This window comes from Cololabis saira, chromosome 15 (genome assembly GCF_033807715.1).
Source record: "Cololabis saira isolate AMF1-May2022 chromosome 15, fColSai1.1, whole genome shotgun sequence".
Lineage (NCBI taxonomy): Eukaryota > Metazoa > Chordata > Actinopteri > Beloniformes > Belonidae > Cololabis > Cololabis saira.
In genome coordinates this window covers 15,566,201-15,672,604 of record NC_084601.1, presented here as the reverse complement: position 1 = coordinate 15,672,604, position 106,404 = coordinate 15,566,201, and the positions used below count along the sequence as shown (strand labels likewise).

At 41.5% G+C, this 106,404-nt stretch overlaps 5 protein-coding genes across 12 annotated transcripts; 1 reads left to right on the top strand and 4 right to left on the bottom strand.

Annotated features, from left to right (window-relative positions):
- Positions 1 to 23,999: 23,999 nt before the first annotated feature.
- Positions 24,000 to 31,480, bottom strand: nup42 (nucleoporin 42). The gene is made up of 7 exons (XM_061741923.1): positions 31,246 to 31,480; positions 28,901 to 29,186; positions 28,713 to 28,801; positions 28,528 to 28,604; positions 28,207 to 28,293; positions 26,834 to 26,936; positions 24,000 to 26,585 (listed from the first exon to the last, which is right to left on the bottom strand). Exons 1-7 carry the CDS (start codon positions 31,400 to 31,402, stop codon positions 26,068 to 26,070), a joined length of 1,317 nt encoding a protein of 438 aa, XP_061597907.1. The 5' UTR covers positions 31,403 to 31,480; the 3' UTR covers positions 24,000 to 26,067.
- Positions 31,481 to 34,183: 2,703 nt separating this feature from the next.
- On the bottom strand, positions 34,184 to 40,190 carry LOC133461139 (gasdermin-E-like). The gene is made up of 10 exons (XM_061741922.1): positions 40,163 to 40,190; positions 38,047 to 38,282; positions 37,751 to 37,946; positions 37,455 to 37,632; positions 37,078 to 37,198; positions 36,185 to 36,328; positions 35,850 to 35,971; positions 35,439 to 35,607; positions 35,238 to 35,308; positions 34,184 to 35,012 (listed from the first exon to the last, which is right to left on the bottom strand). Exons 2-10 carry the CDS (start codon positions 38,252 to 38,254, stop codon positions 34,779 to 34,781), a joined length of 1,443 nt encoding a protein of 480 aa, XP_061597906.1. The 5' UTR covers positions 38,255 to 38,282; positions 40,163 to 40,190; the 3' UTR covers positions 34,184 to 34,778.
- Positions 40,191 to 47,841: 7,651 nt separating this feature from the next.
- LOC133461639 (oxysterol-binding protein-related protein 3-like) lies at positions 47,842 to 65,758 on the bottom strand. Of its 3 annotated transcripts, XM_061742775.1 has the most exons (22): positions 62,777 to 62,873; positions 57,385 to 57,575; positions 56,696 to 56,812; positions 55,987 to 56,040; positions 55,798 to 55,911; positions 55,501 to 55,647; positions 55,219 to 55,309; positions 54,900 to 55,003; positions 54,720 to 54,809; positions 54,454 to 54,607; positions 54,166 to 54,290; positions 53,947 to 54,078; positions 53,167 to 53,254; positions 52,492 to 52,727; positions 51,778 to 51,915; positions 51,318 to 51,381; positions 50,780 to 50,858; positions 50,514 to 50,658; positions 49,521 to 49,665; positions 49,291 to 49,417; positions 48,757 to 48,879; positions 47,842 to 48,603 (listed from the first exon to the last, which is right to left on the bottom strand). In XM_061742775.1, the coding sequence occupies exons 1-22, from the start codon at positions 62,856 to 62,858 to the stop codon at positions 48,507 to 48,509; spliced, it is 2,643 nt and encodes an 880-aa protein (XP_061598759.1). In that variant the 5' UTR covers positions 62,859 to 62,873; the 3' UTR covers positions 47,842 to 48,506. The 3 variants fall into 3 exon arrangements, with proteins under 3 accessions (XP_061598759.1, XP_061598760.1, XP_061598758.1); XM_061742776.1 differs by lacking the exon at positions 62,777 to 62,873 and adding an exon at positions 65,685 to 65,758 and having other exon boundaries at positions 53,947 to 54,290; XM_061742774.1 differs by having other exon boundaries at positions 53,947 to 54,290.
- Positions 65,759 to 76,907: 11,149 nt separating this feature from the next.
- On the top strand, positions 76,908 to 80,201 carry tril (TLR4 interactor with leucine-rich repeats). The gene has a single exon (XM_061741921.1). It carries the CDS (start codon positions 77,124 to 77,126, stop codon positions 79,683 to 79,685), a length of 2,562 nt encoding a protein of 853 aa, XP_061597905.1. The 5' UTR covers positions 76,908 to 77,123; the 3' UTR covers positions 79,686 to 80,201.
- A 966-nt stretch (positions 80,202 to 81,167) lies between these two features.
- On the bottom strand, positions 81,168 to 97,165 carry LOC133461637 (cyclic AMP-responsive element-binding protein 5-like). 6 transcript variants are annotated; one of them, XR_009784199.1, is made up of 11 exons: positions 96,631 to 96,844; positions 94,946 to 95,012; positions 94,559 to 94,652; positions 92,623 to 92,732; positions 91,942 to 92,174; positions 87,518 to 87,644; positions 83,296 to 83,658; positions 82,959 to 83,210; positions 82,770 to 82,878; positions 81,804 to 82,062; positions 81,168 to 81,634 (listed from the first exon to the last, which is right to left on the bottom strand). XR_009784199.1 is itself a non-coding variant. In XM_061742768.1 (10 exons), the coding sequence occupies exons 2-10, from the start codon at positions 94,997 to 94,999 to the stop codon at positions 81,908 to 81,910; spliced, it is 1,497 nt and encodes a 498-aa protein (XP_061598752.1). In that variant the 5' UTR covers positions 95,000 to 95,012; positions 97,117 to 97,165; the 3' UTR covers positions 81,168 to 81,907. The 6 variants fall into 6 exon arrangements, 5 of the variants coding, with proteins under 5 accessions (XP_061598752.1, XP_061598754.1, XP_061598750.1 ...); XM_061742768.1 differs by lacking the exon at positions 96,631 to 96,844 and adding an exon at positions 97,117 to 97,165 and having other exon boundaries at positions 81,168 to 82,062; XM_061742770.1 differs by having other exon boundaries at positions 81,168 to 82,062; positions 91,942 to 92,108; positions 96,631 to 96,845.
- Positions 97,166 to 106,404: the final 9,239 nt, after the last annotated feature.

Sequence of the window (106,404 nt, the reverse complement as noted above, 5' to 3'; positions counted from 1 at the left end):
CAATTAAATGAGTCCACCTGTACTGCAAAACTGGAATGACTCCTCGCTCTCAGATCCGCCTTCCGCCTTTCTTTCAGGCTCATTTCTTTCTTTCTTTCTTTCTTTCTTTTTTTCTTTCTTTCTTCCTGGCTCATTTCTTTGTTTCTTTCTTTCTGGCTAATTTCTTTCTTTCTTTCTTTCTTTCTGGCTAATTTCTTTCTTTCTTTCTTTCTTTCTTTCTTTCTTTCTGGCTCATTTGTTTCTTTCTTTCTTTCTTTCTTTCTTTCTTCCTGGCTCATTTCTTTGTTTCTTTCTTTCTTTCTTTCTGGCTAATTTCTTTCTTTCTTTCTTTCTTTCTTTCTTTCTGGCTAATTTCTTTCTTTCTTTCTTTCTGGCTAATTTCTTTCTTTCTTTCTTTCTTTCTTTCTGGCTAATTTCTTTCTTTCTTTCTTTCTTTCTTTCTTTCTGGCTCATTTGTTTCTTTCCTTCTTTCCTTCCTTCCTTCCTTCCTTCCTTCCTTCCTTCCTTCCTTCCTTCCTTCCTTCCTTCCTTCCTTCCTTCCTTCCTTCCTTCCTTCCTTCCCTCCTTCCCTCCTTCCTTCACGTATGTTGTGCGTCGATTTAATGCAAAACCATAAATCAGCTTTATACAAAAACGTCATCAATGGGAATTTATCATTTATCAATTTATCGAGATGACAAATTCTTACCGTGGGGAATTTTTTTGATGGTATATCGTGAACGGTAAAATATCGCCCATTCCTACTTGTGACTGAAGGACAATAATCTTACATTTTCTACACAAGTTTGGTTTTAAGTTTCATTCCCCCAAAAACCTCCGATGTCTTGCTGATTTCAAGAAGTTTTGCAAACCCCCCCCCCAAAAAAAAAGCAGAGATACAAAGGTCAGCAGATGCAGACTATTCAAGCCACCCGAGACCCCCAGACACACAAACACACGCACAAACTCACACACCTATGACCAGGTGACCCTGTCCGCTGGCATTTCGGTAACATTTTCCCCTCTTTTTAATCGTATTTTCTCCCCAACTTCCAACAGCAACAGATGGTAAACTCTATCACTCTAGTCATCACTGCCTGGCTGAATCCCAGTTCACACAAAACTTTGAAAACCTGTATTATTGAACTGATGGATGCAGCAGAGAAGCGGCTCGCTTTTACAGCAGGAGAAGCCCGGCTATCGATGATGACATTAGCAGTGGGTCCTCTCTGTTGTGATGGAGAGACTGCATGCAGCCACAGCCTGGGACCAAAGCTGTAAAATGGAAGGCAGTTGCACCCGTGTATTCCCATTATGAGATCAAAATGTTCCCCTCAGAGACCCTTATCACCGAGCACTGCCGTAACACAGTCTGACCTTCATAACCATGTGGGCTCTCCTCTGCTTCCTTCTTCCTGCTAAAGCATCACATGCATCACACGTGCCATTGTAATATTTCTAGTTCTTCACTGCTCCTCTCCCACATAAAACTTTATAACAATGTTGTGGTGTATTTCTCCCTCACTTTGTTTGCAGACTACAACACTCTTGTCTTTAATAACCTACTTACTGAGGGCCTTGTAAAATGTATCTGCATCAACACACTAACACACATAAATATGCAAGATCATGCAACTCGCAGAGGAATCTGCAAACACGAGGGTCTGTTTGGCGCGCACGGTTAAATCTAGAGACAGATATCTCAAACGTTGTAGTGCTCGAACATCCTCACTCATCCAGGTTTTCAGTGGATCACAGTGTCAAACCAGAGTCGTCACGACGTGGGAAGTGTTCGTTCCACCTTGATGGGTCGTAACGGAGGGGAAACGAAGACGAGCCCTGCGTGCAAAGGTGAGCCCGCATGGCTGAACACTTCTCGTGCCAGTGAAGCTCCTGTCGTGATGGTTAATCGCGCTGATGGGGCTCTGAGCTGCAACTGTTCAGTCTGTGTGAGTTTTCAAACGGAAATTACATTTAATAAGCTTATTATTTTTATTTATTTTTGCATCTATACGACGAGAGGCCACTATATGTAAAGGCTGAACCTGATCATGTCTTTCTAAACCTGGTAGTTTCTCTCCCAGTGATTAGTTTAGTTTAGTTTAGTTTATTTTGTTTTGGTCATTTACATTTTAAGATGTTTGCATATACACACTGTATATGTACAGTATACACACAGGTATAAATATATATATTATATATATGTACACATTTCCTTTTTTTTTTTTTTGACCAAAAAGGTATAGGCTGAAGCCTCATGGCTTATTTTGCCTATCCTTTTCAACAAAGTGATCTGTGCTCTGTGTATGATTACAGCTCTTTCTCAAGGCCTTCTGTTTGATTTATCGCAGACAACTTCCAAAACAGTCGATCTTTTCCCCATCCAACTTTCTGGATGTGTGCTGTGGATTATTTTCCTGCTGAAAGACCCAGAAACCACTGCTTAATTCTGATTTTCTGACACTGAGTAACACACTTTTTTCTGTAGCAAAAAGGAACAAAGGATTAATTCTTGAGAGTACCTCCACTATATTTTACCATAGGTATCATGTTTTTCCTTGACAGCCTCATTTTGTTCTACATACTTTTACTGTGGTTTGTGCAGAAAAGGTGTTCAAATTCATACATTTTCATGCGTATCCATTCAGTAGGTTCACAAATGCTGCCATCTGAGAGTCTCTGGCGTTCAGATAATTCATGATCAAGAACTACGGCTCTACAGCAGTTCATCTGGTATGAAATGTCCACCTCGAGAGACATCAGCTTTGCACACTCAGCCAGTGCTTTATGCTGCTACAAAGACTCGCTGTCATCACTGGAAATCGCAAACGGTGTAAATCCTGCAGAGCACAATGGTTTCACCTTTATATATTTAGAACAGACGACTTCAGTCCAAATGTCATCCGCTTGGAGTGTCTCTATAAATCATCATCACAGCCCTCCTCTCTCACACGCATGATGCTTACAACCTCAAATACTTCGCTGACCGGGACTTTTGTGCTGTTACCAGAAGAGCTGACGTGGGGGCTACGGAGGAACAATGGACTGATGTAGCAAAGCTTTTTGGTAGCAGAGTCTGGCATTTTATAATGAAAGCAATAAAAATAAGCAGAGGAGTGTGTCTGTGTGTGTGGTTGTGCTGTTCACAGCTATGGTGGTGACATTTCTAATGACATTTTAGAGGAGAGGGTGAGGGAAAGATTGGAGGAAAGGGAAATTCAGGTGAGCAAATGTGTCCTCATTCCACTCTTTGTCTCTTTCTTGTTCGTCTCCCTCGCGCTCCTCGTCTCCATCTTTCTTATTCCAGCCACCTCACACTCCACTCCGGCTCTCTGGGGGGCCTCTGTACTGTGAACACTCAGTGAGCAGTGCAAGAGAAAACTGTGGACGAGAGGGGTGGGGGGTGTGACAGAGAAGGCTGCAAGAAGAAAACAGAATAATCCTGTTTCCAGAGAGGAATGAGTGAGGAGAGAGAAAGGATGGGGGAGCTAAAAAGACGAGAAGCCGCGTGACAAACGGACACTGAGAGAAGGACCTTCTGGAAGCTCTGAGTCCCACCCTGTAAGAAACGGTGGAGTGGAAGCAGGAGGGGAGGGAAAAGAGCATGACACGGACACTGAGAAAGACTGAGACATTCATCCGTTCCTCCTTTTCACTTAATGACTGGATCCTCTGCTCTTTTTCTGATGTGGCACAGGCAGAACCAAGGTGCTTTGTACGTGCTTTATACGGTCCTGCATACTGTAAAAATAGGTATTGCATTGCAGAAGTGTTTGCCCAAAGGATATTTTGTACTGACTGTAGAGAATGTAAAAGTACGTCACAACGCATTGCACGCTCGGACAGCGCCGCCGTCTCATAAGAAACGCTTTCTCCTCACCTGGGTCAGTTTTTGTTTTGTTCGACAAATAAGTAGCTGAAAAAGGCTTCTTTTTAGGTCTGTTTATTAAAATAAAAAGAACATTTTCTGGAGTCCTCTGAGCTATATTGGTAATAAAGATTTGTTACCATCTTGGGTCTTATGAAAAACATATTTCTTTTAACTTGCAGTAGAAATGTTCATTTAGTGTTTTGCAATAATTAATGAACTGAGATGATTTTAGAAGCTAGTCCTACAGTGGGTGCATAAAAACATGATGCTGAACTTGCTGGCTCCCTGCATAAAAAGACCATCTCTAGTTTGAGATGCAAACATATAGAGATTCCTCCAACCAAGACTGTCTCCCCTACATATACTGCACTTTGACATTGCAGCCAAAAAACATTGAAATAGTTTGTATTTTCAGACATAAAAGCTTTCAAAAAAATGAGCATTTTGATCGGCTGCCGACCCTGTTTCACTTTGTAAACTGTTACAGTCCTACGGGCAACTAATACTGCAAATGTTTTGAGACGATCTTGCACTGACACTGATTTGCTTCCTAATTTCCTCCCCTGGGTATCCGCCCCTAATTTGTCAATATCAGTGACCGTCACTGGAAGATGACACGCAGATGCGCCTTGAGGACAGTGTGGCCAGCCATGTGGGGGTCAAGCAGCAAGCGCTGCTGACTTTGTCTTCCTTGGTATCAGCTGTTATGCAGCCCAAGTCAGCGCTTAATAAGACTTCAAATGCTTACATGTGCAGGAGGAGAGCTATCATAAGAGCCATTTGCAATAAAGGTTCATTAAAGGGAAGTCTTCAGCCTGTTTTCACTCGAGCAAACATAACCAGTGGTGGAATATGGAGAAAGAATTAAAACTCTAACGTGGATGCAGCTCAGTTTCATTTGAAAACTGGACCAACAAAAGAATGAAACAGAAATGGATTGATGAGGTGACGGTGCTAACGTTGCTCAGCTAAAGGCTGTCTAGCTGCTTGCCATATATCTGTATCGATGTCTGTTACTAGATCTGTGACCACAGTGAACATCTCCCTACTCAGCCTGTGTATGAAAAGGTGAGTAAAGCTACAAGGAAATGTAACTGGACTTCTGTTTTTGTACCATTATACTGAACAGGGTCACGGTAATATGCTCCCTTTTGAGTTAATGGTATTGCGCCTTTTTTTTTTTTTTTATCATGTCACGCAGTAAAACAACTGAAAAGCAATTTAGCAGGAGGCAAAATGGTTATAAGTTGAGCACTGAATTTGGCAGAACCATTTAGAAAAAAAAGTAACATAAGCATGAGGACGACAGCAAGACGAGAGTCAACGAAGCACATCCAAGATGGTGTGCAGTGGAGTAGGAACGTCATGAATGACTGTTGCCGCTTTTGCAGGTACAGTTTGTTGATCAGAGATGTTCAGCCTTTCTGCAAATGAACAAGGCAGGCAGCAGAAGTCCGTTTTTAAAAAGGCTTGCAGTTCTTTGTTTGACTTTGTTTGAAAGAGTTGTGTAAATGTGATAGGACGACTGGAACGGCACTTAGTTGCTTTTAAAAGATGACAACTGAAGCAGGAAAAGAACTTTCAAATTTCTTCCACTTAATGACCTTTAAAAAGTGACGAAAGAGAGCGCACAACAAGAGAAAATGTAAAAAATAAAATGCGTACATGTTTTTTTAAATCTGTTTTGAGCAGCACAGTGGTTAGCATTGTTGTAGTAGTAGTAAGAGGTTCCCGGGTCGAGTCCTGTGTGGAGTTTGCATGCTCTTCTCATACTTGCATGGGTCCAGGTACTCCAGACTTCTCAGTCCTAAAACTCGTATCTTAGATTGACTGATGATTTCAAATTGCCTGTAGGAGTGGCGTGTGTGGGTGTTTGTATATGTGGCCCTGCGACAGACTGGTGACCCGTCCAGGCTGTGAACCTGCTTTGGGATGAGTGATGTTTTCTTATTTAGTTCATGTGTTTAACCGCTGAGTTCAAGTCTTGATCTTGATCTTTTAAATTTTACTAAGAGTAATATGGTCCATTAGGCAGAAATATCCCTAGAATACTTAGTATATACTTTCTCCTTCAAATGTCTGCACATTCTGCACATCTGTCTGTTTGGAAACAAAGCTTTCATCTGGACAAACTGGCATGTATCCCCAAGTACCAGTCAAGTCATTAACTTCTTTCTGGAAAAGACAAAAATGCCTATTTTTTCCAATACCATTAAAATATCTACAAAGTGAGTGTCGCTGCTGGTTGACATAGTGGTTTAAATGTGAAATCAAACTGTGATTTATGACAACATTCAGACGTTGACGCTATAATATAACTTTGACATCATATGACAGTTTCCAGCCTTTGTGTGATCTTATCTATGTGGTCAACCACATCTTTGCTACAGTAATTCCTGATCAGTAAATCCTTTGATCCACTTTTGATAAGAGGTCAATTTAGAAAATGCTGACAAATAAACTTGTTATGCTGCAACTGACAAAGTCTGAACCTCAGACGCTGCATACGCGTTCTGCTGGACTTGAAGCAAGACAGCAGATCCATAGCATCATCTCTGCGCAGACCTCTCCCTCCCCGTATGTCTCTGTGCTCTCCAGCGTCTCATCGCAGCGCTAATTTATTTTGTCTCACATCAGCAAACCGCCCCACTCGCAGCTCCTCCACCGCCACTTCAACAAAACCGTAAAAATCCTTGCGATGTAAGATGTGAGATCAGTTCTAAATGTCACACATTTAATGAGAAATTTTGACCCCATAAATACTTAAATCAATTTTTTTGCTTACAATTCAATTAAATGTAATTCACCATAATTTCTATGGCGCCATTTCCCAAAGAGGGTCAAAGGAATTTTACACAGAGGCCCAACACTGTCCCATCAAAGACAGTCCATTTTATTCCACATTGTACTTCAGTTGATTCCCATAGAGCCTATCAAATGTTATATCGTGCCAATTTATAACCTCCTAGCAGAGGAGACCAATGAGCAAGCAAGAGGTGACAGTGGAGTCGAAAAAAAACCCAAAGTAACAGGGCTCAAAGAAATGTCTGCCCCAATAACTGGGGTGTGAGATGACGGAAACACAACAAACATCTGAGATACAAAAGAGAATGATGCTCATTTAAGTAATGATGTCGTAAACGCAAGGCAAGGCAGGTTTATTTGTAGCACAGTGGTTCGAAGGTGGTTCAAAGTGCTTTACAGAGACATTAAAACGTCATCCCATAGCAGAAAATGAAAAGCAGGATTTAAAATTCAACCAAAAAAAGGAAGAAAAAAAGAACAATCGTTACAAACAGCGGTTAAAATATGATCAGGGGTACGCAGCTGAGAACAACTGGATTTAAATTTCAGCCGATCTGAGGCTTTCTGTGAGTTTGTTCCAGATATGTGGGACATAGGAGCTGAACGCAGCTTCTCCATGTCTGGGTCTGACTCTGGGAACTGATAAAAAAACCGGATCCAAATGTCCTGAGGGGTCTGAAGGTTCATACTGGGTCAGGAGGTCACCGGTGTATTTTGGTCCTAAACCATTCAAGATTTATAGACCAGCATCAGAACGGTAAAGTCTATCCTCTTATGGACAGACAGCCAGTGTAAAGAGCTCAGAGCTGGACTGATGTGGTCCACTTTGTTGGTCCTAGTGAGGACTGGAGCAGCAGAGTTCGGGGTGAGCTGCAGTTGTCTAACTGACTTCTAAAGTGAACCTGTAATGACGCTGTTACAATAATCAAGGCTACTAAAGATCAATGCATGGACCTGTTTTTTCAGGTCCTGCTGAGACATCAGATCTTTTAACCTTGATATATTCTTAACCTTCGTCTGTTGTTAGGGTCGCCACCGACCCGTTCTTAGGTTTTAAATTAATTCAACTACCACAAAAATGCGTTTATTGCATCTAGGCTTTTTGACTTTGTCAAGAACCTTTATTTCAACAAAATAATATCCAACATTTTTTTTTTACTAAATTATAAAATGCTCTGGTTGAAATTGTTGCCTTTTACTATTTTTCCATTTCCTTGAAGTAAATGGGTCGAAATTTACCCATAACACCATAGATGTTACTATAGTTAATAATATTAAAATGAAAAAATAACTGAAACAAATTTATCTAAGATATGTGTTCTAATACCTCTCCGTAATAGCCAGGTAACACAACAACCTTTAATTTATTCATATGATTCTCTTGAGGCTCATTTTACCAGTTTTTAAAATTGAAATTAAAGGTTAAACTGACAAAAAAAAAAGGCCCAGAGTCCCATACCAAAAATATTAAAACCAATATTTTGATGGATAAGGAAGCCTAACAATGTAACCAAGAGATGAGAAACAAATTGGATGACGGATAATTGCTTTTAGTGTATTTTAGAGATAATTTAAAACACGGGTCAAAACCGACCCGTTAACATCGGAGATGGTAACAGAAAGCTAACACCAGACAAAGGTTAAAGGAGCTTGAGGCAGGATTGAGGCAGGATTTATGAAAAAAATTCGTAAACGTTTTAAGTTTTCTAGTTCTGTCCTGCGGATGTGACGTCACATGACGCTGCATGTGCGTTCTCCCCGTTCTCCCGTGCCGGCTTCGCTGTTGGCTGCAGTACCCCCGACGGCCGTCGTGGTGAAGGGTGGCGCTAGAGAGTCTCATTTCTTAAAAGGGGCCTCATGCTCCTTTAAGGTGATAGTAGGTTGACTTTTTATCACTTTAATGTGTTTTTCTAAATGTAAGTCTGAGTCCATCTCTACACCCAGATTTCTGGCCTGGTTGGTGGTTTTCAGGTGCGCTGAGGGTGTAGCAACAGTAGTGCGGACTCAAGCACAGCGTTTAGGTACAATAACAGTCTTTACTGGCAAAGACAGGTTGAGTACACAGGTAGTCTTTCAGCGAAGTCAAACTAAGCAGACAGGGGTCAGGCAAAAGGCGAGGTCAACCAGAACAGAGGCAGGGGGGCAATACCAAGGAGCTAGAGAATACAACCAAGCAATACAGGCTATGGAGTAACGCACAGGGACAAAATGACCAATGGCAACACACAGGGGAAACACAGGGGGACTATATATACACACACACAACAGGTGAAAGTAATGAGGGCGGGGAACGACAATCAAGACGGAGGAGGAACCCACACGAGGAGGGAAGAGAAATCTGAAATGAAAGGAGAAGTCAATATAACAAGATGTCACAGGAAACAGAACTATAACCTGGATCAGGTCGTGACATAGATTGAAGCTCTGTGTTGACCTGTAGTTGTTTCTCTTTGGCTTCAAAGACGATGACCTTTTGTTTTTGTTTAACTGGAGAAAGTCGTGGCACATCCAGACATTAATCTGCTCAATGCATTTACCAAGAGCCTGAACCCAGAACCAGTACAGAGCCTGTACACTACCAGGCAAAGGTGTGGACAGAGCGAGGAACGAGCCCAGTGCATCATGGAAGGTACCCCAGGAGTTTATTCGTATAGCAGCATAACTAAGGGGAGGATTTGGGGTACATAAACAGTAAAGTCTTTCTTAGATTGAACAGGAAGCCAATGAAGGGAAGCATGACCCTGGACTCGCATAAACAGATGTTTTCAACAAGCAAAAGAAAACCTGAGTGCTTGGAAAAACATGCATGAGATCTCAAGCATGATACTTGTCACAGTCTGAAACAAATATTTGTTGTCATTGAGCCTGTAGAGAACAAGTCTGAGTGCAACAGCATGTTCATGACCATGGGAAACATTTTCTATGTGTTCCTATAAGTTTTTATATGACGATAAAACTGCTCAAAGATAAGTGGGTGCACCATCACAACTGCCGGGTTCCAGGTTGTAGACGCTGGAAATACTGAGGTCCAGCGCTCATGATCCGGTTTATTAGTATACGTCAACGCTGAAAGACTTCATTTCCACCTGATGCGCACTCTTGAGCTAAAAACCAGTCACGCATTGTTGCCAAGGAGCTACATAAAAATGTAAACGTGTACAGAGCACCGTTCGAATTGCAGTGGAAATTGTGGCTCCCATTTTGACAAATTTCCAACTATGAATTCCCACACACACACAAAATGCATCTTTGCACTTTATGATGTTGGATTTGAACCCCAGAAATGTCATCGTTGGTGTCATTATAGACCTTGACTGATCAGCTATGTACAACTCTTTCCAGAGTTGCACAATTTTAAGACTTTTTCCAAAATGATCCAAAAAGCCACATGCACTCGTCTCTGCAAAACACCCGAGTGTGTCCGATGGGCTTCATCCTGACACAGAGCTTTGATAAAACGTATACATTTTTTGTTTTGTTTTGTTTTTTTTTAATGCACGTGCGAATCCAAGTATGACAACCTCTCCGGTGAAAAAAAGGGAACCACCCTGTGATCTTTGATACCCCCTCTAGGGGGCGCTGGGATCAGGGGCGGGGGATCACCTGTATACTGTCAGCAACTATGGATGTGTGCAAGTGCAGAAACAGAAAATCACAAACAGTCCCAGCGGAAGTTCACAAAGACAGGTGGGAAGTGTAGTGCACTTCCTGTCAGGCTTCCATGGAAACATCTCTGGCTACGGCGACCGAACGAACCGGCGTGGCGCCTGCTGCCATTCTGCTCGTCCTGGTGCTGTGTGTGTGTGTGTGTGTGTGTGTGTGTGTGTGTGTGTGTGTGTGTGTGTGTGTGTGTGTGTGTGTGTGTGTGTGTGTGTGTGTGTGTGTGTGTGTGTGTGTGTGTGTGTGTGTGTGTGTGTGTGTGTGTGTGTGTGTGTGTGTGTGTGTGTGTGTGTGTGATGTATCTCTCTCATCATAAGGGGTCTTTTAAGGTGAGAAAACAGAAGGCTTGTTTTACAGTTACACACACACACACACACACACACACACACACATAAAAAACGTGCCAGGCTGCGGGAAATTCGGGAGCCAAATGGATCACACACAAAACCCCACACAGAGAAACCGTGAGTAGCGCACAAACACATATGCCGCGCTGAACCTACGTGCCAGAGATTGCCAGAAGACCGAGCCAAGACACGCTGACGCCTCGGCTGCGAGATTTGAACTGAAACCCAAATCTCCACTAAAACGCTCAGCTCTGACACAAATGTAATGTCTTCTGTCTCAGGCGGACTTAAGGGGCACAAAGCACCAGAAACAAGCCAAGCAGATTAAAACGTTTGCTAATTTCCCCATTTCACACTTTCTAGAGCGATACTGCGTGTTGTGCACACAGACACAAATTTAAACGCTAACAGCTGTGAAATGAACAGAAAAGGGAGCTCCTAAGACACCTGTCCCATTGGCCCGGGCACATTTTCATCCAATGAGTTTTGTTTAATGAGGTGACTGGCTGAGTCAATCCCTCAACGTCAACCTCGCGACAGCGGACAGAAATTCAATCTGTCACGCCATGTTTTCTCGCAAACGAACTGAATCATGTCGAATCAGCCGTGGCGGAGGAGCAAACATTGAAATTGTCTCCGTCGAGCTGCAATTATGAGTCAAAATGGCCCGCCCGATGTCGCTGGGACTGATATACACATGCGGTGCTTGTGAGCGGCAGATGAATAATACACGTCATATATCATCCTCACTGCAAAACTAAAACGCTGCATTCAATAAAAACTTTACTATCCAATGTGGAGCTTTTTCTGTTTTGGCAGCAATAGCTGTTTCAGCACAGTCTGGAATATTGTCATCCCAACGTTGGACGGAGGCCATGGAAGTGTTAAAGCTATTGAGCTTTCAAAGATCATGGCAGGGGGAGGCAGCTCCTGGACTCGCTGCTCCTAAACCCAGCCGAGGTGTTTGATTGTGCAAAGAGCTGGTTATTATGGGGTGCAGCTCGAGCTCCACATCACCGATGTGCTCTTTATGTCTGCTTTTAACAACTTTGGCCGAGGGCGATTGTCTTCCTGGCAAGTGGAGCAACACAGAGAAACAAGTCGTTTTCCAAAATTGATCATACTTCTGAGATATAATTGATACACAGCCCTATGACAGGCCCAACAGTTTTCCATGATATAAAGCATTTAAAAAAACACCTCTATTCTTCATATTTAGGTTCAGGTATCGTGGATCAAATGATTCTGTGATCAAGAAGTATTAATCAGAGAAGAATACTTTTTTTTTTAAATGACTCATTTTTAGTGTTTTCTGAGTCATTTAGTGTGGTTTCCATCTTCGGTGGTGGAACGAACGGGTATTCACTTCAAGAATTGCCTGTTTTACAGATAATATTCTTTATAATGCCTCATATGACACATTTTGGATGAAAATGAAGAAGAGTTAATTTTAAAAAGCTTCAAATCAGTGTTTTGTCAGCAGAGTCCTTTACTGTGCTTTAACTCTGCGCATTAAGCCAGGAGCATGAAGTCACCAGCCTGTACTTTTTCAAATGTTCCCTCACTTTCCATGTGACTTTCCATAATTTTCCAGGGTAATCCTTCACCGTTGGCTGACAATGTTCTGATTCGACTGCAGCAGTAAATCAGCTGTGCACTGCTACCTGGGTCTGAGCAAAAACAGCTCACAGGCTTTGTTTCTCCACGCCTCGGTCGTACTCTTCACCTCTCCACCGTGACTCACACAACAAATCCCCTTCAATTATTATATTTATTCTCAATTTTGTCCCTATTATCTATTCTCCCCTTCATCCCTTTGTCTGCCCTTCATCCCCTGCAGCAACTTGTAATCTGTCCAGCAGCCAACGATTCTCTTGGTTCCCCTCCTCTCATTTCCATCAGTATCAAAGGAGGAGAGCTAAAGCTCCTCCGTCAGCAGCGAGGGGACGGAGAGCCAGCAGAAAATAGAAAAGTAAAAAGTCAGAGTGGCAAGGCTGGATGGAAAGTGGGTTAAGAGGGGTGTGATGGATGAGACCGGGAGCTTTCCTGACTCATGGCCTGCTTTCTCTGGTGACTAATGTGGTCAGTGACATCTCTCTCACTACCACTCAGCCACCCCCGCTCTGCCATCCCTCCATTCCACCTGAGATACTGGTAGCAGCCCAGGGCAGAGTAACACAAGGGATCTCTCGCCGCTCGCAATGTCACAGCACCACGTCCGGGCTTGGTGCACGTGAACTGTGTCTGGCTTTGGGGCGAGGGATACAATACTCCTGCAGAGACACAGCCATGGTTGAGCAGACCACACCTTGTTTTATTTGACACTAAACCTCTGAAAAGGAAGTGTGGATATCAACATTTGATGCCAAATTTATAATAAAAAAAAAAGAGCAATGCTGCAAGAAGCTCATAAAGCTGTGGCACAAGGTTTGAATACAGCCATGCTTCACTTTTGGTATCAGCGCCATCTGGTTTGAGTTTATTCATTTCAGTAGAAGACTTAAACTCTTTTTTCACAAGCATCTAGGGGTGTGCACGTTTTATTTATGAGATGGTCCAATATGTATTTACTGTAGATACATAAGATGCTCAGGAGCAGGTAAGCTGGTCCTCTCTACCTGGACACCTCCAGCTCTTCCAGGAGGATACAAAGGCAGTCCCAAACCTGCCAAGAGAGGTAATCTCATGGCTCTGCCTCAGTAGGACAAGCACAAAACACCTCTACATTAGGGATGGGCGGTACGGACTAAAAAATGTATCACGATAATTTCTGGCATTTATCCCGATAACGATAAAAATGACGATAAAAAAAATACCTATTGAACTCCACCTTTTTAACTATAAATCTATCACCACATTCAGTCTTTGGAGCCCCCAAATCACTGCTCTAAAAGAATACTAAATGCTACTAAACGTCATCAATGGGAATTTATCGTTCGTTCTTTCTTTCTTTCTTTCTTTCTTTCTTTCTTTCTTTCTTTCTTTCTTTCTTTCTTTCTTTCTTTCTTTCAGGCTCATTTCCTTCCTTCCTTCTTTTTTCCCTTCGCTTCCTTCTTTCCTCCTGCTCCCTCCTTCCTTCTTCCCTTCCTCTTTTCTCTCTTCCTTCCTTCCTTCCTTCCTTCCTTCCTTCCTTCCTTCCTTCCTTCCTTCCTTCCTTCCTTCCTTCCTTCCATCATGTATGTTGTGCGTGGATTTAACGCAGAACTATAAATCAGCTTTACACAAAAACATTGGGAATTTACCGTTTTTACCGCGAGATGACAAATTCTTATCATGAGGAATTTTTTTGACGGTATATCGTGAACGGTAAAATATCGCCCATTCCTACTCTAGATGTACATGGAGCCATCCAGGAGGCCTCCAGACCAGATGCCTGGACCAGCTCAACTGACTTCTCTCTACTCTACCCCAAGTGGGACTGATGTTCTCACCCTGTCTCTGAGAGAGACTTCACATGCCACAGAAGGAAATCATTTCAGCCACAAAGTCTTGTTCTTTTGGTCACTGCTCATAGTTTGTGAGCAAATGTGAAAGTAGGAGATGAGTCAAATTTCAGTCCACCAGTTTTTTCCTGACTTACGAACAAGACCCCGACTGAAGTCCTCCGCTTGAGGCAACACCTCTTTCCAACCCCAGAGAGGCGTGTTACAACTGAGAACCAGGGTCTCAGGTTTAGAGCTGGAGCACGATGTCTCTTCCCTTGACGTGGGTCACCAGGATCCCACCCCAGAGCCAGACCTGAGGATGAAGCTGATATACCAAGTCCAAACATTTCCGGACATTAAAATCTGACGGTTCACTGTAAACAGAACTGGTGTTGCTATGTATTTATTTTGTTTTAAAAGGAACCCTGGTTATTAAGACTTATTAGCCACAATTGTTCTCTTATACTAAAATATGTTGTTAGAAACACATAAAATAATCTAATTGCTTTAAAAATCTACAATGTTTATCACATATTTTGACCTGCGGGAGGCGCCATGTTTTACCTGCGCAATGCATTCTGGGGGCGATGACGTAGAGCGGTGGCTCTGGGAAGATAAGCCGCATTAGTTTAACTGGGACAGGTATCTAAAACATAGATGAGCAGCACTCTCCCGGCCGTGGAGGCTGACGAGGGAGCCCATAAGACGTCTCGGTTCAGGCAAACTGGATCAAAGTTCTGTGATGCACGGGAGATCTGCAAAAATGATCAATGTCGTGCGCATCTTACCAGTGCATTAGGCTACGCCGAACACGGCTACGTAGGCTCCTGCGTAGACGGCGTAGGCTACGCCGTCTACGCAGGAGCCTACGTAGCCGTGTTCGGCGTAGCCGTGGCTCTATGAGCCTGCAGCGCTCCGCCATCCGCTCTCCGCTCTCGCCGGGATGGAAGCCGGTGGGCAGGAGGCACGTTTGGGTGGGCATAGCCCACCCCTGCCCCCCCCTAAAACCAGCCTCGGTGCTGGTTTACCGTTTGATGACAGACCAGAGGCTGAGGGGACTGGCCCGGGACTTTGACGAAACGGGAGGCGCAGACTTCGCGTCAAATAGGCAAGAACATCTTTATTTAATTTAATGACACCAGATCTGGCTGGGGTTTTTATTGTAGCATCGGCTATCTGCTAGTTGAAACGTGTGGTCTGTTAGTCTCTGAGTTTTATGGTGTTTTTATAGTTCATGCTGTATGGTGCGGCACTTTTTTTTTTTTTTTTTTACTTTTTTGTAGGTGCTTCGTCACCTTAATGTTTAGCTGTGTTTTGATCTGTGTTTCTGGTGCGCCGTCACCTGTTTAGCTGTGTTTTCATCTGTTTCTGGGTGTCAAAACAGTGGACGGGGGCCAGCAGGAGCCACCGTCTGACGTCACTACCCAGAATGTAAACAACAATGGCGACCTACGAGTTAAATTATATTTTCAAATTTTATAAAAACGAAGACATCAAAAAGGTTTTTTATATCACATTGTTATAATTGATACCAACATTTATCTTTTAAGACCTACATGTCTTAATAGCCAGGGTTCCTTTTAACACCAATAGTGGGTAGATATCCTGCCTTCATCTCCTTAATGGGGCAACTACGGGAGGGGTGCTCATTCAGCACACCTCCAGTTCCACCACAGTGTGATGACCCAACTCATGTTACTTTGAAGAGGAAATATCACAGTGAAAGATTGCCCCCTATTACCTAGTTACAACCGTGTTTTAACTTCACTTTAATTCACCAAATCTTACAAGGAACTTTAGTTTTATCAATCAATACTTTTAACAAAACTTAACCTCAGGTAAAAGTCAACACGGCTCTCCTCTATCATACCCATAGCTTCAGCATCGCTTTATTTTCCCCTCTACTTTCTTTCAGCTGCCCTTTGGTTTGGGTGTAACGGTCGGTTTGGTTCTTACACCTATTCCTTAAGGCTTAGAAATCAAATATGTGCTAGTTCAGGCACCACTTCCCCGTCTACAGTCTACAGTTTTGGCAACTTGAGCAACAGATTGTGCTCACGTAACACCCTCTACATAATTCATCCCAATTACACCCACCAAATTTATTGGTCTATTAAATGGTGCCCATCTCTGCCTTGACAAACGATGCGAACTTGCCAAGAAGGACGGAGAACCCCACCACCACCCCAGCATACTGTAAATATTCATTCAAATTCTGGTAAAGCGTATTTTTTATCATTTCGTGAGTTTACTGCCTGAACTACGTGTTGAAGTTTAGGGGGGAGGGGGGGTGTTGTTAGGTTTGAAATACAGCTGGTATGACATTTATCTTGTTTGGCGGATAAAGATGTAGAAACACCATTTCATCTTTATGTGTGCAGTTGAGAAGTGATGGTCAGGACTTCCCTCCGCATTGATCTGCTACACCGAGAGCTCTTAAATAAATGACGGGAGGCTGTCAGGGTGAGCTAGGCCAGTCGTATTTATCACCATATACTTTCATTACATAGGCACCGGCTCCAGAATTATGGCACACAGAAATCAATGATTTTCCATAATAGTACTATGAAGGGTTCTCTTTTTTTTATATACATTTTTGCCAGGATGTATATTTTTCCACAAAGGCAGACTCTTTAAAAGCAAAGCAGATGGCCTTAATCTGCACAGCTACTTCATACACATATCAGGTGTTGAGTGATTTTTTGTGGTGCTGCATCAGTCTGACGGTGGATGTTCAACTTGTCTTTTTGTGGGTCTCTTTATTGGATGAGCAGCCACCTCTGGTACAGCGACTCGCACGACAGGCTCCTGCAGTAAGAGGTCCAGTTGGAAGTGAAGGAAGAGGTTGCTGCCCCCTCGTCATCTTTCCATCATCGGCCAGTCCCAGCTTCACTCTCTTTCTCGATGCACACCGATTACTCGAAAAACTGGTTAATCTTTGTTAACATGTTAAAATCTCCAACTTTGGAGCAAAAATAAACATTTGAAGCCTGGTTCAAAGGACCTTTCAGGTCTCAATCTTGTGATTTCACATCTAACACAACTCTTCTGGGTGGATCATCATTAAATTTAATTCTAATATGATTGATTGTCGGTTGTTCTCAGCCAATGGCAAGCAGCAGGGGCGTCAATTGGGTATGGCAAGGTATGGCAGCCGCCACACCTTGGCTTCAAGGGAAAATGTAAATGTTTGTTTTTTAAATACATTTATGGAATTACTCTGTGTCTATTTGTATTGATTATTCTATTACTTAATACATATAGAATAACTACAAATGCAAATCAGAACAACATGATTGATTTTACTAGTTATTATACACTGCAAAAACTCAAAATCTTAACAAGAATATTTGTCTTATTTCTAGTTAAAATGTCAAATTTTTAGTCAAAACAAATCTCATTACATTTAAGACAAGATTCAAAAACAACTATTTTCACCTGTTTCAAGTAGATTTTCACTTAAAATAAGTGGAAAAATCTGCCAGTGGAACAAGATTTTTTTGCTTGTAATGAGAAGATAAATATTGTCCCAATGGCAGATTTTTCTACTTATTTCAAGTGAAAATTTACTTGAAACAGGTGAAAATGGTCAAATAACAAGTTATTTTTCTAGTGATGACATTTGTTTTAAGTGTAATGAGATTTTTTGACTTAAAATTAGACATTTTAACTAGAAATAAGACAAATATTCCTGGTAAGATTTTGAGTTTTTGCAGTGAGCGAGAATCATTTGAAAAAGTTCCAATTTTCTTGACCACACAGATAAGCTCCATAGCAGACTTGTGTGATGAGTATTTGCTGGACGTGTTGATTGATACTCTAGTTAAGTTCTGTGACTCGTAACCTTGCCATACCTTAGCTTCCACTGAATTGACGCCACTGGCAAGCAGTTATCACTTCCTCATCCATAATTGTCATGCTTCTGCACTTAGCGAAGCAACCAGAGCTTTGTACGAAACCAGCGATGGCTAAATGCAGCAGTCATTCTTTATGTCACCACAGGGAACATGTTAAACGTCTGCCAGCAGCTCTGCACATATTTCAGCGGGGATTCGCTGATGGAGCTGGTAGCCACAGCTAACTTTGACTGACATTCAGTGGGCGTGGTCCCGTAGACTTCTTAGGCAACATGGGTGCACCCCCATACGAAGACAAATGGGCTTCAAAACCACTCTTCCCAAACCAGTGGGTCACCGGACCTGACGCTTTGTCCACTGTTTGATACAGTTGACAATGTGCAACGTGCTGGGCAGCAACAGCACACAACGACAACATGCACCCAGACACACACACACACTGTGAAGCCTCCTCATTACTATGATAAGTATCTGCTCAGCCCCCCTGGGTTTGTTTTCGTTTGATTCTCATTTCAAAGAGAAAAAGGACCGGCAGTGGGCCGCTCCGGATCTGAAGTGCGTTCAGGTGTATCCTTGTATTTATGAGTGCTTTTGTGTGTGTGTTTGTGTGTGTGTGTGTGTGTGTGTGTGTGTGTGTGTGTGTGTGTGTGTGTGTGTGTGTGTGTGTGTGTGTGTGTGTGTGTGTGTGTGTGTGTGTGTTGCACCGGACTCTGCCCTTTCTCAGTGTCATTTTTTCTAACTGCATGCCTGCATGAGTGTGTTTCTGCACAGAGGCTCTATGATGGAAGATGACACTGTGCACAGCAGTCAGGCTGGCCTTTAGAGCGACCGAGTTATCTGATAGTATGTGACAGACCCCCCCACCCCACCCCACCCCACACACCAACACCACTTCAAAAGCATGCACATTTCCCTTTTCACTCAGGTAAATATTTTACAAGAGCAGGCTTTTGTCTTCCAAGACTGAGACCATTTTCTGTTGAACTGAGACATGAAATCATGTCTCAGTGGAAAATTGGAGGAAAGGAGTCCTAGTCAGAACAGATTTTAGGCATTTATCGTTTTTAATTTTCTCCACAAAACGTGCTGAGGGCAGTTTAGTCTGCACACTGTGCTGAACACCAATATTAAAGATGATCAAATGATCAAACAGACTCATATTTTCTGAGCCACGTGACTCCCTCCAGGACGTGTTTCTGCTCCCATCCACAGGTGGGAGCAGGGTCTGGGCAGAGACCATGGATGCTGTGGTGTTTACATGTGAGTGCAGTCATCTGACACAGTGTCACGCCTCAGCATGGACCTGGCTCTATCTGAGAGCTCGATCTGAGAGCACAGGCGTCTTCAAATGTGTGTATTCTCTCCTGTACATTCCCTCTCTTCCCCCCACTTGGCTGTCAGGTGGACTCAAACAAACAAAAACGAGGTGCAGTGCTCAGATTTATCCCTAAACGCACTTATACATTTCATCCCATGCATTATAGGTGCAAATTTCTCTTTTTATAACTTCAGTTTTTAACAATTTCTTCATGCAATATTTAAATGCACTTTGAAAAGAATACAAGCACGTGTCGTCTACTGCAGACTAAACGTGTATAATCTTCTCGGCATCATCTCATTATCATGGCAATCCATTTAAACAGTTTATGAGATTGAATAACAGACCCATGAGCTCTAAGTCTATTGTGGCATTGCTTGCAAGAAATATATATAAAAAAAAAATTAAAACAGGGGTATGCATTATGAAACACGACAAACACATAGTCTACCTACGGCCGGTTGGAGGCATATGTGCAGATTGTGAATTGCTTTTGCGTCAATAGTCAGCTGTCACTGCCCTGCATGTGCAGAAAGCGAGCCCCGCAATGAATGACAGGAATCGGTCCACTTACCACTGAACAGCGCGGAGGCGAGGGCTCTGCTGCGGAGGGGAAGTTGTCAAATAAATATTTGGCCCAGGCGTTTCTGTAAGAATGTCATCGTTCGGGTTTAATTGTTGCTGTGCTGGTGCGAGGACGGATGGACCGATGGGGGGGGTTTGCTGGACGTTCTGCGCTCAGTGCTGCTGCTCACAAGCATCCGAGACGCGCGGCTGAGAGGAGGAGAGAGGAGAGAGGGGGATTAAGGCTGATTTATGGTTCCGCGTTACACCAACGCAGAGCCTACGGCGTAGGATACGCGGCGACGCGCACCGCATGGAGCGCGTCGCCGCGTATCCTACGCCGTGCCCTACGGCGTCGATTTAACGCAGCCCATAATTCAGGCTTTACAAGTAGGCATGGCCGCTTCATGAGGGGGGGGAGGAAACAACGACCACCTGCGGCCAAAGTGAGGAAGCGCTTCAATAAAACATCAAATCGGTTTCGACTGATGCAGGGGCGTCAATTGGGTATGAAGGTACGGCAGCCGCCACACCTTGGCTTCAAGGGAAAATGTAAATGTTTGTTTTTTAAATACATTTATGGAATTACTCTGTGTCTCTTTGTATTGATTATTCTATTACTTAATACATATAGAATAACTACAAATGCAAATCAGAACAACATGATCGATTTCACTAGTTATTATACACTGCAAAAACTCAAAATCTTAACAAGAATATTTGTCTTATTTCTAGTTAAAATGTCTCATTTTTAGTAAAATAAAATCTCATTACATTTAAGACAAGATTCAAAAACAACTATTTTCACCTGTTTCAAGTAGATGTTCACTTAAAATAAGTGGAAAAATCTGCCAGTGGAACAACATTTTTTTGCTTGTAATGAGAAGATAAATCTTGTCCCACTGGCAGGTTTTTCTACTTATTTCAAGTGAAAATGTACTTTAAACAGGTGAAAATGGTCAAATAACAAGTTATTTTTCTGGTGATGACATTTGTTTTAAGTGTAATGAGATTTTTTGACTTAAAATTAGACATTTTAACTAGAAATAAGACAAATATTCCTGGTAAGATTTTGAGTTTTTGCAGTGAGCGAGACTGCATTTGAAAAAGTTCCAATTTTCTTGACCACACAGATAAGCTACATAGCAGACTTCTGTGATGAGTATTTGCTGGACGTGTTGATTGATACTCTAGTTAAGTTCTGTGACTCGTAACCTTGCCATACCTTAGCTTCCACTGAATTGACGCCACTGGACTGATGGAGGGATGGAAACGGATGTTTGGGGGACAGCTCGCTTTAGAGGGTTAGATAAGGAAATGAGCATCAGCAGGTGTGTATTCTTCCGCAAAAGCAGATATTTTTTTGCAATTTACATGTGTGGAACATTCAGATACGTGTGTAAACACAATGCCAAGAGGGAAAGACAAAAGCAGTGGTCTTAGAGATGCAATTGTTGCTGCACATCAGACTAGAAAGAGTTCAAACAAAAAAACAAGTAAATAGTTAGTTATTTTTAGTTATCTGATCAGGATCAGACGGGATGAGAAGAGGCTCACCTGGACTGATATTGTCAATGAAATATATAAAATGGAAAGGATTACTTTCTCACTTCGGCTACAAATGGATACATTCACAAGGTCATGGTCAAAATGGGTCTCCTATACAAAAGTCACAATTATCTAGAAACTGAATTACTTGTCTCCACTCACTTACTTTCTCGATCATTTCTCTGTTGGTTTGATGGACTGCCAGGTTTCATGCGGTTTATACGTACATAATTTTATGTGTGTGTGTACCCAAATCCTTATAATATCGTAGTTTGGTCTCCCTGCCACTGAATTAAGTCGCTGTTACAAGCCCATACATCCCGTTTTGATTCATCATTGTTCCCTTTTTTTTTTTTTTTTTTCTGTGTGTATGTTTGTCTTTGGTTAGTTCTGTTTGTTCGTTTTACCTTATAAAATATAAATATACGCAGGTTTTGTTTCTTTCAACATTACACAACTATAGGGCAACAGCTATGTTTTGACATGCTGATGTTTTTCTTTCTCCCTGACAAAATTGTAAACCAATTGTACATCAGCTGTGTAATGTAAGATGTGAGGACAATAATAATAAAGAAAATTAAAAAAATGTTATCTGTACACACATATATATATCACTGTTTCTTCAGAGTCGGGACAAAACATGTGCACTGTAGAAAAGTCTAATTCAAATAAAAAGTAAAGAAATGTGTAACAATTGGCATGCTTACAAAGTTAGATCAAGAGGAATTCTGAATGCTGATGATAAGTTTAAGCCTTAAAAAATTTTTTTTTTGAGGGTATTTGTTCAAATGTATGACTAGTAGTAAGCTCACCCATGTTAATTATTTTGTCACAGTCAAGGGGTCTCAGTATTCAATTATTAAAAAAAACTTCAAAAACCTCTTAAATTGTGAGAAAATTCATATTAAGTTAAAGATAAGGGTTAAAAGTATTTAAGACAACATAGAGTTTTAACATAAAAAAAGATTTTCCATAAAAATATGGCCATTGAAGTTGTGTCACACTTTTTGTCAACTCCATCATCGTTTTCATTAACCTCATTTAAATCAGATAATAGCATGGTCAGCTATTTCCCTGAGGACCCCTTTTCATTCTCCTGGCTGTGGTGAATGCAGCAGTAGCACACATGCTCTGGTAAGTTTAACATTTTTTGATATTTTAAACAAACAATGTTAATTTTTCTATGGTCACAGCCAGAAAATATCAACTCCGTGTATCCATTGTGAAAGTTTTAAAAAACATTAGTGGATTAAATTTAAGTATTTTAGTGAAGACATGTTGACAGCTAGCAACTGACAAAAAAGTAGCTAGCTAGCTGCAGTGTATTTTTGCGCAGAGGAAAAAAACATGCCATTTCGTCAACTCCGTCATCGTCAACTCCGTCACTTTTTATCGATGACGGAGTTGACATATAATTTTATTGTAACGTTAATGACAGTTGTTATGACTCAAGATGTATGTTCAAGCAGGAGGAGTAATACTCTGTTCAGTAAAGTAGGTAGCATATCCTCAATAAATTTTAAAAGATAAATTGTTCTCCTTTGTCAACTCCGTCATTTTTTTGTCAACTCCGTCATCACGAAATCAGCACAATGAAATGTATATTTTTGTTATTTTTTGGCGGGAATCAAATTCGCTTTTCAGATTTTTGTTGGTACAGTAATAAAGTATCATCAGATAAACATGTTGTTTTGTCTTATTTACTTTTAGAATGTTTTCAAATACTATTAAAATCAAATATGAAGTATGAAAATGCAAATATTTGGGAATTCCTGTACGAAGAACCCTGTGTAATTAAGCCAGAAGTATTTATATTGTATTTTCCTGCCTATTTCAGTGACTTAACACTATAAGAACACAAATCAGAATGTTAGATTCTTGTTGGGATGGAATAATAGTAATTAAACACTTTTTAGTGTCAGTGACGGAGTTGATAAAAATCAAGGCATTGTGGTATATATGTGAATTTGTCAAAAATACATAAATACCTACAGCCTGCACCTTTATTTGGTTAAATAGCTCACATCTTGATCTTCCTGAATATACAACTCATATGAACATAAGGACAATTTTCAAAAAAACAATTTCAGAATGCATTTTGTCCCGACTCTGAAGAAACAGTGATATATATATATATATATATATATATATATATATATATATATATATATATATATATATATATATATATATATATATTATTATTATAAGAGAATGGCGTTAAATCTTCCTGTTTATAGGGTCTGCAATTATGTGAGCTGGTATCTCCAGGTATATAATTTCCAAGCGAACTTGGATTCAATTAAATCACCACAAACTAACAGAAACACGAGGCCCTCTGAATCTTTATGCTGTAAGGGCATGTTTGATCTTTTTGAAGTTTATGTGCAGATTACTTTGAACAGAAAGACCATAAATTCGAGCCCTGCAATGAACTGGTAATCTGTTTAATATTTAGCCCACCCTTCCACCTAAAAAGAACTGAGATCGACTCCAGCAGACCCCCAAGACCCTGAATGAGAAGAGGCGTGTATAGACAGATGGATGGATGGATATATTTTAATGGACATGTGTGAGGAGGACACAATAAAGACATGTGAAGTGAAAACTTTGTCATATTCAGTAGGTGTCTCTTTGATCCAAAAATCTCCTCACAGTCTTGTGTGGAGATGTTAGAATGATTATACACTTCTAGTTCCTATTATCTCCGGTAGGCGTCATGTATTGAGGTCTATACTATCTTTAGTGACAGTATTGACTCACTAAGATCTATTTTTATTGCCTTTGTTTTACTGGTATGAACCCATAAACCTCCGGAAACCAGGAAAGGCAGGTCCGGACTCGGTGCCAGGAAAAATATGGCTTTCAGGTGAAATATGTGCACCTCAGTCACTCATGAGGCAAGCCTCTCTAATGGTATAAATCTCAGGCCTGGAATCAATATACTGTTTCCCACTGGCAAACTGATGTTGCAGAACACAATCAATTCCTCCCCAGGATTCATTGTTCCAATTAGTGTGCCTTGTTCTTTGCTGTAAAGGTAAGGAGGCTCAACCCGGAATCAGCCCCCACCAAACACTAATAACACCAGCTCTGAATCTGAATCACTTCATCTGCATTCAGTAAAAAGATGCTTCCAACAGCGCTAGGAGCGTTTAATAACCAGAGGGGCAGAGACCGGGCTGACCATGTAACTGCAACATATATGACAGACTCTGGTACGGCATTGGCGAGATGAAGATCTGGCAGTGGATGCAAAATGATTCATCAAGAGCTACAAGGCTGGATTCAGTTCATTTAGTTAAATTACACTTATTTTTGAGGCTGGGTCATCATTTTGCAGAAGATTTGATCAGGTTGTGGATTAAAGGCAGAGGAAGAACCAGTACAGCATCTCTCCCAGTGCATGTTCCCTCTTAGGAACACAGGATAATATGAATTTAAGGTATTATAAACCTAAAAATAGAAGAATAGGATTCAAGTAGGAAGGTCAGGCGAGTCAAATCCAATCAAATCTTATTGAAATAAAATTCTGCAATTTAGCATACTGCCCCTGCAAAATAAAAAAAATCAATGCAGACATCCACAGCCTCGTTTAGTACTGCTCTGATCCGCTCGCCAATCATGCAAACATTACATGAACACAAGCAGGCAGGCAACTTGATGGAGCTGGATTGCAAATCAAACGTGCGTCAGTGAAATGAGAGCACAAGTGCCTTTTCGTGAGTCTCTTTTTAATCTGCTGAATTATTTATGTATTATCTGCTAGCAGGGGGTGGTTGTGAGGCTACTGCTGACAGAAATGCAAGAGGAACTGCACACTGTTGCTCGCAGTTGGTGTTTTGTAAGCATATTCAGGTTTGCATCAAATTGCATCAAGCTGAATCCGCAAAGCCTTTGACCTGGCCGGCACATTTCCCTGTGGCTCATTTTCATTTCCAACCAACGTCACTCCTGGTAAGCTTAAATATGCCCAAGTCAGTACTAAACTAGCCGCTGTAGAACTGCTGTGTCTGTTAAAGCCTTACTTTCAAGGGTCCTTCCGGGGCTCAGCACCTAATACATACATCCCCAAATAGCTCATTCACTCACTGTTATCTGTGTAATTTACTCTCATTTAAATGATGCAAGGTAACCAGCCCGTGCACGTGATTGATTCTGGACGGGAGAGCCTTGGATTTGTTTAATGTGAAGTCATTTCAAGTCAGAACAAAGTTAAAAACGTCAGATAACAGCATTTGTTTTAACATTACTTGCACACATTTAAGCTTTAACTGTGGCTCCCTCTACTGACTGATGTGTGTAACTACAACATTTCATCAAAAATAGATGCCAAACTGCAATGAGAAAGTTGTATTCTTAGTACACAAACGTTTCATTAATAAAAAAAAACATAATTTAGTGATTTCTCGTAATATAGGCTTCCTCAGCAGATGCTACCACATCTCCAAGAACAAAAGCTTTGCTATTTCCATCTCCTCAATACAGAAGACATTTACATTTCAAAAACGGCCTCTGGAGGTGACAAAATACAGATTAAACATGTGCAGTTGATCGTGCAGCTGTTCCCACAGGCCTACTATTCCTTTAAAAAAGAAAAAACCCCAAAAAGATCTGTAGTATATTTAATAACATATGAAACAGGCAGTTGCTACCTTAAACAGAGCCACTGTGCAGAAGCTTTTAAGCAGTATCATACCATTAACATTTTAGCTGGGGGAGGCTTTAAAGGAATCTGGCCGAGAGTGAATCTCTTCGCCTTGAACTGATCAAGTTCGTCCTGAGTCAGTTTATTTTCAGGTGAAAATAATCCATCTGACGTCTCCATGGCAGATGCAGCTCCTGCCGAAGCAGTCACTGCCCCAAACCCCCCGCTCGTCTGTCCGAAAGCGTTGCTGCCCACTGCAGCGGCAGGGGCTCCGGCCCCAAAACCAGCCCCCTGTCCAGCCCCGGTGTTTGCTGTAGAGGAGAAGCTGAACCCAGAGGCCGATCCAAACCCTGAAGAGGCTACTGGCTTGTCAGCATTTGGGGCTGCAAAGGAGAATGTTGAAGCCGAAGATGAGGATCCAAATCCGGAGGGCGCTTGTGCTGAAGCTGGTAAAGCACTTCCGAAACCCGCTGAAGACGCCGGTGCAGCCGGGGAACCGAATCCCGCATGTGGAGCTGCAAAGCTGAAACTGTTTACCTGGGTTTGTGCTGGGGCACCAAAACCTGTATGGTCAGAAAACATCAAACTTAGCAGGAAACAATGCACAACTAAATGCTTACCTTTTTTTTTTTTAATTAAGAAAAATGCAACCAATGGAATTGTTTGGTTCAATAATTCTTACATGCCAATAACAATTTACATATTGCATGTGTGGAATTCAAATATGTTTTCAATTAAAAATACTATTCGAACCACAGTACATTAACATTTTCTTGACAATTCTATCCGTTACAGAAAGACAATACTTGACCTTTGCTTTCAAAGTTGGATGAAGGGAATCCAAATCCAGGCGCCGTTGTTGATCCAAAGTCATTTGATGATGCCTGAGGTGCTGCACCGTTTAACTCTGCAAGCTGCAAAGACAAAAAAACTGCAAATATCAAATCTACCTCAAGTCACGTTTCCACCAAGCAGTAAAGTACGATACACTTGTGTTTTCACCATCTAAAGTCGCAAAACTACGTACTGGTTTCTGACACCACAACCAGCGCAGAGTAAGCTTAAGGTGGAGCTAGAAAAACTGCAGTCAGTTCATGCAGTCAACAACTCCTATGCCAGAAGAGAGACTACAATGACTACCTTTACATGCAGTCAAAATTCGGGTTATTGCTAATATTCCGGTTACTGAAACATTCAGAATATTCCATTTACATGCGTGAGCAAATAGGGTTATCCCTGTATACATGGTAACTAATCATTTGGGATATCTCCATCAAACCAACGACGCGCGGAGAACATCATGACGCAATTGCCGTCATTTCTGCTTCTTCTTCCTGTATCCAAATTCAAAACAATAACAGCAGCACGGCGGATAATCTGACCCGCTGGTACCGTTATGTTTCTTGGCCCTGTAGTTCGCCTTTTTCAGCGTATTCCAGCGGTGCTTGATCTGGTCTGGCGTTTCTTACAAATCCTGCTTCGCACAACTTTTCGCTCACCTTTTTGTAAATCTCGCTATCGCTGTACTTTCTACCGTCTACAAATGACAAAATGAAATATCTTTCATTACATTTATGAAGTGATTAGTCTCCTCCTGGTCTTTCGTTTCTCCATGTTTATAAGAACTTCCTGGACTCAAAAGACCCAAGATTCCTCGCGAAAAGAACGTGCAGAAAACAAATTCCTGTTCCTTTTGACGGGGATATCACGTTAGGCGTTTACATGACCAAATATTCGGGTTAGAAAAGGAGTAACCCAGGGGTCATATTCGGGTTTTTAAAATCCAGAATATGAGCAAATTCCGGTTATTCAAAAGGGGTTATTGGTGTTTACATGGCCGTGCAAAACCGGGTTATTGCTAATATTCCGGTTTTGAGTGCATGTAAACGCAGTCAATGTCCTGCACTTCCTCTACTGTTGTTCCTTCTTAACCAAGTTGTGTTCTTCTTCTTTAATTGCTATTGACTGCAGACACTGTGTCACACGTCTGCCATTTTACAGCAAGACATCAGAGGAAGCTGCAGCCCATCAGGCAGCGAAAAGTCCCAGATCAGGGCCTAACGTTTCAAACTGTATCATACCCAGTGAAACTGAGCTGACCTGCTCTGTGGAAATGTGGTATACTGTTTTTTTTTTTCCCAAAGATGATATCACATGTACATGGATGAAATTCCTGAGTCTTACCAACGCTGCACGAGTGGTCCGATTCATAATCTTGAGCTCCTGGACTCTGGTTTTCCACTGATTCACCAACTGATTAACACCACTGAGCTGAGAACAAAACAAAAACAAAAGGTTACTGAGATTTTGTACATTTGAAAAGTATGAAAATATGCACAATACATTTACTGATATCTTTCACATTACATTTGATAGACTACATAATCTTTAATGAATTAAATAGGGAATGGACAGTGGCATAAAATAAACATAAAACAGAGAAAAGAAGCCTGTCGATCTCATTATTGATCAAAATAGGATTAGTGTGTGATGATCTACACTTACATAACCCTGCAAATCTCCTGATGCTCTTGTGGAATAATACTCAAGCCTGAGCTCTTCTGGAGAGAGATCAGTGAAGCCTGTAAAGAAATATGAAACAGTTCAGATCTTTAGATATTTCATGATGGCTCAAACTAAACCTGTGATTAGAATAAAATATTGACTGGAAATGTAGGAATGATACAAACCAGATAGACATGTCTTGAAGCCGGAGTAACACGAGAAGCCCCACTGGCCTGAACTTTCCCAAGCATCCATATCCATCTGAATAATCTCCCTGGTTCGCCGTGGGAAATACACAAATTATTATCTTGTAACATATTTAAATTGACCTTAAAACAACACTAAGTACAGACAAAAAAAAGAAGACACTCACAGTTTTTTATCATCATCCTCATCCCCAGCTGTTCCTCCTGCTCCTGCGGCTGCAGCTCCTCCTCTCCTGTCAAAGATGCCAGCGTCGTTGAGCGATGAAAATCTATTCTGATTTGAGAATGAGAACTCTGAACTCTTCAAGTTTTCTCGTCTCGCTCCTCCGCCTCCCCCTCCGCCTCCACCTCCACCACGACCCCAGTCATTGCCTCCAGGTGAGGAGAAGGACTGAGGCTGGATATAACTTCCTTTCTGCTGAGATGGATTTACCCAAACTCTGTTTCCATACCCTGAAACCAACATACAAATTAACATCAGTCACGGTGGGCAAATAAAACAAAAGAAAAAGGCAGGAGCTGAAAGTAATCACAATAACAGATTAAAATACCCAACGGTTTAACAACATCTGCATTTTGTGACTGGTCACCTTGACAACAGACCCATCAGTCTTTTGGTTTTCCCATTTTATCAGAAAGATTTTGATCAGCATCTTTAGATAGAGCTTATGCAATGTGTATCACAATTTTTGAAATAGAAAAAAAAAGTAATATGAAAACTTCTGGTGTGGTCTAACTGACCAACAAAATATTATAGCAGTATATCAGTGTGAAAACATATATTTAGTCACAAGAAACCCAAAACTAGAGATATATTTGTCGTAAAGTTGAAAAATCTGTTTTTCAACTTTAGGACAGGAATACATTTAAATATCAACATAAAACATCAAACATTAAAAAAAAAAAAAAACGCAGTACTGAAAAGAAAAGCGTGGCAAAGAAAGTGTTTTTTTTTTAATAATAAAGTTTGTTTTAATGGTTTAATGAATTCAGTAGAAACTAACCAACTTGTCTTTCTTTCTTGTTTTTATTATTTAACAAATAAGGTAGTGGGTGATTCAGAAAGTAAGTAAGTAAATAAGTACTAAAAATAGAGTGTAGTACAACTCCAGCTGATGTTTACCTTCTGTGCTTCTGTGTAACGGGTATAAGAACAACTTCTGGGTTGTTGTTTTTTTAATTCCTGCTGAAATATGGTTGTACATAGTCTGTATACAAGTTTCCTGTTAAAATGTATGTAAAAATTATTTATTTTATTTTATTAGTATTTTTTTCATAAAAAAGAAAAAAAAGACTATTTGATTAGCAGTTTCCAACGTACTGATAACAATGTGGAAAGCCAGTGGAGGTGCTAACCCAGGGGTGTCAAATGTGCGGCCCGCGGGCCACATGCGGCCCAAGAGATTTTCATGCGGTCCGCGAGAAGTTTCCAACGCAAAAAAACGAAATGTTAATTTACTAAAAAGGAAGGCATAAATAATTGCTATGAATCGCAGCATATCCGATAATATATTTATTCTACAAATCCATCGTTATTCCACAAATAGAGCTGTTTGACATTTTTTTAGTTTTCTAGAATGCATTTGCCGATTGTATTTCTTTGTAGACGGTCCTTTATTTTTATTAACCGACTACTATTATATATTTTCGCAGGAAAAATATCACTGCTAAAAACGATGATAGAAGATATTTATTCGGAGAATTTCCGTTTTGAATACGAGGATAGTGACAAAGTAAAACAGTCAAAAAAGAAGTGCTGACTTTTTCGGCACACTGGCATAAATATCCGCGCCAATTTTTTAAAATAAATACACTTAATTGTACTGGAAAAATCTCTAAATCACAAACACTCTCGGATGTAATAAGAAAGATTTTGCTTTTAATTAATTATAATTAATTAATTAATTTCCTATAAAAAAGCGAAATATAAAAAAAAACATACTTGTTTCTGTTTATCTTTGTAAAATTATATTAAAAGTATCTTACATAATTTGAAAAAGAACGAGAAATTTCAAGAAAAGATCCTGAAGAAATATATTTTACATAATTAGAGTGTAAACAAATTGCATATTTCCTTTAAAATTAACTAAACTGATATTGGATTAGATAACAATAGTAAAAAAAAAAAAAAAAATTACCGCGCCGTTTTTGTTATTTTGAGCCCGCGAGAAAAAAATTGGTCAAATCCGGCCCACCAAGCAAAAAGAGTTTGACACCCCTGTGCTAACCAGTCTGTGTGTGTGTTGTGTCGCTCATTGCAGGACAGTGTACAACCATATTTCAGCAGGAATTATACCCTTATACCCATTACATATGTAAACAGTTTAAAACAACACAAAACGACGCCTAAGCAGCACAACGGGCTGTTGAATACGTGAACTAGTGTTATCAGCAACAATCCGTCTCTTCACGCGTCAGAAGAGAGTTTACCACTCAAAAGTCAAGCAGAAACATCTGGAAACCTCACGCTTGTTCTGCTGGTTTAGTTAGGGGGTGCGTTTGTTTTGGTCACCTCCACCGCCGCCCCTGCTCTGCTGCGGGCGGCTGTAGTTGTCGTTGAAGCCTCCTCCGCCTCCTCCGCCTCCGCGGTTCCCTCCTCTCGGGTGCTCGTTCCAACATTTGTCCCCGTAACGACAGCGACCCTGCAGGAAGAAGCTACACACCGCCATGTCCCCGCGGAAACACTCGTGAAGCCCGAAGCGAAACCAGCGGCACTCGACGTCGTCGACGACAACTCCCTGCGACGGCTTCTGGTCTGTTCTGGTCGCGGGGAAACGACGTCATGGCGTCGCCTAGCGACTGCCTTTGTTTGCGACGTGTGAGACCCACGTGACACTACTGCATTTATTTAGTCATTTATTTTAAATCTAACAGCTCGATTTCTGTGCTATTTACGTTGTTCATTAAGTTAATATTCAATGCAACTTCACTTTAAGAAATATAGTTTTCTAGATGTTGTCACTGTTCTTTTTAATTTGGAAAATTCTTTAGTCATAAACAGAAAACTGCTTATTGGTATCAGAATACCAATTAGCATAATACCATCATTTAGTAATAATAATAATAATAACAATAATAATAATAATAATAATAATACTAATAATAATAATAATAATAATAATAATAATAATAATAATAATAATAATAATAATAATAATAATAATAATAATAATAATGATAATAATGATAATAATACTAATAATAATGATAATGATAAATATAATAATACTAATAATAATAATAATAATAATAATGATAATAATACTAATAATAATGATAAAGATAATAATAATAATAATAATTATAATAATACTAATAATAATGATAATGATAAAGATAATAATAATAATAATGATAATAATAATGATAATGATACAAATAATAATAATAATAATAACAACAAAAACAACGACAACAACAACTTTTATTATTATTATTATTATCATTATCATTATTATTATTATTATTATCATTATTATTATAAGTAGTAGTAGTAGTAGTAGTAGTAGTAGTAGCAGTAGTAGTAGTAGTAGTAGTAGTAATAGTAGTATCATATAATAAAATATAAAGTACAACTCCAAAATCTGATCAAAGGGGCAGGGAAAATAATTGGTATGCTGCCTCCATCATCCCTGCAGGAGATATTTGAACAAACCCTTATGGAGGAAGGTCAAAAAATCATCTCAGACCCAAATCACATCCTGCACAGGGAATATGAGTTGATGCCTTCAGGCAGAAGGTATAGGTTGCCAAGCTGTAAGCTCAATAGATATAAATTCACATTTATTCCATTATCAATTCAGTTACTCAATAACAGGAAATGAGCTGTGTGTGTGTGTGTGTGTGTGTGTGTGTGTGTGTGTGTGTGTGTGTGTGTGTGTGTGTGTGTGTGTGTGTGTGTGTGTGTGTGTGTGTGTGTGTGTGTGTGTGTGTGGGAAGGGCGGAATGTGCAATAACGTGTGCTGCTGTATGTATAGAGGGATGTGCAAATGAGTGTGCTGTTGTATGTATAGAGGGAAGTGCAATAATGTTGCTGTAGCAAGGGTTTTTTGTCTGTGTAGAGGTGTTTTCAGGACATTGCGGGGGGGCATGCAAAGAGCGGGGGGATATGACGATGTGTTATTTGTTTATTGTGATTTTATATGTTTTGTTATATATGTGGAGCCTGGAGTCTCTAGTTTTGTCCAAGAAAAATTTCTCTCAAGGGAGACAATTACCTTACCTTACCTTACCTAATTATTACATAATAAGTAATGAGTAAGTATTATGCACTTTCTGTTCAGGATACACCCTTCGAAATCTGTAAATTCAGCACTGATAATAATAATAATAATAATAATAATAATAATAATAATAATAATAATAATAATAATAATAATAATAATAATAATAATAATAATAATAATAATAATAATAATAATAATAATAATAATAATAATAATAATAATAATAATTCAGTTTTGCATGATTACATTTTTTATGACCATACTCCTGACAGAGGTTAACATCATGATTTATTTTAAATATTTCCCTTCTTTGTGTCTTGTCATGATGATGAAAAAAATAGCAAATTAGAGAGGTTTAAAAATACAGCTCAAAATAACATTTGTATTTCTTGTTGTATATAACTGGTTATTGCTGTTTTTATTTCTCAACTGATATAACTAATGAGCTCTAATCAGCTCACACCATGTTATTATTGATTTATCTTGCCAAAGTCAATTAGCCACAGGAACCTTCATTTTCTCCCTCTGAACTACAACCAGGATTTTAAAGTAATAACCATAATCCTTGTTTTTCCTGTGTAAACATCGTGATAGGGATATTAAGTTGGAGTAATATATAATGATGGATGACAGCCATCTATCGTATCCTAACAGTTGTAATAAACATTTCTGTAGATATGTATTCATGATTCATAACACAGAAAAGGGTCTTTTTTAGTTTTTATTGAAAACACTCATGCAGAACAAGGAGCAAGCATGAGCATAAAGAACAGCATACAAAAATTACAAAAGAAAGAAAGTACTCTTCCCACAACTACTTCCCACAGGAAGTGTCACACTTCACAGGAAGTGTCTTTAATTTCCACATTTTGATTGAAAACTTTAACAAGAATCATCAAAGTTCAGATGAAAACACGAAGCATGTTGTTTGAGATTAAGAAAACCTTCAAGTTAAATGAAAATACAATACACTATTAGCTTTAGACCGCTGGAAACCTTTCTAAGAAAGAAATAGGAATGCATTTTCTCATTTTACATCAACTTTCTCTCCTTCATTAGACATTTTAAAAAAGCTTCATTTTTTTTATTAAAAAAGGAACAAAAAGTGTTAAGTGCTAAACTTTGGAATTACAAAACTAAATATATGCAAAGCTTTTTTCAGATCTTTCTTTAGTTCTTCAAAAACAACAATAAATATACCTATTCATATTATATTTTCTTTTGACAAATATAAAATAGTTTGAAAATAAATTCATCTTTTTTTTATCACGGACATGAAAAACAATACAAAGCATCATCCTTTAGGATAAAAACAATGTCAAGAAAGAGCATGTAAATATTTCAGAGTAACACAAACATACATGAAGCTTCTCCAGTTTGCCTGCATTAAATTTCACAATTTCTCTAAATCCAGAATTGCTATGGATTCATCAAGTTAATAATTCTGAACAGCTTTTACTTCGATCACTTCATTTCAACAATGAGAGTCAGTGAAATATTCTCAGTGGATGTTTTTACTGTAAGAGGCTGATTGTAATGCATGTCAGAGCTTTACCACAGCATCATTTCTAACTTCTAAGTTAGTTCAAGCTCGTTCATCAATAGATTTTACTTCTTTTTTATACAAAAATATTGATTTGTTAATAATAAAATATAGGTTTAACAAATATTAACACAAAGAATATTAAAAGGGCAGCAACACAAAATAAAATCTATGTGACCTTGTACAGCAAGAAAATATAGCGTGCGTACACTTGATAAATGTTTACAATAAAGAAAGAACCAGTAAAACTTTAGCACAGCCTTGCAGACACCTTGACTACTGCAGCCCGGTGGAGAGCAAGGCCAGCCCGTGCACGCTGAGGCTGAGAACCAACGTGAGAACGCTCTCGCCACTTCCCATCTCCATCCGGAGCTCCTCAGCATCTCTCCTCAGTGTGACGCCGATGGAGCTCAGCAGCTGCTCGGCCTGCTGGAAGGCCTGGTTGTCCTGCAGCAAGATGGGGAGAGAGTGGACGGAGAGACGCTCGCTGCTCTCGTTGAACCCGCTCATCTGGAGAAACATAAGCAACAGTGAGGGACTTGCTTTGTTTGCAGGAACTGCATAAAGCAGATATGACCAGTGGATTCATGTGCTGTGAATATTTCACAGAGCTAAAAGTTTTCTTGAGAATTATTCATTTAAGTTCAGGGTTTTTTTTTGGTTTATGCAACCAAATAACACATTTATGTCAACTCAAGATAAGAAATGAAACGACAACATAAAACATTAACTAACCAGTTTGTCAAAGGCTTGCAGGAAATCAGGTCGGCTCTGACTGAGAAGGTTGAGAGTTTCATCCGGCAACTCTGTAAAAGCAAGAAAAAGAGCATGCAACAAGATGCAACATTGAAGGGCTATTCCTGCAGAGCTAACTTGTGTTACTTAAACTCTGAAATGAAATGTGTGCAGCTCCTTGTGTCAGACGTTTCCTCTCACCTTCCATGGCACTGACTAGGAGATGAACGGCCTTCAGCTCCGCGGTGACGCCGCCCTCGGTGACACGGTCCAAACCCAGCTGGTCAGGGATGGAGGGCTTTGTCAGACTGTCAAACTTTTCTTCTGTAACATCCTCATCAGCTGTTTCACAGCTACACAACTCCTCAAGCTGATAAAGAAAGCGGTTTAGATGACAAATGAAAAAGACAAAAAAAAGGAAAACGACAAAAAAAGAAAGGGAGATGTTCATTTTCTTTGCGTCAAGCTGATTTTCAAGAAGTAGTCTGTGGCAACATATGCATCTATGTGTTGCACAATTATCCACAGACTTCCCAGAAAAACAAAAATTATAATAATAATGCTATTTTTTCCGATGTACTGGGAAACAGATGGTGTGTGTGCATCACTCACCACATACTGCAGATGTGACAGAGTAGATCTTTCCTCAAGAACCTGCTGGAGCTTTTTGATCAAGGCGCATCGAGTAATCTGAGGAAGGTCTGCCAGAGGGGAGAGGTCTGTTTCGTGGAATCCTGCAAAGACACCAGAACCCGTTCATGACAGAGCACCTGAGTGTTACATCTTTGTATTGGCATAAGCCTTTGTAACTAAGACTCCCAAATAAGATCAAATAATCCATAGTGCCATCTGACTGGCGTTTACTTCCTCATGACCACTGAGTACCTGTAAGTCCCTTTCCAAATGTGAAAAAAATGGGACACATATATAAACAGATAAAAGCTTACCATCCTGAGCAGCAACTGATGGTACTTGAAACTTGCTCCCGTTGCAAGTGCCGTCGATTGAATCCATGTGAAAATCAGATGAGCTGGACTCTTTGACTGAGTCGTCCTCAAAGCCTCCATTAGTGTTGGGTTGCACGCATATGACTGAGAACATGAACAATGCGGTAAATAATCACAAAGAGGAGAAAACTATGCCTGAGATCTGCCTTTTAAATGGAAAAAAGAAGAAAATGAAGATGAAATAAGAGGCCTTCCTGTTTTACCTGCAAGGGTCACAGCCGTCTATAATTAGACTTAAACACAGCAGCCAATCTTTTTTTTTTTCAAAGTATCAAAACCAATTATCAGCAGACCTCAGGAATAAAATTAACTATCAGTGTCCTTACATAAAGCATGAAAAATAATAACATTCCCCTGAACCAGCTTGTCTCCCTAGTGTTGACCTCTAGGGACTCAAATTTAAAGTTTGCCTTCATTTTCATTCGATTTCTCTTATTACTTTATTTGATGTCATTATTGACATTTCCTCATGTTTTGATTTGTCTATTATCATTATCATATGTCGATACATTGATGGCGAGAAGTCACATCCTGCCTATGAGTGGAGGATAGATTTGTACTTCACACCTCTTTGACTCTAAGCTTTGCTCTGCGGCAATCTGTCACAAAAAACCCTCGCTGAAGGCTGAGATCGTCATTACAGACAGAGAAAGTGCAGCAGAAAGCCAGGGAAACCCCAAAATATTGAAGATTAGAAACATCAGCATTGATCAGAAGTGTTTTCTGGGCTGTGTGTATATAAATGTGATCAAAACAAGGGACTGGCGTTACAGCATGGGCCCCATTTTCCTCTCTAGGCATATACTTCAGCACATACAGGCGCACACACTCACCATAGTGGCCATCTTTTTTAATCTCCAGCTCCCGTACGCTGTACGCAATGACTGTGCCAGAGGGGATCTCTAACGAAACAACACTGTCCATGGAGATGTTGTTGCTGTCCTTCACACACACCTGAGAACGCACACGTCCGTGTATGAAGGGTCGATCATCAAGGAAGTGACAGAAGCCTGATATGTGCAAAGCTCAGATGGAAATATTTATATTTCAAATCAGTGTGTGTGTGTGTGTGTGTGCGTGCGTGCGTGCGTGCGTGCGTGCGTGCGTGCGTGTGAGAGAGAGAGAGCCACAATAAGAGACATGTTTAATGTAAATGTTAATCTGCAATCATTTTCTGAACAAAGACACACACAAAAAGCCCAATGCAAACCTTAACAAAGTTCCCCAGCAGGCTCAACAGCCCGAGCACTCCCTTCAAGGTGCACTGCTGCTTTTGTGTCTGGGTGACGGAGCAGGGGCTGGTGGTGAAAATCCTCTCCTTCACCACCGCCAGCACTTCGGCTCGCTTCTCTATCTGCTGCACCAGCACGTGCTGCATGTCCACTGATCTGACACACACAGACACCAGGTTTTGTGACAGTTGAGGTGTCGTGTCTGACTACTACTACTACTACTAATAATAATAATTTCATTAATGAACAGTGTAAAATTAAAACCACAGACTACCTGTTTCTGGAGTCATTCAGCAGCTTTGTTATAACCAGTTCCTCCATCTTCAACTTGCCAAAACAGGAGCGGAGCATGGAGGAACCTTGCCCCTCCAGCGTGACGCTGACAGGACCTGCTTCTGTGTCCAACGACGCAGACACTTTGTCTCTATATGTCCCCTTGAATCCCAAGAAATTATCCTTACAAGAGACTACTATAAAAAAAAATAAATAAATAAAAATCCACTGAATGAACACTCATTAGAAATAGTTCATGCTCCTTTTATTTGAGCGTGTTTGTGCACACCTACATACCAGGGCTGAGCACCTCATCACCCAGCAACAGGTCACTGAGGGTGAAATCAGTCGGATGGTACCTGGGCTTCTGCCAGAAGTAGCGTTTGCGCTTGACGACGAGTGCCATGGGAACCAGTTTGTGGGAGTTCTTTACACTGGACACGGGGATAAGGCTTCCTTCGTGGTCTATCTGACGGACAAAGTTGTAAGTGGCCTTGGAGAACATGACCCCAGCAGAAGAGGAATCCAGAGAGCTGAAAGGGAAACAATTTACTTTGAGATTGGTTTTACTCTTTTTTTTTTTATTTAACCACCCTGGCGGACACTGAGAAAAGCAACCGCAACCTTGATGTGTCTCCAGATATTTAACGGGGGATTTCCACTTGGTTTTCTCCCCGTTTTGACTCCTCTTGATAATGTTAAGACTGAGAAGTCACAGTTGAGTGTGGGCACGTAAACACAACCGCTCCGTCCTTGGCGCCTTGCAAACACCACTTGTGACTCATGAGGACAAAGAAAGCCCCGCATTAAAATTAGTGTACCCAGAAAACACGTGCACGCAAATATGCACGGCCCTACTTCTTCAGGGTCAGATTTCCTTATTCAAAAGATTTGCTTTGCAAGGAAACGGGGAGCAGAAAGTTGCAGCTATGATTAGAGGTTGTAGGAATGCCTGAGTTAAACAACAGAGCCAAATGTTGGAAGCAAGACAAAGAGAGTTGCCAACTAGGGTTTGAAAGGAGAAAAGAAAACAGACCTGAGGTATCAGAAGCATCTGAATCGAATCAAGAAAGCCACATCAACCAACTCCCCGAAGGCGTTCATGGTTTCACTGGATTGAGTCATTTTGAATATATTATTCAAGAGTGCCGTAATTTTGCTGCAGACCTCTGGTCACCCCAAACTCCAATTCCAAAGTGTCAGATATATGGTTTTTAAATATTTAATGTTTCCTTTGTTTCGTGTGATCTGATCCAAGGAAGCAAGGAGGAAACAGGATGATAGGAATCCCTAGAAAAAACATATGAGGGCCGTTTCTCTAATACTTTAAGGCGCTGAAGTGCCCTGAAATTACAATGCACTAGATTTTTCTAAAACAAAAAAAAAAATGGCAAAAATATTTACAGAGATCAATTTTAAAAAGTACTTTTCTTCTTGATGACAAACATTTTTCCAACTGGGGAGTTAATTGTACTGCTTTTTTCTATGTGAAAACCTTTGAAATACATCATTAGCAATTTGAGAACATTTCAGTGTTTTCTCCTCTGCAACATCCAATCTGTGTATATTTATAACCACCAAGAATGGCACACGGGCCTGATCCTGCCTTTCTGGCAAATGTGTGTAATCCAGGTGCCATAAAGTCTGTGGCGTCAATTCAGTGGAAGCTAAGGTATGGCAAGGTTACGAGTCACAGAACTTATCTAGTGTATCAATCAACACGTCCAGCAAATACTCATCACAGAATCTGCTATGGAGCTTATCTGTGTGGTCAAGAAAATTGGAACTTTTTCAAATGCAGTCTCGCTCACTGCAAAAACTCAAAATCTTACCAGGAATATTTGTCTTATTTCTAGTTAAAATGTCTAATTTTAAGTCAAAAAATCTCATTACACTTAAAACAAGAGTCATCACCAGAAAAATTACTTGTTATTTGACCATTTTCACCTGTTTCAAGTAAATTTTCACTTGAAATAAGTAGAAAAATCTGCCAGTGGGACAAGATTTATCTTCTCATTACAAGCAAAAAAATGTTGTTCCAGTGGCAGAATTTTTCCACTTATTTTAAGTGAAAATCTACTTGAAACAGGTGAAAATAGTTGTTTTTGAATCTTGTCTTAAATGTAATGAGATTTTTTTTTACTAAAAATTAGACATTTTAACTAGAAATAAGACAAATATTCTTGTTAAGATTTTGAGTTTTTGCAATGTATAATAAGTAGTGAAATATATAATAATAACACACCTCTGTTTTCTGCCCTGCTGGACGCGGCGCTCACGCACGCGCTGGGACCAGCGCGTCACCAACTCCCAAGACCGGGTGACTCAAATTATAGCAACCTCAGATGGACAGAGGCTTAAAATAAACAACTGTTACCAAAGTGAATACTGGAAAGATTATAAAGTGACTCACCTCAAATCAGATTTAAAAAGAAAAACTAAGAGACAGGAACCTGAATTCAGCTTGCTTCCTAAGATCCAGCTGTCACTGCGAGGAATGTCACCGATGATGCTGCCGCGCGTTAAAATAGTGCTCAGTATCCAAACGCGCGCAAAGCAGTGCTGATGAAACCTGCGAAGTGTGTATATGGTGTGGTCGAGGCTCAGTTCCCACTGACATGTGGCTGATCGGTGGGAAGACACGGTAAAATAAGTGAATCAACCCTGAAGTTGAAGACCGCCCTCCTCCTCCTCCTCCTCCTCTTCCTCCTCCTCACTCGACTTAATTGCGATCATATGAGCGCAGTCTTGTACGCCTGTAGGTTTCTAGACATGAGCAGACTTGTCTTCTTACTATCAGTATGTTTAAGGTGGAAGAATGTAATTGAAATGTCACACTGATTCATTCGCGGCTTTGTGCATCTTTTCTCTGCACTGCTGCTGGTGAGAAAGTAAGTACCGTAGGCTGATGAAAGTGACATCTTTCAGAAAAGTTTCCACCACATCCCATCACCTGTCAAGTTCATGATGAGCGATCACGTGACGCTGCACTAAATACAACCTCTGATGAGAATCCATGACATCATTACAGTTATTTATTTACAAAAATAGTGAGCAAATTCAGTAGCTCCTCCACCTTTAGCAGGGATGACTAAAAGTTGTCGTGTATCACCATCTCTCATATATGATAAAGGAATTTTTGGTAAAAAAAAAAAAAAAAAGTTTTTAAGATGAATAAAAACAGTTGCATGAGATCATTGAGGTTTGGTGGCATTTGTTTATTCAGAGCACTTTTCCTGTTGTTTTTTTCCCCCTCATGTTTCACCTGGGATCTCTGTCCCCCGTTTCACCTATCTGTTCACTACAACTTAATCTGATTTAGGGTCCTAAGGATCTGCTGGAACCCAACCTTTTTTTTTTATTTTTTTTTTTTATTTAGGTATTGAGGTTTTTTAGGTATATTGCCTGTCTATCACAGGGTCACACAAACAAACAATCATACATGATTACTAGACTTGTAGTCAAGACCGCCTAAACCGAGACCAAGACCAAGACAGACCAGGTCAAGACCGAGACTAATTCAGCTCAAGACCGAGGCCGAGACCAAAAGAAACCTAGTTATACCTAGTATTTGCACCTAGTTGCACCTAGTTGTAGGATAAGCACCATACTGGGTTCAGCTGCTTAGTTTACATATGAGGTTGTTTTCAACTCTCTCTGAGAGACAAAACATCAATTCAGTCCACTTGCGCTGAGTTGGATGGCCGGTTGAAAACAGTGGACAAGACAGGCCTTCCTGGGAAGTTTAAAGCCTGGATCTACCAGCATGGCATCCTCCCCAGGATCCTGTGGCCCCTTCTTGTCTACGCCTTCCCAATCTCAGCAGTTGAGACTCTGGAGAGGAAAGTCAGTAAACACCTCCGAAGATGGCTTGGGTTACCAAAGAGCCTGAGCAGCATTGCTCTCTATGGGCGCAACAACAAACTGAGGCTGCCCTTTAGATCCTTGGAGGAGGAATTCAAGGTGACAAGAGCCAGAGAAGTGGTGCAGTACAGGGATTCAAGGGACCCAAAGGTGGCCAATGCTGGGATCCAAGTGAGGACTGGCAGGAAGTGGAGAGCAGAGGATGCTGTCCAAGAGGCAGAGGCCAGGCTACGTCACAAAAACCTGGTGGGAGTGGTCACGCGGGGCCGAGCTGGACTAGGGTCCTTTCCAACTCCTCAATTCAACACCAAGGGGAAGGAGAGGCGGTGCCTTGTCCAGGAGGAGGTGAGAGCAGTAGAGGAGGAGACGAGATCCTGCAAGGCAGTGGGGATGAAACAACAGGGAGCCTGGACAAGATGGGAGAATGCGACGGAGAGGAAGGTGACCTGGACTGAGCTCTGGAGAGCCGAGCCCCAACGCATCAAATTCCTCATCCAGGCAGTCTACGACATGCTCCCAAGCCCATCAAACCTGCACACATGGGGCTTAGCAGAGACACCAGCATGCCCCTTGTGTTCCAAGCGAGGAACCCTAGAACATATCCTCAGCTGCTGCACCAGGGCACTTGGAGATGGAAGGTACCGCTGGAGGCATGACCAAGTCCTTAAGACCATTGCTGATGCCATCAGCGCTGGACTTGTGTGGGCAAAGCAGTTCCGGCCCTCCAAGAGAACCATTGCCTTTGTCAGAGCTGGGGAGCAGGCAACCCCTGCCAGAAGATCATCTGCTGGCATCCTGACCTCTGCAAGAGACTGGCAGCTGCTGGTGGACCTTGAACGACAACTGAAGTTCCCCAGCCACATTGCTGTTACCACCCTGCGGCCAGACATTGTTCTTGTGTCAGAGTCGGCCAAGCAAACAGTGATGCTGGAGTTGACAGTTCCATGGGAAGAACGCTTGGAAGAAGCCTTCGAGAGGAAACTTTCCAAGTACGCGGGACTGGTCAGTGACTGTCAGCAGGCAGGGTGGAGAGCGAGGTGTCTTCCAGTGGAGGTAGGGTGTAGAGGTTTTGCGGCCCGATCTTTGGCCAGAGCCTTTAGTTATTTAGGCATCGTGGGACAGAGGAAGAGGAGAGCCATCCGCAGCACCACCGACGCGGCAGAGAGAGCCTCAAGATGGCTGTGGCTCAAGAGAGGAGAGCCATGGAGTCATGGTAGCTAGCCATCTGGACACAAGCTGGGGTCTGATCAGCCCCGGTTGGGTCACCTGGAGGAGGGTGTATGATGTTGAAAGACCCGAAACACCCGATGATTCCAGGAACATCACTGAAGATGTGTCCAGAGGCATCAGTAGTAGATGTATGTACACAGCTGCTTAGTTTACATATGAGGTTGTTTTCAACTGCAGCACAATAACACAGAGAAGTGGATGTCTGTTGTGAACTCACTATTATATAAATGTTTTCATCAATTAGCTGAGATCAAATATGTGCAGCGACTGCACTACCGCTATTTCTACACTATTGGAGAATTTACTAGTGCTTTTAAGGATTGACATGACTATTAACTAGTCATCTAACAAAATAACCAGCCTCCAACACCCCCTCCACCTCAGAATAGTAAATGTTACTGATTTAAATTGTACTTAATTTGTAGAGTAAACGTGAATTTTAAATATTAAAGATACACACAAACATTGACTTGAACTTGCATTATTTACCATTCGTAGCCAAATTACACTGAAATGGCATAGACCTAATGCTTAATCAATCACAACGATATGCAAATATTATTCAAAGGCCAATGATGCCATATTCAAAAAAGGCCATTATAAACACAATAGTGTAATTAAATACATACACACATGCAGACAGGGCCGCCGCAAGGGGTGTGCGAACCGTGCGACCGCACGGGGCCTCGCGCTATGGGCCGTTTTTTTTTTTTTTTTTTTTTTTCAAATTTGTATTTTTTTTTTCGTTTTTTCTCTTATAAATATCAACAGACACGTTCCATTACAGACCTAAACGTGTACTAGTCTGTGCATATCAATAAATATATGTGCAATGATGCGTGTGTCTGACTGTTGTTCCATACAACTGATCAGACCAAGTGCAGACACAAGCTGCTCTGATCCAGACGGTGGAGTTGGAACAAACTGCCACACAATGTCGAGAGAACGAGACAGATTCAGAAAGTTTCCATCAGGGGATGAAAAAAGAAAAAAACTAAAGAAAATGGAAGAGTTTAATGCCTCTCTGAAAGGCTCGTTTGATAAATTTTTTTACAAAAATCACCGATCCGACCGGGTCTCAAGCAGTCGTGGGGCCCCTCGTCGAGGCAAGAGATGATGATGAGGCAGGGGAAGGTATCCAGTATTTTGCTAATTGGAGAGTTAAAATTGCACATATAGACACTCAATCCGACCCGAAAAACCCAGAAATTTCGCTCGCGCTCGCTACGCTCACGCGCGAGGGCCCCCCCCCCGCCATTTCGCACAGGGCCTCGCAAATCTCCCAGGCGGCTCTGCATGCAGATGCACCAAAACATTACATTAAATGCAAAATACAGATAGTTTACAAAACTATACATTAACCAGATGAAGAACTGCTGATCACAAGATTGTGTCACCTTGGTGTGTGCAATGACATCTCTATTAGTCCGAGACATGGCGAGACCGAGACCAAGACCCGAGACAAGACCAAGACCAGAGACTGTTGAGGCTGTGACAAGACCAAGACCACAAAAAAGTGGTCTCGAGACCGGTCTTGAGATCAAGACTGATCTCGAGAACTACAAGTCTAATGATTACACTGACTCCTATTGCCAATGTAGAATCACCAATCAGCCAAAACATGGATTACTGTGGGAGGAAGTCAAAGTACCAAACCAGCAGAACATAGGGACAACATAGAAATCTCTGGATGGGATTTGAATCAGGAACCATCTTGCTGCGAAACAACAGTGCAAACCACCTTGTTACACTCTCTATGGTACCCCGGTGTACAGGGGTGCTCACAATCGAAAGAGGTTCATATGGCTGGAAGACAAACTCAAATTACTACTCTTCCTTTTTTTTTTTTTTTTAATTTGATTTATTAACATACAGTGCAAACAACGACAAAAGACGACATCAGTGTGTGTGTGTGTGTGTGTGTGTGTGTGTGTGTGTGTGTGTGTGTGTGTGTGTGTGTGTGTGTGTGTGTGTGTGCAAATAAGATGATGAAAGTAGATACATATTGAGAATATTAATTTGAGAGTAAACAAATAAATAATTATCATGTAGAGTGGTGTAGCACAATATAGTATAATCATATATATATATATATATATATATATATATATATCATATATATAAATATAGCATAATAATATAGTAATATCCTAATATAACATAATTTTTATAAAATATTATAACATATAACCAAATGATATCACCATACTATAATATATAACAATATAATAATACTATAGTTTAACATCCCATGAGATTTCATACCTTAAAATAATAATACTCTATGAAACAATATATGATGATAATGCCGGGAATAATTATTAGAGTTAGAATTGGTAATTTATGTATTGCAATGAGGGGTGAGGTCAGACCGGGGCGTCAGGGAAGCGAGCAGGAGGCCCCACCAGACTCCAGTTGCCCGACCGGGAGCCCCAGCAAGAGGCAAGTAGGACGGCAGTGAAAGGAAAGCCCCCCTCCCTTTTTTATTTTAAGTATTTTTTTTTTTTAATATATATATGCATTTTTTACTTTTTTACTTTTTTTCCCCCCTATTCCCCTTCCCCCGCCTCCCCTCCTGATTAATTTTGTTTAATTCTGTCAGATGTGATTTAGAGTCAGGAGGGATCGCGTCTTGTACCGCAACCCGACCCAAAGGAGGCTGTCGGCCCGTTGTGGATCTGACCTCCTGTGCTTCTCCTACTCTGGGCAACTCCCAGTCCCTGAGGGGGGGGGGGGGGGTGTCTGCCCGCTGAGGAGAAGCTTTCCAATTTTTCATTATTAATTTATTTTATTTTATTATTTATTTATTTATTTGTTTGCCCCCCCCCCCCCTTTTTTTGAGAGTGAGAGAGATGGGGTTCTCCCATACCTGCCCCCGACCACCACCCACCACCACCACCACTCTTCCACCGCCATGTTTGAGTTGTGGTGTGAATGTTTATGCAGATTTGCTCTTGTAGGGTTTTTTCCAGACAGTACTGTGAATTCTGGCCCCACATCTCGACTCCCTTGGAAAACCTGTGGTTAATTGGGTTCGTTTTCTCTCACTTTCTCATCAGTCTCGATGAGCGTGAAAAAAGGATCAAAAAGACCGCTCAGGCGCCAACTTTTAAATGCATGAAAAAGGTTTATTATTATAAATTATATAACAAATGAAGGCATGAAACAGATCTGCAAAATCTGGGATCTTTCTGAGCCAATTGTGACAAAAGACAGTGACATGCTTTTATAGAGGATGAGACCGAAACCCTGTCTGGAGGAGCTGTTAACCATCAAACACCTTGACAGGTCTACCAACAGTAAAACTCATCAGTAAGAGAAATCAGGTTATAGGTCAAGGTCTATCTTTACTTCTTAACCAAATATCAGGATTAGCCAAATGCCCTGGAGGAAGGTAATTTTCTCCTCGCGATAGTGGAAATGCCCCGTTAATCCCATTCAGCTTGATCAGCAGCAACAGTGACGTCTCTGCTCGTGTCTTTACCCCTTAATAGTCTACCCACTTGAATGCTGCGCACCAGCATAGTGTCTAAAACCGCTATAGCTGATCTAAGACTTTCAGACTACAGTCTAGCACACACTGGTTTACCAAAAGGCACACTGGGGTTACTTTCATGTGTTAAACTGTGTGTATGCCTTCTTTTCACCTTTCCAAGCTGTGCATCAGTACGGTTTATATTAATGTGATATAAATAAACAGGGCTCATGGAAACCTAATCAAGGACACCCAACAGTAAGAGGGTGACCTCATCTACCAGATGAAAATATGAAGAAATGAATGTGAAAAGTCCCCTGTTTGCAGCTAATGATGTCATTTGAACCACATGTAAATTAACACAAATCGAAAAAAAAAAAGAAAAGAAACGGCACATTTATGTGCCGTTTCGTTTTGAATGTAAAATTAACACACTTAAAATGAACACAAATGTAATTAATGCATTAGTTGTAAAAACAAGTGGATAACACATGAAGACAGCTGGAGTCTTTCCATTTGTCACCTACAGTCACTTACGAATGACTTTTGTTTTCAGTCACGTTCCTTTCAGCTTCCACGTCATCGCATCAGGTTTAAAGATCTCCATGAACGTGATCAATCTAAAGACTGGGTGGCGTTCATTCGCATCGTGCATTTTTTTCCCTTTATAAACATTGATTTCTGTGCAGGAAAAGGTGAACATGTGTTTTTTTCTGTGTGTGCCTAAACTGTTTACATATCTGGCTCCAGCCCATCATTTCTTCCCTTCCTCCACTGATCAGAAAGCAGCTTTGTTTCCATCCCAGTCAAGTGAAAGTCATGTATTGTAATCAGAATGAAGTGCGTTGGACGCATTGAAAGCTGTAATAATCAGTGGTAACATTATGAAACTAATTATGGCAAAAAATCTGAAAAATATCATTCCTCAGCTGAAGTCGAGTGCATCCTCTCCTCATCCCGCCCATCAAACCGTCCCAACCTGTGATAACTTAATTACACTTCCACGGTAAAAGTAATAATCATAATAATGATTATTACAGCCATTCCAATCTATTTCCTCAAATACTTGAAAAAGAAATCGGTTCATAAACTGGAAAAATGTTGGATTTTAATATTTATAGGATTTCTAACCACCACCTTTGACACACTATGAAAGAGAGCCTAGGTAGGCAGCTGATTACCGTCCATCTAAACAGATAAACCGCTTTAAAAAATATATAATCTGTGTGGTTTTGGCTCATTATTGTTTTACCCAAATTTCAATCAGCTTCAAAATGACAAATCAAATTACAATATTCACGCCATAGCAAGTGAGATGATCCTTAATTTCCCTGAAGAGATGGTGACAACCAAAATCATGTAGTTGTGCTGAAGAAAACCACTGTACACCCCATACATCTGTCTTACCCACTCTAACCCTTAAAACAAGGTAATTTAATGTTTTTAGGCCTTTTTATCGGCATAATTACCAATAGATTTACTCATTTGTGAAAGCGGGACGAAAAAATAAAGCTTTGAGACAGTTTCATTCCTCCACTCACTGTACATTTTATTATTTTCAACAAGGAGCATTATTGCAGTTTTTTTTCAATAAAAAACTGTAGCCACAGTCCTATGATAGTCCTGACTGATTATAACAAGGCATCTAACCAAAAGAGGCTCGACTTCTTTTCTTTCTAATAATTGGAGCCATCTCTGTGTTGCAGAATTATTCAAAAGGTGACGATGCAGCAAGAGATGACCGGGTTGAGATTTTCTGTGCAGTTTCTGTTCCTTCTCTCTCTAGTAAAGTATCATGCTGACATCATCCAGTTTTCTGACTTAAAGTGTTTTTGCATAACTACCTCAGCAGTTTATTAAGAGCAGCGCTTCGGTAAAAGGCACTTTGGTAAATGCTGAGATGCACCAAACCAACATTGATTTGCATCTTTAATCTAAACTTGCACTGTGTAAATTACAGTAATAAATGAAAAAGAAAATGTACACACAGCTAAAATACACAATACTTGATGTTCTACAGGCTCTGCTCACACCGGTCCAGAAAGAGGAAGCAGATGGTCAGTCTGGATTGGTGTTACTGTGACACCGAGGTTGACCAGCCCCAGATTCCTGGATGCTGGTCTCAGTTCTCTTTTACACTTCCCTCTCTCCGAGAGGTGGGATTGGGGGGTTCGCTCAAATCCAGAGATCACCACAACACCGGGAAGTCCATTCTGCTGAACCCGGGGTCTCTGCGCGTCTCCCAGTATGTGTTGTTGCTCACCCAAGTGTCGTCCTTTGACTTTCTGTCCACACAAACGGCAGCAAAAGGAAATTGGTGAGTTTTAAATGATGAAAAGAGTTAAAAGTGACATATTTAGATAAACGCGATCTGAACATGTGAACGCAAACTGCTCATGAGGATTCACATGCTTGAAGGCACACGGAGACGAGCGTACATGAAAAAGCGCGGCTGATGTGTCATGTTATTGTCCTGCAGCACTTTCCTCCTCTCCCTCTGGAGCTGTTCAATCCTCTGTTTCTGCTCCTCCGCTCCGTCCACATTCCCCTCCTCCAGTAGCCTGGAAGAAATGCATACAGGCGGGGAACAGGTGAACAGGTGGCTCCATTACTCTAGTTAGCCCCCCCACACTCACAAATGAGAAAACTCTGTATACAAGTAATAAATATTAACCCAAATGAAAGAGCTTGAACCCCACTGCCTCAAAAATTCATTATAATATACATTATTTATGCTGGACGACAGTATTTCTTCATTCTCCTGTTGCCATGGTAATGTTCATATCGTTGATTTCACACCATATGGACTAAAACAAGACTTGGCGCACAACATTTATATTTGTGGAAAAAAGGTAAAGAAAAAAGGTTTGAGACAAAATGGTTGGATTTGAAAGCTTTAAATCTCAAACAGTCATATTGTACATTTTAAGAAGGAATTATGTCGACATAAATCAGGGAGTAAGAGCACAGACCTCTGGTCCAGCCGGAAGCGCGTGTCTGTGGGGGGCAGCAGCGGTTTTAAGTTGGAGTCCAGCTCATTTAGCTCCACTGCAAACTGGGTGAAACCGTAGTACTGGTCTTGGTTCACCGGCATGGGATCTGCAGACAGAAACACGTGCAATGAACGTGACGCGATATCCTGCGACATATTCTGATTGAACCGGTTTGTCGTAAAAAGCATTTCCGGGGAGGATTCACTCACTCGCTCTCCAGATACATGTGGCAGACGGTGGGTCTCCTTGAAATACCGACTCGTGCCATTTGCCAAAGAGGGAATGCACCACTTTCCCTTTTGAATCCGTAATCACACCCTCTATTTCATTTACCGCAGAGCTCCATGATCTTGCCTTAGAAGACAAACAGAAAATAAATGCTTGTTAAGAACAAGATAAATATCAGGGATATACTGTGTGGTCTGCTCCTCTTGTACCTATATATATATAAAAAAAAAAAAGGATGGAAGTATAGATCATGTTTGAGATGACGACAGCAAGAACTAATATTAAAAAGAGATGTACATCAGTTAAGGCTAGAGAAATTTGGAATAGTTGTAATAACAACCTAAAATATGTCGCTCTATCGTCAAGTTTAAGAAATTGTTTAAAGAAAATACTGTAAATAAATATAAAACACTATAATTATAAAGTATACTATCAAAAACATTCTAGGATGTGAAACGTCACTTTTATATTTTGTCTTACTTATTTTTTTCTTCTTTATGTATTGTTTGTTTCCACTGAGTAAAAGCTAATGTCTCATATTTTTGCTGATCATAAGAAAAAAGGGTAGGCACTATAAGCTACGGCTTCAGCCTACACCTTTTCGGCAAAAGAAATTTTGTTCCTTCCTTTTCATCTTGTTCTGTACAAGCCGAAATAAAGATTCATAACATAACATAACATCAACCCCTGTCCACTAGATGGCGCTGTTTCCTTTAGTATTAGCTGAAAATCAGTGTATTTTAAAAGGCTGTCAAGCAAAACTTCCTCAACTTTTAACACATGTGTAGCTAATAATCACATGATTAATTCCAACTAACTGCACTTATAAAAGGATGTGAAGAGAAGCTTATATGAATGTCAGAAACCAAAAGAACAAAGACATTTTTCTATAGTTTGTCTTTGCAGCACAGAATCCCCCTAAATTAAATCAGTTCACAGCAAAAACACCATTTACTAACTCTGCACCATCCTACCTTGATAAATGTCACTTTGCACTGACAGCCGTTACTGTTTACATTTTTGATAGCCATCTCTCCATAGTGTTCAATCCAGCGTTGACCACTCAGGATGTTATGGATGCAGGATGTCACTTTGTTCCATTCATAGTGGTCCCCAAAGCTGGAGAGATCACAGACACGCTGCGGTTATTGTGTCGAAAGCGCAGCACAATTACACACACATGATACAGACACCCGCATGTGCACGAAAACACACCCACACAGAATGAGTAAGGACCTACGCAGGTAGTGTGACATGTGTGGTTCCCATGGGAACTATTTCCATGGATTTCCCCCAGAATTTATTCTTCCATCGCACATCTAAAAGAGAAATTATCACAAATCAACGAGTGAGCCCATGTGACGATAGAGAGTACATGATCTTCGGGGTTGTTAATCTGATCCCCTCACCAACACAATAGCTTCATTTCATGCTGTTCCTTTATTTATGGACACATAAGCGGAAAAGAAAAGCCACACGTAGAAATCTTAAAAGATTGCAGTTGGTTGTTGGATTCCTTTTGAAAAACATATTCAAGTTCAAGCCATTAGACCTAACAAATGAGGTCAAATGCTTCGTGGTAATTCATTATACTTCATTTGACCTCATTTGTCATGATGATCTCACGATGAGAAATGAGGTTAAGTCTTCCACAGTAACTTTTTTTAAGAATTAAATATAAAACAGGGCACGGTGGGAGCAGCGAGGATAAAGAGGTGTGGGAGCACTGAAAGCGTCTACAAGTCGACCCAGGCAGTTCATACCGTACATGTCCTCACCTTGCCAAAAGCTGAAGTTCCTTGAATCGGAGTGACATGCTGACACAGGCGGGTGATGACTCACCTGGAAAGTGGAGAGATAATAAGGCTGCTTATCTAATGCTCCACGTGTATTTAATAGTCAATCGAAGCAAGCTGTTAATAATACTGTTAACTCTAAACCAGCTGCTCGATTTGTGTAACAGATGCGTTGATGAGCTCTGCAACGAACAAAAAAGGGCCTAGAAACATTACGAAGCCTGAAAATGCTCGAAGACAACTTGACTGAGATGTCGCAATCTTCTCACATGAGAAACTTTTTATCATCAGGAAAGATACAGATCAAATGTCTTCAAAAAAATTATTTTACTATGAAAATGTCTGAAACCCCCCCATAAGAACACTAAACATGCAGCCGTTCTTGAGAGGAGAGGAGAGTTCAGTCTGAATTGCAGAGCCATGTGTGCAGTGTGCCGTGTACCTGCTCGGCAATAAACCTGAAGCCCTTATCAGGTCTGTCACACTCGAACGTCTCTCCCAGCAGAGGGTTGAACGGCTTACTTCCTGCTCGATAATAGCTGGATGCATAGGCGGATATTGCAAACGTAGCAACATAAACCTGTGCGGGGAAAGGATGGAGAGCAAGAGTCAACAAGAAGTGCTGGATTTTCCCATACCATACATATTCATGACTAGTCCAGGTATGCACCGCTTTGCTTGTAAGTAACATGTGTTGATGTCAGAGGAGGATTTAAAGTTAATGTGTGCATCATGCCTGAAAGCCCCGTTTGTTTCAGATATGAATAAGACTTCTATGAATCAGTGCATGGAGATGGAAACTTTTTCAACTCATCCATTTCAAGTGCGAGTTGGTGTGAATGTTGGGGATTCTCAGCATTTAAAAGGGCAAATGTGCAAGACTATCTGGTCATCAGAGCTCGTCAGTCCGCCATGAACTGCTGTTTAATCATCAAAAGCTGATATAATAACACAGACATGGGACGCGTGGGGGAAATCTTTGTTAAGCGCTACAATATGGAGTCACATTCATACATTTCACTTAAGTGTGATATGGTATTCCGGTATTCCACATCTGTCTGTGAACAACTGGACAGCATGTCGGACAAAAAGTCCAAAAGGCAGGATCTGTGACGGTACGGGGCTGAAATGCAATCGTTAATGTAAATCTATTCACCATGCGCTGGTAGGGGTCCTCGGTCTGGTTTGCGGTATCCAGCAGGTCGCTGTACTCCAGCTCCTCGCACAGCCGCTGCAGGGTGTTGAGGGGCTCGTTGAGCTGCACAGGCATGGCCACCTTGGACAGGTCCTTGCCGATGTTGTTTTTCAGGATGTTCCACAGGCTCACGCTGCTGGTGGGGCAGGTGGACGGCAGCGTGGGGCGCCGGCGGGCCAGGGTCACTACACTGCTAACTGGAGGGCAAATACGTGGCGAGACAAGAGAAGGAAAGGGAGGTTTTTGGGTTATTTTTTTGTTTAACTATAAGTACTGTTGTCATAGTACTGTCGCATCATTAACTCTATTGAGAGACGAAGATTTATGCAGTGAAAATATAAAACTAGCATCATCTGCTGCAGTGAATTAACGATGACTATTCACAGATTCTGTGTCACTTACTGAATGATGAAACATCACATTGAGTTGGCAAACATGTCTAAAGTCAGCGGTGTTTATGTTCTGCACATGATGAGTAAGTGAGTAAATCAGCAGATAACAGATGGTATGAATTTATTTGATGCCGACTCTTTGTGTAAAGCTCACAGTCACAGAAATGCATGAAGACAATCTGTGGTGGAATAAACTTTATCCCCCACCCCCCCCACACACACAACTTTTATCTAAGTCATGCACCAGAGTTGTGTCTCTCGCTGCCTCCATCGTAGGTGTCCATGGAGACGCTGTCACTGACATCACTGACGTAAGAGTCATCGTCAGACACCTGCAGACAAAACAATCCATAAGGAAAGGTCAGCGAGCCTCTACAATTAAGAAATAAAGACAAAACTGTTTTATTTATTTTAGAAATACATTTAAAAAAAAGTATGAATTTCATAGTTTCCTTCTTAAGTAGACTCAGTTTTTGTTAATTCGTCACTGGCACATTTAAAATAATATGTTTATGGAGCAATTATATATTAAAAAACAACAACAAATAGTTAGACTGAAGTACTTCATTATTTTTTTTAGTTCTTATAAAAAGTTTGACCTTGTTTCCCAAGATGATTATCCATCTCATGGATGCCTACTAGTGTTCCTTATCGTACATTTGCGGCCATGACCCAGGTTGTATTTTTAAACATTGAGTCTATTTTTCTCTTTAAATTTGGTTAACTTCAAGGTTCAAGGTTCAAGGTTTTACTTTATTAGTCTCCCACGGGAGAAATTGGTCTCGGAGTAGAGGCCACAATGCTGCAACTTCATAGTGTATTTAAAATGTAAGAGATTTACTTTCAACACTGTAGTTGTGCATCTCCTGCATTGTACTCGGACAGAGTGCAATATAATCTACAGTTACACTTTCTGTGCAAGCATGGCATTGGGGAGATGGTTCAGCTGATTTTATGACAGATTCCTGCATTCAGCCTCGGCCGGGAGGAAGACAACAACAGCATGCATCAGGTACCGTCTGACCTCATTCTCAGATGAAGAAGACGAGATGAGGTACTCCTGAGCATCAAAGAACTCTGAAATAGACTCTGGAATAGATGCTTTGCTCTCATTGGAGACCTGGTGGACCAGCGAGTGGGGCGCATCTGCACAATCCTGATTAAAGACATGGGTTGAGAGAAAATTAGACAGATGCAGGATGGCGTCATTCAGCGCCAGGAGTTTTGATTTAGTGTCTCTCACCGAGGAGTAGCCAGCCTTCAAACCCATGACTTGAGCCGGCTGGGGGGCCTGCAGGTCGATGGTGTGCTTAAGCCTGTCTCTTTCTACTACCATGGAGCTATATGCTGATTTCAGAGTAACGTGGACTGGAGAGAATCGAGTAACCGATACAGGGAAAAAAAAGGAGGGGGAAAGGAGGTAGAGAGCTGTTATGGAAACCATGTTGCTATATAAAAGCAAAAGGCATGAAAAGCATTTTTGTCTCGACAGCAAACACATGCCCTAGCAGTGTGCCAGGCACGGACTCACTGTTGTTAGCCAGTCGGTAGAAGTCTTCCTGCAGACGAGACACGTCTGTGGGTGAATCTGGGGATACGGGACCGGGCTCCTGGGAGACTGTGGTGGATAGGTTGGGATTGGAGGCATGAAGGCGAGGAGACTGGGAGGAGATGCAGCTTGGGACCTGGTCGTCAAGCGCAGAGAAAGATGCGGCATTATTTTCACAAATATTCCCTCCATGATGTTGGTTTACTGGTATTAAAAAAATGCATAAAAAACAGAGGCTGCAAATGTACTTGTAGTGTGGGTTTGGCTTCTTTGCCATTATTTTTGGATCGCCATCTCCGTGGTCGCTTCTCTTTTTTGGGGATATCATATGTTGATGCCTGTTGTAGCAAAATAGATGCAGAAGTAGGATGAAGGAATATCCCTAGAAATTACTCTACGGCAAACTTAATACGGCTGTCTGTCCTTACTGGCAGTCCGCTGATGGCCGGAGCCGAGTATGTGCGGTGCACGACCTCCATGCTCTTAAGCAGCAGGTTGAGCTCCAGCAGATAAGATTCACATTCCTCCAACTCTGTGTGAAGAACAGATTATTATTAGATGAGAGTGAAGGTCCATGCAGGCACAATGAGGCAGGGAAGAACAGATCATTAAAGACTGCAGTGACACATGCTGCGGTTAAAACTGCTGACAATCTGCAACGACGGCCAAAACAAGCGACTATTTGAGAGTCAAGAAAGCAGAGAAGGGTGACAAAAAAAAAAAAGAAGAGAAGAAAAAGCAATCAACCTTTGCAGCACTTGTTCATGTCATCTGATGAGTGGAGCCAGGAGCTGACCATGGCCTGGTGGACCGAAGCCTGCTTGGTGAGCGTGGACCGCTGTTTGAGACAGAAAAGCAGGGTAAGGAAAAGAATGGTGCACTAAGTTTCTTTTTAACTGTATTAAAGTATTATTATTAGTTATTGTTAACTGTAACAATGCAAGCTTTGTAAAGCAAACGATTAGGCTGGCATGACACAACCTTTCGACTTTTTTTTCATCCGCCCCTCAACTCTGTTTGACAGCTTACTTTTCTAAGTGAATCACTGAGGGAGGGTGAGGCGTGAGGGTGGAAGAGGTGCCTCTCATGAGGATATGTAGAAATTTCATGCTGCCGAAACACTCGGTGGTGACGCAGCTTCGACACCCACTCCTCAAACAGCTCCGGAGACTTCACCTGTGTGCCAAAGAACCAGATTAGGAGATGCAAATCCAAGAAAGTCCCTGACTGAAAAGGCCTGCAGCTAGTGAGGCATTTGTTTAGTCTTTTCACAACTCGGGCACCACACTGTCCTATGGAGTTACACAAAACTTTTTAAGCATTTACCTTAAGGTGATAAATGTTGTCCTCCGTGTCCAGGTCGATGCACATGGCTTTCTTTTTGATTGACATGACGGAGAGGCCAACATCTATGCAGCCATGGATCTTTCCTTTCTGCAACTGTACAAGGATTTTTAGTTCCAACTTTTAAATGTTGTGAAATTGACAGACGGATATTTGTGAAGTGACACCTACATCATTTCCCCGCTTTGCATACTTCAAGATGCCTTTGTCCAAAACGAAGTATCTCTAAGTATCATGGAAACAAAAAAACACGATTACATTTTTTGATTTACATGAGTGATGTGATTCTTGCATTTTGAAGAGTTAAATTAACAAAAAACGCATGCAGACATTGTGCATTAAAACACCAAATTTCCCTCAAATGTGCCATTCAAGTTAGACAACAGCAGCAGTGAGCTTGAAGATCACACAGACGTAACCACAGAGTCCAAGCGCGTTTTAGCCTTACAAGCAGAAGTGTACGCTGACATGGCACTCTGACGGAGCTAAAGGACCCGTTATCAGTAAAGTGGACAATAAAGCGTCAGTTCTATGGTGATGCGCTGCAGAGTATGCATGAGTGTCCACTCACTAGCGGTGGGGGGGGGGGGTGAGTCAAGGCTACAGTATAATCAGCTGGAAGTGAAAGAAACGGACAGAAGGAAATATATAGCAATGCATGACAAAGTGGAGGAAATGTGGGAATAACTTGAGGCATTCAAAGATAGAAGGATAGAGATGTAGTTAGTCATTCTGAGATGACAATATGGTTTGCTATTTATTTACTAAACTACATTAAGACAATTGAATCAAACCGATTGAGTTTACTATAAACAGACTGCGGCAGAGATCCCGCTGATGTTGCTGCCCGAAGCTTTAAGATGCCTGCTGAGGCTTTCACCTTGTGCCATCCTTTCATCGGCCACTTCCTCCTCTTGAGCAGAAAACCCTCATGTTTGTCCGGCTCCTGCATGCTGGCAGGAACCCCGCGCAGGCCCTCCACAATCTCCCAGCTGTCCTGAAGGGGAAGACACACGGGCAGCAATCCATGAGATACATGGGAAAGTGAAATCTTTTCCCTGCAAATAACAGCGGCGTGCACACAGGTGTATCTCAGCAAACAAACACCTACCTGTCACAGTGTTTGCTGCCACTTGGCAACGGTCTCCGAAGCCTCGTAAACTGCTGCACCAACGCAAACAAAAGTTGCATTGGTGCAGCTGTTGGCCCCGCTGCAGTTGCTTTGCTCTGCCATAGACAGAAGTCACACTGCACAAAGAACTGCTTGACGGTGGGGTTGAACAAGGTTTTTAAAATAAGCCTTTCGAGGAAAGCCATTGTGGGGGATTTTCATTTTTTAAATAGTTTTTCCACACTTCACGAGCTGAAGTCCAACCAATCAGATATTTTTCCAAGTTAATAGTGTTTCCTTTAGCTACATCCAAAACCGTGACTCTCGATGGCACAAGAGCGATGCCAAAGGACGCATAGCGCTGCTATGGACAACCTTACGGGTAACATGGTGCAAATTAAAGGCCCCGTAATGAAAACTGGGGAAATAAATCAATCAATTCATTTCAAAAAAGGTACCTGGTGGCTGTCGTGTTTGGAGGAGCTGCTGCTGTCGCTGTGAGTGGGCGACGGCGACGTCATCTTTCTTGCAACTCGGCTGCTCTCTGCCGAGTGTTGTCTTGTCTCTGTGGAAACGCCGAAAACCGAGATCACAGCCAAGCCACCGGGAGCCCCGCTCTGACCTTTGAAGGCCAAGCCAACAGTCAGCACTGCAGAGAAAGGTTACAAGCAGGAAGGATTATTACACCTATTGTAAAGAGACGCGCAGCTGAGGAATCTTTTATCATGTGTCTGACTGACTTTAAGATTCCCAAAGACAAAAGTAGCAGAGTTTTAGGGAAGCTTGACACAAATATCCTGACTACAATCATTATCACGAGCTCTCACACTATGAATAGATGTGCTCCGAATGCTGCGTGTCCTTCTGCGGACTGTTTTGATTCATGAGAACTAAGTATATGCACAAGTTCAAACAAAAGCTTTAAAGTCAGTATTTATGGCCGTGGCAGAACCGATCAAAGACCCACTTACTTTGATCGCTGCTCTTGTATTGTGATGGAAGCATGTGAGAGCTGAAAATGCAGCCACGATAACCCGCACAACACCAAACAAGCAAAACTGTGATGATATTATAAAAGAATCAAACACTAAACTGTCTGACTTTGGAGCACACTAGCTGCAACTTCAGCATCGTTAATGCCAAACTCTCTCAGGTTAAAACATCACATGAGGCCATAATGATGACGTTAAGAGTTAAGCATTTGAGACCAGTACCGATGTTTTATAATCCCATGTTCCTTATCTTCCATCCATGCATATTTATACGCGCTTGTATAACACCAAGAGGCTTCAACTGCACACGCGTACAATTTGGCAGTCATTCCACTTGCATACAGTGTTTTGTGCCCCCCCCCCCATCTTTCTTCCTCTTTCAACATGTTACAGGTTGGATGGGGTATACCAGGTGTCCCAGGTGGCAGACATGAAAACTATACATAGTTTGAGGACAACTGTGAGTATATGCAAAGACAGACACGTGGATACATTCTCTTCCCATCAGCTTCATAAAAACAATCAATATGTGATCAAAGTGTAGACTTTCAGCTCATTTTCTCTTGGACAATGGTCTTTCATTTAGATCATGTATTTTAAAGAGAAATATCTTCTTTCTGGCTACCATGAATGGCTGATTACTGCCCTCAAGCATGATGCATCAGAACTGAAATGTTAACACCACCACATTTTAGGGTGAAATAAATCACTGTAATTCCAGAAACACACACTCACACTGTGATGCAACACCTTTCTTCATCCCAAATGTTATATCCCAACCTGCCTGCGTGCTGTGTGTTAGATAGGCCTCTGTGTGTGTTTAAATACCCCTCCCTTTGTTTGCTGGTCCTGTCAAAAGGTCTGTTTCCATGGATGAGCGTTGCACATATGAGAAATGAATTCCTGTCTTCTGGGAAGTCCTGCCGCCTTTGCGCCTGCGCGAACGCATGCAAATCTGTGTAGACTTGTGGATTTTTATATCTAGAGCTACAACCTCTACAAGTGCGCTGGTGGTTTAAATGAGTGTGTGTGTTTATTTTGAAGTTCCCCAAGGCCTTGCTCACAGTCTGCAGCCTGCCGAGTACAGGACATGAGTCATCAACAGAAAGAATGTGCTCCCTGCTTCGATACCTCTGACACACCATAACACCAGGCTAGCTACAGTAAACACTACTAAAAGCAGACTGAACACACCGACGGCCCACTTACTTCACAGCTCCGGGGCACAGGCTAAAAGGACAGACAGCACATTTGAGTAGGTTTCCAAAAGATAACCTTGGAGGAGTTCGATTTAGCTCATCAAGCTGTTCAGTTTGCACTTTTCAGGCCAATATTTGCTTGCTGTCTTCAGCTTCATCCGACGATTTACTGACATAAAGCAAAATTAGAATACATTACATAAAATATTTGCATATTACAGCCATTTAAATGCACCTATATGTAGTATTTGAATATAACAACACAAAGTACATTAGTTCAACCATAAAACTGTTTGTTTTTGCACTTGGTACAGTAGCTTAGTGTCGATTTTACAGCTCCATCTTAAATCTTATAATAAAACCAAATGTGCTGGAGTAGAAGCATCAGATCCTTTCTACACTTCCTCATTATTTTTCTCTTTCAACTTAATAGCAAAATTTACAACCACGCACTTCCTGAGAGTAAAACCTCAACAACAACAAAAAACTAAAAAAAAATCCCTTCAGTTCATCAGTGAGAATATTTTTCATCGAGGACTCAGAGCCTCATGATACTCCTGCACTTTACTAGCTTGTGTCGAATCTCTTGTAAAAGCTACAAAAGGACTATCTGCTGTATATAAACTGTGAACGAAGCAGAGACATGAGTCTCTTAACATCTCACTTACGAGTTCCCCCACTGAGTGATTACTGCAGGACTGTACACCACCGAACCTCCGGCGCTGAAAGACCAGGAGAGTTTATGTTCCTTGCTTCTGGTGTAACATAATGCAAGTCAATCATTAATCCCCCAGCACCTCGTTAATGGTCTCTTAACAGTGAATATTGTGGCAGAGGGCCAATGCTAAATAATCACAAGGCCAAAATAAGGGGCTAAAGGGCTTAAAAGTGGTGGAAAAGTGACTATTTTGCACCTTTGCATTAAGTGTCAGAACTTGTGAGACTTGTGAGATCAGCTGATAAGATGAAGGAAAGAGGGAGAGAAAAGATCAACAGTTTGGTCACTACTTATTAGACCACAGAGCAACATTTAGCAGCACTATGGCTGCCTGGTTGAACAATCAACTTGCCAAGATGAGTATGTGCACATCTGTTCTGTCCACTTTAGTTTCAATTTTCTTCTGCTGTGCAAAAGTACCTAAAAGGCCCCTGAATTGTGCCCATTTTTTTTCTTTATGTCCCCCTGTTGAAATGGGACTGTCAAGTTTAAAAAGGAAAGTGAGGGTTAGACTAAGAACAGATGTGCACAAGTTACTGGATTTATGTATACAATTAAAACGGAACCACAACTTAACCAAAACCATTTTTAAGATAAGCATGACTACATTAAGTACAGTTTATATATACAAATTTAAAAATCCTGGGATCTGTTTAAAGCAAAGTCAAATGTTAATGTCACACAGCTTAAGGCTGACACCTGAAAGATGGCCAGGCTGGAGTTTCCAGTACTGTCATGACAAACACGAGGACTTGGATGGAGCAGCCTCTCCATTAGGGCTGGGCGATATATCGAGATTTTAATATATATCGATATATTTTCAAACACGATATGGTACGAGACAATATCGTTTATATCGATTTAAAAAAAAAATATATATATATATATTTTTTTACATATCTTTTTTTTTTTTTACATTTTTTTTTTTCATGATTTTGATATAGCTTATTTTGTGACAAATTGACTTGAATGTTTTATTTGAGATTTGCACAAATGTTTTGTTATTTGCATAACTGTCAACCTCAGTGGAAAAGTCTGCCTGTTACTGTCTACATTGTATTAATTGCACAGTGTAATTTAATTTAATTGTTATGCAGGAAAGGGATATTTGTTTTATTTTATTCAAGAAGCATTTTTATTCTATATATGCAGGCAGTTTATTTTTATTTCATTTGTTTTATACATTTTGATATTGTGCAGACCTCTGTTAACAAAGGCACCTGTGTGACATTTGGCACGAGGCTTTTTATTAAAACTGACTGTTTTTTTAAGGGTTTGCCTCAGAAAAAAATGAAGCTAACAGAGATGCTATGCTATAATGCTTTGGGGGAAACCCCAATTATGGCACGGAAAAAATATCGAGATATATATCGAGTATCGCCATTCAGCTAGAAAATATCGAGATATGACTTTGTGTCCATATCGCCCAGCCCTACTCTCCATCCACTTTCTGCCACATGTTCTTGCATCAGCACGACCTGCATCTTCAACCTGACAGTCTACATAGCTGTATATCCTCCCCATTACTGCTTTGCAAGGGCTGAAAAAAGATCCTTACAGATTTCAGAATTATCAGGCTAAATCTGTGGATGATCCAGTGATTATCAGAAAGCAGCATAAGAAGCTTTAAATAGACTTGCATCTGGCAACACGTATTTATAGTTCAAACAAAAATGGAGAAACGGATGTCTAGCAGCATATAGTTTTGACATGGTTGATGGCAGCTGTATTTATCTGTCTGCTGACTTCAAGTGTAAATGATGATAGTTGAGACTGCTTTGAAACTATTTTAATCCTATCTGAAAGGGAGAAAAGATGTCTGTTTCTGAAACAAAGTCAGAGAAAAACAACTAATGTGATTATCTGCAGTTGATCAAAAGCGACAAAACAGCCCCAATATGTCATGCAATATATTTCTGTATCTACTAAGTGAGCAAGTCTGAGAAAAGACATACCCTCAGTTTCCTGACCAACATATTTTTCAAAATCTGCTTCACAAAAGACGCCTTTTGTATTTCCTGCTGAGACAAGGGACACTTTGTGTGAAAGCTCAATCCCAGGTTGCTATGGATACAAAAAAGAAAAAGAAAACTCAAGGCCCCAACATATTTAGTTTGTTTTTTGTTAATGAAAAATGTGAGGGCATCAACATGGGACTGTTTATAGACGCTGCACCAGCAGAAAGACGATTTCACATGAATTTCTGCGACAGTCGCTGCTCCTGAATGGATGTAGGCCACTACATCCTTCAACTTCATACAGGCACAGGTGGGCTATTCTCAGAGCAACCACTTGGCATATTGGCCGAGTCCGTATTTACCAGCTTTTCAGTGGGTGTTGTGTAAAGGAGAAAAAGTGACACAGAGATAAATCAGTGATTCATATCAGCCACGTTGGACTTTTATGTCCCAGAATTGGAGCAGCGAAGAAAAGAAAAAAGGGAAAGAAAAAAAAAGTCAGCTGGACAGCAGTCAGCTGATCGACATAAAACAGACTCTGTGACACAATCGTGCTTTAGATAATAGCAGTGCTAGAGGACAAGCCTGCACACCTGGAGCAGGAAATGTATCTCTTGCTCAAGAGCACTTTAGCAAGGAGGATGGATGTTAACAAATGTGACTGTGTATGAAAATACTTTCCAATATTTCAATATAATGTATAAAATAAAAGCCATTTATAACATGTGTAACATGTGCAGGTATAACATATGAATAACCTGAAAAGATCTATGTGTAAAGACTGAATCAATTTCGTTCACAGCCATTTCCACCGGTACAGAACCTATTAAACCAATTGCAAGAGAACAGAGGCGGCTTTACGCAATGACTCATACCGGAGCATCCAACAGCAACTAAACAACCAAGACAAAGACAGTTGCAGAGTTGATGACAACACCTTGGAATAGCAGGTTTTCACTGCAAAACCAACAGCAGTCATTCACCTGCATTGCTAATCCACTGCCCATCCTTTTTAATGCGTTTCGTATGGATGTTGCTCTGTGTATGTCGCACACTTTCTCCCATTGGTTGTGTGCCTATCCAGTGGCATCCAGCTGCAACCTTTGGTGCTGTACCCATGGGAGTCAGACCCAGAGTAAAAATTAATTGTACCAAAGAAGAAAAAAAAAAGTTATGGTGGCATGTGGCTGAAGAAAAAAAAACATACAGTATACCAAACATTTGGACACCTCTTCTCATTCAAACAAATGGGGAAGTGTGTCCAAACCTTTGGTCTGTACTGTATATAGCAAATTAAGAAAATAGACTTTCTTTTACTGTGAAGGTTCTTTTTTTTTTTTATAAATGACCCATTTCTATGAACTATCACATCTTGGCTATTATGCTACACAACTGGTTTAAATGCACAAAACACCATGGTTTTGGTGTTGATAATGTGTAACAGTAATACCCTGGCTGTTTAATGTTGACAGTCACATTCATATAATACCTTTCTATTCAGCCAAGTTATCAATGCCAAAAATCAGTGATCAAACTAGTAGGAATTTAGGTTTTTCATACATCAAGTCGCTCTTCAGATCTGACTTTATTTCACAGAGCTGTTATGGAAATTTAAATGAGGGGGGAACAAGCGGTCACATTTAAAACTATGAGGACATATTGTGCTAGTAATCTCTTCTGAAGCTGTAATATTTCCATAAAATCCTTGTTGGCTCTAATATCAAGTAGATGTTATTTTCCCACTTTGCCCTTGTTGAGTCTGCATGACAATCAATGACAACATAGACCATAAAGTCAGAGCAATTTATTTCGAATCAGACACCTCTCCATTAAAATGAGAAAGCACCAATCAAGTTGCAAAACAAAGCTAAAGCAATATTACTTGAGTGTTTATTTTCTTTCATTGCTAGTTTAAGTGTTACATTTCCCCAACCACAGCTGAAAGTACACTGAAAAAACAGAGTACTATAGGAGTAAACATTGTTAAACTTCACAAGAAAAAGGCTGAAAGTTGGAAAATCCTTTATGTTCATTTTGTTTTGATTATATAAACAAAAACTGGAAACTGGAACTAAACAGATGCTCTTTGTAGATAACTAGATCATTTACAGTAACTAGAGGATCTGCATTACAATTGAACCAATTTCCCAACTATTACTTCTGTAATGTGAAATCATTCACATATAATAGCCTCGCTGGGAAATTAAACGTGTTAAACGTACAGGGCTGCAGTTGTGTTTACTCATGGCTTTAGCTCTGGGTTTGCAAGGCGGCACAAAAGCCTATATCAGTGAATGTGATGCCATCACTGCTCATGCATAAAATGATCTTGTCTGGACCAGGAGGTGCTCAAGACCGGTATCGACTTACAGTATAATGAGAACAAAGTCACTCAGGCTCCACAAAAACCACACAGAAAGGATTATCTCAGAGCTGATTTTGTTTGGTTTTGATTGAGCACTTAATGTTAATCATTTCATTTGCAGCCTGCAGGAAAACCATCTCTACTAAACATGTAAACTACAAAGTCTTCCGTAAATAAAGCTGAACAGGCTCAGTCAGGGGCGAAAATCCCGTTTCATAGTTGGGGGGGACAATAAACAGTAACATTTTAGAGAATAAATCCAGGGGGGGACAAGGAATAAAAGTCTTAGCCTTCCTTTAATACAGTATTTTGACATTTTCATCTCTATCTCGCAAACAGGCAGAAGACCTTTCTAAGAGTAATACAAAACAATGGTATTAGGTGGAAGGTGGCAATAATACAGCACATCTGACATAATACACTGCAAAAACCCAAAATCTTAACAAGAATATCTGTCTTATTTCTAGTTAAAATGTCTCATTTTTAGTTAAAAAAAATCTCATTACACTTAAAACAAGACTCACTGGAAAAAACAACAATTTTCACCTGTTTCAAGTAGATTTTCACTTGAAATAAGTAGAAAAATCTGCCAGTGGAACAAGATTTTTTTTGCTTGTAATAAGAAGATAAATCTTGTCCCACTGGCAGATTTTTTTTACTTATTCCAAGTGAAAATCTACTTGAAACAGGTGAAAATTGTAGTTTTTTTCCCAGTGATGAGTCTTGTTTTAAGTGTAATGAGATTTTACTGTTTATTATTATTTTCGATTTCGGTTTTGGCCGCAAATTTTCATTTTGGTGCATCACTACTAAATACTACTACATTGTTACAAAATTATTAATTCTGTCTCAAATTATTCTAGGGGGGGACAGCTTTACTAATGGGGGGGACTTGTCCCCCCTGTCCCCCCCGGGATTTTCGCCCCTGGGCTCAGTGCAATCTCACCATTTATTATTATAAATGGGCAGAACAATTATAATAATAAAAAATAAGTGCTATTTGATTATATCGTGGGGAATCTCAAAAGAGAAGTGATTAATGCACATAAATCAAATATGTATTAAGTCCACAGGGACTACAGGTGGCTCCTGCTGCCAACACGGCAAGTCAAACTTGTCAGCGTTTACAAAACGTCCTAGGATTTCCCTATCGGCGAGATTCATGAAGCTTCGACAAAACAATCTCAGTTTTAATGTATATAAGCAGACTCTCCCGCAACAGCCGAGGTCAAAATATCAAGAGCAGCGCATTAGTAATTCTATCGAAAGAGATATTTCACGCTGAAGCCGGAATTATGGTCTGCGTTAAATCGACGCAGAGCCTACGGCGTAGGGTACGCTGTAGGCTCTGCGTTGGTGTAACGCGGGACCATAAATCAGCCTTGAGCGTCAGCGGCGGGCAGCGCGACCAGCGATGTCAGCTCTGCCGCTTCATTCAAGCGGAACACCGGAGGAGCAGACCCACTTTTACCTGAGTTTTGAGAGTTAATAAATATATAAAAAAAAGACAGATATGGTCAACTTACGGTTATTTGGCGACAGCTACCACATCCTTCCCGGCAGCGCTGCGTTACAGGCTCTCCCTCGTTTCACAGCTCCAGCAGAGACTCGCTCAGGGGGAGGGGCTTGGTCGAGCAGCAGTTGACTGACATCCCTCTTGACCAATCACAGCCAGGGATTAGAGTGAGGGGCGGGGACAAATACGTGCAATTTAAAATAATGGGCGGGCTGGCTCGTTTAACTGAAGTGACGTAGACAACAATGTAAAAGAAAGGAAACTAATCAAGGTGAGAGTTTAAAGTCAGCCAAGTCAGACAGAGTGGCAGGTACATTCCGGAGCTACAGAGGTTAAGGCCCTTTAAATTAACACATAGTTTGCTAAGATCTTCATTTCCATTTAAACAACCAGACTTTTACTCTTAAAGCCAATTACATATACATTTTACTTTCTGAAAGCTCCTTCTGCCATTATTTTGTATGTTCCCGATTTTGCACCCAACAAAGGCATAACTATCCATCCACACATCTATTTCCTAAACCCCTTTAATCCTATTCAGTGTCATTCTGTGTCCCTTCTGTCACTGCAGGCATCCATGACAACATCCATAATAAATAATTAAAAGCTAATTTAGGCAGAAGTTAGAAAAAGACCCACCAAACTACAACTGTGTGAACAATATTTCAAGAAATAATGTACTAGCATTATTTGTCTAATTGTCTACTCAGTAGTTAGTTTTTAGACCAGTTCTGGACTAGAAGGACCATTTTGTTAGATAAAACTAAAGACCTGCTGGCTGTGGAGATCCAGTGTGTCTCTGCAATCTGCCTGGTCTTATTGCCTCATAACTCAGCTAATACTTGCATGACAGATTGTCAACGGATTGGTCTCAACGATTTTGATTGCGAAAAGAAAACTTTACAAATACTGACTTGAAGGACGACGAAGTGAGGGAAGTTGCGTGATTGCACCAAGATGAAATGAGCACGTAGGTGAATGAATGAACATGTGTCCTGGCAGCGGTGCTCAGTAGACCGTGTCTTCTCTGAAAAGCTTGCAACCTCTGTTTCTGTGTGGAGCCTTCGTGCTGCAGATTTGTTTACCCAACAAAACAAATGCCCTCCTTTGCATGGGCATGAGGCTGACTTCCTGACTGCTCTTATTGCTATGACAACAGAGCGAAGGAAAAACATCGAAAAAAGGGTTAAAGGATTGGACGGGAGGGGTGGGGGGGAGAGTCTTTGAAAAAGAGAGTCAGGGCTGGGTGTGCCCAGAAGCTTAGGACTAGTAATAGCAATGTTCATGGCATAAAGGAATGTGGGGCTCTGACGCTTGTTGAGGTTGGGAGTAATGGAGAGAATGTTGAGTGCTTAAACATACGTTGTGGTTCAAAGTTGAACGGACAGAAAAGTGATTGTTATCTCTGTTTGCATCACAAGGTCTTTCATCATCAAACTTTTCTTTTGTAGTCACTTGAGAAGTGCACAGTCATAACCACCAGCAGCAGACACGCCCTCGCCTAGTTTACAGGAGAAACACTGGGAAGGACGCCTGTCTTTATGCAATAGGTTGTTATCACCTCTTTGCCCCTGACAACACAGACACACTATGCCAGCAGAGCATGTATTGCAGTGTCATCTGTAGGTTAGATAATGCTACTGCACACAGAGTATATTGTATTCAGGCAGGAAGGAGCGAGCAACATAAGAGGGCCCTCGTTAGCATGTTACTGAAAGCCAGTTTGAGGAGTGTGCTGTTTCGTTTCAACGGTGGTAACGACAGGAGGCGAGACTCTGCAACTGTAGGGCCTCTATGTTCGGGATCTGAGCCCGGCCTTGATTCTCACCCTTCAAGAAGGTGTGGACTCACTGTGAAAACCTTTTTTTTTTTTAAATGCAACGATTTGCATGTAATTTAGGCTCTGTATTTGATACAAATGTGTATGCACGCGACATGACAAATGTTGAAGTTGAAGTGTAGATATGGGCAGATCATAAAGTCTGTGCATACAGGAAAACTGTGATGAAGCAGCATGACTGTAGTTTCCTGCTGACAGTGCATGAAAAAAGCAAACCTTCAAAATACATGGTCCTGTTACCATACCGTCACTCCTAATGAGCAGTATTTATTAAAAAACCCATTTCTCATTTTGTGATCTTTTGTGAACAATTTCAAGTATTATTGCATCAACACATGCAAATAAAACAATTTCCAGATTCTGTTTCAGTTCAGTTGAGTCTAATTCAGTAATACTTTATTACATATTGCAGTTACGCTGTCTGTACATTCAACTGAGAATATGTGCTTACAACTGTGGCCTGCAGGGATCTCCTGAAGCCGTTGCACAGCTGCTGACCGCCTGGTCAGACACCCTTGAGTCTCACAAACTATGGTCCGTTTGTCAGGTAGTCAGTGATCCAGGTGGAGGCATCCACCCGTCTGTTCTGGAGATTCTTACATAATAAAACAAGCTGAATCATGTTAAACACACTGGAAAAATTGAAGAACATGATCCTGCCAGAGCTGCCTTTTCCAGATGACAGTGGGTTTGTTGAAAGATTCAACTCAACTCAGCCCCATGACGATAAGGAAACTGCAGTTTGTCCTGCTTGTTTGCTTACTCAGGTATGCTCGAGGGCTTTCAAGATGTGTGATATCAGGGCGACAGGTCTATAGTTGTTAGGGACAGATGGATGTCCCTTTTGTTAAATTAAATTCTCCAACATAGGATGATGGGCTTCCTCATCTTTCTCCTGACTGAGTAAAGCTGAAGAGGTGCTGCAGAATCCCACATACCTGTCTGCACGTTTCCTGTGCTGATTGTCTCTTGTAACAACTGTATATAACTTTAAATAATAACTGCCATCCATCAGCAATGAAACTAACTTGTTATGATAGCGTCTTTACCTCCAAGGCTCTGACCGGCACCCTGTCAGCTCAGACCTGCAAAGGTCCCCTTGTACTTTATGATCAAACAAACATGATAAATCCTAAGATTGTTTTCAAAGTCTGAATTATTTAAAAGGGACTATGTACAATTTTCTGTGCATTTACCCTTAACCTAGCCTAAAATCCAGATGTACTGCTTATGAATTTAAATTTGCTTTGCAGGTACATCTTAGATCACATCTAGCATCTGTCAGGCGACACTTCACCTGCACATTGATGGAGTTGTAAGATACCTAAAAACCTATTTTCAGGCCCCTCACATTATTTTTTATAGATAAGGGTTGAGTATTTGAATGTGGTTTTATGTCTGTTAAAATGGTTTTCACTGGAAATTAGATAAAGGCATTTTTATGACAAAAACTATAGATAAAGAGTATAAAAAGATGTTAGGTCCAGACCTTGCAGTGTAATGTCTGGTCTGCACAGGCCTCCAGCATTCTGTTGGGTGAGTTGGGTATTTTATCTTTTAATAAGGTATAATTTATATATAAATTGATTTATATTGAGCATATGTTTGGTAATCCAGTCTTTTTTGTATCTCTCTTTGAGGAACGGATATGAAGTTCCTGCGTTTCCCGCAGTTCTGAAATGTGTATAATGTTCTGTGCCGCCAGGGGGCGACGTCGCACACCAGCAGTGCCGTGGGGGGACTCAGACAGCTGCTGAGCACATGTCTCCACCTCAATTACTGACTGAGGACTTTGTTTTAATGACTCATAAAGGCCACATTTTCTGCGCCCTTGTTTGTGACTTGTGCTGCATTGTGTCTTAGACGGAGCGATGCTAATCCAGAGATCACGTCCATGTGTGCGTTTTCCTGCTTGCTTTCATCATTTTGTGTGCACATGCATCTCTGTCTCCGTTTCAGGGTCTTTGAGCATTATCTTGTGTGAGGTGCAGTCAGCTTAACATCTAACGGCATTCTGCTTGTGTCATTATGTGATTGAGGATGATTATGGGTATACAGGCAGTTTCTTAGAGATTTGTTAGATCAAAGTGTTTACTTCTCACTACACACATACACACACACACTTTATTCCCCTATCTCCCTCCACTCTGCCCAGACTTTCAACAAGGCAATGACGCGCTGTCTAAATGTTTTCCAGATGTTGAGCACCTCCCTTTCCCTCCTCTGCTGCCTTCGTTCTCGTTGCTCCCAGAGTTTAGTGAGACTGCGAAGGCTCTCAGCTCTCCCTCCTTCAATTTCATCCTTGGCCTTCCCACCTCCTTCAACGCGCTGGCCTCAGTAACGAAACATGACCCCAGGAGTGCAGAGGTTGGAGCCGTCCCAAGGCATGAAAAACGCTTTTCCCACATGTTTTTTTTTTTTCTTTTGGTGCATTCAGCATCCACGGTGCAACTCTTTGTGACATTCTTTCGTTTTAACTGCGATGGTTAATTTTTCGAGCAGACTGATGATTTCTTGAAAAAGTGCCCTGACTTCCTTTACTGTTTCTGTCCACTTTGGCCTCCTCCTTTTCTCCTGCCCGTGATGGGAACCAGCTGGGGAGGACTGGGAATGTGGACGGCTGCTGGGCATGGGGCCCAGGTGCTCCTCTCACTCTTCCTCCATCATTTCTCCACATGTTGGCTCTCATAAAACATGTCCTCACCGTCACGTGCTCCACTCAGAGTCTGTCTCTTTCACCAGCTCAGCCTAATTGCAGAAACACACTCACATCCCCTTCACATACATTACAGACTTGTGCACACTGTTAATGTGAGCATGAAATAGCTCTATGATCCCCAGCTCTAGCTAAAGCACTTAATAATCGCAACAGCTGTTGCTCATCTAAGCTTCCCACACACACACACACACACACACACACACACACACACACACACACACACTGACCAGCGCATACAATTTTTCTTTGCTTTCCTGCTTTCATCCCTGCATGTGTTTTGAAATGCAAAAGCATCTAGAAAATAAAGCACGTAGATGTTTGAACAAATAAATATGGCATTCTTGTTTTTGTGCTTGTGAACCTGCACAACTCCACATGTTCAAAGAGAGCTGCACATGCTCACTGGCCCTGCTGCACACAAGGGCAGACTACAGTTTGCTTAAAATGTTTGATATTGATTATAGATAGTTATTATATAGTTCTAACATGGAGGGTATTTAATGCAACCCAGCTTATAAACTGAGCACTATGTTCCATTCAAGAGCTGTTCCCTGCAGCATCATACCACCAGGACAGAGATGCAGAGAATCTTGCATTTTGACACAATAGGATACATGTGTTTTTTACATTTCTTTCTTTCTGTGTGGCTCATTTGTCCTTGTGCTGTGAGTTCTGCTGTATTTGATCCATGTATGCGTGGAATGCTTCAAAAATCGTTACTTTCAGGGTAGCAATCGCTGTTTTAGTGGCTGCTACCCTGTGTAATATATGTGCAAGTGCAAGTAGCACTTGCACATTCCGAGAAAAACCTGCTTCAGCTGCAGATGCATATGCACATGTTCTAACAGACTAAATAGCTCATCAAACACTTGTTGACTGGACAGGGACAGGCCGGCTGAGATCAGTCTGTGATGCTTCCAACCACCTCATACACTGTTCACTGAGTTTATTTGACCACCTTTTTGAATCTGGGCCAACTCTGAAACATTTTACCCTCAAAATAACCTCCGTCTGCATCAGTCAAACTCTGCTCTCACTGACCAAAGTTTGTTTATATTTTTGCCTCCTTCCTTCTCTGAGACGTTCTATCCATCTCATTTACACACTGAACCCACAGAGGAATCACTCATGCTAAAGAATTTGATCTGATGTCACAGTTAAATTCAGTCTATACAAATGAAGCCTCTGTTGATCCATCTCAGGTTTTAGACAAAGCAGGTAGCTGACATAAAAGCGTGGACGGGGTCCCTGGAGCCAGATCAGTGACTGCTTTGTTGGCGATTGTGTTCCCTGAGGAGGGGGAGAGCGATACCATACAGAGACAGGCAGAGAAGAGCCAGCACAATACTTGCAAAGCAATACAGCAGAAATATGGTCCGACAGGAAATTACTTCCCAGAGAGAGGGGCTTCCCCATGGTTTACATTTCTCACTGTTTCTCACAGACACTCTGAACTACACCGTCTGATGATGTGTCCCGGGAGATATGCATGAGAAGGAGGTCAGCGCTTTCAGCGGTTGCTGAGAATGCAAAGAGCTGCAAAAGTCATGCATTAGCTCAGCTTTGGAAACATTGCATCACGTGTCTCTGAAGGGTGGCTGAAAGAGCATTTATGAGTGTGTTTGAATTTCATGCTTGAGAAAAAAAATGTTTGTTTTACTTGGCTCAAAGGTCATCCAGGTGAGTATTTTCTCACACTTTGCAACTGCTATGATCTTTGTGTTTTGTGATGCAGGAATGAAGCTGACCGTGGCCTTGTTTACTGAGGTAGCTTTATTCTGATTATGCTCTCCACTGTGCAGCTTCTAGTCGTCTGAGCGTTAACACAATGATCCCCTGACCCAAAATTACATAAATAAATTCAAACAGAAGTTCTTTATATAGTGACTGTGTAGTCAAAAAGTCCCGCTGAGAAAGGAAAATAGGGAATCTACAGGAAGTGACATCACAGGAAACCAAGAAATGCACTGAAAAGAAAAGCCCCACACCATGACAAATATACAAGAGAACTATTCATCCATCTCTCTATCGGTACCCACCTATATCTATTTAGGGGCACAGCAGTCTGCTGGAGTAAATATGACAAAAGTATGAGTAGATGATAATTTCCTGAACACTGACTAATGAAAATTCAGTCACTGCTTTTAAATGATGGTTCAACAGAATCATTAAAGAACTGGTTTAGAGTAATTAGTTGGTACCTCAAGAACATGTTGAAATGAATTTGACCACAGTGAAATACTAAACTAAAGTGTGTCCAGTAATTACTATCACAGGTGTCTTCACCCTTCAGTCAGTCAGTCTGATCATTTAAAATGTGAAAAGTCATCACTCTGCTGTTTGGTATCACGATGTCCACCACACTGAACAAGGGCCAGAAAAAGCAAAAGGAGAGTTTTGTCTGTGGAGATCAGAGAGGAATGGTAGACAAGAGTAGTAAAGGTAGAAGTTGTAAAACCATCTCTGAGCAGCTTGATGTTCCTGCGACTACAGCTGTAAAGTTCATTCAGGAGTTTAGGGGCCACAGGACTGCAGCCAGCCTCCCTGGATGTGGCTGCAACGGGGAAACTGATGACAAATTTAGGAGATGGATAACATGCACGGTAACCAAAGAAACCAGAACAGCTTTCAAAGAGATTCAGTGTGAACTCTAAGGTCAGGGTACGTCAGTGCCGGATCACACCATCGGACAACTGATGAGGACTCCACCTCATGAAAGCAAATTATAGGAACCCAAGACTATAATTTGTCAAAATACATATTGACAAGCCACAAAGCTTCTTGGAGAAGATGAGACCCAAACTGGAGCCTGTTGAAAAATCACATCAGCTCTGTGTTTACCGACACAAAAGTGAAGCATTCAAAGAAAAGACTGTAGCAACGGTGAAAAATGGAGCAGGCTGCGTCATGGTCTGGAGCCGCTTTGCTGCATCTTGCACAGGTTTTCTTGAATCTGTATAGGTAACATGAAATACCCAAACTATCAAAGCATGTTGGAGACAAATGTGCTGCCCAGTGTCAGAAAGCTTGGTCTCAGTTGCAGGTCATGGATCCTCCAAGAGGTTAACGACCCAAAACACACAACTAAACACACTCAAGAATGACTAAGAACAAAACACTGGACTGATCTAATCTGAAGTGGCCTCCTTTCTAAACATCTGTGGAAAGAGCTGAAGCATGCAGTCTAGACAACAAACCTCCCAAACCCTAGACACCCGGAGAAGTGGACCAAAATACCTGTCTACAGGTGCGGACACCCCATTGATCCCTCGACCGCAGTGATCGCCTCAGATTCACAGTGTTTTATTATTATCATTATTATGTTGTACCACAACTCAGAAGCAAGTTCTGCTTTTCATGAATGTTTAGTAAATTATAAGTTCTTCTGCCAGTTCCAAGTTATATCCGTGACTATTTTGGGGTTTTCTTTCTTGAATGGAGGAGTACCAACATATTTGTCCACATATGAAAATCAATAATGTTAAGGAGAATTGAGGATGGATTTCTGGTCAAATCATATATCAGTTTAATAAACCCTGTTTCACTAACAAGATGAAAGCTTGATCTACACCAAAAAAAAACCCAGTTTTAATATAAATGCAGGTGAAATCTGGCCAAATTGTCAATTCCTAAGAAACATCTAAGATGATGAAAGTTAGTTTATTTTTGAACCATCTTGTAGGGTATTTTAATGTGTCTATTCTGCTTTGTACAGGTTTTTTTTCTTACACTCATGCCCCCTTGTTCACTGCTCTTATAAGATAAGATAAGATATCCTTTATTTTCTCCCTCAGTGGGGAAACTTATATTGTTGTCAGCAGTACACTTAGCACACACATGTAGGGGAGGCGTAAAAAGACTGAAAAGTCAGAAATAAAAAATATATAAAAAATACAAAAAGATACGTATAAAATATGTATAAACACAGGATATGAACAGTATATACAGTTAAACAGTGCAGAAAAGCAGGTGGAGTGTTGTGAGGTAGATTGGCAGATATTGCACATCTTATGTTATTGCACATCTTATTGTCCACTGGCTACTGAGAGCAGGCGTGGTTGTACAGTCTGATGGCAGCGGGGAGGAAGGACCTGCGATGCCTCTCGGTGGTGCATCGTGGGTGACGAAGCCGGTCACTGATGGAGCTCTCCAGGGCTCTGACAGTCTCATGAAGGGGGGGGGGGGTACATTGTCCATGATGGAGGACAGCTTAGCCACCATCCGCCTCTCCCCCACCACCTCCACCCGGTCCAGACTGCAGCCCAGGACAGAGCCGGCTTTCCTCACCACCTTGTCCAGTCTCTTCCTCTCTGCTGCAGTGATGCTGATGCTTATAGTGATGCAACAGCCAATCGGCCAGCCTCTCTTAACTCAACTATGAGGGTCTTTGGGTCTGTTCCTCTTGAAATACTGACACAAAACACAAATCAACTGTCTCAGTTCAGCATTACAACAGTATGACCACTTCATGTAAAGCCTTAGCTGTGGTGATTGCTGTGTTTCTTAGTCATTTCAAATATGTCATTAATGATTAAATAGATTGACAGCTGATAAACTGGTTGAACTTTCTTGTGTCATATTCTCCACATATGCATGGACAAAACAAAGGAAGATATGCAGCTTCTGCTACAAGCTCTTTGACACTTTTTTGTCACTGGGTAAGACTTTTTACTTCCTGCTTGTTACAAATGTGCAGATGTTTTGGCTGGTGTCACATGCTTTGAGACCGGCCCGGAAACCCCCATGAGCTGTGCAGAGAACTCATCAGCAAAATAATACACAAAATGCTCACATGCTACTGTCATTCATGCGCAACTGACCCGTACTCCTTTAGAGACGTTAGAGACTGAGTTAGAGACTCACTCAGGTCTGGCCCCTCTCACTCACCGAGTTTAACTTCTAAACTGAAAAATTTGATTAGCAAATGTGAACCATCTGTGCTCGATAAGAGGAGACTTTAATGAGAGAACATGAATTACAGTTCTCTATGTGGTGACGGCGTTCCTGTTGCACAGACGGCATGCAGGCTGCCTGGTGTGTCATTGGAGGTTTTCTGTGTGATTTATCTCTACTGAGTAGAAAAAAAGTTACTCATAACAGTTTAAGAATGATTTCCATGGCTTTAACCAAAGCAGCGGCATAATGGATTGTGTGTTTATACATACAGTACAGACCAAAAGTTTGGACACACTACTCAATTTGTTCGAATGATAAGGTGTGTCTAAACTTTTGGTCTGTACTGTTATGTATATGTATATACATATATATCATATACATGTATATGAATATATACATATACAGTACAGACCAAAAGTTTGGACACACTTTTCAATTTATTCAAATGATAAGGTGTGTCCAAACTTTTGGTCTGTACTGTATATGTATATATACATATATATTCAGGGGTGCACACAAGCCGGTACTCGAGGGCCAGTCTACTGCACGTTTTAGATGTTTCCTGCCTCAACACAACCCTGATAGACAAGGCTGTGTCACCAACAGAGTTGTGTAAACCTTGATGACATGTTGATGACGACCAGTGATTAGAATCAGGTGTGTTGAAGACGGGGAAACATCTAAAACATGCAGTAGCCCTCGAGTACCGGCTTGTGTGCACCCCTGTATATATGTATGTTTGTGTATTGATACACATATGAATTTAGCACAAAAAGTATGAACATGTGTATGTCTGTAAGATTATTTTTTTGTTGTAAAAATGTTTCTTGGCAATAAATCTTAATCTATTGGAAAGCCTGTTTATTTCCCTTTTAAATGGCGCCACTTGTGAGGAATGTACATTTGTGGGGTGAGCAGCACAGCCGAGTACACTGATACAAATATTGTGCTTGATCTACTTAATAAAAATAAGTCAACTTTTTGCACGAGATTATTATGTAGATGAATTTTGTACATACTAAAAATTAAGTAGTTTATACAAAGACTAGTCTTTCTTGATCTACATAAAAATCTCATGCGAAAAAGTTGCCTTAATATTTTTTAAAGTAGATCAAGCAAGATATTTTTTACTGTGGTGTTCTACTAAAACAAATAAAGCATGTTTCATCTAAACGTTGGTCAATCTGCCCAATAGATTAACATTGTTAAAGGAAAAGTAAATACAACAAGATCATTGCTTGTTGTTTGTGTGTAAATGAAAAGAATGCCTGGGATTACATAAATACTGCTACTGGAAAAAATGCACAATGTCTTGTTTTTTGAACAAATGCAGATTAAGTTCAAAACTGGATCTATTCATGTAAAGCAACAAACTTCATTTTTAATCATTAATATCACAGATTTAAATATGTTATATTTACATGCGCTTAGATTTTATTTTTTATTTTTCAGTGTATGGTTCCATGAAAAATTTGCAAAAAGTTTCTCTGCCAAACAAGTTATATATATATATATATAAATAATATATATATTTGTCTGGGCAGGAAAAAAAGGGGGGGTTATCTTGCTGTTTCCGTGGGAAGGATATCTTCCTGTCTGCTTTGTCCATTCCAAGCAGCGGATCCAGATCTCAGACCCCCAGTGGCTGCGGGGGCGCGCACTAAACTCGGTCACGGGGTTTGTTGGTTGGCTCTGTGTCTCGTGCGACAAAAACAAGGGGAAGAAAAAAAAAGCGCGCACATCTGGTTGCGCATGGTCGCAGAGTTGCAGAGGAGGGATTTCATGGGAGCGCCCGCGGGTGTGCGCGAACACGCTCAGCGGCTGGACTGTGTAATTCGCAGCAGATGACCACTTTTTCGGGGGGGGATGGAGACTTTTAACTGTGGAAGGGAGCTGTGCTCGGACAGCATCAGAGTGGTTTGGACTAATTAACGTGCTGACCAGCGATGGAGCCATGTACCTGAGGCGTGCACAGCTTTCCAGGGAAACAATGGATGAGTCGGTCTGCAGCACGACGGGAGAAAGGCGCGACTGCACCTGAACAGCACGCAGCGACCCTGGTGCGTGCCAGCAGCACTCTGGGGATGGATACCAACGGGTTCCTTGCGGGGATTTGCTTTTTCCTGCTGTCAGTGAGTGGGGTTACAGCTTCAGCACTAGACTATTGTCCCGAGCGCTGCGACTGTCCGCATGCACGGCACCTCATGTGCGCCAACCGCGGGTTGCGCGCTGTGCCAAAGCCCACTGATGCGCGGGTGTCCCATGACGCGCTGATCTTCAGCCTCGGGGGCAACTTCATCACAAACATTTCTGCCTTCGATTTCACCTGGTATACTGACCTTGTGAGGCTCAATTTACAGTATAATCAAATTGCAATTATTCATCCCAAATCGTTTGAGAAACTTTCCAAGTTGGAGGAGCTGTATCTAGGACATAATCTTTTAACAGCTGTACCTGCTGGAACTTTACAACCCCTGAGGAAATTAACTACCCTCTACGGAAATAACAATGACATTAAGAACATCACCGCGGAGCTCTTTTCCAACTTGGATAATCTTACTAAATTGCGCCTGGATGGAAACGCGATAGAAATTCTGCAGGATTCTGTTTTTAAAAGCGTGCCTAGTTTGCATTATCTCCATCTGGAACACAACAACGTGCATTATATACACATGAAGGCTTTCTCAACGCTAACAAACCTGCGCTTTTTAAACCTGGCGCACAACAAGCAGTCTGCAGTGCGCGACGTCCTCACGTTTGCGCCGCTCAGAGCTCTGACGACCTTGCTGCTCTCTGAGAATGAAATACAGCACATCGGAAACGACGTCTTCCAAAACCTGAAAAAGCTATCAAAGCTGTCCCTGAGCAACAACAGGATATCTGGCATGGACAGGGACGCCCTCAGGGGGCTGACGGCTCTCAGGGAGCTGCTGATTGACGGCAACGACCTGCAGGAAATCCCCGCCGGGCTGCTCGACCCTCTGCAGCGCGTCGAGGAGCTGGACCTGAGCCGCAACCGCATCTCCAGCGTGCACCCCTCGGCCTTCTCCAAACTGAGAAAGCTAAAGGTGCTGAGGCTGAAGAACAACTTCCTCAGCAGTCTGTCCGGGGACAGCTTTGCCCTCAACGACGTGCTGCACAAGCTGGACCTGCACGGCAACAACTGGACGTGCGACTGTCGCCTGCAGGAGCTGAAGAGATGGATGAGCGCCGCGCACTCGCAGGGCAAACTTTTGACCGTATTTGTGCAATGTCGTTACCCTGCAACCCTGAGGGGGAAATATTTGGACTATGTGAACAGCTCCCAGCTGCAACCCCTCGGGAACTGGAGTCATTTGTGCAAGAGACGCACTTTGCCTGAGGAGAGCCCGGGAGAGGGTTTGCTGGGGAAGGGAGAGGGGGGGGAGAAAGGTGAGTCCAGCCTAGATGCAGGATGGAGTGAAGAGTTGAGGGGTGAAGGGGTTCAGCAGGGTGCAGGTGAGAAAAATGAAACAGTTGTGGGGGAAGGAGAAGATTTTAGACAAGGGAAGAGGGATGGAGGGATGACTAAGGGAGAGAGAGAGAAAAGGAAAAGACAGGGGCAAGAAGAGGTAGAAGTCCAACAAGACCAAGGCAATCCGGAAGTGACGGAGGAGGCATCAATCCTGAAAGGAAAGAAACCAAGAAGGGAGTCACAAGCTGCTACAGAAAGACAGGGGAAACGTGCCAAAGGTAGACACAGGTCGAATGTTCTTCACAAAACGGATCCATCGACCACGCCGAGCCCCGCGCCGAGCACCGGACCCAAGACCGACACTCCCGTCCGGTCAGGAGAAAGGTTTGATCTCCTGAGGTCAGACCTGCCTGTAATCACAGATCCTTGCACGTTCAACCGTCATTTCATCACCAACGTGTCAGTGGATGACGTGACCTCTAGTACCGCCACCGTCTTCTGGACCACCAGGGAGCATCACCATCACACAGCAGGATCCAGACGAGGCCTCCCCGAAATCCACTACCGGGTTCTGTACGACAGGTTTGGCACCCCGGATCGTTTTCCCCGCTACGTCTACGCACACGGCTCGTCTCGCTCCGTCACCCTGCGAGAGCTCAGCTCAGGAGTCACCTACATGGTCTGTGTGGAGGGAGCGGTGGGGGGATCCGTGTGTCAGGTGGCGCCCCGGGACCACTGCGCGGGACTGGTCACCCTCCACGAGGAGCGGGTCCGGGGAGCCTCGCTGACCTCTGACCTGCAGCTGGTCACGGTGGCGACTCTAGTGGGGAACGCCGTGCTGCTGCTGGTCATCGGCGGGGTGTGGCTGGGGCGGAGCCTCAGGAGAAGGCTGCAGAGGAGGAAGTCGGCCGTCCACGTGCGCCACATGTACTCCACCAGGAGGCCGTTTCGACCCCCCGTGGCCACGGCCTCCGTGTCGACTGACTTCACCAGCTACCAGAGCAGTCGGCCCGCGCGGCTCGCCCCACTGGAGGAGGGAGACCTCATCGAGTTTCCCTGCGACCGCTTTCTAGACAGCTGCAGCACTCGCAGGGACAGCGACATGCAGAGATTCTCCCACTGAAACTACAAAAACTCAAACCAAATACTGACACTGTACAGCAAAGAAAGGCATATGTTTTGTTGAGGTTTCTGACTATTGTTCTCTTGGCTTGACATGCTGCAGTTTCACATTATATGCATGGATTTGCTTGCAGCTGTACAGAGACCCACTGAAAGGCTTCTCTCGGGCCTCCTCAGACTGCAGAGGAAGTCCAATCCCCCTGACTTCCTTTTCCTGCTTTGTGCCTTTTCCTCTTTTATTTCCTTGCACCTGTGAGTGTCCTTAAATGTGTGATTGTTGTGAGTGCAAGTGTGCACATGTGAATGATGTACCACTGATTTCGATAATGGTGCTAATAGTGAATTATCAGACATCATATTGTCTCACATTTGTACAGAATGTAACGATGGCTGCTGGTTAGCAAAAAAGGTTTAAAAAAAAAAAGAAAAAAATTGTCTTGTGCCACACCTATCATGTTTTTTTTTTATACTTTTGTATGGAACTTTGTATCATTTTTCAATATGAAAAGAAGTAAAATCCCCAGCAATGTGACAAGTTCGTCATGACAGTGTTTGTGGATGGTTTAATGGTGAAATAGATGATACTGTTTCCATGGCTACTAAATATTAGCCATAAAACTTATATGTAAACACCTTCAATTTGTAAGGGACAAGAAAAGTATGGGAGTGAGATATATATAAAGTATGCAGTGTAGATAAGTAGATAAGGTTCTTGGAAGCCAGGAACCTTACTCCTTACCATATTTCTAATTTCAGACTGTGTTTTAAATTAGAAGTACTATCTAAACTTTTAGTTTTTACATACTACTGTATATGGTTTTTTGATGTTTTTTTCCCTCAAAATATGAAGGGAAAAATCTAGATCTTTGAAAAAGAGAGCTAAACAGAGAGAAGATAGTGGTATCTTAGAGGAGGTGGTGTGCATGCGCGTCACGAAGGGATCTGGCAGTGGTTAAGCAGACCTTTTGTTTGAGTCACCAGGGTGGAGTGCCTCCCACATTTAGTCCAAATCACACTCACAAGCAAAACCTCTCTGACACAGACTTGTGTGCATGACTGTATCCACAGGAACTACTTTCATATCAGCAGATGGTCAAAGTAGTTTGTTATAAAAACAAGCCACTACTGTGCATGGATGACTTAATTATTTACAGCTTTTGCCAAAATGCCATCTTTAGGTTTGGACTTCTTAGACTGATTTTTACTTTTAAATACGACCAAATACCACTTGAAATGTTTTGTGGGTTTGCTGTGGTCAACCCCATAAATGGCTTCTCTGCTTTGCAGCCCACTTTCATCATCGTGGTCAGCCGCCACTGACAAATCTAGACACTAGATGGCAGAGTAGACCACACAGTCCCAGTTATGACAGTTATAACCTAAACATCACCCACAAACCACTGGATTATTCCACTCCAAAATAAGCCAAATATGTCCAAAAAACCCTAAAAAACCCACATAAATAATCACAAGGAGATACCAGAATAAGTTCTTTTATTTAAAAGCATTAGATTTACAGCGATTGTCTGCAACGTTACAGTACAAAAACGGGATGCAAATGTAAATTAATTGACAGGGATTCAGACATGGAGTGCAATTCATAGTTATTTTATGACTTAAGGCAGTTGTATGTAAGAAAAGAAAAAGTGCCTTACAGGAAACACTGTACAATCATGTGATACATGGCTTTCAGAGACATATGTGGGTTTGCTGACTTTTATTTACAAGACCATGAAATTCCAAAGTTAAAAATATAATTTTGTCTTATACTGATTTACCTTTTTTTAACAAATACAGTCATGTTGTTTATTGCAAGCTGCCATTCTTCAAATAGAAGGGCATAAGGTGCGCGTTAGCAGCGGCATATTTAGAAATAGAACCAAAAATATAGGTTTTTTTTTACGAGACGGAGTAGTGAAAGATGCTGAAAAACACGCGTCTTGATTCAGACTGCAGGTGCAGGTGACGGTTAGGTCCATGTAAACAGAGACAGACATTTTATGCATTAACACAGGATCAAGTTTTATGCATTAACACAGGATCAAGTTGCTAGGTAGCCATCACAGTTTTTAACGAGACTCACAAAGGCGGTCATTTTTTTATTTATCTTTTGTTTTACCTGATATGTAGAGTGATATTTCCGGTCTTGTTTCCAAACAAAACGTCATCTTAACAATACTGAGAAACACCTCAGGGTTCATGTCCAATTAGAAGTTCAGTATTTCATCTATATGTAGGAGACTGGCGTCCGGGCCGGGGACCGTGGCCGGGGTCGCCTGCAGCCACTGAGGAAGTGGAAATGCTGTTGTGTTGGACCGCTTGCAGATGAGACCCAGGACCTGCAGGGGTGGGACTTCCTCCCGGGCTCACCCCTGCAGCTGGACACAGAAACAGCTGTCAAAGTCACTGATAGTTTGGCAAATCACCCGCTCTTGGGACTTTGTTTTTGCGTATTTAACAAGTGAATAAAAACCCATTACAATTCAGATTAAATCAAAAAAAGTTTTTTTTATTTAACAAATGAAAAGTGTACATACAGGTTAAAAAAAACATCATTAGAAACATGGGAATATAGCACATTGCATCCTTCTTTGTTCTCTGATGCTCTTAAAGCATAAGACCCTTTTTTTTTTTGTTCGATTTTAAGGTGCTTTTTTTGAAAAACTATCTTTGATTACAGTCAGGTAAAGTTACTTTACTGCAGAACACTAACTTTAGCCTGTCTGGAGTGCAAGATAGGCACGGTCTGGTTTAATAAAGTAGTACAGCAAAAGAAATGAGACTTGAGCAAGCAGTGCTTTCCTTTGACCGGCTCTAGTTTGCATTAAAAGTGCATTGATTACATTTGAAGACTGGTAGGTTAGGTTTTTACTCATAAATGCTCTGGAAGGCACAGTTCAAGGTCTCTGTGTGTGCAGGAGTGCTTTTTCACAGCAAGACAACGTGGAACCTTGATGTACTTGCTGGTGTGCACACGACGAGCTGCGATATGCCTGAATTAAACCCTCGGTTGTCCGTGGAGATGATCTGGAAAAGATGTAGCGCTTTTCTAAACAGGGGTACAGGGGAGAGGGGGTTTACTCACTGGGGTACCCCTGTGCCTCTCTCTGTCTAGCAGTGACAGGACAGTCTTTGTGGGTGAGGAGAATCTGCTTCAGCTGACCCACTTCCGACCTCAGTGACGTCACCTCGTTCTGGGAATACACAAACACTTCTTCTAAGCATCCTTGAACGGGACATTATTTGAATGTGTGTAAGAGAGCGCGTGTCCCACCTGTAGCTGCAGGTTTGTGTGCGTCAACTCTTCAGCTTTCTTCTCCAGCGACGAGACCCACAGCTTCCTCTTCTGTCGGCAGCGGGTGGCCGCGGCCCGGTTGCGCTCCAGGAACTTCTGCCTCCGCTCGTCGGGGTCCTGCTCAGTTGTGCGTCTGCGGCGGTTGCCTCCTCCTCCGCCACCGCCTGCCTGCACTGCATGCTGGGAGTGGCACAGCTGCGACGGCTGCATCTGTTGGGCAACTGGTGATAACTGACAAAAAATAAATAAATCAGTAACACCCCTTGTGCTTGATGATAACAAATCTTGAGTTTTCAGTCAATATAATGTGGCGCACCTGTGGGGCAGAGAGTGACGGCGACGGCGGCGAGCCCTGGTGTAAGCGTGAAGGCGGGGACTGGTGAGCCTGAGTGTGCGGTCCAGTCCCTGACTGGTGCAGCTGGTGGAGGTGTTGGGGAGGGGGAGCATGGCACTGCTGTTGATAGGGGAGGGGCGGCGCTGGAAGCTGTGCGTGATGAGAATGATGATGAGGATGATGAGGATGATGGTGGGGATGGTGGTGGTGCTGGTGCTGTTGTGGTGCAGGTGCAGAGTGCCGCTGGGACATCATGTCCATCATGTGGCCCATGGATGTCACAGGGTTGTTGACGAGTCCCGGGAGTTGCTGTTGGTAATGGTGGCCCATCGTCGGTTTGGCTCTCTGAATACAGACAGACGACAACAATAGACATTATTTAATTATTTAATTTTTAATTTAATTTAATAATTAATAATTTAAGACATAATTTTTGTTTTCCCCTCATCTAATGTAAAGAAAAAGTAAGATGCAGCAACTGCAAGCAGGTGATTACGATTTTTTTACACCAGTTTCTTTAGTTTAATCCTTTTTTTTAAGGAATCTAAAATAAACAATGTACAAAATATTTCCAGACTCTTTTTTTTAACTAAACATTCAACTCTTAAATTATTTTTTTTAAAGGTGAAATCAATATATATATTTGTAACCTTGAATTACAGATCCCTCTCCATGCAACGAACTGTAATTCCTTAAGATTCAGTTTTTTACTCAAATCCTGAAATCTAAAAGCACATCAAAAAACATGACAAAAATATGTTTGTTTTTTTTTACAAAATACAAATTTTTGTAGTTGTACTTCTGCAAATGAAATCAGGTGATCAAAAGCTGAGCTGCAACACTTTAACCTCATAGTTATCACATGCATTTTTGAGACCCTGCAGCACAAACAAAATAATGATAACAAAAAAACAAAGTTTTTTACAGTTAAAAAAAGAATGAAAGTAACACAAACAAATAATAAAATCATGGTACCAAAAAAAAAAAAGTTATGTAGAAACTATTAGAGACAAAATTGGGGGGTGTTTTGAATTTCAATTTAATGAATGCTCAAAAAAAGAAAAAGAAAACAGATTTTCTTTGTATTATTTTCTATCAGGGATTAAAAGGTTAAATATGGACATCAGTCTGATATCAAGTTTCCAAATTTTGTAACAGTCATTTCTACTTTGATGCAGCTTTCAGTCTGAATGTTAAAACAAGATAAAAAAGTCGTACAATGTTCAAGAAATATTTCCTGTTTGATATCTAGTTATTCTTGTGAACTTTTCAGAAAAACTATTTAAAAAAAAAAACAGAAAAAATATTTTTTCAGTGTTTAAATTATTTAAGAGTGCAATTAAACTTATAATAAATAAACCCATACACAGTTATGATTAAATAAGCACAAGATTTGACTGTAGAATAAATGAGGGAAAAGCAATTGATCGTGGAGATCAGTCAAACAATGTTCACTTCCATGACTAAGGAGTCAAAAAGTCTCGACTAACTTCACTGACCTACATGTAAGTGTGTGAGTGAAGCTGTTAAGCTGTTTGGGGGCAAAAGGTCAGGAGGTTCATGCAACGATGATGTTCTTAGTTACAGTCATGGCTTGTTGTTTTGTTTATTTGACGAGGAGAAAAGGTGATGACCAAATTTAATCTTTACAGTTCTCACGACGGACACTGAAAGATCCCAAACAGATCATGAAACGTACTGTGGATGTCACATCTGCACCGGAGCTGGGGTTTGCAACCACCATTTCCAGGTAATTCATGTTTTTGTTCAAAGAGATGTAAATGTGTCATTATTTATTTTTTTGAGTCACACGACCTCTCCGTTTTTGGCGTGACTTCCGAAATAACCAAAGTAACCACAAAGACGTGGTATATGTTGTAAAGCATGTGTTTTAAACCAAACATGGATTGCTTAAACCTTAATAAGTCGTCTGAAAGGTGAGTTGAGTGACTGTTCAAACCCGTAAACGGAAGAATGCGGTTCCCACGAGTTCAGGATATGTCTAGTGTGGTATCTTGAGAGAATATTTGCCTTAAACCGAGAAGCAGCTTTGGTGCCAAGGTCACTTTTCCGTAGTATCCTGCGTTCCCGGCACTTGTAAAAAATTAAACATTCAACTCTTTTCGTTGGAAATTCTCCACGACAGCGCAGGCTACAACAGCAAAGACAACAAAAATGCTGCCGTTTGCAGCTCGATACCTTCACACTTTATCATTCCTGTGTATCATCTGACTAAACACACTGCACAAGCTAAATTAAAACTCATCTCACCTTTCTCCCACACTGAGCGAGAGAGGGAGAGGTCATGTTTGGAGCATGACATCACCCCCTCCCTACCTCCACACACACACACACACACACACACACACACACACACACACACACACACACACACACATACACACACACACACACACACACACACACACACACACACACACACACACACGCATCCACGCACTCCCCATCCCTTTGCAATATTTCTATCTCCTTGCTGTTACACAATATTTCTTCAAGATTTTTTTTCTCTCTCTTTCTCTCTCTCTCTCTCTGTTCTCTATTCAGTGATGGGGGAAAAAAAAGGAGCACATTTAGCGGGTGCCAAGGATGAGGTCACTCAGCTGAGTGTGCCAGCTTTACCAGCCAGTCAAGCACACACACACACACACACGCACACACACGCAGTAACACACACACGGAGCAGGACGGGACACGAGTACAGCTCTGTTTACTACATAGAAACACCCTGACGCTGGGGCCGCTGGTTACATCATGGGTCTCCTTGGTCTGGATGACACATCACATTGATATTTCTGTCTGGAGGGATCAGTGAATGAAGACACAAAACTGTACATGAAACACTGATCCAGTTGTCAAATGTTTACTTTTCCACTCGCGCTCGGTAACTGCCGTTACTGTACAACGGAGGCATGTTAATTTGCCTCCCGTGGTTTTAAAGGAGCCGGGTACCCTTTCATACCTCGGTAATGCAAAACACCTACAATCCTTAGATTATTGGTAAATATTGTGCTGTACGTCTGGAAAGGAAATCTTTGACTGGGTTGAATGTGTGTTTTTAATTACGTGTATGAAAAAGCAGTCCGACATTGTGATCTTTAGAGTCTGGATATTTATGGAAAATGAGGACATTTCAGCTGGAACAGACACATAACACACATTAGGACGGGCTTTAGCTTTGGTTTGGGGTGAGATTTGCGGTCAGGCGAGAGGTTAGCCGTTTAGCTGCGGTGGGTCCTGTTGCTTTTGGTTTATGATGTATGAAAGCCTGGTTTTCTCTGCGTTTCTCAGACCTTCGCCCGGGACACTGCATTTTCATAAGGGACAACAATCAGGCTTCCTTTAATTTCCTTTATGGCATAAACCATGTACAGTTTGGGAGATATCTATTTATTCTCTGGTTGGGAGTCCTTGATAGCTTTGATAGTATTGCTGTTGTTTAAATCCAGCACAAATGATATAAGCAACGGGGAAATGTGTCGACTTTAAGGACACAAGTTGGTGAATTTTTGTCATTTTTGTCTTTTACAATTCTACCGGAGAACAAATGAGGGTATTTTTTTAAATAAACACACTTGAGTATTAGTTTTAGTTATAAATATGGGCGTTGAAGAGGAGGAGTCGTGTACAGAAGCGTGTGTACCCGCTGCACAGAATATCTGCTTTTGTATTTCAACATGCTGACATCAATCAATCATTTTATTTATTTCAAACCAACAAAACCACAACTCTCGTACTACAAAACAAGAACAGAAAGTTACAGGACACCATTGAACAGAACAAACAACAATACCAACAACAGACACTATAACAAAACAAACACTGTTTGAAAAGGGGATGGCAGAAGCAAAGCTTATTAATTTCCATCCCCCGCCAACACACATATAACAAAGACAACCACAACACAAAGTTACTCCCTTAAGCCCCTCTTCCCCTCAATCATTTCATTTCTTTACATCAGTTTATCTCCTCTTCCCTTTTATACATTTCAAAGACTGCTTTTCTGTACTTGCTTTTAAATTGACCGACACTTTGACTAAGTTTAATTTCATCTTCAACTTTCCTGTCACTGAGCACCCCTAAAAGACCTTGACCCCCTCAGTTGGGTATACCTCCATCTGTAAATCATAACGTGCGTTTGTGCAAGTATGAGCTTTGCATGACAATCAATGCCTCCCATACTTACAGTCATGTGCCGAGCAGATGCCCCTTGCATGGCGGGGTCTGGCAGGGTGCCAGGTAATGAGGCTGGCAGAGGTTGTCTGGGCCTGCTCTGCATGTGGAGGAGGCAGGACAGCGAACCAGGAACCGGGCTGTGGTCGGTCACAGAGAGAGGAAAATGACATTACCAATCCGGCTTAGGTTTTACTAATCCTGGTTCAGATAGAGGTGCAAGCTGAAACATGTATCCACAAGTCTCAATAGCACATGGACGTGACATTGAAATGGATGGGAAGACATAGATGTTGTTAGTAACCACACAAACAAGACAGAGTCTTTCATTTTAAATGGGATTGTTCATAATCATCATCGTTAAACATCAACATATCCTCTAAATTAATCATTTGATCCATGTTTATGTTCATGTTGGTTCATTTCTGTCATTAGAAGTTGGTGGAAGGGATGACATGAGGAATACTCCACCGGTAAACCCTGAGGACACGATGAACAGGGCCAAGTAGGGTAGTGAAACTGGCTGGACGGATGGTTTCATGAAGAGAGTGCTGTGATGCATGATGTTTCCCTGGTCTTAACATGCTTAATTTCACTGCCTAAACCAAACCACATCCTTAGTCACTTCTGAACCTAACTCAAAACGGGTAACTGGGCAGTAAAATGAAGTTTCAAAGTAAACTAAGTAAATACGGTATTTTGTTGGATGGGATAAAAAAGCCCCTCTCACTGCCAAATCCACACTATTTCAACTTTGAGGTTTTTTTTGAAGAGAGAGAGACATATTAATAAACTTCTGTTCAGTTTATATAATATTAATATACAATATACCACAGTTTTAACGGTTAAACCAAATTCAGCATGTGTTAGGAGCACAGCTCCATAAAGAAAAAGATGAAGTTACTAAACTGCCTCTCTGCGGTCCAAACTATAGTAAAAACATTAAGCCTACTAATAAATTACACCAAAGGATGACAGAACACTGAGATTAAGAAAGAATTGGGAAGACGTTTCCCTTTACAGTTTTATGACCTCTTCTGCTCCCTAAGAGAGTTGATCACATGGCCTGGCCCCAACTTTGTTGAAACATCTCACTGGGATCAGGTTTAGTCCTTTACAATCTGATTTTTTTCTTCTTTTTTTTAAATAAATAAAGAATTATTTCCAGCTTAGGGGTTGAAGGTTTTTTTTTATAGTTTTATCCCCAACTTTGCTCATACATCTGAGCATTTATGGGATATTAGTCTTTGATAGAAATGCTGGCTGGACCCTGATTCACTTTCTATATTTTATACTAACTTATATAAACTTTATACAGTACTTTATACTATACTTAATACTACCATTACTGACTTAGTGACAAACCTCAGCTCACAACCACTTTACAGAGAACACTGGAACTACTTTCTTCAGAGGACGGTGTCCGTAACACAGACCTGACAGCGTCCTGAACGATGAAGGAGCCAAAATGATACTGCATATGAGTAAAATGTTGTAATGAGATGTTTGAGGTAAAGAAATGACGGTTGAACAACTGTCAAAGAGATGGGGAAAAAAAAAAGTGACAGCTTGAGAGGGAGGAGATATGCTCCGGCATCGTGGAGGGGGCGGGGGGGTTTTAGAGACCCGGTAAACCATGTGCTGACCTAACCGCTCTGGCTCCGAGCCAGTCGGACAATGTGGGCCTACGTGGACGAGCTGAGGTCATCAGCAGTGATGTCATCGTTGAATCCAGCATTTGCAACCCCGTTTAGCGTCTAACAAGCACAGACGGACCAAAAAAAGCATTTCCTAACGTAACCACAACATCTCGGCAGGGCCAGAAGCCAGACGCTCAAAAAACCAGGTTGCCATAGAAACCAGGGGAAACACAAGGGAAAACTGTCAGATACCCGATCCATAGTTCATTTTTGTACGACTTAGTGGGTTTCGCTGTCTAATGTGCTGTCTGGTTTCAGCTGGCGTGGGTTTATTGTGCCATAATCGACTCCCGGCTTCCTCCCTGCTGTCCTGTCACAGCCTGCTCTGGCCAGGACAGATGTCTGGAGCTGGCTGTGTCACCGACTTACTTCTGGCAAAGTGAATCATCTGCAGACATTTAGTTTACGTACACTATACTATATGTTGTAGCAGGTATTAGCCATGAGCCCGCTGATAGGACGTGAGAAGGCTTTTCATTTTTTGTTATTCATTTGACTTCAGTAAATAAACAAATACAGGACTGTCTCAGAAAATTAGAATATTGTGATTTTCTGTAATCAGAATCAGAATCAGAATCAGAAAAGGGTTTATTGCCAAGTTTTCACACGAGGAAATTGTTATGGGGATTGGTGCAACACAATACAAATATAAAAAAAAAAAAAAAAAAAACAATTACAAATGCAATTACAAAAACAGAAATGTCATACATTCTGGATTCATTACAAATCAACTGAAATATTGCAAGCCTTTTATTATTTTAATATTGCTGATCATGGCTTACAGCTTAAGAAAACTCAAATATCCTATCTCAAAAAATTAGAATATTCTGTGAATCTTAATCTTAATCTGCAGGCCATAATCAGCAATATTAAAATAATAAAAGGCTTGCAATATTTCAGTTGATTTGTAATGAATCCAAAATGTATGACATTTTTGTTTTTTTAATTGCATTACAGAAAATAAAGAACTTTATTACAATATTCTAATTTTCTGAGACAGTCCTGTATATAGAAATCTGTGTCAGCGATGAGATAATGACAGCACTTGAAATAACTCTGGGGAGATGACACAATGGGCTTCATTCGTGAAATCTTTGTAAATCTGTGACGAGATTGGCAAATAAGTTACCATGTGCACGTTTGTGAATCAGTCACAAACTAGCACCATCACATATAGAAGAAAGGTGCTTGCTTACCCCACATGTCTGTCTGTGGACATGGTACATGCTTAAAGAATTTAGGAGAAGAGGAAAAAAAGTCCATGAAACTAGTTTGATACGAGGTTTAAATGAAAAACACAAAAATGCATTTGTCCTAAATCAACAAAACATTCCTGCAACTGCAGCGAGGACGTCTCAGAGTAAACACTCGGTAGCCGGCAGCATCGTCTCTATAATTAACACAGATTGAAGGAAACGCAATCTGTGAAATGTCCATCAGCCCAGACAAACATGTTACATTTCTAATTTACTCTCACGGTTAACACCATGTGTTAGAGGTGTCTGCACAATGTGAAGATAAATGAGTAATTGACGAAAGATGGATTCAATCTGTAAAGTCTCACAATGATCAGCAACATCTAAGTGCACTCCTTATTCACACATGCGTGTGGTCAGAGGTCAGAGGTCAGTGAAAGATCTTGTTGGTACCACTGAAACGTTTGGAACTACTGACAAAGCCTACATTTCGTTCTGCAGAAGGTTTAAGTTTAAATTTGCTCTGCTAGCGTTTCATTAATGAGGCCCGGTGTTACAAGAAAGTTCTCATTGTGCCTGCGACGGACCGGCGGCCCGTCCAGGGTGCAGCTCTGCCCTTCACCTGAAAAACGCAGGTATAGATACAGATGGAGGCTCATTCTGAGAAAAGCGCTTTTTTTTTTTGAGACGGTATCGATTTCTTATGATTTGTAGGATTGTTTGGGTCAATTGAAGATGATTACTGATAAAGTGTGAAATGCTAGTGGAACCATGTAACCCGTGTGTCAAAACACTGGAACGAAAACTGCAGTTTTCATCTACAAAAGCATCAAAATATAGAGAAAAAAGGGTTTTTGTTTTGTTTTAGTTTACAATTTCACAACTTTCATTGCCTACGGTTAAGTATAGGTACGTAAAAAAGAAAACATTTTTCTTCTCAGCCTGATGTGAGTATTTCATGCACTCCCAAGTCCAAATACACGTACACACAAACCCGTAGCAGGACGACTGAGGGCAGCTGGTGGGAGCTGGTCAGATGAAAGACAGGAACTCCTCTAATCTGTCAGCTGAACTGGGTGATAACCAGGGAGCCGGGGAAGCTGCCCACGCATTAACAGACTCCAGTCTGGCTCTGAGTCTTTGCAGACACAACGGAGGTGGTCGCCGGGTGGCGGGGCGGCTAAAGTCGATGGGACCGAGTGGGCGTCATGCAGCAATTCTCCATCTCTGCTTTGTTCTTTCAGTAATTGACGTCTGATGTTTTTTCTTTTTGTTGTTGTTTTTTTAATTTCATTTTTCCTTCCTCTCAGATCATTAATGAAGTGATGGATTATGCAGAAGGAAGTGCCAGCCTGTGCCTGGCAGAACAAGTTATAACATGTCAAGAATGAGAGAATGACAGCGAGAAAGAGGAAACTAGAAGGGGAAATGTGTGCGTGTGTGCAGGGGACGAAATAAGTCATCCTCCGTGACTGAAGTCATTAATGAAGATATTGCATGTGTGTCCAGAAGCCTGTATGTGTTTCCAAAGCGGTACTCACTCTGCTTGTGTTAGTTTGGAAGGAGTGATGACTGATCCAGACTGGGAGGAGGATGCGGAGAGAGCCTGCTGGGCCGCCAGGCTGCAGCTCGGTGCCATCATGGGGACATGGCTCTGGTGATGATGGAGCGGCGGCTGCGGATGTGCGTGCTGCGGCTGCGGGGGATGCTGTAGGTGAAGCGGAGGTTTGAGCTGGTGCTGGTTCATACACGACGGCCCGTTTTCAGAGAGCGTCTGTGGGGGAGAAGCAGGGACCAGCTGGGACCTTGGTGGAACTTAAGGGGTCGTATCTGATTATAGTCGTGTGTACACAGTCCATGTTTTATGATCTGCGATTATGATCTGAGATTATAGCAACAGAAAAGCGTGTATGCATGCGCATGTGTGAGCATGTCTGCCGTTGTTTAAGTGCATTTGTGTTTGATGGCTGGCTGTTTAATTTACAGGGTAGAATGTGATCGCCCGGTGTGCCTTTCCTCCAGCAGGTCGAATATCTGCAATTGTCTAATTGGGTCAGACTGCTCTTTCTCTCACACACAAGCACCCATCACAACACAGACCAGCGAGCTCCAACTGCGACGAGGCACACATTTTTATCGTGTCTTGATTATTGCTCTGAGCTCCTTTAAGGTGAAGCGACAGCCAAATGTAAATGAAAATGTGCATTTCCTGTAATATTTACTTGTTTGTTGTTCTCCTCCTCTTGCGCTTGAAGAAACTCCTCCTCTATCTCCTTGAACAGACCGACCTCTTCACAGTTCTGCAAAAATCGCGTTGGCGTTGGGGTCTGGTCTGAAAACACCACACACAGAAGTGGACACAAAAGAGACGGGTTTGAAAAATCTGCAGATGTCCATACGCTTTCTTTCTTTTTCTTTTTTTCTTTTTTTTGCCGCAGCAGTCTCTGTTGTTTGAGCGTCTTTGCTTCCTAAACCAACTCTCATCCAGGTCGTAATGCAAAGAGGCCAGACGAGTCTCCTCTCAGCCGCGCTCTCTGATAACATCGGTCTGTCTCTGCGAGCCGTCTAAACATGCGGGGGGTCAAAGGTCAGCCGGGCTCTTTGTTTTGACATGAGATTTCCTGCAGGAGGCGAGATGGGCTGCAGGACCGGGGCATGGGGAGAGGGACCCAGCGGGAGAGTCTGCAGAGGCCGGCTCTCACGCTGATGTTTCTATCCAGACAGACAGCTGTTTCTATAGTAACAGACTGTGTAATGTGACAGCATTTCGACTATGACACTGTCGTTAATAGTTGATCACGATGAATGACTTAAGGCTGGAGTGTTTTAGCAGCTTTTTGATTGGCACATATGTTGTACTCTCATTCGGAATTGACGTGTCTAAAAAAAACTGTCCAAAGCATCGTTGGTGTCTCCCTCAAATAGGTTGCCGTATATAATGTCTTGAAAGAATAACGTGCTCACTATTAATGATGTGCTGTTCCACTGATGTTTTGACCACGATTTTTGAACATTTTTACAACAAAGGTTTGATATTTTTTACATAATAACGGAATTCTTTTTGCATTAGCTCTTCAGAATAGATGTCACCAATATGTTGACCAATTAAGAAAAAAACAAGTATAAAAGAAAAGGAAAATGAATCATTTACAAAGCATTTAAAAAAACTGAAGGTCTCACACACAGTTTTGCTGATTTACGTGACTGTGGTATATAAGATCAAAATATCAAGCAAAAAAATATGAATATCTTCCTTTGAGATGCTTTGTTTTTAAGAGAGCAGGGAGGACTAGTCGTGTCGATATTCACGTTGCTTACCCATAGGGGCACTCACCTCTAATCTTGGTAATTACATGCAAAATTTATCAGTGCACTATGCCTGTTAACTAAGGTTTTATGTCTGATCATTAAAACATCCTCATAAGCAATATATGCTATCATCTATCTAATCCTAATAGTCTCCAGCCCCCTTCCTTTTGCAAAAAATCAAGAGTCAAGGGTGAGTTTAATCATCATTACGCAATCCAAGATTGTATAGCAACAACTTCTCAGACAATCCAGAGATGACCTAATAAATACAAGAGCAATTAAAATTAAGCTGTTTCTATTCATGTGATTAATCCTGGGGTCTACATGAACATAAACTCCCCTGAATGTCTGCCGGTGGAGGTTTCGATACTGTTTGCCAGACGACATGAGAGCAAAGTGGTTAAGAAGCTGCCTTGTCCTTTAGCATCTTTTCTGTTCAACAAATTAAAAAAGCCAAAAGTTTGAAATGGGTCCTGCGTTCTGAGGGTTGTGCACCACAGCTCCGTGGCTTTAAATCAAAGCCGGCGTGGACCGGCGATGTTTGGCCTCGTCTGATGGAGTAGGCTGTGCATGCCGAAACACGAGCCGCTCTGTTTCACAGCGCAGACTACCTGAGGGAAGGAAGCCTGTATCGAGTTTATCTGATTTCATACTGTATAACATATCACCATGATTTTTTCATCAAGCGCTGATCCTGAAAAGGGGTCATCAGCACGCACGCGTGCAGGCTCAACTGAGTGGTTTTATAGTGAGTTAAGTCTGGCTTTAACCTGGCTTTGATTGCATTAAATGTTATTTGTTAAAAGAAAAAGGAAAAAGAAGGCACTTTGTGTTTTTGGCTGCTCTCACCTGTGAAAACTGCGTCCGTCTTGATGGAGGGGAACTTGAGAGTCATCTCGTGCTTGCGACTGTGGATGATCAAATGCTCCTCTAGCTGGAAGCGCTGCAGCACAACGACAGAGGGAGAAAGATATGAAGAGATGCATGAAATCCTAAGAGGCGAGAGAAAAGTTGCTCAGGTAAATCAGTTGCTGCATCGTTCCTAACATCACATAACTATATATTATCTGGCCGTACCCACATTTAAAAGTAATTTCAATGACTTTCTGTCAAGATTGAAGCAATTGATTTCTTAACGTTACTTTATTTTGCCAGGTGGCATGATCACATTTGGTTTGCACAACCTCGCTACCGTCACAACTCCAACAAGTGCAAGTCATGCCACATCCAACTGACCTGCAGGCAGCCAGGGGCGCCGCACACATAAGGCCTGTCCTGTTTGTCATTCATGTCATACACAAGCCTATGCAAACAGAAGAAGTGAGAACAGTATGTTAACTTGCAGCCTGGTCAAAGAGAAGGAGTTGTGTTTGTTTTTTTAGGGGGAGGGGGGGGGTCATTCAGTGGAAACCTGCAGTTCCCTGTTTCATATTTGAATTTATACATAGACAATGCATACTTAGCCCCACACCACGTCTTGAACGTGGAAGCTGAGTGTAATGAGATAGTTGCCACAGATGATGGATGTTTGACTCTGAGACACAACATCATCTTGAGGAAAATGATCCTCTTTGTGCCAGCGGGAGTTCAGAGGCCTTGGGTTGTGAGAGCATCGCTGTGCGCTCTAGGTATCCATTTTTATTAGCATCATTACAACGGTAAACACAATCAGCCTGTGTTTTTCTCCCAGCCTTTCATTATCTGTGCTTACAAACATGTAAGCACCAGAAGGGGCAAATCTTTACCAGTCGTTGTTGTCGCGTAGTGAAACGTTAAGTGCAGTGCAAACTGGTTCGGCCTGCAATTAAGCTTTCATCGTGACACGGTTAATAATACGAGCGTGATGAAAAGATGAGGGCTCACGTCAAGTCATCACGGGATAAAAATATCAACACGGATGCAGGACAGAGAACACATGACACAATCTGACAGCTAGTAGTTGTGGGGAGGAGTTTACACCAAGGAACTGTTGCCGATCAGTCATTGTTGTTGGAAAGAATCAGAAATATGCTGTTACTAGAGGACAGTGACGTGTGTTTTGGTGTCACGAGAAAGCTTGTGAGCAGAAAAGAGTAAAACAAAAGGGAAATAAAGTATATGCTTCCATAAGAAATGGAAAATGGGTGTGTGTGTGTTTGTGTGACAGAATGGATGTGGGGAAACATAAGGGTTAGGGAGAGGGGAATGGAAAGGGCAAGTGGCAGTGAGTGAGAGCGGAGGAGGACGGAAAGAGAAGGATGAGGACGCAATGAATGGGAGAGAGGAGGAATGAGGGCGGGAGGCAGGGCGAGGGAGGGCTGCGCTTCAGCCCCGATGCTCCTGACAGGTTTCAACCTGCCTCAACCCCCATTTTCCAACCCCAGGCAAGTAGAGGTGACTTCATAGGTGTGTATAAGTGTTACAAAATAAAACAAGTGAGCGAGTGTCCGCAAGGTTCTCAGATACAGACTGGTTGGCTTATGAAAAACAGATAGGCCCGAAACAAAGGCTAAAAAGTTGTCATAGCTGGAAACAGAGCGCAATTTACACACAGCAAACCCACTTGTATAATCTGACACTTCATAGAAAAGCTGATATTAAAGATAAGCAACTTTGTATTTCAATTTGACATGGCCAGTCTCTAAAGCAGTACTTGTAGGACTTTGTCAGACTCAGCACATTTCCAATAAAACCTTCTGTCAGAGTGGTTGCATCAATCCCCAAATGACGTCACCTTTAATGCACAAATCCCACATACAACAGAGCAGACAGCACACTGCGAATAAGACGGATTATAATAAAAAAAAACTAAAAAAACGGAAGCAACTAAATCTCAACCCTTTTCCCGCCTCCTCCTGTCACTTGTGACAATGAATGACCCAACACACATAGCCCATCAACTCAACTCAAAAAAAAAGTCTTGTCTCCGCAAATCTACTTACTGTTTCTTTAAGTTCCCATATTTGATGGATGACTCATGACAAGAGCGTCGAACCGGGCCGGGGCCGGCATGGACTTCACTCACTCACTCAGCTGTAAATGTCACCACCGGTAAAGATCCTGCAGGTTCGGGGAGGAGAGAGGTCGGTTTCCCGGAGCGCGTCTCGCAACAACTTTCATAAACAAGTCCGGCGCGGCTTTATGGGGAGAGCGCTCACTCACACCCCCCGACCCAATCACACCACCCCCCGCCCCGACGGCCCTCCCGCTGCTGGGATGAGACCACTGGGATCCTGACACCCCCCCCTGTCAACCTGATCAGTGCAACTACAGAGAAAGCAGGACGCAAGACTCAAGGCAGATCCATACGCGCAACTTTTCTTTTGCGGAGAGAGAGAGACGGCTGCGGCGGAGAGAGTTGGAGTTTCCAATTGTTGTAATTTTTTTTTTTTTTTTTTTTTGTGAATGAAAGTAGACGGAGGGCTTACCAGCGGAGCAGGAGAGAGGGGACGAGCGGCGCTCCAGAGAGGAACCACGTTGGACTGGAGCGCGATTACAATACGATCTATTTACAGACGCATTACATCACCCCCCCGGTGACGTCACGTGGAATTCCTGAACTTCTAAATCATTGCGGTCCCGTACGGAGAGAGAGAGAGAGAGGGAGAGGGAGAGAGGGAGGGAGAGACAGAGAGAGAGAAAGAGAGAGAGAAAGAGAGAGAGGGGGGGGGGGGGGCACGGACCAGCAGCGTGGACCCGCTGCGCGGGCCAGGACTCAAGCATGGTTTATGGTTCCGCGTTAAAAAGACGGCGTAGCCTACGGCGTAGGTTACGCGGCGACGCGCACCGTAACCGCGTACCCCTCGCCGTAGGCTCTGCGTCGGTGTAACGTGGAACCATAAATCAGCCTTGACAGTCACGAGTAGGTGACATGATCGGGTGGGCCCGTGTGAGTGTGACCCATTTCTGTCTAGCCTAGTGCCCCCCACTTAAATATCAATGTGTCAAGTGGGGAAATAAAATGTACAATGATAATAATAGTAGTGATAATAACAATAATATAGACCCATATATCCAGGGGCGAAAATCCCGTTTCATAGTTGGGGGGGGACAATAAACAGTAACGTTTTAGAGAATAAATCCAGTGGGGGACAAGGAATAAAAGTTTTAGCCTTCCTTTAATACAGCATTTTGACATTTTCATCTCCATCTCGCAAACATACCTTTCTAAGAGCAATACAAAACAATGGTATTAGGTGGAAGGTGGCAATAATACAGCACATCTGACATAATACACTGCAAAAACCCAAAATCTTAACAAGAATATTTGCCTTATTTTTAGTTGAAATGTCTAATTTTTAGTAAAAAAAAATCTCATTACACTTAAAACAAGACTCATCACTGGAAAAAACAACAATTTTCACCTGTTTCAAGTAGATTTTCACTTAAAATAAGTAGAAAAATCTGCCAGTGGAACAAGATTTTTTTGCTTGTAATGAGAAGATAAATCTTGTCCCACTGGCAGATTTTTCTACTTATTTCAAGTGAAAATCTACTTGAAACAGGTGAAAATTGTTGTTTTTTTTCCAGTGATGAGTCTTGTTTTAAGTGTAATGAGATTTTACTGTTTATTATTATTTTCGATTTCGGTTTTGGCCACAAATTTTCATTTTGGTGGATCACTACTAAATACTACTGCATTGTTCCAAAATTATTAATTCTGTCTCAAATTATTCTAGGGGGGGACAGCTTTACTAATGGGGGGACTTGTCCTCCCTGTCCCCCCCGGGATTTTCGCCCCTGCATATATCTATGTAGATCACTTGGGCGGGTAAGGTAAAGCGGCCATAGGCTATTGTGATTAAAGAAATATGCATTTTCTGTTGTTGAAAGTAGGTTTTGAATGAATGAATGAGTGAATGAAGTTTATTCAATCATGACAACACAAAAAAAAACAACACCAAAAAAACATTGTGCACAGCATTAACATTTCACACAAAACCAATAATCATGTGTTGAACAATGACTGAAAAGGCATAGGCAGAAGTAAACTGCTATCTATATTACCAACTTTCTTTTTTTGGCTACCGACCTCCAGAAAACCAAGAAGACAATATAAAGCAAAGAAACAACAGAATAGCAAAGAAACAATATAAAGCAAATAAACATCAGAAAAGCAAAGAAACAACAAAAGGCAAAGAAACAACAGAAGAGCAAAGAAACATTAACAGATAGTCAATCGCACTTATAAGCTTAAAAAATACCATTGAAAAACCAAAAGAGAATGACATGTTTTTAAATTTATGTTGGCATCATTCCAGAATTTAACTCCAGTAATGGAGACACATCTCCTTTTCATATTTTTTAGCTTTTTGTACAGTCAAATTGCAGACAACTCTAACATTATACAGAGTCTCCTGAATTGTAAAAAACCCCTCTGTATTGAGTCAGGGAGCATTTTTGATTTTGCTCTGAACATAATTTGCATGATTTTATAATTAAAAAAATCATAAAATTTAATAAAATGAGAATTTAGAAAAAGTGGCTCTGTGTGAGGAAAGTAATCAGCCTTATTGATGATACATATGGCTCGTTTTTGAAGTTTTATTATTGAATTTAAGGTGGTTTTAAAGGTGGATCCCCATAATTCCACACATTAAGATAAATAGGGAACAATCAATGAGTGGTAGATCAAAGGCAAGGCCTATGACTCTCTAAACTCTATTTTGACACTTTAAAATGACTAATGGGGTTTTTTGTCTGTTTATATCCAATTTTGGGGCATGACACACACACAAAAAAAGTCCACACCATTCAAAAATTGCACCTTTTGTCACCTCCACGTTACATGACGTAGGATGAAAAAGGGTCCCATGCTTCACCGTCATCTTGAATTAAGTCATTGGGGTACCTACTGCCACCCACTGACATGAAAGAGTATTTAATTACTCTGGATACTACACTTCAGTCACAGGCACTCAACACTTGCATCTATTTATTTTGCAGTAACTAATTTAGAAAAAATGAAATTGGATAGTTTCCCAATTGACACTTTGATATTACACAACGCTGCTGCTTTGTCTGGGGGGGCTGTTCAGATTTGTAGGGGACTGTGACATCACCAGTGTTGCTCCCATTCGTATCCTAATACTGTAACTTCATTTCGTCAATGACACCCCTTTTAAACACATGGTTCTGATTCTGTTAAGCTGCTGCAGCAAAGTTATGTCCCAGTCCAACTCTGTCCAACTGGATTGTCTGTAATTGTTAGACCTCAAACTGATTGTTGCACTTTGCAGACAAATGAATAAAAGTTTTTATTATTTTTATTTTCCACTTCGCTCTGAAAGATCCATGCATCCTTTCTTTAGGTGAGCCCTCTTTTCCAGCAGCAAACACTATCCCCTCCATTTAAGCGACAAACACCTCCTCCGCTCATCATCACTTCTGACGGTAAAGAGGCGGAGCCCGTGATGGACAAATGCACCACAGAGTAACAGTAACTGAGTTACTTTATTTAAAGAGTAATGCATTAGTAATGGCGTTACTACCCAACACTGGACATCACAGACACAAATCAGAGGTGAATCATTTTCCTCCAACATCTTTATGTCCACCCATTTGCTGTACATTGATCTGGGTGAGATTTAACACTGATTTAATTTAAAAAAAAAATGTGATAAAATGCACACTTGGAGTGGAGTTACTGCACTGACTCCACTTCCTGGAACCAGGTGCTTGAACAGAGCTGTCGCCACAAGGTTAAAAAGAGTACTGTTGTAATGCATATCTGAGGCATGTTACAGACATTTCACTAATATTCAATGAAAGTCACAATATCCACCTTCAAAAACCACCTTTAATGTTAATGTTAATATTAATGTTAACAATATACAGTAAGTAATTGGTTTATAATGAGAAAAAATGACAATGAATCAGACCTTTAGTAAATTTCTGTAAAAGTTTTTATAAATAAAGCTGTAAAACCTCAGGTTAATAACTTGGCTGAAACCCGATTTGATGCTCATTTTCTTTCAGATATCAGTACTGGACTCAAAACTGTGAAGTGCAGACAGGAGAAACATCTCGGAGTTGTTTCTTCATTGGGTTGAGTCTGAGAAATAACCATCCGTAGTGTTACAAAGGGTTAACAGGCCTTGTTACAATGATAAAGATGACTTTTATAAAGTTTGAAACATTGTGATAGACTGGGTTAAGTGTTCATTGCCATGTTTGTGGGTGAGTAACATGACTTCATACATAATATCTTTAACCGGATGACCTGATGTCAAACTAAACTGGTTGCTATGGTAGCGGATTTACTCCTGGCAGTGGTGGGAGCCAGGTGTGGGCAATGAGGGGAAGGCGAACAGGTTTTGACTGTGACACGGTATGAGAATACCTGTTTTGTGGGTATTGTGATGGACTGTGCAGGTTATCATTCAACATCTGTCATTTTTGGAGTATGATACATATTTTGGCTTGATATGCAAATAAATGACTGGGCATATCCAAAGTGAAAAATGATTCTGGACATTGAATTTTATGGACTAGCACACTTCAAACTTAAGGAAAGCTCTTTGCCCCTGGCAGTAGAGCTACATGCATGGGCTCTAAAAGTGTCACTATTCAAAATGTATCTGTGGAGTTCCTATAGGATCTTATGAGTTTTGACAATATAACTTTCAGGCTTTTCAGCGATTCATTGAAATTACCTAAGAAGAAGTAAATACTAACATCGAACAACATGAGAGATTCTGCCCATTGACGTGAGGAGAAAAAAAACAGAAAAACGAGTCTCTTCCATGTTTGGTCAAGTTTTCCGGTGCTCCAGCACAGCTGGAATTGAGCATGAGAGCATGGTTTTGTTGTGGTTGTACAAGAAAAGTGAGACCAAACCCTTCTGACTCATCATCGACCAATCTCCTGAGGTATGCAAATATCGGGCACCATGACAACTCGAAGAAACAGGAAGTTGTAATGAAGTCACTGTGTTTTTGAGACAACCCCCCCCCCAACCCCTCCCCCAATGTGGATATGAATCACAGAGTCCTTAATTTGAGAGAAGATAAGGGATGTGTACGTGAAGAGTGCGCAGTCACACTAAAACGTGTATGACGGCAGTCAGGAAGTCTCCGGCTGCTGCCCTGGAGCCAACAATGCTGCTGAGATTACAACAATCTCTCTGTGCTTTTCGGGTATACACCAGCCATTTGCAATCTGGGAACTTCATCTTCACGGCTTTTAACAGCCCGTCTGGGAAAATTAGAGCAGCTTCTCTGAGCCTGATGTCACCCTGGTTATGCTGATTCAGGTTAACGATCATACGAACCCACTGACCTCATTATAACCTTTTTGTGTCTCATAACTGAGACAAATGCTGACCCCTTGAAATGAAGTTTTCTAGTGACACTCACTGTGCAGGTGGGACAAGTGAGTGAATCTAAGCGTTACTTAGACCACTGCTTATTGTAATCATTTGTTTGCGTACTTGGAATCCTGGTAATGAACTGAGGATGGAGGTGTGATTTCGAGCTACTTTTATTTATAACTGACAGACAAACATTCTGTTACAGCATCTGCTGAGGTGAACAATGCCTCTCAAACAAGGAGATCTCTGAAGACATGTGAAGAAAACTAGCTGATCTGCATAAGCCTGATTCATCCCAAAGTGTTTAGACACCTATTAGTCCACATGCTGACAAACTATTGATAAATGAGGATAAGTAGCACTGTGGCCACTCTTTCCACAAGTGGGCACCCAGGCACACTGCAAAACCCTCAATGAGGTAATGAAGAACGCACTGGTAACAACTAAAGGCTTGAAGACATCAGTGGAGCTGGCAAACGTCATTCATGACTCTACCATAAGTGAGTCATCGAGCTGGCAAAGTGTCCGTGGTAGAAGACGAGGAAGCCGCTGCTCTTGTCACGATCCTGCTCAGCCAGCCTCCAGCTACCTGTACCTCGCTCTCGTCAGTTTCTCTCCCTGCCAGTTAATCGGCCTCATTAGTGTACACCTATTCTATATTTAAACACTCTTCAGCTCCCCCTCTCTGTCAGAATGTGTTTGTGTTTGGATACCACTCTCCACCCCTTACTTTTTAGATTATATTAAATTAGATTCAACTACAGCTTTTTTTTTTTATTGTATATATGTTAATAAGAGCTGTCAATTGTCTATTTACTGTACAGTGAGCGAAACACCCGGAGTCAAATTCCCTGTCTTGTTTGACCTGACTTGGCCAAATAAACCTGATTCTGATTCTGATTTATTGTCATTGCACAGAGTACACATAGGGAGACAAAGAAATGCAGTTAGCATCTAACCAGAAGTGCAAAGAAGCAGAAAGTGAGGAATGTACAGTCGTATAAAATAATGAGGTACAGTGTGTGCAAAGTGAGCAGCAGTTTTGTCAACTGTGACAAGCTATGAAAGGATACAGTATGAAAGATATGTACAATACAGTAAAGTAGTAAATTATGCTGAGACTACAAACATGAGAATATACAGTATAAAGAATAGAATATGTGCAGTCCGATTGGAGACAATAAAAATGAGCAGCAGTTTGTTAAATATCAGATGTTTTTGGTTGTTTTTGTCATCCATCCATCCATCCATCCATTATCTATACCCGCTTTATCCTTTGCAGGGTCACGGGGGTCTGCTGGAGCCTATCCCAGCTAATTTCAGGCGAGAGGCAGGGATTACACCCTGGACAGGTCGCCAGTCCATCGCAGGGCCACATATATACAAACAACCAGACACACTCACACCTACGGGCAATTTAGAATCACCAATTAACCTAATATGCATGTTTTTGGACTGGGGGAGGAAACCGGAGTACCCGGAGGAAACCCACGCAAGCACGGGGAGAACATGCAAACTCCACACAGAAAGACCCTGCTGGGCCTACCATTGGCCTCACCCTGACTGGTACCTCTGTCTGAGCGTATCTGCCTGTGTTCGGTTCTGACCCTGACCTGCTGCTCCTGGATCTGTCTTCTGCCTGACACTAACCACCAGACTTCAAACCCTCCTGGTTTCTGGGCCGCTATGCCAACCCTGTGCAGTCATCAGCTTGCCTCACCTCATCACCTATTAGTAATTGTGTTGATGAATATTTTAATTACCACTCCTTACCCCCAGTCATTTCTTTCAAACCTTAAAACAAAATTTCTTCAATAAAAGGGTAAATAATTAAAGAAAGAAATTGCTTCGTGCATTAATTTTGCCAAAGAGCACCTTGACAATCTGCAATACTAAGTTTGTTCTAGCTATTTCTATGGACCATTTAACATTGTATGTAAAATATTATAATTATTATGCTATTTGGTAGTTATTTTTATCATGGCATTACATCTTCGGTTAGAGAAAAAAAACAATATGCATGTTTAATGCATTTTAATGAATACTGAAAACGTCTCAATCTTTACAGTCAATATTATTTGTTGTCTGTAGTTAAGTCTTTTAATTCCTGCTTGTGAACTGAATAAAGTATCAGAACGAGAACTTTTGGTATCAAGACTTTTGAATTTGGTACTGTGTAAAAGTGTGTATCACTGTATAGGCTGTTGAGAGCCTGCTGCCCTCAGAACTGAGTTGCACACAAATGAAATAAAAGTTGAATTATTCAGAAAAAAATAGGCTACTCAGCACTATGTACAGCAAAAAATTAAAAAATTAAAAAAAGGGGAAGAATTTACTATGAGCAAAACATTGTTCCAGCAGAAGTATGGTGGAGAAAGCACCCTGACTGGAGTGTGTATTCCTGTCTCGGGGTCTGGACCCCTTGGCATTATCAAAGGGAATATTAATGATCAAGTCCCCTTACTTTTGCCAGCAACACTGAATCTTTAATAGGCATGTTGAATAAAGACTTGAGAAATTATATTTTTTTTCATGTTATTTTCTCATCTTAAGCACATTTATGGCTTATATGACATTTTTATTCTATGGCAAAATTATGCAGAGGACCAGTTATTACAAAGGTGTTTGGAGTACTTCTTCTTGCTCCTGTGCAGTTAGTGAACCCAAAGAAAACTGCTAATAACTACTTTGAACATCATCTGATTATCTGCAGTGCAGTAATGGTGCATTATCAGCTCCATTATCCTCACGGACAACCTGTGAGTCGAACACTTGACAAGCGTGTACTTGTTGTGATATTGTTTGGTTCACATGACACATCACTTATCAAATGTAGGTTTGTGCTCATAATCCAATTCTTTTGGACTGCCTTTCCTCATTGTAAAAAAAAAAAAAAAAAAAAAAAAAAGCTGATGAACTAAAGTTCAGATTCCTAATTCCCAAACTGTATCAATGTGCACCACCCACTGGCTTCAGCTCTGATGACTTCATGCACCGTGAACTCCCCCCTTCGCACTCCCCTTCTCATGTGCATTTTGCCACACGTGTGTCCACTTCAGAGTTGCGCAAGGCTGTCAGCAACTGCGTCACTGTCACAGGTTTGTTGTGCTGTGTGTGTGTAATGATCCTGTTTCTATTGAGTGTGTGTCAGCGTGTTAGTGCGTAAGAGAAAACATCTGTGCTAGGCTGATGAAGTCACTGTATCTCTACACCATGCATGTGCAAAGGACCATGCACTCTGGTGATGTCATGCTGTCTCTGTGAGTGTGTTTGCGTATGATGGTTGTTACACCAGCACTGAGAATAATTCTGGCTCCAGCTTATTATTTTTCAATTACTGAATTGGTTTCATCACAACAAAATACCAAAGTCAAGGGAACCATTTACATGGCACGTGTCAATCAAAGGAGGCAATTCAGTGATAGTCTAAAGCAGGGGTTGGGAACCCTGGTCCTCGAGGGCTGGTGTCCTGCATGGTTTAGATGTATATATTCATATCTATATATGAGCCAGCCTGATGCAAGTGGGTGTGTCATAAACAGACTTGTACAGACCGTGATGACGTGCTGATAACGACCATTAATTTGAATCAGGTGTGTTGATGCAAGGGACACATCTAAAACACGCAGGACTGCAGCCCTTGAGGACAGGAGTTCCCCACCCCCCGGTCTAAACCATAAAATACATGCTAAAAAGACAGTGTAGTAGGATGTGTGATAGCAAAAATCACTGTTTTGGAGACTTTTTACTATCATGAATCTAAGAGAAATGATGTAGATCATCAGCATCTGTTGTGTTAAGGGGTTATGAAGGGTCTATGATATCTGTTAATATTCTTTCAAACCCTTCATTTATCTAAATAACATCTACAGGACAGTTTCGGTCCATGAAATCATCTAAAGGAACTTTTATTTCATGTTTTATTATAGGCTGAGTGGAGCTTCTTCTTCTTTCTGCTTTTATATTTAGGAGTCCCCAAAGGATCTACTCGCTTTCCATCTTCCCCTGTCTTCTGCACCTTCCTCTTTCACGCCAACTCACTGCACATCCTCCGTCACAGCATCCAGAAATCTCTTCACCTTCTCCTGCCTGGCAGCTCCATCTCAGGCATCCTTCCATCACTGTTTCCTATCCCTTCTCTTTACAAGTGCAAACCATCTCAGTCTAGCCTCTCTAGCCTCCGTTCCTATGACTGGCTCGTTTTTTAATCCTATCCATCATCATCATCACTCCCCCAAAAAATCTAAACATCTTCAACTTTGGCCGAGCTCCTTGTCTTCAGGTCAGTGCTGTCATCTTCAAGCTGAAAAGGGCTGCTTTATCCTGTAAACTCTCCCTTCCCCTCTGATAATCTTCTTCTTGTAGTTTGTTGTGCTGGTCTGCGCCACCCCCCCGTCCCCTTTTG

Bases quoted from the DNA above. Each gene is read 5' to 3' on its own strand.
- tril (XM_061741921.1), top strand. From the start codon at position 77,124: ATGAGTCGGTCTGCAGCACGACGGGAGAAAGGCGCGACTGCACCTGAA.
- LOC133461639 (XM_061742774.1), bottom strand. From the start codon at position 62,858: ATGGGAGAAAGTGTGCGACATACACAGAGCAACATCCATACGAAACGC. The intron at 55,310-55,500 runs GTAAGCTGTCAA...TGTCTCAAACAG, and splicing joins TCAGTGATTCACTTAGAAAA to CGGTCCACGCTCACCAAGCA. The intron at 54,608-54,719 runs GTACATTTGCAG...CTTGACGACCAG, and splicing joins AAGCCAAACCCACACTACAA to GTCCCAAGCTGCATCTCCTC.
- LOC133461139 (XM_061741922.1), bottom strand. From the start codon at position 38,254: ATGTTCTCCAAGGCCACTTACAACTTTGTCCGTCAGATAGACCACGAA. The intron at 37,199-37,454 runs GTTTGCATTGGG...GTGCGTTCTCAG, and splicing joins TGCTGGGGAACTTTGTTAAG to GTGTGTGTGAAGGACAGCAA. The intron at 35,013-35,237 runs GTTAGTTAATGT...ATGTTTCTCCAG, and splicing joins TGCAAGCCTTTGACAAACTG to ATGAGCGGGTTCAACGAGAG.
- LOC133461637 (XM_061742768.1), bottom strand. From the start codon at position 94,999: ATGAATGACAAACAGGACAGGCCTTATGTGTGCGGCGCCCCTGGCTGC. The intron at 92,733-94,558 runs GTGAGAGCAGCC...TGGTGTTTTCAG, and splicing joins GACGGACGCAGTTTTCACAG to ACCAGACCCCAACGCCAACG. The intron at 83,659-87,517 runs GTAAGTATGGGA...GTCTGTATTCAG, and splicing joins CATCTGCTCGGCACATGACT to AGAGCCAAACCGACGATGGG.
- nup42 (XM_061741923.1), bottom strand. From the start codon at position 31,402: ATGGCGGTGTGTAGCTTCTTCCTGCAGGGTCGCTGTCGTTACGGGGAC. The intron at 29,187-31,245 runs GTGACCAAAACA...TGTTGGTTTCAG, and splicing joins GAGCAGGGGCGGCGGTGGAG to GGTATGGAAACAGAGTTTGG. The intron at 26,586-26,833 runs GTCAAGTATTGT...CTGACCATACAG, and splicing joins ATCCAACTTTGAAAGCAAAG to GTTTTGGTGCCCCAGCACAA.